This window comes from Canis lupus, chromosome 2 (genome assembly GCF_003254725.2).
Source record: "Canis lupus dingo isolate Sandy chromosome 2, ASM325472v2, whole genome shotgun sequence".
In the NCBI taxonomy this organism is placed as follows: Eukaryota; Metazoa; Chordata; class Mammalia; order Carnivora; family Canidae; genus Canis; species Canis lupus.
Window position 1 is genome coordinate 26,975,319 of NC_064244.1, and position 109,571 is coordinate 27,084,889.

At 45.6% G+C, this 109,571-nt stretch overlaps 1 protein-coding gene and 1 long non-coding RNA gene across 2 annotated transcripts; one reads left to right on the top strand and one right to left on the bottom strand.

The window, feature by feature from the left end:
• Window positions 1-6,991: 6,991 nt before the first annotated feature.
• ITIH5 (inter-alpha-trypsin inhibitor heavy chain 5) lies at window positions 6,992-81,959 on the top strand. Its single transcript, XM_025445099.3, is given in 15 exon segments — window positions 6,992-7,182; window positions 16,147-16,191; window positions 29,425-29,588; window positions 30,512-30,613; window positions 33,684-33,934; window positions 48,821-48,990; window positions 49,675-49,791; window positions 67,702-67,870; window positions 70,931-71,240; window positions 73,590-74,149; window positions 76,161-76,214; window positions 78,271-78,387; window positions 79,565-79,782; window positions 79,784-79,943; window positions 80,916-81,959. Coding segments are annotated over 15 exon segments (2,811 nt in total). The 5' UTR covers window positions 6,992-7,092; the 3' UTR covers window positions 81,200-81,959.
• On the bottom strand, window positions 64,414-66,352 carry LOC118354107 (uncharacterized). The gene is made up of 2 exons (XR_004814077.2): window positions 65,911-66,352; window positions 64,414-64,578 (listed from the first exon to the last, which is right to left on the bottom strand). It is a non-coding gene; the product is annotated as an uncharacterized LOC118354107 (long non-coding RNA).
• Window positions 81,960-109,571: the final 27,612 nt, after the last annotated feature.

Below are 109,571 nucleotides of genomic sequence, written 5' to 3' on the forward strand. Positions count from 1 at the left end.
TCTTCTTAGCTTGTTGATGGTGGTTTTCTCACTGTGTCCTGTCACAGGTCTTCTTACAAGGACATGGATCCCATCATGGGAACCCCACCCTCATGACCTCATCTAATCCTAATTACCTCCTGAAGGCTCCACCTCCAGATACCATCACATTGGGGATTAGGGCTTTAACATATTAATTTGGAGGGGGATACAAACATTCAGTCCATGACACAGGTGGTGACCAAGGACCAGAGGCCGCTCCTTTATGCCTTCCCTCTATTCCATGATGACTTAAAGAAATTTAGAACCAATCCAATGGATAAGCAAGAGGGCAAAGAACCTTAAACTAAGAAAACAAAAATTTAATTAAAAAACCCCATATTAATGGCTTATCATGAATTGGCAAGAGTAATGTTTGTTGTTCTCCATGAGAGAATGGGAACTCAGTATGGGAAAACCTTGAGATATAGGGAAGAAAGGATCACATATTTTTGTTCAGCGAGTCCGCACCTGTGAGATCCAAACCTGCTGCACATGTTACATAGACAAGAGGCTTTCTCGCTTGCCAGCAGGCAACAAGCCCATGAGCAGCACCGAAAGAACCTGATGACAGTTCTGTTGTTAGGTCTGATTCATGGAGTACAACATATCTCTCAGCATCAACCACAAAACCAACACTGTTTTGTTTTAGTCAGAAGCCTTCCAAAGACACACCTGTGGCTTTTAGTGAAAGTTCTCTGGACATCTCCCAACATCTGTCTGGAAAGGATCTGGCAAGTCTTCAAGGAGAAAACACACCCTGTAGATCAACTGCAGGTTTCGCTGGCTTCTCTGTCTTCATGCCTTGGAGTCATAGACAGTAGCAGGGTGGGGTGGTCATGCGGGGTGCAGAGGCAGGTTGAACTGAATGTCCATCTCCATGATAGCATCAGTGGATCCTCTGTGCTATTCCAAGTCTTCTGTGGTCCCAGGTTAAGCCCCAGAAAACTAGGACACCACTTGTTGCTCTAGGCATCCTTCCAAAAGAAAATAAAAGTGATTTTTTTAACCTTGCACTGCGATTGTTCGCTGTTTAATGAGCATTTCTATAGGGACAAAGCCTTGTTTGGCTAACACATATTTCTCCATAACTGTTTCCTGGGGCAGCCCGGGTGGCTCAGCGGTTTAGGGCCGCCTTCAGCCCAGGGCATGATCCTGGAGACCCTGGATCGAGTCCCGCATCGGGCTCCCTGCATGGAGCCTGCTTCTCCCTCTGCCTGTGTCTCTGCCTCTCTCTCTGTCTCTCTCATGAATAAATAAATAAAATATTAAAAAGAACTGTTTCCTGGCTTTGAATTATACGTTAATGCAGATGTAGAAGATAAAGACAGCCATTCACAGCTAATACCAAACAGTGAAGAACTGGCAAAAGGAAATAAGCCAAAGTTAGTGCTAATTGTGCCTTCTGATGACCTCAGGAATATTAAAAATATATTACTACATAAAGACCTTAAAATTTTTCAAGGGAGGGAGGTGCTTCTTATGTGTGTGTTTGAAGACAGATTCTAGCAGTTTCTGAAAGAAGATTTTTTGAGGGGAGATGCTTAAAGGAGCAAGGGTATCTGGAAACTAGAGGTAGGAGTGGGGAACTGTTGGATTAAAACTCATTTCTCTCACCACGGAGAATTCAAGTATATCAGGAATGTAATAGTCTAAGAGAAGATCGAACATCCCAGAGTATTATATCAAAGATCTAAAATTCACTTGTTTTCCCCCAGTTCTTATAATTCTCACAAAGATAGATAATGAAGACAAATAATTGTGGGCTAAAATTTTTTTGAAAATTGAGGGTCCAATATTATGTTTTTCTTTAAATATATTTACTTCAAGAGAGGTCAATACTGTCTAAGGTCTTGCATCCAGTCACTGGCCACACAGACTGGTGTTACAGAAATTCTCAATGAACTGCACACTATGGAAAGCATATGATTCTGAGTCTTCCTTACTTATTCAATAAATATTTCTCAAGCTTAGGTGACTTGCTGGATGCTGACAAAGCATATAAAGATGAATGCAACATGGAGTCTGCCCTTCATTGAGTCTTGGTTTAGTGAGAAATACATGTAAACACAAAGATGAGGGCTCCGTCAGAGGTATAAATACCATTTACCCCTTTGACCAGGACCACGGAGGAAGTGATGTTTGTAGGATTGGGTAGGGAGTCAAGGGGAGGCATTCCAGAAAAGAGAAGAATCCATGAAGAGTGAGGGCCAAGAAAGAACAAGAGGCTGTTTAGGAAACTGTTAAAATAAAATATGATGCATTGCACTTTGCGAATAGTTGATAAATTCAGCAAATCATTATCAGAAGAAATTAGAAGACTGCATTCTCTGTTTCCATTTTCAAAAATCTACTCCCTGGATAAAACTCGGTGGTTGGTAAAAAATAGGTAAAAAGTGGATGTAATTAGACTCCCAAGATATCCTGGGCTCCTGAGAAATATGGAGTCAAAGTTGAAAGGAACCCATTTCCTCCCTAGGCCTTTTGATTAAGAAAAAGGAAAAAAAAAAAAAAAGCCAAGGTTGTAAGAAAATGTAGCAATTATGCAAAGTTGTCAGGAGTCCAAGGGAAACACAAGGCCATATAAGTAAGATAAAAAGGTGAGACCAGGGAGTGAGACATGGCTGGCCCAGATTAGGACAGTGACCTTGTAGACATTCAAAACAGAGCAGGGGGCAAAGGAGGGACCAAAGGAGGAGCCCAGAGGACTTGGGGAGGACTTGACTCTCAGAGCAGCTGGATGGAGGAATAGGGGGCTTCAGGGTACAAATTCAAGGGAGAGGAAAAGAAAATAAATGGACAACAACCCACTGTTTCCTCTTCAGTCTCTGCCTTGGCTGGCCTAGCCAGGCCTTCAGCTGGCATCGGTTGGCAGGCTGCAGCAGGAGAGAGGATGAGGCCCTAACTCTAATGAGTCTGATGCTAAAATTTTGGAACCCTTGGCCCACCCTTTAATTATGCGGGGAGTCATTTCCTAGCAAGAGCTGGCACAGAGGGCCTCTCTGACCCTGGCGGGGCAGCTCTTCATCCTTCTCTCTGAAGCCCTGGATGCTGAACCCCACACTAGATTCTGTCGATGAACAACTGGGGGCCTTGCCAGAGATTTCTCTCTAATGGAGTGAGGTCCTGGGCAAGCCTTGTGAGGTGTCTCGATGGAAAACTCAGGAGTGGGCTAGATGTCCTTTAGGGTCTTTTGAGCTTTGATCTCTGAGGTTCTATGAGTTCAGTAGTCTCAAACTAGAACACCAGCTCCTCTGGAGCAGACTGAGAAACATAAAAAAAAAAAAGAACGAGAAACATGACATCAAAAGACAAATGTGTACGAGGACACCTCAGCCCCCTTTTCAGGGAACAGTTGATTTTTTCATCCTTATTTATAAGGCTGATATAAATCATGGCCTATGCTTGTGAAGAGCTTTGGAAAACTTTTACTGACTCTTATTTTTGTTACACCTACCTATTTTTTTTGTATCACTATTCAGTCCTATAGATGCTTGGAAGTCACAGAGAAATCCAGGCTATTACAGTTTGCAAAATCTGGGAATTTTGAAAACTCTCCCAAGTCATGCAGCTAGATAGGGGCCAGGTTGAGACTACAGCCCAGCCCTCCTCGTAGCCAGCACAGCCAGCTTAGGTTCCCACCCCCAGCTCCCAGCTCCTGATTCCCTTCATCAAATGTTCATTAAGTGCTAACCATATATTTACACAGCGCTAGACCTTGTGGGAGATGCTTTTCCTCAAGGACTTTCTGATCCAATTGGTAAAGCTGTCCTAAAAATGAATATAATAAGCACCAGCCCCAATGGCCTACAGTAGAATAGGAGAGTCCTACAAGATGATGCAAGGAAAACTCATCTTCCTTGACACTGGATCTCTGCAGAAACCAGTGGGGATGGATTTGGGAAAAAGAGCAGCTACAAGGCCCTAAAGAGTGTTGAGATGGGGAGGGGAGTGGTAGGATGCGGGAGACAAAGTTCTGTTGGAGGATGGAAATAATAGTCACTGCTGTCCCATTTCAAAACCTAGCTTTGTTCCAATTTAACTTTTAGTTCTCAAGTAGGTATTTTTCTTTCGGAGGGTGGTGGTGGTGGTGGGGAAATAGGCAAGTTTTGATTCCAGGAGGCTGGGGACTGTCCTCCTTAGTTAACCTAACCAACCTCTTGGTTAGATTATGTCAAGGAACTACAGATAAAAATCCTTTGGCCCGCTTCAGAGTTCTCCTTTACTGGTGGTTTTTGTGGTAAAACCTCGCTGGACCCGCTACTGTTGCTTCTTGTTGGTTTTGTGCATTTCAGCGTGTGAGTGGTTAGGGGCGGAAACGATTAAGTGCTAATGACAACAATTTTCTTCCTTTTATTTTATTATTTTTTTGAGCCTGTGCAGCCTTCTATTTATTTGCTTTTCTCTCTTTGAACTCTCTTTTTTAAAATTAAAAAAATTTTAAATTGGAGTTCAATTTGCCACCATATATCATAACACCCAGTGCTCATCCCACCAAGTGCCCCCCTCAGTGCCCGTCACCCAGTCACCCCAAACCCCGCCCACCTCCCTTTCCACTACCCCTTGTTTGTTTTCCAGAGTTAGGTGTCTCTCATGTTTTGTCACCCTAACTGATATTTTCACTAATTTTCTCTCCTTTCCCTTTATTCCCTTTCACTAATTTGTATATTCCCCAAATGAATGAAACCATAAAATGTTTATCCTTCTTGACTTATTTCACTCAGCATAATACCCTCCAGTTCCATCCACATTGAAGCAAATGGTGGGTATTTGTCGTTTCTAATGGCTGAGGAATATTCTCAATCTCGTCTTCCTTTTATTTTAAATGGCATCATGTTTCCCCCCTTCTCTCAATGTCTTGGTTGAACAAACAGCATGTCCATAAGGGTAAATAAAATATTTTAAGAAGACATATCACCATACACTAACCACCCACTCTCTTCATTTTTTACATTTTTCCTAGTTCTTATGTCCATGTGTATGCATTTTTACCTAGTTACAAGCATACTGTTGATATGGGTGTATAATCTGGTATATTCCTCTCTAGATTACACGATAAACATTTTTCCCGTTTCCACAGACCTCATGATTATTATTTAGTGGCTGCATAATATTCCACAGGACGGATGTTCCATTCTTTGAGCGAGCCATTTCTCTGCCCTTGGCCATCGAGGTTGTGGCCAGTCTCTCCCTATCATTCAGCTCATGGACTTAGATGCAGTTTTTATAGAGACAGAGAAAGTGTCTTTGAAGTGATTGTCTTTTGAAAGTGAAACAAAGGCGCAGCTCTAGCTACATCGTGTGTCTAGCAGATAAAAAGATGGTGCCCAGGGTGTAAGAGCTGGAGGTGTGTGGAAGCTGGAGCTCCCAGGGTGTGGAAGGCTGGAGGATAATAATTCTTCTTACTGCAGAACAGAAGGATCACCACCAATAGTTTGTAACTAACATACGCAGTGATATTCATTTTCATGATTAATAGCCCAAACCTTAGAAATACCACTACACGGTGCCAGGGCTAGCCCCTCGTTTTCTGCCCGAACTGCATAAAAGGGGACACATTGCTAGCACTTTCTGCATTGGACTAGTAATCAGCGTCGCTTAATTTGGCTTCTAAGCATCAATGCAGGATGCCAAGAGGCGTGTGCTGCTCTCTGGGCAGAGGTAAGAAGGTCTCATGTTAGCGTTATGCTAGCAGGTGGGGAGCGGTGGTGGTGGTACAGATTGCAGGTGAGGGATGCGGAGGTAGACACAGCGGGTGGGGTGGGATATACAGGTGAGGGTGGATACAAGGTGAGGGATGCGGAGGTAGACACAGCGGGTGGGGTGGGATATACAGGTGAGGGTGGATACAAGGTGAGGGATGCTGGGGTAGACACAGCGGGCGGGGTGGGATATACAGGTAAGGGTGGGATACAAGGTGAGGGATGCTGCGGTAGACACGGCGGGTGGGGTGGGATATACAGGTGAGGGTGGGATACAAGGTGAGGGATGCTGCGGTAGACACGGCGGGTGGGGTGGGATATACAGGTAAGGGTGGGATACAAGGTGAGGGATGCTGCGGTAGACACGGCGGGTGGGGTGGGATATACAGGTAAGGGTGGGATACAAGGTGAGGGATGCTGCGGTAGACACGGCGGGCGGGGTGGGATATACAGGTAAGGGTGGATACAAGGTGAGGGATGCTGGGGTAGACACGGCGGGTGGGGTGGGATATACAGGTGAGGGTGGATACAAGGTGAGGGATGCTGGGGTAGACACTGCGGGTGGGGTGGGATATACAGGTGAGGGTGGATACAAGGTGAGGGATGCTGCGGTAGACACGGCGGGTGGGGTGGGATATACAGGTGAGGGTGGGATACCAGGTGAGGGATGCGGAGGTAGACACGGCGGGTGGGGTGGGATATACAGGTGAGGGTGGATACAAGGTGAGGGATGCTGCGGTAGACACGGCAGGGGTGGGTATACAGGCGAGGGAGTACAGAGCAGGTGAGGGATGCGGCTGTAGACACCACCGGCGGGGGCCGGGGGTACAGAGCAGGTGACGGAGGGCGAGCAGGGTCCTGGGGGTCAGGATCGCTACTCGCGCATCCTCCTGCCACGGGAATTGGAGCTGCTGGGGGAAGAAGCATTGTACACCTCGCAGGAGAGAGAGATTTGGGGGTCGGGTGGCGGGTGCCCCCAGCCCTGAAGGTGGCAGCAGAAGGCGACGGAGGGGATGGGGTCTGGAGGGCGGAGCTGAAGGGCGGGCCGCCCCCGGGGGCTGTGGGGACCCGACTGGGACCCGGGTCGGCGCGGGGGGCGGGGCCGGGGCTGTAGGGGGCGGGGCCTGCGGGCCCGGGGGCGGGGCCTGCGGGGGCCGGGGGCGGGGCCGGCCGGCAGGGGGCGGGGCCGGGGGCTGGCGGGGCCGGGCCCGGGGGCCAGGGGGCGGGGCCGGCGGGGGCCTGGGGCGGGGCCGGGCCCGGGGGGCGGGGCCGAGCGCGGCCTCGGAGCGCGGAGCCGGGAGCCGGGAGCCGGGAGCTGTCCCCTGCGCGCGTCCCGCCGGGCCCCGGTGCCGCCGCGCGCTCCGGCCCCGCCATGCTCCTGCTGCTGGGGCTGTGCTTGGGGCTGCCGCTGTGCGCGGGGTCAACGCGAGAGGCGCGGCCCCGGGATGACACTTCGGAGCGAGTAAGTAGAGGCGGGAGGACCCCGAGACGGCCCGGGGCGCGGGCTGCCATCCCTCCGGCCGCCTTCCTCGGGCGGGCGCGTGGCTGTAGGACAGACGGCCTTGGAGGGCTCCCGGACGTCAGGAAGGCAGGGATCACCCCCCTCCTGTCGCATCGTCCCCCCTTGTCCTCTCCGTCCCCCCAGCGGCTGCTCACGAGCCTCCCCATCTGTCGGTCCCTCTGGGCGAGAGTCTGGATGTCACTTGCCTGCAGAAATGTGTCTGGGACTGGAAAGCCCTGCAGAACCAAATCCTGGCTCCTGTTGGTGGTGTTCCTTCTTGGGAGAGAGCCCCAAGTTAATGCCAACGTTTCTTCTTTAAGATGCATGTAGGGGGTGGCGTGTTGCGACTTGTGCCCAGGTGATCAGAGGAAAAAGCACGATCTAGAAGTTGCAAATTCTCCTCCACTTTCTCCATCTGAAAGCCAGGGGAACCCGACTTTCCCATCAGGTTCTCATCAGTGGGGCAGCAGCTCGGAGGTGGCCTGATGGCCGGGCTCCACCACCAACCAAGAGCTCACTTACCGTAGTTCATGTTCTGTGCATCTGCTGCAGATTTCGAGTTTTGAAAGGTTTAACCTCTCAGGTAGGATAAACCCTGCAGGTATGAAGTCTCAATGCCAAGTCTGAGGAACGGAAAAGCTTTTTGAAAAACATAAGCCGAACTGATGCAAATATCAAGGTGAAGACCTTATAGGGAGAAATGGCCGTGTCCCAATGAAACTAGGCAGTGCTTATCTGCATCCCCTGGTGCTGCTTACACACGTTATCATTAAAATTATTTTAAAATCGTTTAGCTTAAAGCGTGTTTCCCGTGATGGGAACAAGAGATAAGTAGTCATACTTCTCCTCCCCTTTTCCAGCACCTCGGTTCGAAGAGAAATCTGGAAGATGGTTACTCTCTTGTTGACTCTGCACATGGATGTGTTTTCTGTACCTTGAAAGAAATGGCCATTCTCTTGGAGGGTCGTCAGGAGGACTAAGAGTGCATGTTCCAGGGGCCTGAGAGGCGGGGGTCGGGGGAGGGCAGGCTTTGGATCCAGAAAGAAAGACTTGCCTTGACTTTGCCCTTTGCAGTGGGCGCTCGAGAAACAGTAGACGTGTTAGTAAGTGGTTGAGGGCACGCGCTTGGTGTCAGGCAGCTGGGTCTGTCAATTGCCAGCTCTGTGATACTGGGAAAGTTCTCCAGGGCCTCAATTTCCAATTCTGTAAAGTGGGGGAAATAATAGGGTATTAAGGATTGAGTAGTTAATACGCCTAAAGTGCTCGGTTCAGGGTCAGCACTTCCAGTTACCTCTTGCTGTCCGGCCTGGGCTGCTGTACAGCCAGAGGGAAGGAATTTGGGATAAAGAACTTGAAAGTTTTTTTTTTTTTTTGGGGGGGGGGGAGTGGAGAGAGGAAAGTGTGGGAGGAAATGAAACAAGGATTCTGTTTATGAGCTAGGAGGAGGGATTAAAGCTCCAACATCTGCCAGTGCAAGTAGGCTTAACATTCTAAACTTTTCCTGCATAGAGTAACATAGGTTTGGCCCATTTTAGCAATTTCATGCTGCCTTCAAAACACAGCACTATTTATTCATCTAGAAAGTGACTGAGACAAAAATTTGTAAGACATGAAGTTCTATGAAAATCAGCAAATATTACCTTTTTATCTCTATTAAAAAAAGAAACCTTCAAAACAACCACGTATGTGTGTGTGTGTGTGTGTGTGAGAGAGAGAGAGAGAGAGAGAGAGAGAGACAGAGAGAGAGAGAGAGATGTAGGATTCTCCAGAACCAGACTTCTCTGGTCCATATCCTGGCTCTGCCCTCCCTGGAGAGTTACTTATTGCCTATGAGTCTCTGTTTACTCATCTCTAGAATGGGGATGGTGAAATCACTTAATTAAAAGGATTTTGAAGATGGAAACGTAGAGCAGTACCTGGCTACGTGTAGCACATAGCTGGTGCTTATTCTCTATAATTATGGTCTTCAAAATGATGTGTAAACTCAATTTATAAATGTAAATGAATATGTCAGTTTTATGTAGATTCTAACATACGTGAAACCTGCCTGTTAGCTTGCACTGCAGTTGTTATTTGCTGCCTACCTTCAGTTGGCAATATTCCTAATAACACCTGAAATTCAAATTCCTTTCTCCCCTCTGGTCCTCCGCTCCATTTGTGAACAGTATCGCCCAGAGTGAGGGATTGCTCTCAGCAATGGTCTCCAAACTTCGGTATGAAGAGGACCCTCAGAGGGCTCATTAAATACAGAGCTTCCTGAGCGCCCACTCCCATCAGTTTAGATCTACAAGGATTGGGGTAGGGCCTAGGTGATTCTGATATAGATGATCCACCGACCACATGTAGAATAATATCACTTTAAAAGAATCTTTCAGGAAATTAATATTCCAAAGGAAGACTCGTATAAAAGCAGCCTGTTACAGATTTACCTGTTTCTTAAATTTCAAATTGATATAGTTTTCCTTAAATCAGGATAGGGCTGTATTCCTGTTACCACAAAAGCAGTTTTTTTAATTTACAAAATAACGCTAGCCACTAATTATTATTGAGTGTTCCTAATGTCCCAGAGAATTTGCTAGTGGCTCCATGTAAAAATAAGAAGAAACAATAAAGGAGATGGTGAAGAGCACTCCAACCGGAGCCAGGCTGCCTGGGTTCAGTTGTGCATCCCAGCACCAACCGGCTGTGTGTACTTGACTTAACCTCTCTGGGTCTCTCAGTTTCTCAGTTTCATCATCTGCAAGATAGAATCATTACTCTCATTGGCAGGAGTGGATAAGGGTTTTTAGAGGCAAGTAAAGTTTACATAATTGGTAGAGCCTCTTGAAGGAACAGAGTATCAAATTATGGCCACAAAAATTAGGTGCCGAAGTAAACATTTATTTAGGATGATAAATGAATCACAACAAATGCTGTGGGTTTTCAGGCTGACAACCACCCCAGACATCACCTGTGGTTGAGGGACTGTGCCAGTGAGGGATCTTGAAGCTTATGTGTTATTAGCTTCTAAATAATAATAATAACAATAAAATAATAAACCCACTTCTGCTCTTACAGTGGCTTTGAGGATTCAGTGGGTTAATTCACACAGAGTACATGCATTCAGTGAGCATTAAAGTGGTATTAGTTATTTTTGTTGTTTATGGACAGCCTGGCTAAATCTCTGCCCACCACTATAAGGAAAGCCTCGGTGTGCTGCTCACTTTCCAGGAGAACCACGGAAGTCCACCCAGGGGAAGTGATAGGCCCAAGTGATACATGCGGAGCCTGGATTAGAACCTGAGTCAGGCTTTCAAGGACTCCTCCAGAGACCAAGCCACTTTCCTATTTATAACATGATAGAATTTGTTTCAATGTGATTTTAACTTTTTTTGTTTTTATTTGTGGCTCCTGGCATATGGACAGTGTTCAGGATATGCTTGTGGTACCATGTCGATGGTGGGGAGACATTTCTGATCCCCTGAATTGAGAATTTCTGGAGTTTTAGTTTTTTAAAATCTGTCCCTCAGAACCAAATCCCTGCATTTGGAAACGCAAATCAAGCATCAAGACAGCATTCTTTAGTTTTTGTTCTTAAGTCTTTAAAAAGTGAGGTCAGTAAAAGATTTTGGGAGCTTGGGACCACTCAGTACTGTCTCCTTTATGCACATGCGTGTGATTGTTAAAAAGGAGTCATCGAACTGAAGGGGAAGGAGGATACTGTGGGAGAGAGTCCAGAGATGTACTCACTCCCAAACCAGCCATCTCTTGTTTCATTGAGTGGAAGGGGGAGGGCGGAGAGGGGCGTATTGAGAACCAGGTGCATGAGTTTATGTGACTTAATTTTCCTAACCAGCAGTCTTCCCTAAACCTTGGATGCTGCACTGAAAGCAGCCTTGCCTCCCGTGCTGTTGGGGGTCCCGTCAGAGACCCCGGCTAACTCTCTGTAGCCAAGGAGCAGCTGGCTGGCTCTATTTAGGAAGTTGGGGCCATGGGATGGAGACCTAAGCTTTTTTTCAGCTTGTTTCCAGAATTTAGTGACTTGCCTAAGGCCAGTGTAATTTTTTTTTTTTTTTAAGACCTACCTGGAAATTGTTTGGTAGTGAAGTATCTTCTTCAGGGCTGAGGTTATGGGTGCCCTGAATTACCAATGGTTATTAGCTGAACATCCTGGAGCAACATTACTCCGGAGGAATGAAACTTTTGTGTGAGGCATGTCGAGTTACCGAGGTGACAGATGGCGACTCCACTGCCTTTCCAACTGGTGGCCCTTGGTTATGTGTCAGGTGCTCTAACAGATCTGTGAGGCACTGACTCCTGAGTTCGTGAATCTTGGTTTCAGGATCACAAAACCCTCAGGAGATGGGGATAGGGGCCAACTGGTAGGTAGGTTCTCAGTACAGAGCCCTGCAGGAACTCACCACTTCTGTCCCTTGCTGGGGGTATGGCTGAGGTTAGCCCAAAGGCAGCATCCCCTGGACCTGTTAGGGGACCCAGACATCTCTGTTCAGGCAACCTGGGTCGTCAAAGCATCCATGCCCAGAGAGAGCGTCTGTGTTCTGTGTATTCTGAGCATCTTTCACCCTGGTTAGAATTAGGTCTCACTATTTTCCTCTCTTTCATGCTCTTTCCCATTTATGGACTTTTTTGGAAGGCTCTAAGGGTATTTCTCTTCTCTTCTAGTCGTGATCCAACACTGATAAATCTTGGGGGAAAGTACAGTCTCTATTACTCAAATTATGAATATATAAGCAGTGCCTGCTATCTATGTATAGCTGGACTAACTAATCATGTAGATGGGGGATTCCAGACTCCAAAGCCCTGACAGTGTTATGGCTGCATTCTTTGTGAAAAGGAAATCATCACTCACCCTCTACCTCCTGGTGGTGAGCGCTGCTTGGTTCCTACGCATTGGGGAGGTGGTGGTAGATCTCTGAAACTATTTCTCAGTGTAGTTGCTGTATGGAACCTGATGCTCCATCAGTTTCTCCTGCCCTTTCATTCCACTCCAGAAAATGCCCACACGGCTGGTTGAACCATTCTTCCAAACATAAAACATCTCATGGTCACTCTGGGGCAATACTGAACTCTACTTTTTTCCATTTCCTTTGTAACTTACAAAAACTACCCTATTAAGTTTTCATGTTTCTTTCTTTCGGGTTGTGTCATATGGTCCTTGATGGCAAGGATCATGGCTTAATGTTTCTCATGGCTTGTGTTTCTCAATAAATATTGTAGCCTGGACATCTTTCATTCTGATGCTGGAGAAATAAGCTCAGCTCAGTAGGGGTAAAGAATCTTACTTGAGCCATCTCTTATGTCTATGATTTAAAGCCCCCAAGCTCTTGAGATTACTACTCAACGGCAGTCCTTGACAGTGAGCCGAGGTGGGTTACATATCTGTCCTTAAACCCCGTTCCCATATTCTTATGAGGCATGGGGAAACACTCAAACAATAAAAGGGATCAAGAATTCCTAACTAAAAACAAGGATGACAACCTTGATGTTGTTTCCAGTTCCAGTCTCAGCTGGCACCAGTAGTCTGTCTGTACCGGGAAGCTCTGATTCTAGTTCAGTCTCGTTTGAACTTGGACTGAAACACTGCCATGGCGATCCCCTGAGACATCAGATAGAAATCTCAAAAATGAAAAACCAACTTCTCTTATTCTCCTTAAGGCTTGTTTGTTTTCTTGGAAAACCTATTTTCCAGAGGAGGAAACTTCAAAGAGAATACTTTAGATCAATTACAGATCAGAATACCTGAGAGAGGTTGGGCTTTCCTTCTGACCATCGCTATGCTAAGCAGTCCCCAGCCTATTCCACAATTCGAGGAAGGGAAAGGCCTGACACGAACCTGCAGAACTGGTGAAGACCTTGCCCAGAACGTTTACGATGGCTTTCCTTGGGTAATGCCTCAGACGTAACACCTCATTTTAGAAAGACAAACCAGTATCATCCTACTAATCGTTTGGTCCTCATTTGGACTCAGGGTGGTGAGTGTCAACCTAAATCCTGTACTATTTCTCCTATTCCATGTTCTATAGAATAGGAGGCTCTGTAGCGGCTTATAACGATAATTTACAATAGTATATATATATATATATATTTTTTTTTTCCCCCCCAGGGGGAGATTAAGGGAGGATAGGGATGAAGACAGTTACTGTTATGACTGGAGTTTTCCAAATGGAAACATCTTTATTGTTTTGTTTCTGTTATGGAAGTAAAATGTTAATTTGTGAAAAACTGAGGTAGTACAGGAAAGTTTAAAGAAAAAGAATTCAGTCACCCAAAGGCAGCAGCCGTTAGCACTTCGGTGCCCATTCTACACATACCAACACTCAAACTTACAAAAATTAGATCACGTTAAATATAACGTTTTGTTACCAGATTTAATCACTTAAAATGGGTCATGGATCTATTAATCAGGATGGGCTAGGTTATTCTGTGGTAACAATGTCTTAAAAATCTCAGTGTCTTAAATTCCAAACATTTATTTCTTGCTTGTACAACTTGTCTGTCATGGGTTGGTGGTGGTCACTTGGGAAGTTGAGCTTGATGAGCAGCTACCATTTCAAACATTGCTAATTACTGTACCAGAAAGAAAAAGAGCAGTTCTGGAGGATTGTACATCTGTAACTAAATCACTTGACCTAGAAGTGAAAAGTGCTACTTACATTCCTAACTTGTTGGCTGGAGCTGGTTGCATGTCCCTGCCTTCCCACAATGGGTCCAGAAAATGCAATACTTCTGGCAGACAGCTAGAGAAATATTTGGTGAACAGCACTGAAGTCCAGTAAAATGAATGTTTATTGATGCCAATAAACATTGATGCCAATAAACATAGATACACATCATTCTTTTCTTTTTTTCTTTCCTTTTCCTTTTTAAAAGATTTGTTTATTTGAGAGCAAGCGAGTGCAAGCATAAGCAGGAGGGACAGAAGGAGAGGGAGAGAGAGAGAATCCCAAGCAGACCCTTGGCTGAGTGGGGAGCCTGGTTCAGGGCTCGATCTCACTACCATGAAATCATGACCTGAGCCGAAACCAAGAGTTGGACACTCAACCGCCCAGGCATCCCATACATCATTATTTTCTATAGCTGTGTTCTAATGAATCCCTGCATCATAATATACTGAATGATATACTGAACCACACTTCGTTTTTTTAATAATATACTGAACCACTTTTTTTCCCTTTTTTTAAAGAACCACTTTTTAAAATAATATACTGAACCACACTTCTTTTAATTTTAGGCAATTGCTAATTATTAACAGTTGTTTTAATCGTTGCAAAGAGTTTTCTTATTTTTTCTTTTATGCTAATTTTCTGTAAGTAGAATTTCTTAAATTAAAAGATATGCATACTGATGGGAATGGAAGAATGTTTCAGCCACTTCGGAAGATAGTTTGAGACTTTCTTAAAAAGTCAACCTTAAATTCACCATATGACCCAGGCATTCCACTCCTGGGTAGCTATGTCCAACATAAAGATTGCATGGTAATGTTTATATATGTTTCATGTTATTCAAAATAGCCAAAAACTGGAAACAACCTGGACATCACCTGTGAATGGATAAAAAAATGTCGGAAATCCATACAGTGGAATATTATTTAGACATGAAAATGAGTGAAGTATTGATAAATGCTATAGCAGGGATGACTTCGAAACGATTATGTTAGGGACCATAAGGGAAAGGAAGGAAACTGAGTGGGGAAAAATTAGAGAGGGAGGCAAACCATGAGAGACCCCTAACTCTGGGGGAACACACAAAGGGTCGTGGAAGGGGAGGATGATAGGGTGATGGGGTGACTGGGTGATGGGCTCTGAAGGGGGCACTTGACGGGATGAGCACTGGGGGTTAAACTATATGTTGGCAAATTGAATTTAAATAAAAAATATGTATATATATAAAGAAAAGATTATGTTCAGTGAAAATGGCCAGTCATAAAAGACTATATATTTTATGATTCCATTCCTACACAATGTCCAGAATAGGTAAATCCACAGGGTCAAAGTAGATTAGTGGTTGGGAGGTGACAGGTAAGAGGTGCAGGGTTTCTGATGTAATAAAAATGTTCTAAATTAACAGTGGTGATGGGCGCACAACTCTATGAATATACTAAAAAACACTGAGGTATGCACTTTAAGTGAATCATTTATGTTATTTATAAATTACACATCATAGAGCTGTTAGAAAAAAGAGATGTATAAAGTCCAGGCATATTTTTCAAGTTTTTGATCTACGTGATCACATCACCCTCCAGAAAGGATGACTTATTACTCACAGCAATAGCAGTTTAACACTTTCTTTAAATAATGATTTGCTGTGAATAATGTTCAACCACCAGCTAGGACTTTTAAATTACTCCAGAAGTGGCTGATTCATTAATACAGTTTTTTTTTTTTTAATGAGGATTTTATCACCGTCCCATGCCCCTCCTCCACATGTGGGAGAGTATAGTTAAAACAGCCAGAAAAAACGGAGTGAAAAAATTCACAGTGAGTTCAGTTTTGCTTGCAGAGTTTCCTCAAGTTTTGAGTTGAATAATGAACCCATCAGAGTAGAATTGAATCCATTTACTCCTGGTGATAGACGCAATAGCAAAGAGCTTCTTTTCAAGCTGGAAATAAAATAAAATGGGAGTACAGATATTCTGGTGAATTCTTTGTTCTTGTCATTTCATGGTCCTCTAAGAGACAGAAGAGCATGCAGGTGATGGGGTGGTGCCCTCGGGGTGGGGGGGAAGCAGTCAACCATCCCTGAGAGGGATGGATCCTGGCTCTAGCTTGGCAGCTTCCTAATCAAAGGTCCAATCTCCTTTTCAGTATGGGTTTTTTTCAGGATCAAAATCTGTGACTCTGAATAGATAATTAACACCCCCCCCCCATGAAATTCATTTCAGAATGAGCTCACAATCGTTATTTCATGACTCTCTTCTTCTTACAGGTTGGACTCAGTGTGCCAAGGCAGGTCCGACTGTTGCAAAGGCTGGTATGTATGTCCCTGGTGCCCCTGCAGGGTCTCTTCTGCCCTCAATCTTCCAAGTATTTTGAACCAGGCCCTGGCTGTGCTTGCAGCTCCTCCAAAGCTTGTAAAGTTGCTTGTAGAAGAATGTTGACATTAAACAATGTAGTTTTTATAAGGCTTTCTTGAAGTGGACTTTTCTTTCTGGAAAGAGGCTTGCTTATTTCAGTAGGGCTCTAAGGACAGAGGATGGAGTTTCAAAGCCTTTAAGAAAAAAATTAAAGGGACGCCGGGTGGCTCAGTGGTTGAGCATCTGCCTTTGGCTCAGAGAGTGATCCTGGGGTCCTGGGATCGAGTCCCGCATTGGGCTCCCCGCAGGGAGCCTGCTTCTCCCTCTGCCTGTGTCTCTGCCTCTCTCTCTCTGTGTCTCTCATGAATAAATAGATAAAATCTTTAAAAAAAATTAAAAAAACTCAACTAGACCTCTACTTTCTATGGCATTCTTACACAAGAAACAGAGGCTTTGTAGTGAAGTGAACCACCCCAAATCAAGCAAAGGCTGGACCTTGGTAGATAGAGCTGCAGGTCGTGGAGCTGAGCAAGGCTCTCCTTGCCTCTGGGCAACTAGCAGATTGGAACTTGGGCGCATGTTCTGGAACTTGAAGAGTTTATTCGAACCGACCTCGGTTCTCTGTTACCAGTGTGTAGGCAGGGACATATCAGAATGTGGGGACATGCCTTTGGGCTCCAGGGGTGGGCATCCCTCCAGGGCCTCTCGATTCTAGCCGCAGTCGGGCTGTGACGTCGGATTCTTGTTTTTCTCTGCTTGGCTTCCCCCTCTCCCTTCTTCCTTGACCCTTGTCAATCTCTTCGTCATTCATCACATGTTCACATCGTCATAGACAGACATGCATGAACGTGAGCATGTCAAAAATCGCGAAGATCCTGGATTTCCCCCCACAACCCTGCCAAGAAGTGAGTTCGTTGCCTTTGCGTGGATGCCAGCAGAAAACAGGAGGCTTCCGGGTCAGGGACAGAGGGCGATTATTGCTCCCAGAATGGCAGTGCCTGAGCGTCCGCATTTGCCCGGTTCCTGGGCCCTGATCCGTTCCCATGTGGTCACCCGGAGAGGCCCCGATGACACCGACACCCGAGGGGAGCTCTGCATGTAGGGAACCTGACCCTTTTATGAGCACTAAGCCTGCCTGACCTTTGTCCCTGGAGGGCCACATCCTCTTTACTGTTCTAGATATTAAACCAACTTCCCCTTTGCTCTGGAGGGAGACGCCGCCTCACTTGACCAGAGCCGTTCACTCTCCAAACATCCTTGAAGAGACAGTTCAGAACAAAGGTAGCTGGTGCCTTGGCTCGGAAAACGGGCCGAAACATCAGAGACTCATGGAGAATAGCCTCCCGGCAAGACCGGTGCATGCCCTCATTCGCTCATGCAGGCATTCATGCCAACTGGTATTTTTTTTTGAATGCTCACTCTCTACGCTGCCCCAGTGTAGGCATCGAAATACAGCAATGAACCAGACGGACCGAAGACCCTGTCTTCCCTAGAACTTGAATTTGAAAATGGGGTAGAGAGGGGCTGGGGTCCCACAGCTGGCTTCTGTGTGTGCTCTTAACACACGCCCCGCCTTCTCAAGTACAGGTCTCTTTTTCCATTTCTTACTATTTTTGAGCAACAATATTTCACTTGGCCTAACTGTATCCATTCCTTTAGAAGGTGAAAAATATTCCAGGTCGTTGGGCGTTGGCACACCGTAATGTATTAGGCATTCTGCGGTGGATGAGCTTTCAAGTTGTCTCCAGTTTTATGGCCCCTGTAAAAAATGATGCAAAACTTTTTTTAAAAAAATTTATTTATTCTATTACGTGGGTGTTTTTTATTCTATGGGCTAGCTTTTTCAATAGGAAGATTGCTGGATCAAAGTGCATGGACATTTTACATTTTTGAGAGATGTCATCAGACAGCTTTTGAATACTATTGCTCTTAATACTTACTATCTGTCTTGATTCCATGTCTATCAGCAATGACTAACATGCACATTTCTGCCAGCAAACATATAATTACTCCTTTTGGCTTGTCGGTGTCTTAGATATAAGTGCTGTCTCTGTTGCTTTAGCATTTGCCTGACTACTAATGAATTTATACTTTTTAAAAAATAACATTTATTGGCTGCTTAGAGCGGTTCTTCTGTGAATTGTTTGTGCGTGTGTGTGCGCGTGTGTCCTGTACCCGACTTTCCATTGTGTTTTTTTTTTTTTTTTTTATCCTTCAGTGGCCAGTATGTTAGAGATCTAGAGCTGCTCTGTCTCCTGAGTTGGAAGAACTCCTCCCCAAATGTGTCATTTGTCGACTAACATTGCTTGTGGTAGGTTTTCCATGTAGAGGTTAAGTTACCCAGTAATAAATAAGTTCATCTTTTCTTCATAGCCTTTGAGTTGTCATTTTTGGTTTCAAAGATTTTTTTTGATCCTTAGGCTTAGAATGTTTATTTAATCACTTAGATTTTCTTGGAAATCTCCAAGAACTTTAAAAAGTCTTACTTTTCCATGCATTCTGTCTTTTTAACATGAACTTTATTTATACATCCGACGGGTACTAGAATGATCTTTCCGGCAGTAGACCTGATGCATCATTCTCTTTGGAAAATGTCTTTGGTGAGTCCACGTTACCTATAGAATATACTCCAAGGACATGTAAGGGCCTGTGTGGTCTGACTGCAGCCTGCTTCTGTGGCCTCAGTTTATCCTATGAGTCTTCTATATTATGCTCTAGCTGTCTGCACCAATGTGAAGGTCTCTGAATGTTCTCTGACTAATGAATAGAATGTGAATGGCAACAGCTGTTAGTCTCCTATCACTGCCAGCTCATGAACCATAGGGATTTGCTTGATTTTCTTTTGAATTGATCGGATACCCTTTTTATGATGCTCTTTGGCAACACTCATGCAAAGAAAATTTATATTTTAAAAAGTAAGGGTATCTTTGTATCTGAGTATTCCAGCCCTTAACAGATAGTGGCCTGGTTTTCACTCTCGTCACTTAACCTCTTGGTGGCAAGACCATGTCTTGGCATTTTCTTCATAGCAGGTATTCTAAAACTTGCACTTGGGGTTTGTTTTAAGCAGACATGGTAAGACATGGAGATCTGGAAGTGATCATCATGAAGGAAGACGTTTGTACTCACAGATCCCCTAAAACAGGAGGCACCATGGGGGTCTCTGGTTGTCTAGGATCCAGCCCTGGGGTGACTTGGGGAAAAGGGAATATTGGCTTGGCATGTAAGAGCTCGACAAAGGAGGTGGTTGGGAGTGTGAGCTCTGGACTGGTGGGTTGTGTATCAAAGTTGTGCTCATGCAGGAGTAGTTGGCTGTCTCTGGGAATCAGCTTGCCCTGGGGGGACAGTCTCTCCAAGAGCAAGGTCCCAAATGCCAGAGCCTCAAGAACACAGCAGATATAGTCAACCAGCATGGTGCTGGGCATCGTTACCTCACTGAAGGTTAGTTGCTGTTAGTGTCTGTCTCCTTTGTTCTGCCTCCAGCCATCTGGTTTATCTTTTGTTAGGAGGTGTACAGAGTAAGGTTTTTCCCTCTACGTAAAGATGATACTTACGTTTTATTTTAGCACCACTTTCAGCCCGGGGTGTGATCCTGGAGACCTGGGATCGAGTCCCACATCAGGCTCCTTGTACGGAGCCTGCTTCTCCCTCTGCCTCTCTCTCTCTCTCTCATGAATAAATAAAAATCGTTTTTTTTTTTTTTTTTTTTTTTTAAAGAATGTCATTATCACAAATAGGCAATCCAGAGCTGATGCCACACTCGGTCTACAGAGGAGCAAAATTGTTTCACCAGGTGGGGGTGTCATGTAACAATGACATGGGCTGGGTTGTTTTTTTCTCAAAAGGGAGAGACATGAAGGTGCAGTCGACATCCTTGGACCCAGAGTCCACCAACTGCCAGGTGGCCAGTCTTCTCCTTTATCATGTGAGGCAATGAGGAGTTACATGATATCTAAGGTCCTCTGCCTTCTCCAAAGTTATTTCTTCTAATGGTCACTAGAGAAATGTTAGACCAGAATAAAACGATAAAAGGTTAATCTTCTGGAAGAGACCTGGTTCTGGCCGATGCCGTTGCAAGCATTGCTCAGTTACATTTCCAGATGGCATCTTGGGTAATTCAGGACATCCTCTGGGTGGCTTGGTCTTAAGTGACTCACATGAGTCACACAGAAGGCTTTGGTCCCCTGAGCAGCTAATTAAGACACTCCCTGCCTCAAACTGCTTTTCCATCTGTTTAGCTTTTGTAGGAGAAATAATGAAGCAGCTGTTTTGTCACAGGAAGACTTGATTTTTGCCTCCTATTTTCCAGTTGATATCCTCCCATGAAATAATGAGTTAAATATAAATACGGAGAGCATGTTGGAGTTTTAAGAATGGTGCATTGGGGAAAAAAAAAAAACTGAAGCACCTCTTTTATATCCTCCCTTCTATGACAAATTTTTACAAGCCTCTGCTGCTCCAAGTTCTGTGCTTGGCTTTGGGCATCGGGGTTTCCTGACAGTCTTATGTACCTGTCCGGGATTCTTCTCACACCGTAACCCCCTTTCTAATTAAACTCCTCGATTTTTTGTTCCAGGAATGTGCTAAGGCTCATCTCTGCTTCTGTGCCTTTTGTGTTTTTAGAATGTTCTTTTTGTTCTTCTTCCTTCACCATATACAAATTCCACATCTATTTTTAAAACCTTTTCTTACTGTTACAGACCTCACTGATTTCTCCTTCTTCTGAGCTCTGGAAGGTCTTCTGGGCAATGAGTGAATATGTGTATCCCTATATATCTTCCTATGTTGCTTTATGGGTTTTTTTTTTTTAATGCTTTCTTCCAAATGCGATCATAGGTGCCTTGAGAGAAGGATCCATGTGTAATAGTTCTTCCATGGAATTTAATCTATAGTAGTGGTTAATAAATTTGAGTTAATTACCATTTCTTTTAGTGAAGGGATAGATATTCTTCTTTAATTGTCCAACAATTAAATTGTTCGATAATTCCATTTTATAAATGCTTCTGAGTTTTGCTCTATGTTGACAGCTATGGGTAAAAAAAATGAGATGAATAAGTTCTAGTCCCTGTTCTGCCCATGTGTACAGTCTAGTAGGGTTGGGGGAAGGGATGAGCAGCCAGGGGGTGGGGATAGATGTGCGCATGAGTGGTTTAGTAGGTTGGGGACTAAGGGTGCTGTCCGGCAGGGCAAGGGCCACCAGGCCTAAGTAGCAGTGGGGGCTCCTGTGGGAAATAGTAACTGGGCAGGAGCAATAAAACTAAAATAGTTTCTTGAAACTTTTCTCAATCTGTCTCTTGGGCTCATAAACTATGTGTCCTATTTTTGATGTAATAGTGTGGAAAATTTCTACAATATCCGTAATCTTAATGTGAGGCCAAAAAACCCCCCTCTGAAACCAAAAAATCCCATCATAGTTCAACTTATGGTTTTGTCGGGCGTCTCCTAATTGCACATTTTAAGTTTAATGAAAGGATAACTGACAAGGATCTCATGAAGAAGGACAAATCAGCATGACATCACAAGCAGTCTCAAGTGTACCAAGTGAAGACAATTTCAAATTATTGTCAGAACAGTGATGGGCAAGGATTATCTACGGAAGGAGCTCGATTGCATTGGGAATGGCCTGCAGCTGTCACTTTGTGTCTCTCAGCTAGGAACTTACTAGGTTCTTTTCCAAATTAATATTCTACTTTTGTGTGAAAGAGGCAAGCTGGAGGTTGATAAAAACGTTTTTGAAAAAAAAAATAGAACGTTTGGAAAATGCTGGAACATGAAAGCAGCGTGGAGTGGCTTGGGCTTGATGTCCTGAGTGTCGAATGTTTACGGTGTGATGGTGGAAAGTGAGGCACCCCGGTCACTTGTGAGTCCGCCACAAAGACTGAATGATATTTAGTGTATGTTTGGAGGGCTGTATTTTACTAGCTAGCTGACAGTGATCACATGGAAAAGCCTTGAACTGCCGAGCTGCAGGGCTGCCTCTGAGCTCCTTTCATGAAAGAGGTGGGATTGGAAGTGAGGGCTCCAGGTTCTGGCACTGGAGGGATGGCCTCCTGCCTGTGGGACTCGAGGAAGTAAACCGCTGTGGCCTAGGCTGGGAAAGCAAGGGAGTTAGACTCTTATTCTTTATATTTTATCTTTATGACTTTGTAACTTTGTGACTTCCTCCAGGGAGATTCCTGGGGTATTTCTAATATGTAGAAGTTCACAAAACAAAACAAAATGCATAGAGATGATGTGTTTCAGTTTCTATTGCTCTATAAAAATCTTTCCCCACCCCAGTAGCTTAGAATTTGGTGTTTCTGTTTCTATTGCTCCATAAAATGCATAGAGATGAGGTGTTTCAGTTTCTATTGCTCTGTAAACCCAGTAGCTTAACGAATGCAACTCAGTAGCTTAACGAATGCGACAACCATTTTATTAAAGCACCTGTGGGGCAGGGATTTAGGCAGGGCTCAGCCCAGTGATTCTTCGGGCCACAGGATGTCCGTGTAGTCACTTGATTGGCAGACGAGCTGAGGGTTCACTATAGTTCTCTCGTGTGCTGGGCTCCTTGACAGGCATGGCTGCAGCCAGGCTCAGCTGGTTCTGTCGACTGCAGTCCTACACATGGACAGCACAAGAGGATCAGTCTAATGTGGTGACTCAAGGCCTCCAGGAGAGTGTTGGGAGACACCTGAGCACAAGAGCTGAGGCTTCTTTGTGACCTGGCCTTAGAGTCCCAGATCATCACTTAAAAAAAAAAAAAAAGATTTATTTATTTGAGGGGCTTCTGGGTGGCTCAGTCAATTAAACAGCTGCCTTCAGCTCAGGTCATGATCTCAGGTTCCTGGGATGGAGCCCTACGTTGTGCTCCCTGGTCATCGGGGAGTCTGCTTCTCCCTCTACCCATCCCCACGTGCTCTCTCTCTCTCTCTCTCTCTCTCTCAAATAAATAAGTAAAATCTTAAAAAAAAGATTATTTATTTGAGAGGGGAGGCGGGGTGCTGAGGGAGAGAGAAACTTAAGCAGACTCCATGCTGAGCAGGGAGCCTGACGCAGGGCTCGATCTCATGACCCTGAGATCATGACCTGAGCTGAAACCAAGAGTTGGGCGCTCAACTGACTGGACCACTCAGAATCCCCACTTCCAGTGTGTTCTGTAGATGAAGCAAGTCCCTGTGGCTCAGATTCAAAAATAAATGAATTATACTTCACCTGTCAATGACAAGAAAAGCAAAGAATCTGTGGCCATCAAAAATTTTTTTCACTTTTTTTTTTATCAAAATACACATAACCTAAGAGTTACCTATTATAAACCACTGCAAAGTATACAGTTTGATGGTCTTCAGTACATTCACACTGTCCTACAGACATCACATCTATCTCCAGAGCTCTCTTTATTTGCAAAACTGAAACTCTGTACCCATTAAACACTAACTCCCCATTCTCCCTCCTCCTAGCCCCTGGCGACCACTGTTCCCCTTTCTGTCTCAATGAATTTGATTATTCGAGGTGTTTCATATAAGTGGAACCACACAGTATTTGTCCTATTGTGACTGATTTATTTCACTTAGCATGAAGTCTTCAAAATTCATCCACAATGGAGGCCCTGGGTGGCTCAGCTGGTTAAGCATCTGACTCTCAGTTTCAGCTCAGGTCATGATCTCAGGGTCATGGGATTGAACCCTGAGTTGGTCTCCATGCTCAGCATGGAGTCTGCTTGAGATTCCCTCTCTCTCTGCCCCTCTCCCTCCTTGAGTGCACTCTCTCTTTCTAAAATAAATAAACAAATCTTAAAAAAAAATTCATCCATGCTGTAGTGTACATCAGAGTTTCCTTCCTTTTTTTGAGTCATATTCCATTATAAGTATAAACCACCTTTTGTTTATCCTTCCATCTGTCAACGGACACTTGGGTTGCTTCCACACTTTGGCTACTGTGAATAATGGTGTACTAAGCCTAGGTGTACAGACTTTGGCCATGTAAAATCTGGTAAAACAGAGGACGTCAATGAGTAGAATATAGTTGGAATAAGAAAAATTTTAGTACAAGCACAGTGCAAATGGCTGCTCACTCTCAGTGTCCATGGTAAGCATGGGGAGCTGGGAGTGTAGGATTTGGGTCTGATCTGAAGCAGCAGCACCATTAATGCCAGCAGCTATGGCCACATGGGAATGTGCATGCAGAGTTGCTCCCACTGTCTGTTCCAAGAGAAATGGCATTATGGATGTTTATGTCAACTTTCCGATTTTTAAATGTTGTCAAATGAAAAATTTTAAAAGATTCTGCAAGTCAGATAAAAATTCCCCATGATCTATATAATCTGAGATTTCTTCCTAAAACACACCAATTAGTAAATGTATGTAGACGACCGATCTCAGGGCTTTATTTGCTTAAATAGTACAAACCCCAGGGATCAGCAAACTTTTACTTAAGTGGGTAGATGGCAAATAGTTTAGGCTTTGCGAGGCTGTTGAGTCTGGCATGATTACAAAGCTACTCAGTTGCCCTACGTTGTAGTGTGAAAGTCGCCACAGACAGTATGCAGATGAAAGGATGTAAATGAATTTGTGTTCCAATAAAACTTTATTTACACAGTCTTGTGGCCTATCCCCAACCCCTTGGTGTAGGTGAATCAGAGGGCAGGGGCATCTGAAGGGAGTTTCAGACAATCATGAAAAATAATTCTAAAGGGTTGGTGCACGAGAGGGGACTGGTTAAATAAAATATAGTGTGTCTGTAAAAAGAAAATATGAGTGGCTACTAAAAGAAGGATGAGAGGGATCAATTTGTATGGTGGCGGATAGCATTTTTCAAATATAGTGGCACTTTGATACTCCTCCCGTAAGACAGGATCTGGACCCTCTGCCTTTGGAATTGCATGTCTTTTGGCGATTCTCGTGCCCGGTAGAGTAGGGTGGAGTGATGCTCGGTGACTTCCAAGGTTAGGGCATAAAAACAGGTAGAGCTTCCACCTAGATGTCTCGCGAAGTCTCTGGCTTCCACGTCATCGGTCTGACCAATGTGTGAGGTCCATGCTATGAGTCAGTCTGAATTTGACCTTGTGGAAGGAGCAGATGGAAGGGCCCTGGGGCAACATGAGATAGAGATACTGGCCAGCTCCGGGGCCAGTCACCTCCTGACTGGCTCCCCCTGGCCAAGCCTTTCTAGAATTCCTGCCCACAGAAACCACAAGAGAAAGTGCCATGATTGCTGTTGCTAAACCACGAAGTTTTAGAGTGGTTTGTTACGCAGCAGCATTGGGTACTTGGAATAGGCACAGATACAGAAAGAGGAACACACTGTATCGTTAGGTGAAATTAAAGCAAATCAATACAACATATATTCAGGGAAGGACAGACCAAAAACTGTTCATTTAACTGCTGCCTTTGGGGAACAGAACTGTAGATCCAGGGCAGGAGGGATACCATTGAGTTTCTTTTTATTTTGGGCATAATTTGAAGTTTTTACCATATGAGTATGTTACTTGATACTTTTTAAAACACTGGTTTACATTTTAAATAAAGTGGAGATTGAGAATTAAAATTTTCTGAGTTCAGGGGATCCCTGGGTGGTGCAGCGGTTTGGCGCCTGCCTTTGGCCCAGGGCGCGATCCTGGAGACCCGGGATCGAATCCCATGTCGGGCTCCCGGTGCATGGAGTCTGCTTCTCCCTCTGCCTATGTCTCTGCCTCTGTGTGTGTGTGTGTGTGACTATCATAAATAAATAAAAATTTAAAAAAATAAAATAAAATAAAATTTTCTGAGTTCATAGGATCTTCTTTCCTTTTTTTTTTTTTTTGCAATGATATCTTAGACCCTTCACAAATTCACATATGTAAGAACATGAAGACATTGGAGATAAAGGAATATGTCAAAACATAGATAATTTAGGAAGAAAATCTATTTCCAGGGAAAAGTAAGTGAAAGTAAAACACTGTGTCTCCATTTATGCTTTATTTTAGGGTTCCATTTTGGAAAGATGAGGAGATACAAATTTTAGTTAAAAAAACCCAACGGGTTATTGTATTCTTAAGACCATTATCATTACCACTTTCCCCAGTCTACTCCCATTGTCTTTACTGAAATTTGCTATATGTGTGTGTATGTGTATATAAATATATATATATATATATATATATATATATATATATATTTAAAGATTTATTTATTTTCGAGTGAGAGAGTGTGAGCGCATGTGCAAGTGGGGGGAGGGGCAGAGGGAGAGAGAATGTTAAGCAAGCTCCACACTCAGCAGAGCCTGATGCAGAGCTCAATCCTACAAATTTGAGATTATGACCTGAGCTGAAATCATGACTCAGATGCTTAACCAGCTGAGCCACCCAAGCGCCCTGAAACGTAGTATATATTTTTAACGAGATCATTTAACAGAAGTGTTTGGTTAAACCACATCTAGAATCTCTTTTTAATCCAGGTCACTTCTAGAGAGACGAATATTGTCTGAAGGAGGAAAGATTTTCATGGAGACTATTTACAATCAAGTATTTCTAAATTCCAAAATAGTTTCCTAAAACTCAGTTTTATTCCTTACTTTCAGTTTTGCCTTAGAGTCTTGGGTCTCAGACATGGACATACTTTTTCAAGCCCTCTTAACTTAGAGACGAAGAAATATAAAGAGGACCACCTCCTCGTGTTACTTCAAAACAGTGGTTCTTGGACTTGAGCATCAGGATTTCTGGCCCCATTCCCTGTGTTTCTAATTCTGCAAGTTTGGAATGGATTTTGAAATTCTGCATTTTTAATAAGTTTCCAGGTGATGCTAATGTTGCTAGTCCTGGGCCCTGACTTGAGAACCACTGCTTTGACGTAATTCCTTCTCAGACCAAATCGGAGAACTTCTTTTCCTCTTGCAGGTGAAAAATCTTTCAAATATGTTTGGATTTGTTTTCTTCTTCATCATCACTTCACTGAACCTATATGCTTATCTCCTCCCAACTTTCCAAGAAAGATACACATTCTCTTGACATTTTTCCTGAACCTGTTGCCATTGTTTCTATCCTTTTGAGTCACCAAGACCAGAAGTTCAGCCACAAAGGTGAATGATCCTGGCACTCGCCTCTTCTGGCCTTGCCCATGTGGACTCTGCTCCACGCAGCTCTCCATCTTGCAACTATTTGTGCATGTTCTCAGATGTGCTTTGTGCTGAAGGAGGCTCAGTCCTACCTCTCTAACATATCCTATAAGGTATCTGTCCAGCTTTTGGTGGTTTGCTGTGAAAGAAAAGATTTGACGCAAACATTTAAATATGTCTCAGTAAAACAATGCATTGTGAAACTCTCTTGAAATGGGGTTTAAGGTTCCCTCTGGATGTCAGGAGCAGTATGCCTTGATATCAGCAGTCATCATCTTATATTTATTTTGAAAACCAGCTTAGGGCTGGAAAGAAATCTAGAGAGCAGATGAAGGTCAAAATAAACATGCACCGGGTAGGACAATGCCAGTAGGGGAAAGTCAAATCCAGCAGAGTAACCTGGTTCCATTCAGCATTTATTGAGAGCCTGCTGCATGCTGGAGAGCATGCGGGTTTGAGTACACAGAGAGAGAAAGACATATCCACAGAGGCAGCCTACCATCATGATGGTGAGTGTGGACTCTGGAGCAGGTGGGATTGAATTTAAGTCCCCCTCTCCATTGATGCTGATGGGCCTATATGTAAACTTGCAAGCTTGACTCCTTCTCATGTATGAAATGGAGTAAAAAACACCTACATTGTATGTGTGCCCAAGTCTCTAATGAGATAATGCCTTGTCTTGGTCTCTTTGGGCCACCATAACGAAATACTGTAGACTGGTATTAAACAATAGAAATTAATTTCCTCGTTCTGGTAGCTGGGCTGTACAAGATCAGTATCTGGCAGGATTCATTTTCTGGTGCTGACTTTTGTCTAGCTTTTGGTGGTTTGCTGTAAAAGGCAAGATTTGACTCAAATATTTAAATATGCTTGTGGATGACCACATTCTCATCCACATGGCCTTTCCTCCGTGTACGCATAGAGAGCAAAAGCAAGCTCTCTTGTGTCTCCTCTTATGGGGCACTGACCCCATCACGACGGCCCTTGTACCTCATCTAACCCTACTCACCTCCAAGGGCCCCATGCCCAAGTACCATCACATTGGGGGTTAGGGCTTTACTGCATGAGTTTGTTGCAGGAGGAGGGGGGCACGAACATTCAGTCCCAGCCTGTAAAGTAGTTCAGCCAGTTCTTGGAGTTAAAGAACCACTGTGCTGACTTTCCTTCTTAATGCTTCCTTCCTTCCTTAAGCTTCTGCTGCCAGCTGTCATGGGATAGAGCACTAGAAAGCTAGAAATACATACACTGGAAAGTTTTAACCAGCTTTTAAATCTTTTTTTTTAAGATTTTATTTTATTTTTTTAAAAGATTTTATTTATCGAGAGAGAGAGACAGAGAGAGGCAGAGACAGAGACACAGGCAGAGGGAGAAGCAGGCTCCCTGTGGGGAGTCCGATGCAGGACTTGATCTCAGGACCCTGGGATCATGCTCTGAGCCAAAGGCAGACACTCAACCACTGAGCCACCCAGGTGTTCCCCAGCTTTTAAATCTACTCCATGTAGTGATTGCTCTTATCAGAGGCTTTGGAGATAAATTTAATGAAAATAGACTTTCCTTTTTCTGGGTTCCAATGCCCCACATACTGTCTTGAGCTCAGTATTGATTCCTACTTTACAGTAATGTGACCGTAGTGATGGTGGGAAAACCTCAGAATCCAGTCTCTCTAAGGGGATATTGAATGTAATTTGAAAATATGAGAGTTTCTTTAGGTATGCTCTGATGTTTTCATCAATTCAGGATCCTGTAAATATGATCTAAAAGTTTGTCACAGGAAAGAATTACATACTTCACTTCTAAAATCCCAGTACTTCATTAAACTACTTAAGTGGTATGTGTTATCTGCCAAATGGGAAATCTTCACTGCGTTCATTTGTTAAAGTTAGGTTGAAAAATGTGCTTCTGTCTCACCAACTGGTTGCCCAACCACAGTTGTTTTATGCGTAGAGAAAGTGGTAAGTGGAAAGTCAGGACAAGATGAAGAAAGAAGAAAGGACTCCCATGCTAAGGGCTCCCAAATTGAAGATTATTTCTCTGGGGGAAACAGACTCACACCTACCGCAGAATGGTTGATTCGCATTTGCACAGGTTGCGGAAAGTAGCACGTGTTTTCATTCCAACAGAAAACCAAACCCTTGATGACAGAATTTTCGGTGAAGTCCACCATCATTTCTCGTTACGCCTTCACCACAGTCTCCTGTAGGCTGCTGAATAGAGCTTCTGAGGACCAGGAAATTGAGTTCCAGATGCAGATTCCAGCCGCAGCTTTCATCACCAACTTCACTATGTAAGTGACACTCTGGTCAGAGACCCTGGAATGAAGATGTCTGTGTGGGGTAGCCAGGGCGAGCCTGAGAGGATGTGAGCTCCACAGCCTTCGGGCATGAGGATTTATCTCAGCAGGTGGCATGTGGCTCACAAGGGTGACTCTCTGCCTTCCTCCTTCTCTAACTTCCTTCTTCTCTTTCTCTCTCCCTTCCATTCTTTCTTCCTCCTTCTCTCCTTTCTGTTCCTGTCTTCTTCCCGCCTTCCATTCCCCTTATTGTATTCTTTCTTTCTCTCCTACCAACAAACAAGTGCCCACTCTGGGTCAGGAACTCTTTGAAGCGACCAGGATACTCCTATGAAAAAGACGGTGTTGCTCTGCTGCAGAAATTGCAGTAGGTAAGCAAATCAATAGATGAGATCATTTCAGACCATAGCAAGTGCTTTGCGATGGCAGGTAGGATGGAAAGGGGCTTGTCTAGGCAAGGAGGAATCGGGGAGGTGGCTCAGAAGAGGCAGTGCTTAGGATGAGATCTGAACCATGATAGTGTGATCCCTGTGATATATAAAGTCAACCATATTTCTTCTTTTCTTCTGAATTAGGAGGCAAAGACATAGAAAGTAGGGTGGATTTTTTGGGTTTCATTTTGGGTGTGGGCAAAATTCAAGCTGGTGAATCTTCAAGGAAATTTGTTTGAGCAGATCTTATTTCCTCCTGGAGCAATGAGAGACACCATGGGTCAACCCTGACTATTTGAACCTGTTGAAAATTGCCCTAGAATGAAATGAATGATTCAAGAGTAGTGCCTTGGTCTGGAATGCATTCTTTCTGCATATCCAAGAGTCACATAAAAATATTTTCTAGGGTTGTCATGGTTATGAGATCCATGTCTGAATTTGTCTTGGAACTGCAAGCCAGTAACATGGCTGTCTCTTGTGTTTCAGGCTCCTTGGAGACCAGGTGTTTCAGGGAGAAATTACAGAGAGAGAAAAGAAAAACGGTGATAAGTTAAAAGAGAAAAGAAATAAAACCTCAGAAGATAATGGGTAAGTGCCACCTAATTAAGGAATTAAAAATCCACTTCAACTTGGAAGGCAACCATTTAGAAACATCTAGAACATTTTGACACAGTGATTTTACATGTGTTGAATCCAGTAATGAAAAAAATTGAACTTAAAAAAAATCCATTTCAGCAACATGTCACATATTCTGCTCCTGTGCCCACCCATCTTGCTCTCTTCCCTTCCTTTAAGTATTTATCTGCTTTTTTATTTTTAGCAGGCAGTAAATAATTAAATATATATAGGTAACAATATAGCAGGAAAGGGTTCATAATAAAAAGTAACATCTTACCACTCCCACTACCCAGGTCTCACTTCCTAGAAGCATCCACTTCTGATACTTCTGTAGTTGTGTGTGGGTTTTTTTGTTTTGTTTTGTTTTTGTATGACCTCTCTAACTCTAAAGTTTATGGTAGTCTTGTTTTTTTTTTTAATTTCTTGATAGAAATCAGACATTATCTGTTGATTCTCTGCTGTGAAGGAAAGGGTTTAGCATATATGCAACACTGCCACCCTCCCTCTGAGTTCCACATTTTTCCATTCTTATCTCTTCTTCCATCATTGTAAACCATGTTACACTATCTTAGCCTAGCCCTACTATCTTAAATGATAATCCCCTCTCCTTCATTGACACCCTACCTTTCCTTTCCCATTTCCACTGCTCGTCCGTTTTTACCTGATTATTTACTTCTGCACTGTCAGAGTTGCCAACATTTAAATTTTGATCTGTAATGATATGTTTCTTTATTTTGTCCATAACGTGAATCTAAACATTGAAAACCAATAACTAGTATTTGATTTTTAATGATTACATAAATGGCATTAACTGCAGAGCCACTTGGTATCCTAAGATTCTACTTCCCTCTCTGCCAGCCCACTTGAAGAAAAGTGATGTGTTCCCCTTGAAGAAAAATGATCTTGGTATCCAGATAATGTGGTGTGAACATGGGAACCTGTTTTTGTTCATTAATAAAAGGATGTAGTTTTGAGAAAGCTTGTTCTCTAACATCATAGACGTCAGAAATTTTGCTGTTGGAAATCCTATTAGCGAGAATGGAACATCTTACTCTTGCCTGGAAGATGTGAGTCATGGGTTTACTTTGATACAAAAAGCAACCAAGGTCCACAGCTTCAGATAAGGCATCGTTGGACACAAAAGTCCACATTTATCTTAGCTTTGTAATTCCTAAGGACAGAAAACCTCAAGTTTGCTTCTCAGTCTAGGGTGATACTAACACTTTACACATAGCCCTGCTTTTTCTCGAGCCTCCAAACATTGCTTCATTTAATCTTATCTACACTCCACTTTTCCTCTAATCCTATGATATTACCTTGTGTCTGCCTTTGGTGAAATTCTCCATGATGCGTTTGGTATGTAGTCTCCCTTACTGCAGCAACTTACTAAAACCTAACTTTGTTGGTGGATCTCAAGTGGTCTTTATCAGATGAGTTTTATGAAGAATATCTTTCATCATAGTTCATAAACTGTTCATAATCATGCCACAGTTTAGTTGGATTACAACATAAGCATTTCTGTGCTTCTTGGAGTTTTAAATTGTGTTTCTTTTTTCTTATGACATAAAATTTAATTTTGTCACTATTAACACCATTTTGAAATGGTGTCTAAATGAATAGTTATGACTGAGTTTCTGCAAACAATGACATCCATGTCATTGCCAACAGCAGTTGGAAGGGATCACTGATTGGGAGGCACAGCCTGATTTCAGGGCTGTCAATCACGGAAGAATGGTGTGTCCAGGTCCATGGAATACTGCCATTGCTTTGCAGCCTTGTCAGTAGTGTTTACCCTGGGATTTCTCTTCATTTTCTTCTGGGTTGCTTTTATTACTCCTTGTATTCCGTGTTTTTCACTTTTACTTTGCTGGAAGTAACTTCCCCAAGATGGATGTGTGAGAGGAAAACTTTCGAAGACCTTGAGTAATATTTTGACTGTATATGGAATTTAAGATTGAGAATAATTTGTCATCCCCATTGTAAAGACATTTCCCTCAGTGTCTTATAACATCTGGCATTGCTGATGATGCATCTAATGTGGTCTAATACCACTCCTTTTCTGTGTTTCCTCTGATGTCCTGAGAGTTGATGATAATTTGTTTCGGTGTCAGTCTTTTTTCGGTCATTTTTTCCATTCTCAGTGAAGCTTTTCCATCTTAATACTTGCGGGTTTTTTGTTTTATTTTATTTTATTTTATTTTTTTTAAGCTCTGAGAAAGAGGAGTGTAGGAAGCCTGTCATCTTAGTCACTCATTCATATATGGACTTGGAGCTCTCCTTCCTGTATTTGGTGCCCTTCCCACTCACATCAAATGCTGAGCCAGACCCTGCCATCTCTTTGACGTTCTGTAGATGGTTTGCACCTTGATCCTTTGCTGCAGCCCTTTCCAACATAGTCTGACCTACTGAATTCTGCATCTTCCAGAAATGTCTTTAAGTGCCGTACCCACTGATGCTTGCCCCTACCACTCATCCCTTTGCTTTAATCCTTTACTATTCTTTTTATGGGCAGTCTGCCATCTTGAATCAGAGAACCTTCACTCCAAGCACTGAAAACATTTGGAATGGTTTCTATTTTGATATGCTGTGCAATCCTTTATTCTTTACTTGTACCCCTAACCACATTTGTGAAACTTTACCAAGTGTAAAAACCTAATGGATTAGCTATTTTAAAGTGACAGCAGATGTCAGGCTCCTTTGGTCATTTCCGTAAGGAGAAGAATGCAATTCATCCTTGAGCCCAAAGCTCTCATTTCCAGGAGTTCACCTATTTCAATATGCCCTTTCCCTTTTGCCCCCTCAGGCCTGACTCAGGGAGAGGCAGGGAAGTTCAGCAGCCTTTGGATTTTGTCCTCTTCAGTATTCCTTGAACCTTTATAACAACCTTCTTCTAGTGCATGGCTTTGCTTCTCTTCCCAAGACTAGCCCGTAGTTTTTCTCCTAAGGACCCTCTTGAGAAAGTGGCCAGTGGCTCTGAGGGGATTAAGGAAACCTGGCTTTCTCCGAACTGACCCTGTGCCCCCTTTTCTCGCCCTTACAGGGAGAAGGGGACAGAAATGTTCAGAGCCTCTGTGGTCATTCCCAGCAAGGACAAAGCTGCCTTCTTTCTCAGTTATGAAGAGCTCTTACAGAGGCGGCTGGGGAAGTATGAGCATGTCATCAGCGTGCGGCCCCAGCAGCTGGTGGGGAGGCTGATGGTGGAAGTGAACATTCTGGAGAGATCAGGCCTTGAGTCTCTGGAGGTGCTGCCCTTACAGCACAGCAGGCAGAAGGGCAGCGGGAGAGGGGAAGGTGAGTGCAATTGCTGTATCTTCTCTGCTAACTCAGAGCTGGGTGTTGGCTTTAGGGAGATCTATAAAACAGATGGCACCCCTTCAACAAAGGCTCTGAGAGTTTGTGAGAATCCGAAAAATAGCAACAAAACAAAGGCAGTGCCCTGTATAGTTGCTGTTATTGTTTTTAAAGCTGATCCTATCTGGAGATTCAAAGATATTTAAATCATTTGACACAGTAATGTCACTTCTAGGCATCTAATCCAGGTGCGGCATCTAAAATATCAGGAGTGTTACATGTGCATCCCTGTCTGATAACATTTGAAGTAGCAAAAACATTCTCTCATCCTAAATATTCAGCCATACAAATGTGATTAGTAAAATATGGTTATGAAAACAGTGCAACATGTGATGGGGGAAAGAGACACACTTGTATATGTTCTGCAATGTTAAACATGTTAAGCTTGTTAAATGTGAAGTTGACAAAAGACTAGATGGTTATATAAAATAATCCTTTTATACTAGGGGGTGAGGGACTGCAGCGTTATGTGATGGGGGAAAGAGACACACTTGTATATGTTCTGCAATGTTAAACATGTTAAGCTTGTTAAATGTGAAGTTGACAAAAGACTAGATGGTTATATAAAATAATCCTTTTATACTAGGGGGTGAGGGACTGCAGCGTTTTCTAAAAATCCATTTTTGAAACATTAAACATTTAACACTAACATAAACATTTCAATGATGTGTGAGGCTCTTTCCAAAATTAAATAGTCAAAACTGTGTACCCTACATTTGATTGAGGGCAGGGACATTTTGGTGCATTACCAGGACTGCCGAGTGTAGGTTTCTTTTGTATTAATTTCAGCTGATAGTTTATATTAAATGTTCGCTGGTGTTGGGCCTCACTTTAAGTAGACCAGTCAAACTTCATGTCAAATCAGATAATGAGACAGACGTGTCAGAAAGTTACACCAGGATTGGAATCTCTAGATTTCAATTATCTGTGACATTGAGGTCTGGGAATGGCTGAGCAGTAGGTGAAGATGCAGAATCTGAACTCATTTTTTAAAGATTTTATTTATTTGAGAGAGAGAGTTCATGAAGTGGGAAGAAGGGCAGAGGGAGAAGGAGAAACAGGTTTCCTGCTGAGCAGGGAGCAGGAAGCCCAACTAGGGGCTAGATCCCAGGACTTGGGATCATGACCAGAGCCAAAGGTAGATGCTTAACTGACTGAGCCACTCAGGTGCTTCAGAATTGAACTCAGCCCCTTGGCTACTAGGAGAGTCCATCGAGAGGATCCAAGAAGGCTGCTTGAGTAAGAATATTTAGGAATGAGATTGAGAGGAGCGTAGAGACATGACTTGATGAGGGGAAAAGGAGAATGTTGTTATTTAACATAATGTGAAAATAGTCAAGACCCAGAGCTGGTATGTGGAAATTAAGTTAACTGTGCAGAAGACCAGCTTTCTTCTTATCAGCAGGCAGTTCAGTTCAGGACTCTCCATGTGGCGACTAGTTTCATCTCAGAGACTAGAGTGTGTTCTCTAGTTCTGTGAAGGGGATCCAGGTCTTTTGTTATGTGTTCATTCCCAACCCTGAGTGTGACATCCTCAACCTAGATCACGTTGAAAATTAAAAATATCACTAAGGTGTCTGACTTTCAGAAATGGTATGAGATATAATAACAACACCATTCTCAGGTCCTAGAGGCCAGCCACCTTGTGCGTGGTTAATGGATTTGAGTTTGGCTATTAACTAGAACCCTGGACAAAATTACATAGGCCTTGGAAGACTCAGCTTGCACATCTGTAAAGCATGGGCAGTAACTGTTTCATAGGGTCATTGGAAAGCGTTTGTGTGTGTGAAATGCTTGGCCCAGAGTAAGGGCTTAATAACTAAGTATTATTATTGTTATTATTATTATTATTATTATTACCATTATCACCTCATATTGACTTTTTTTTCTGTGCAAATTGTATCTCCCCTTATAGGTCCTAAGTGACTTGGAAGGCAGTTCTGTGTCCAATGACTTTGTCTCCTTATGATATTTAACACAATGCCTTTTAAACAGTTGCTGGGATCTCAGAGAGGGCAGGGCCGCTGTGGTCCTTGTGTCTAAGATGGGGAGCCTCGGGGCTGAGCCATGTGTGGAGGTGCTCACCTGTGTGGACACTACTCAAGTGGTCCTGCTGCAGTAAGGAAACGTGTGCACTTTGCCTAATTTTCAGAACCACCTCGACTCTTCAGGGATGCTTGTGAGTTGTGGTGTGTGCATGTGTTTGGAGGCCATATGCATTACAAATGTTAGCAGAAAAGTTGCTTACTGTTTATATTCTGGGCCTGTGAGAATCTCGGAGGAATTTTTCCAGACCATTGATCTCTTGGGATCTGTTTATTTTTAAGAAAGTTGTTTTCCTAGCTTTTTGTACCAAAGCGGATATTTTGCCTTCCAAAGCATGGAGATTTCACAAGTATGTACCCAAGCCAGGTGCCGTGGACCTATTCCCTTTTGGCTGCTCATTCCTGTCCTTCAGTGCTCAGCTGTCACCGTCCCTGCAAAGTGGCAGCCCCAGCATCAAGAGGCATAGGATGTTGTGATTTTTGTCTGGACACTATTGCGTGATACCAAAAGAAATCCAGGGTAGAGATCAAACTAGAGCTGGGCTTGCAGCACAAAATGAGCTGTAGTTGTGTGAAGGTGGACCCCTGCCAGGACATTCCTCTCATAGATCTGGCTGCTGCTAAGGGATCGGACGTCTGGAATTTCTCAAAGCAAATCTCTGACCACTGGACCCATTGCATCCTCAGGGATGTGCTTCTGGATTAGAATTACTGTATGCTTGGTACTAGGTTCAGCACTTCCTATATTGTATCTCACGGAGTCTTTATAACGGCCCTCTTGGGTTGTACTTTCTATCCACATTTTATTTGTGAAGAAGCTAAGGTCTACAGAGTTTACTATGAGCAAGGACTCATATTTAATTATTGTGAGAAACACAATCTGGGGACACCTGGGTGGCTCAGTGGTTGAGCATCTGCCTTCAGCTCAGGTCGTGGTCCCGGGGTCCTGGGGTTGAGTCCCACATCACGCTCCTCGCAGGAAGCCTGCTTCTCCCTCTGCCTGTGTCTCTGCCTCTCTCTGTGTCTCTCATGAATAAATAAATAAAATCTTAAAGAACAAACCAGAGTTTGAGCATAGAACTGTCTGACTCCCAACTTTATGCTCGTACCCACTGAACCGAGTACATAGAAGATCATAAAATATTGAGGGTGTGAATTCACATTCCATGTCTCACCCTAGTTGTGTAAGAACGAAAAGAAAGGCTCAAAGCAACAGAACCTGCCTTTGATCAATTTAATTGTTATATCGGGATTGGGCCCAGAGCTATTGCACCATAACTTCATGGGCTCCTTCTCAGTATAAAAGCTACTTCTGTGAGATGTAATTTGGAGGCCAAAGCATTACACTTACTGGATTACTAAAATAGTTAACTCATGTGCATGGCTCAAAATCTAAAAGATTATAAATTGGTTTCCAGTGACACACAAGACTCCCTCTCTCTTATGCCCTCCCACTCCCACTTCCTCCCCATGTCTAAAATATTTTGGTGATTTATGAGCTCACTGGGACAGAGTCTTTGAAACCAGGACTTTCCTGGAACATCATGGGTTGTGTGATCTTCTGAAGGTGTACGCCAAGATAGCTCTTCTGTGTATGTGGTTGGTTCAAGGCTAGTTATTTCACTTTCTGTGTTAAAATCTTGAACTTCCTATTGTCTCAGGGCACCTAAATTGCTGCCATTCCCATAATTCCATATTGTTTTTGGCAGAAAATTTTTATTTATGCTAAGGTCCCAGATAGCTGGGAATAAAATAGAATGAGATAAAGTAAGAAATAAGATGCCTTGCCTGTTTTATTCTCTTTTGTTTTGCTCAAATCAGTGATGCTCAAACCGGGCTATACCCTTTAGTCACCTGGAGAGGTTAAAAAAAAAAAAAAGGATGTAGATGCCTGGGTCCTACCCTCAAACAGCTGAATGATTTCTCAGGGTAAGGCCTAGGTAGCTGTATTTTTGGGTGTTATATCTTATGAACTTATACAAGAAACCAAGCAATGTATTAATGCCTTTGACATATTTATTTAGTTGTAAAGCTGAAGAATAATGCTGCGTATTTTTCTACCACTAAAATATGTATGGCTCTATGGGTTTCGTAGTTTCCCCTTTATATTCTTTACTTTTTAAAAAGCTGGGTTTTTTTGAGGTTTAGTTTACATAGCATAAAATTTGCTTGTTTTAAGTGTATAGTTCATTGATATTTAGTAAATTTGCAGTTGTGCAACCGTCACCACAATCCAGTTTTAGAACATTTCTATCACCCCCAAAAGATCCTTATATCTATTTGCGGTCACTCCCTCTTCCCACCCGAGCCCCAGGCAGCCACTAATCCACTTGCTGTGTCTCTTCAGACAGCTGTATTTTTTAAAGCACGCGAGGTGATTCTGTTGCTCTATAAATGTTGGGGACCCTTACTTTGAACTTACCAGCAGACTTTAGGGACATTAACTATGTCAAGATCTTCACCTACAGAAACACCTTTTAAAATAAGTAAGATTGTTCTTTTACTTTCATGGGACTCTCAGAATACTTTTGATCCTTATCAAGATGTATATCGTTCCTCTTTTCCACCAACATGTTTTCACTATTGGTTACAGGCCAACATAGGATTGCTCACACAGTTGGTGGAAAATAACCTCTTCCCGTGTGCAGCTACTTCTGTTCATCAATATAGATGGGACTTGTAATGGAAAAGTACCAACAGGCCATCCCAGTGGGGTTGGTGCAATCTTTCTAGCATGGTCTTGAGCTTATTAAACTAGGTATCCCGTCTTCTCTTGGAAGAGAGAAATGTGATCATTCAGTGCATTGAAGGGGTCAGAAGAACTTCTCTCCTTTCCTTGATTCCCACCATGGCTTCTTGGACCTCTTTTTTTCTTCCACACTCATCCCCACTGCAGTGAGAGCAGAGACTCCTACATTTTGAAGCCTGTTTTACTGTTTACCTCCACCCTGCCTGTTTCACACAGTTCCTTTGCCTGGCTCAATGGGTCCCAAACACCAGTGCACATTAGGATCAACCGTGGAGCTTTTGGAGATCTTCTGGGGAGCATGGAGATTAGCCATGTGAATTAGAATCACCAGGACTGGAAACCAGAGGATTGCTGTCTTGTTTTCAAGTGTTCTTTGGCTTCATCCCTACTTCTTTGTTCTCTAAAACTCTAGTCCTGGGCTGTTGATTCTGTTTCCAAACCTCCCAGCTAGAGTTCCTGAGTGATCCCAACTCCTAGTCTTTGTCAAAACCAATGGACTCATGTGAAGTCACCCTAATCTGACATTAAAAGGAAATTATAGTTTCAGGAGCTAGGAGACCAGCAATAGCTGTCTTCATTTTCTCCCAGTATCTGGTTCATCTTTGAACAGGCCCCGCATAGAAGAACCCAAAAAAAAGCTAAAGACTATCCATTTGTGCTCTTAAAATACATTCTAAAAAGACAACCTACAGAATGGGGAAAATATTTGCAAATTGTATGTTTAAGAGTCTAGTGTTCAGAATATATAAAAGATTCTTAACAACTCAACCAAAACAAACAAACAAACAAACAAACAATAATCCAATTGAGATATGGGCCAAGGACTTAAGAAAAAAAAAGGATGCAACTAGGTTTTCAACCGTTTCCTGGTTTAAGTTGATTAATTTTGCCAGATCTTGGGTATTGCTCTTATTTTGTTGTGAAGGGAGGATTAGAAGGCAGAATTTAGTTTTTGATGACTGGTTACAAACACATAGATCTCTTTTCCCTGGATCACCAGATAAAATATAGGATGCTCAGTTAGAGTTGAGTTTCAGATAGACGGTTCTATCCTGTGCAATCTCTGGGACAGACTTAAACTAAAAAAATTTTTTTTGTTGTTTATCTGAAATTCAGATTTAACTAGGTATCCTGTGCTTTTATTTGCTAAATCTGGCAGCTCTTGCTCTATTAAAGGACTGCATTGTGACTGATGGCTCACCCCTGGTTCCAGCTCCCTGCTGCTCTGTATCCTTCCCCCAAGTCCAGTCTCCACTCTACAGCTGGAAGGGAATGGCTCTGTTTGGCCTCTGTACATTTGCCAGGAAATAATAATCTGGTTGTTATGTGAGGGTTTCCAACATTGTTCAGTGCAGAAATTACTCAGGTATGAATCATTTGGCTCCGTAGTTGGTTTTGTTTTGTTTTGTTTTTAAGGCTGATATGAGAACTGTGTTATCTTGTTTGTTCTGACATGAGCTGTAGTTCAGTCTGAGCCAGCTGTGAGCAGGATGGCTCAGAGACACCCAGGAGGGTGGCCTTCTCTGTTTAACTTGACATTGGTGAGCAACTGACTCTTCTCAGGGAGACCCCACTCTATCTCTTCCTTTCTCCTGCTGTCTCAGTTTGGTGTACGAGGTGGAATGTTGTCCAGGCCTATGGCACTGTCCACATAGCTGTGGCTGGAGCCAGAGATGTGTCCATGGCACATGATGTAGGTTACTGAGAGTATCTGCCAGTCACCAAACACTCTGAAGATGATCCTCTTGAAGGGTTCACTTCTTGGTCTGTCCAACTATGTGCCAACATGTTGAATCATCTCCATGTTAAATGTTCAACAAGCTTGTCTTGAGCTGTCACCACATTCCTGGCAACTGTGCTAGATGCCTGGAACCCAAAGGTGTCTAAGACATTGTGTCACTGCCCTTGAAGAACTTTTAGTTGGCAGTTTTTAACAATTGAAAAAGTTTTAAATTCTGGCAAAAAGGCATGTAACATTAAGTTAACCATCTTAAGCATTTCTCCGTGTACAATTGAGCAGTGTTGAGTTTACTTACATTATTGCACAACCAATCTCCAGAACATTTTCATTTTCTCAAACTGAAGTTCTATATCTATTCGATGACAGTTCCCTGCTGCCCACCCTCCGCCCCACCCCCAGCCCCTGGCAACTACCACGTTCCATTCTGTCTTTGCGAGTTTGACTATTCTAGTTACGTTGTATAAGTGGAATCACACAGTATTTGTCTTTTTGTGACTGGCTTTTTTTTTTTCACTTAGTGTAATGCCCTCCAAGGTCATCCATATCATGGCATAGGACAGGATCTTCTTCCTTTCCATGGCTAAAAAATACTCTTTTGCATGTATAGACCACGTTTTGTTGGACACTTGGGTTGATTCCAGTCTTTTCTATTGGGAATAGTGTTATTTATATAAACATGGCGTACATGATCTTCGAGATTCTGCTTTCAGTTTGATGGGGTACATACCCCAAAGTGGAATTACTGGATCATATGGTAGTTCTATTTTTAATTTTTGGAGGAACCTCCGCTCTGTCTTCCATAGTGCTATGCCATTTTATAATCCCACTCACAGAACACGAAGTTTCCAGCTTTCCCACATCCTCTCCAGCACTTATTTTCTGTCTTTTGATAGTAGTCACCCTGGAGGGTGTGTAGAGTTGGAAATTTTGGATAATAAAGGAAAACTCTCTGTCAGGTTGAATCTGTGCAATGCCACAAAGGTTTTCCCAGTGATTGGGTCATGTTTCAACTTTGTACTAGAGGGTGATGTAGAGGGATTTAGCAGAAATCTCTCCATTTTAGATTCCTTTGCTGCTCTGGCATCATGTTTGGTAAGCTTCCATTTGGTTCAGTTTCAGATTCTTAAAGCAGCTAGTGTTTAAGGTCTTCCACAGACACAAAATTATATCAGGAAGGATAGAACACATATTTTTAGGGGGTAACTGTGTGTAGAATGTATCAGTGAAACAAGTCAACTCCTGTAACCAAGGAGGTCAATCACAGAGGGGAAACTGAGGCTCAGGAATGTATAATTTTAGGAAGAGAGAGCATTGAGTAACTAGTGAAGAAAGCAAATTTGCTAAGATATTGAGCAAACACCACTCATGAAACTATAAGGTGATAGAGTTGAATTTGAACTTTCAGCTGTCTCCTTGCATTAGTGTGTTACCCCAACTCTTGCCACCACATCTATATGATGCTGTTTGCCAAAAGGATTTAAAATACCTATTACCAGTCTAGGGAACAAAACTCCTCCCCCCCAAAAAACCCAATAATGGGGGCTTATGAAGGTATTTAACCAAATTCCTTCTCATCTTTATTGCTCAACTTTACTGCTTTTCCCCACGAGACCTCAACTATAGATGTTTTTAATTGAAGTGTGATTCACACACAACATTATATTTGTTTCAGGTGTATAGCATGACTTTATATTTGTATATGTTGCAAAATGATCACTACACTAAGTCTGGTTGACATCCATCACCACACGGTTACAGAATTTTTTTTTCTTGTGATGAGAACTTTTAAGCTTTACTCTCATAGCAACAGTCACATGTGCAGTTCGGCATCATTAACTGTAGTCGCCATGCTGTACATTCCTTCCTCATCGCTTTTTCTTCTAACAGTCTGCCAATTTGCTTGAATTTTGTCTGCGTTGCTGCCATCAAAGGGTAGTTGCCCAATTATTCAAAAATACTTTTGACTGCCCTATACTGAAGAAATCTCCCCACTGGGGTTCAGGTGAGTCCGTTACATAAACGAATGTAGATAATTTAGCCCCTTTTCCAAGGGAAATGAACAGGCAATGTTTGTTTGGAAATCTTTTTGTAAAAGCACCAGGTGTTGGCCCAGAGTCCACAGGAAAGAGGCAGGAAACCCCCTGTCAGTTGACCCAAAAGGGCATAGCTTCCAGCTGGTGTCCTTGTCTGTGGTTCTTTGCTCCAAAATCGTTTCACCTTTAGAGACGTTACATAGCAATTGACTTCCTTTTCTCCCCTATGTGGTTGTCTAGGCAGAGGATGTTTATTTGTGAATAACATCCATATGTTCGAGGACAAAACTGAGGGTATACACGTTCTCTAAAATACATGAAATGTTTTGTCATTACAAGATAGAACCAGCAAGAAGACTTTTTAAAAAGATTTTATCTATTTATTCACGAGAGACACACAGAGAGAGGCAGAGACACAGGCAGAGGGAGAAGCAGGCTCCATGCAGGGAGCCGGATGCTGGATTCAATCCCAGGACCCCAGGACCACGACCTGAGCCAAAGGCAGATGCTCAACCACTGAGCCACCCAGGCACCCCCAGCAGGAGGAATATTTAATAGCATTTGTGGGCATGCTTCTCAACCTTTTGTAGACTCTTTAGAGAGTCTAGTAAAGGTTGTGGGCCCTCTGTCCAGAAAAAATACATACGGGATATACTTTTATGCAAAATTCTGATATAATTTCAGGGGCATCTTGGGAAGCTACCACCTCCATTATACTTTATAAAGATTGTTTTCTCTATAAACATCTTGAACTCCCTGTTATGAATGTTTACTATGATCTACCTTTTTTCCTCCAAGTAATGATTATTTTATTTTTACTAAGCTCCTGTTTTTATGGAGAAACCTATTACAGGCAAAAGTTTAAAATGAAAGAGATTTTCTTCCTTCATAACTTGCCTTTCATCCTAGTCAAAGAGTATCAGAAGCTCCTTCAGAAATAGCAGAGGCTGGGGGCTGATATGTACTAAGGGCCTACTGTGTGCAGGCACCTTATATATCATGATTGCACGTAATTCTGACAGTGATTCTATGACTCTAGTCAAGTGCATGTGGGCCTGAGGCTCAGAGATATTAAGTCAGTCATTTTGAGTCTTTCAAACCCTAGAGCTCACTTTCTTGGGTATTATGTGGCTTCTAAAATAACATGTATCTTCTTGTTTGAAAATATGGGGCTCTAGACAGGAAGAGTGCATCCTGGGGATGCTCTAGACAGGAAGAGTGCATCCTGGGGATGCTGGTGACCTGAAGAGAGGTTAGTGAACCTTCCTGGGATGCACTTGAGGCCCTGTGGGCCACAGTCTTGCATGAGAGGACTGATGCTTGCATTGAAATAGACAGATGGCATGAGGAGATGGGGCTTCCTCCAAATCAGAGAAATCACTGCGTACCACACTCCTTTCCCCTAACCAAGAGGGCATAGAGGAGAGAACACCAAGAGAAGGAAATGACATGTGGGTTCTCATTAGAAAAGTAGGTCAGAGTCTCACCCTTTTGGTCTGCTCCCAGCCTCTTCCCTTGTACTCTTCATTGTGTTGAGAACACATGCCGTGACTGTGCAGGGCCTGCTAATCATGCTCATTGTGCTCAGGAGCTGTTTTGTGGCTGTCAGCAGTATGAGCCACAACTCACAGAAGGAGAAGCTAAACAATGTTATTCTGGTTTGGGATGTTGGTCAGTAACTCCAGGGCAGCCTAGATTAGCCTCATTGATGAAAAGGTTTTTTTCCTTTTGTAGTAAAAAAGAGGATTTTTATTTTCTAGAGTTATTGCTCTGGAATTTTTCCCAGCAAACTACTACTACTACTACTACTACTACTACTAGTACTACTACTATTACTACTACTACTACTACTACTACTACTACTACTACTACTACATCCCCTTCTTCATATTCTTCTTCTTCTTTTTTGGCTAGTTTGTGGAAAAGTCACTGGATCACATTGACTGTCTGGTACTTAATGGGTACCAGTCAGCCTCAGGGGTTAGGCGTCTTGGTGTTTAACCAAAGTAGGAATCAACCCACTCTTTGGGCTTAAAAAAGAAGCCCATTTAGAAGAATCTTATGAATTTTCATCATGAACTAGCAAACATCAGAGGTCAATAGGAAACCCAAATAATAATACACTATCTTTCTCAGGGCTTATATCAAAGAGCCTAGTCAAATGAATTATGGAGAGAGAAATTATACTTTTTAATCCTCAGCACTTTCACTCAACCATGAATGGTATTAATTCAGGGGAGTTGTAAAGAGCATTTCAATGAGAGAGATTTGGAACAAGGAAAAGTAGGTACATGCTGATAGTATAAAGAGGGTTGAATCCAACGTAGAATTTTAAAGTTGGGGATAATCTAGTGACACCTAATTACATACACCAAAGGCACGTGACCATTGGTTCCATGCTGGAACCAGAGTCACCTGCAAGGCTTATTAAAATACAGCTTTCTGGGTTCCACCTCCAGAGTTTCTGATTCAGAGTTTCTAGGTGGGCCCAAGAATTGGTGTTTCTAGCAAGTTTGCAGATGCTGCTGCTGCTGGCCCCAGACCACGTCATGACAGGTGCTCTGCACCATCCCCACAGGTGATCAATCCATCCAGAGTTTGCCTGAACACTTCCAGGGAGATGGGTTGTGCTGCTGCCTCTGCCCTCAGGACATCTTTCCTAGAACTTATTGATGCTGCACAAAGAATGCTTCCCAGTAACCCTACCCCAGTCCTAATTCTGCCAGCTGGAATTACTCTGAATACACCTAATCCCCTTATAAATGCCTACACTAACAGACTTATCCTAAGGAAAAGAACGGATAGGCTCTGTTTGGCAAATAATGCTGTTCCATTCCATACTAGGGAATGCCTGTTCATTCTCTTTTGCCATCCAACTCCCAACAAGTTTAGATTAAAAAAATAAAGTTGGGACATGCGTAAAATAAAGTGTGTAAATCTCATGTGTACAGCTTGATGAATTTTCACATGTGTATACACCCAGAAAACTACTTCTGGGCCAAAACACAGTATTTTCACCACCCAAAAGACTCCCGTACTCTTCCCCAGTAGGTACCATTTTTCACCATTCTTCTGAGTCTCGTGGACAGGTTGTGCTTGCTTTGGGGCTTTATGTAAATGGAAGCATGGAGAGTATACTCTTCTATATCTATGTTCCCACTCAAAATGACTGTGAGATGCTGGATAGACAAGAGTAGTTCTTGCTGTGTATAGTATTCAAGTTTGATCTGTTGTATTGTCTTACATTTAATTCCCTGGCCCTTCTTCTGTTTTGTATATTTTTAAGGTTTACAAATAGCATTAGCTGGCACTACTGCATACCATGATTCAGGATAGCCTCAGTCCAGTAGTTCCCCTATATCCATGGTTTCATGTTCCTCAGTCACCATTATCCCCAGTCACCCATGGTCCTGGAAGCAGATGATCCTCCTTCTGACATATGGTTGGAAAGGCAGTAGTGGCCTCATGCTCTTTCACAGGGTCTGCGTCACTCACCTCACCTCATCTCAGCATGTAGGCATTTTATCATCTCACATCATCCAAGAAGGGTGAGGATGGCACAAGGAGATATTGTGAGAGAGAGACCACATTCACTGAATTCTTACTGCGTACATTCTTAGAATTGTATTTTATTATTAACTGTTGTCATAATTCACTTACTATGCCTAATTTATAAATTAAACTTTGTCATATGTATGTATTCAAAAAAAGCACAGTATATCCAGGGATAAGGGTGGGGATAAGGAGGGACTACTGCCCATTGCATCACTTAATCTTTTCAATAGTGTGAGTTTGGTAGACCATAAATCCATTTTGCAGATGAGATAACTGAAGCTTAGTGACTTGCCCAAAGCCTCAAAGATCATGAGAGATGGAGCCAGTATCGAATGCAGGTCCATCTGACTCATTCATGATTCTGGGTTCTCAGGTGTGTTATCATGTCTGTCACTCTTGGTGCTTTGCCAGTAATCACCAATGAGAGAGTGACTCTGAGGAGCATACATTTTCCTTCTCTTTTAAAGGTCTTTTAAAGACCTTTTCATTTTCAACCTTTTCCTCCTTCCTCCTCTTGAGTGGGTCTCAGGCATCACTGACCATGCTGGTGAACTGGAGGCCGACACTTGCCAACGTGCTGTTGAGATTTTCCCAGCTCCTTCAGATGGGCAGATCTTTTGGAAGCATGTTATCTTTCATACAGCTGTCTTCTAGAAGAATGAAATCTCCTCTTTGCTGGCTTTCTGGTCACTTCTGAATCCTCTGCCCTTGGTGGGTGCAAATAATAGAAGAATTAGCTCTGCCCTGTGGTTCCTGTTAAGGTTACACCTAAATTGCCTCTGAAAAATAATTGTCCTGTTGAAGGAAATGTCCAAACTTCCTTTGACTTTAATGTCTAATAAACCATTACAAGAGGAAGTTCGTTCTTGAGTACAAGTTACCATGGGCAAATTATGCCTTGTTTCCTACTTTATTTAGCTAATTAGGGATGGAAGATTGCTGGTCAGCTCACTCTATGTGTGGTGTCAACTTGGATAGATTAAAAAAAAAAGATCAGAAACTTTGCAGCAGTTTTAAGCCTGGCTTTGATTCAGTATCCTGGTAAAGTCTCCACGTATACTAATATTTATGTATCCTCCACTTTATTTTTACATTCCTCTTGTTGCATGCAGAGCTACAAAATTTGAATTTCTGTTATTACATATATAGACATGGTGGAGTTTGGATCTATAAAGGTGGGTAGTTGTGAAATAATTTTCTTTTCTAATAGGAAATAAAGGTCAGGAGTAAAAAAAAAAGGGCTATTTTTGCTTTACTTACTCTGTCATCCCACTAATTTTTCTTAAATCATATAAAATCCATTTATGGATTTATCCTTCTGTAATTCTAACTCATATTCAAAGATTTATGCTGGGGAAACTTTGGGAGAAATTTTTTTTTAAGAGCCATCAACTTTCTGGACAAGCAGTGTGTTAGGCCAACTGGGTGACTGGTGGGGGAAGGTGTTTCTTATGGAAGACTTCAATATGGAAGGAGTGATAGAGTTAGACACCACCCTTTTGCAGTTCTAATGAAATAGTGGAGCCAGACAGACATTGTCAGTGTCTGGTAAACCTATGAAGTAAGAGATTGATGAGGAGCTTTATAATGGGTGATCAGATTGACAATCTGGGAGCTCACCATCTTTCTTATTACAGCTGAAAGCAGACAAGTAGACACTGTGTTTCTGATGTGAAAGAGGATAAGCGGTCAGCATCACCCACGAAGTATTCTTGTTAGTAGTACTGACCTTTGTCTAAGCAAGCCTCTAACTTTCCTCCCAGAACACAGGGAAGTATAGAAGATGGAGCTGTGGTTCTCAACGTTGACTGCACACTAGACCCATATTGGAGATTTTTAGTTCTGATGCCCAGACTATGCCTCAGACCAATTAAATGAGCTCTTGGCCTGGATATTCGTATTTTTTCTAGATCCCCCAGATGTGACAGTGTGAACCAGGGATGGAAACCAGGGAAATTGAGAAGCAAGTTAAAAAATAGGACAAGAAAACAATCACAAAATGCACAATGTAAGAAATTCCATGGGACAAGAAAACCAGAGTTTTATAACACATTTATGTAGCCTTAGAAGAAAGGCAGCGGGAGGGGGCACTTGTAGATTAAAGGAGATTTAAGAAACATAAACCCGATGTGATATGTGGTCTTTTTTTGATCCAGATTCGAACAAATCAGCCATATCAAGACCTGTTCTAAAGAATCAGAAGAATTCCAATACAGATTGAGTATATTCAGGGATAGTATGGCATGGAGCATTGGTTCTATTACTTGTGGTTATGTGGAAAAAAGTTCCTATAGTTAGAGATACATTCCAAAGTATCTACAGATGAAATAAGATGCCTAGGATTTGTTTTAAAACAATAGCAAGAGATGGTGAGGGGATTCAAAGAAACAGAGACAAAAGACTGGTAAGAGGTTGATAATTGTTAAAGTTGGGTGAAAGGATACAGGGGTTCATCTCTATTCTCTCTACTTTTGTGTGTTTAAAAAATTCACGTAAAAGATGAAAAAGAAGACATAAAGGTGAAATCTCTAACATCTCTTGTACTGTGATGTATTATCAGTATGAAGTCTGTGAAGTTCATATGGAATATAAACCTGAAACTGATAAAATTGAGCCCTCTGCACCCATGCAGAACAGCCCTGCTTCTTTTCTGAAAAGTGTTAATGTGTGCCATTGTGAATTATGTTTACATCTTGCTTGCAGATGATTCTGGGCCACCTCCTTCTACTGTTATCAACCAAAACGACACTTTCGCCAAAGTCACCTTCAAGCCCAGTGTGGTACAACAGGCCAAGATTGCCCAGAATGGCATTCTAGGAGATTTCATCATTAGATATGATGTCAACAGGGAACAGAGCATTGGGGACATAGAGGTAATGGGCTCGTGGTTGCCATTTCTTGTTAGTTGCTTGATACTTTTAGTTAGATTCAGAATGAAGGATCCCAGTTCTTACCTAAGGGAGGGAAAACTTTCTGGTTCCTGGAAATTGGTTTGAACCTAAAATATGTCTCCAAGGGGACTAAGGGTGTTCCCTTCCTATTTCCTGCTTCAGTAATCTGGAGAGCAAATGAAATCTGTAATGTAATTTTCCCCTGTGGTGTTTTAGATGAAGTTAGAATTTTAGCTCATCTTCAGTTTTAATTAAGAGAGCCTGGTCCATGGCTCATTTCCCTTTAGGTTTTAATGCTCCAGAGACAGGGTGGGAATATTAAAATGCGTTAGCATGCATCCAGAATGTAGACAACTTTGACATCTCAACTTGCAAAAACCATGTATTGACGGAAGCAGGAATTCCAAGTGGCAAGGGCCATAAAGGGATAATTAAAATTGAGTTAGTCAACATAGTGATTAAGTCACAAAAGGAGGATTTTATCTTTATACAGATTAAACTAGCAGTTAGTTCTCTTGGAGGGATCAGGACAGTAGGTACTTTTGCTCTGAGTGTGGAATCTGCCCAGACTCTGTTTTGTGCTCTGACTTGTGGAAGTTATATAGACTGTCCATTTTAAGTAGTTTACTGGACACTACCATTTTTACTTTCTCTTCTCTCCACCAGGTTCTAAATGGCTATTTTGTGCACTACTTTGCCCCCAGAGACCTACCTCCTTTACCCAAGAACGTGGTATTTGTGCTTGACAGCAGTGCCTCCATGGTAGGAACCAAGCTCCGGCAGGTGAGTGAAGGTCAACTGACAATTTCGTTCTCTCTCGCTTTTGCCTGGAACCATGATGTGCTCTGTGAATAAAATTCAGTTGATGCCAAATGTCCACTTTACCATCCAGCTATTCCTGCCTACAGCAGAACCTTCCTGAACTGATCCAGTTCAGTCACTGACATAAACTGTCATTTTAGGATGGTAGTCTTTTTTTTTTTAAGGATTCTATTTATTCATTCATGAGAGAACACAGAGAGAAGCAGACACAGGCAGAGGAAGAAGCAGGCTCCATGCAGGGAGCCCGATGTGGGACTCGATCCCAAGACCCTGGGATCAGGACCTGAGCTGAAAGCAGATGCTCAACCACTGAGCCACCCAGGTGTCCCCAGGATGGTGGTTTTAAGAGAACAGAGGGACATACTATAGAAACACTTTGAAATAAAGGGGACTGTCAGAGTAGAAAATGTGAGACAGGAATATGCTGATAGGGACACTCGACAGCACTATTGTTGATGGAATAATTCTGTTTGGAAATGACGTCCTTTCAAAGCAATGGAACAGAGCCATTGACAGCCCCATTGGCCTACCCTTAGAACAAAGGAATTCTATCTCAAGAATTCAGGAGTGATATTCTTATGGCATTTAGGATAAATAGTTAAAATTCTAAGGATGGGGGGCATTAAGGGACATGCAGTCTATGCTGAAATATTAAACTATACTGAAAATACAAATATTAAAAATTATTTTAACAAACCACTGGAAAGAACTATTCCTTATCTGGTATCATAAATATCACAAGTGTGTTTTTAAGATTTTATGTATTTATTCATGAGAGATACACAGAAAGAGGCAGAGACACAGGCAGAGAGAGAAACAGACTGCTTGCGGGGAGCCTGATGCAGGACTCAATCCTAGGACCCTGATATCACGACCTGAGCCAAAAGCAGATGCTCAACCACTGAGCCACCCAGGGACCCCATAAATGTGTTTTTATAATATAGTTTCAACTCACATAACAGAAAACAGAAAAAACTACTGGCTGCCAGACCAAATAATAGCTACCTTCTCCAAACAGTTGTCTTAGCTTTTCTGTCTTAATTCATTATCTATTTTTATTAATTAATAATACATATGTGGCTTAATAGTACCTGAAACCTCAAAGGAAACCTCTATGTTATCTCTTTCCACCCCTAGATCCCCTTCAATATGCAGTCGAACCTGATCTTAGCGGATAAACTATTGTAAATATTTTCTCTCAGTTACTACTTTGTAAGTTCTTTCTTTGGCCATTTGAATTTAACAAATCATGTAGAACTTGTTGATTTTTTTCTTCATGGCATCTTATGTTTCTCCACTCCAAAAGAGTAAAAAATATATTCCATGCAAAAATAGGGTTTAACTTTTTTTTTTTCCAGAAGTTTGCTAGATATGATTTCTAACTTGTATAGGGGCAAGATAACTTCTCCCTGCGAGTCAGTTCCATGTAATTCTTTAACACCACATCCTTGCGCAGAATTCAAGCTGCTGCTGACTTCTCCACTTTGCCTGCTTTTCCTTCATTTTGCATCTCTGACTTTCCATCTGGGATTACTTTTCTTTCCCCTAAAGAACACTCATTGGTATCTTCTCAAATGTGGGTCTGCTAGTAAAGAATTCTATTAGTTTTTGCTTGTTTGAAGATGACTTATTTCATTCTCATTCTTGAAGGGTATTTTTACTGGGAATGGAATTCTGCATTGACAATGATTTTTCTTTCCATTGAAGATAGATCCCATTGTCTGCTGGATTCTGTTGTTGCTGTTGATAAGTTGGTAATCATTTTAACTGTTGTTCCTTTAAATGTCATCTTTTATTGTTGACTGCTTTTAAAATATTCCTCTTAATCTTAAGTTTTCTGTAGCTTTAATATGATGATTTCAGATGCAGATTTCTTTCTTTTTTTTTTAAATTTTTGCCTGAGGTTCCTAGGACTTCATGAATTTGTGGATTCATGGGAAAATCCTCAGTCATTATTTCTGACATCACATTGGCTCACTTTTCCTAATCCTAATCCTAAAGGATTCCAGCATTAGAAAATCTCTCCATATCCTGTATCCTGTGCTTTCTTCTATTTATTCCAGCTTTTGCCTTTTCATACGTCCTTCCAAACCTAGGTACAAGCCACAGATTCTCTTTTCAGGTATGTCCAGTGTGGTCTCAGATGCATCCATTGAGTTACTTCAGTTATTGTGTTTTTTAGTTCTAGAATTTCCATTTGGTTCTCTTCAAATCTGCTCTGTCACTTTTTAGAATGTTCAGTTATTTCACAAAGTTTTAAATAACACTTCTTTTTCTCCAGTACCATAGACATAGTTATCTTAAAGCCCATATCTGATCATTCCGAGCTTGAGTCCCTTTATGAGTTGTTTTTATTGTTTTCTTTCTGTCCTTGTGTGACTGGTCATTTTTGATTGTATTATGAACATATTCAAACATTTTTTAAAGATTTATTTATTTATTTATTTATTTATTTATTTATTTATGATAGACAGAGAGAGAGAGAGAGAGAGAGAGAGAGGCAGAGACACAGCAGGAGGGAGAAGCAGGCTGCATGCCGGGAGCCTGACACGGGACTCGATCCTGGGACTCCAGGATCGTGCCCTGGGCCAAAGGCAGGCACCAAACCGCTGAGCCACCCAGGGATCCCCATATTCAAACATTTGTTTGTAGAAATAGTTGAAAGCCTAGGATGATGAACTTTTCTGCTATAGGAAGTTTGGGGTGTTTCTGTCAGGTACATGGGGGATTATAAACTGGATCATTTTTTTTCCCGAAGATTTATTTACTTATATGAAAGAGAGAGAGTGAGCATGCAAATTGTGGGAGAGAGAGAATCCTGAAGCAGACGCCCCACTGAGTGCAGAGCCTGATGCAGGGCTCTGTCCAACGACCCTGCAATTATGAACTGAACTGAAATCAAGAGTCAGCCACTTAACCAACTGAGCCACCCAGGTGCCCCAATCTGGGATCATTTTAGTCCATTTTCAGGGCTTGAGATTTTTCTGGGAAGCTCAGATGGCTCAAAGCTGGATTTCAGTCCTTTAAAGATTGGTTTATTTCTATATAGCACAAAATGTAGAGATTTACCAGAGCACCTATCCCTGGTGGGCTCTAGACTTCAACTTTTGACCCTCTAAGCCACTGAAGTGGTGCTCAGCCTCTCAGATACTTCTCTGTCCTTGACATACATCCTTTAGATAAAAGTGTTGCCAAATGCTGAGGCTGCTGCTTTAAATTTTCATCTTTTCCCAGATATTTTTTCTCACTATTTTGATACTCTCAAGATTTTTTAAAAAATATATTTTGTATATTGCTTTTTTAGTTCACAGTGGGAAGGTTGGGTATGAAATTACCTGCAGGTTTTCTTTATGGGCAATGTTTCCCAAAGTGATTAATCACATGTACATGAAATATTCTTTTATCACATGTACATGAAATATTCTTTTGTAGTGGTTAATTTTCTACTGATGTTTGAGAGGCCTCATAGCCTTTTCATATTTACTGAATATTCTGTAAAGTTCTTTGCTTTTTGCACTCCAAGTTCTTAAGTGCCATTATCGTTTTTGTGACTTTGTTGGGTGGATAACAGATGCTGACAAAAGCAGAGTCGTGGCTTCTTGGAGACCACTGTTGGTCATTGAATGTAGTGTTAATTAGGTCTTGCATATCACTCAGTGTGGTAATTCCCATTTGGATTTTGAATTAATTAGCAGTTACTGAGTAGGTGCCATGTACTAGGTTTCTCTGTGTGTGTCATTAAATTTCTAAGTACCTATACATCTTCATATTTTCTTTCTTTTTTCTTTTTCTTTAAGACAATGACCTTCATGAGACCAGGGTTTGGGTTTCCTCTGGGAAAAAAAAAATCACTTGTTGAAGGTATTGATAATTAAAATTATTGCAGCCACTATGAATTTGTGTTATTACCAAATATCTTGTATTTTTATATTTTTACTTACCCTTGTATTATGAATATATCAGATATTATTAAATATTCTTGTTTTTAAAAAGCTTGTTTTAATGGCCATAAGGCAACACTGTACAGTGGAAACTCCTTTGAGAATGGGAATGTTCTATACCTATAGCATCCAGCGTGGTAGCCACTAGTCACATGTGGCTGTTAGCACTTAAAATGTGACTAATGCAACTGAGGAACTGAAATGTTTTTTTTTTAAATATTTTATTTATTTATTCATGAGAGACAGAGAGAGAGAGAGAGAGAGAGAGGCAGAGACACAGGCGGAGGGAGGGAGAAGCAGGCACCATTCAGGGAGCCTGACGTGGGACTCGATCCCGGGTCTCCAGGATCATGCCCAGGCTGAAGGCGGCGCTAAGCCGCTGAGCCACCAGGGCTGCCCAGAACTGAAATGTTTTAATCTTATTTCATTTTAATGCATTTAAATTTAAGTAGCTACGTGTGACTAGTGGTTCTGTATTGGAGAGTGCTGCTGAAAAACATTGACTCACTCTACCACCCGTGAGAGACTTCAAGCTATTTCCTTCTTTTGCTAATTATAAACAGCATTGGAATGACTGTCTTCATGTAGAAATCTTTGACCACATGTCAATCATTTCTTAAGTTAGATTCTTAGAAGTGGAATTACTGGGGCAAGGAAAACCAACTAATTTGTGGTTTTTACAGATATTAAAACCATGTTTTCTAGAAAAGCCATACCAACTCATTAACATTTAAAACTGTTACCAGAGTAAGAATTCCAAATGGATTAAGCAGCAAAAGGTAATCAATGAACCACACCCAAAAGTAAGTAAGAAAATAGGTATATTTAATTAGTTTTAAAATAGGGAAAGATTTTTAAAACCTAACAGCAATGAAAAGTAATTATAAAGGGAAAAAATCAGTAATGTTAGCTATATAAAAAATGTTTAACTTTTGTTTCAAGCAAAAACAGAATAAAAGTAAACAGAAGGCTGGAAAAGTGTATGCAGCAAAGAGAAACTTATCTTTAGTATATAAAGAGCAATTCCAGGTCAATTAATATTAATCTTATTTAAGAAATGGGCAAAGAAAATGAAACAATTTACAAAAGAGAAATAAAATTCAGTAAGATTATGAAAGAGTCAAATGGACTAATGACTAAAAAATGCAAATTAAAAAATACTATTTTTGTGTTCATATTGTTCAACTTTAAATAATGTAAATTACTTACAATGACATCTTCCATAGTATACATTTGTAGAATCCAACAAAATTATAATATTTAAATTATTTCCCAATAAATATTAAGAAATGCCAAAATTATAAAAATGCACGGTCCATTCTGCATCTTCACACAAAGGTCATGAAACCACCCGAAGGCTATAGCAGCTTGAGTGGCTCACATCTTCAGCTGTCTGAGTCATGTCAGGCTTAAACCTCAAACCCAATTCATTCCAGGCCATAGGGTCTTTCACTTCCGGTGGGAGAACAGTCAAGAATCTTCTTACTAGACCCCCGGAAAGATAAATCCTGCCCCAAATTGTTCAGAGAAAACCGGTGAACTAAATCAGAATCTCCTAGACTCACTGTTAATTGGGCACTTCTTAAAAATACAACATGGAACATTTGCAACATGGGAGGCATCATGCTAAATGTATTATATGAGTTATTGGATAAAAGGATCGTTAATCTTTGTAATAATTTGGCTGTCATCCCCATTGTAATGATGGAGAAACTGAGGCTTTACAGTGGTGAATAACTCAGCTAGTAAATGGCAGGGTCCAGGCTTCAAAGCCAGGTCTGAATGTGAGGCCCATGAATCAGACCATGATGGTGTGACCTCTTGGTGCAAGTTAATGGTGTGATGACACAATGCTCTCATGTACACTAGTAGAGTTGCATGGGGATCCAAAGGGAGTGCAGTTTGACATTTCAAGACCCAGTGAAGAAGGCTGCGTGTCAGGAGGGATTTCCATGCACTGTGCAAGAGCAGTGTAATGATACACGTCATTCCCGTTGTTTTTCTCCCCTCCTCCCTCATTCCTGGATATTAAAATTCCATTATTTGCTGGGCACTGAAGAAAGTCTGGCATGCACTCTGCTGGCTTCTAAGCTACAGCATGGCCTCTTTCCAGGAGAACCACCCTAGACCAGCCAAACACATGTCAGAAGCCTCTAGGCAATTTCTAAAGCCTGTTGCTGCCTTGGAGTGTTTTAAAAACTGCTGATGATTTTAGCAGCTCTCAGCTCCTCGGAGACCACAGCACTCACTGAAAAGCTTAGTGGACTCTAGAGCCTTGTACACAGTATCATGGCCACTGGTGAAGAGGATGATTACCCCAAACACAGCGCTTTCGCGATGTGTCAGCAGGCTTCGGTAACATCAGACATTAGTCATAGGTCCTCTCAGATCCTCTGAAAAATCATTCGCTATAACACCGGGGGTTCTTGGCTCCTCTTGTTGTTGATGGGCTCGAAGTTCTTCACATTGCTCATCACAGTGAAGGGCACACAGTTGGTATTTAATAACTATAATTTCAACAACTGATTTATAAATAAGTATAAGATCCTTTAACCTTAAAATGTACACTCACTAAAGGGTATGCCAGGACCTGGGAACTTTCTGGTTCTGGTCCTGGTCCCAGTGGGAATGGGAGCTGGACTTTGCCGGCCTGGGAACAGCTACAGAGCCTCCTGCAGGTTGTTGGCACCTGACTGGGCTCTGTTTTCTATCCCATCTATGTTTGCTGGAGAATCTGTTGAGAGCGAGGCCAGGTGCTGGGTTGGGCAAGATTTCCGCCTATAAAACCTCTAAGTGGGAGGAAGAGCTGAGAAGAGCCACAGAAAATGTGAGCAACCTAGACCTTTTTTTTTCCTTATTAGTTTCATGCTTTTAAGTGCTCAAACTAGCTAACATCCATGTCCTCGGGAGGATGAAGGAGAATATATGTGAAATACATCTGTCCTTGACCAAGATTTACATGTTCTTCTCTTCCCTTTCCCTAGTCTATGTAACTAGATCTACTTTCACCTTCATATTGAGGAACTTGGCTAAGGGCCTCTCTCTGAGAACCAGGCACTGGCTAGTGTATCATTTACCAGGTGCCTTTCATGCTAGAACTTTCTTTAGACTTGTTCCCATAATCTGGGCTCTTCCGTGCCAATCATAGATTCCCATGTAGCTTTTGGAAGTGTGTCTTCCTTTCTCCATTGAAGTTAGTTGTCAATTTTGGAGGGTAGAGAACAAGCATAATGTTTCTTATCTGTAAATGCCAAATTAAAATGAGGGGAAAGGTGAACGTTGCTTGCACTTCATTCATTGGCTTACTTCCTGCTCCAGGACATCAGTTTTGTCTTCACATCCAAAATTCAGTGTCTAAGAGCCACGTGGGCATTTTATGTGCAGCCCTGTAGGCAAATAGCCTGTCTGTAAGCTCCATGAATTTGGGAAGCATCTTGTTTTTGATCATTAGAGTACATAGTCCCAGCTCTCAGCACTGTCTCTCACACCTAGTAGGTAAATATTTTTGCTGAAATACATACCAACACATAAACATTAAATGTGGTGTGTGCTTTTGAGTGCCATGGAGTGCCTAGTACATACCAAGCACTCGAAGCATTTTATGTACATTTTTTTCATTGAATCTTTGAGCAATCCAGTGAAATGGACATTGTTACCCACTTCTTATAAATGAAAAGGTGAGGGGCAGGGAGGTGACATCACTATGCTAAAATGCAGAACACAGTAAGAAGAAAAGTTCAGCCTCAAGCCCAGTTTCCACTAGCTCTTCCCCATACCATTCTTCACTGTACCATTAGACATAGACCCTAACATTAGACCACCTCTTAAGTTTCCAGACTCTACTTGTCCTCATGCCCCAATGATGTGATGTGAGTGAGTGCACGCGGATGTCAGCTGCCCTAAGGCTGAGAGGCTCCAGCCAGCAGCTGGTGTCATGAAGAACTAATGGAGCTGTTCTGCTCTGATGCATAGAATTAACTATTCATGATTTATTATTTAACTTACGCACACCGTGGGCATGGAGGGGGATGCAGACTTCTTTCCTTTCACGATTTGGTTGGGACAGACCAAGGGCCAGCATGGACACAGTGGTGGTAAGGAGAGCAGGAGAAAGTTGGTGACTGTGAGGTCCAGTGATGTCATGACCTTTATTCCAGCCATGTTCTTCAAGAACATATGGCTCTGCCGCAGTTTGAGAGGGGAGATGCTGTAAAAATATTAGGATGTCGAGAAAGTAGCTTGTATGTGATGGGGGTCAAAGGAAGGGCAGGCTGAAGGTCACTGAGCAGCCAGGAAGAATGCCAGACAAGGCCAGCAGAACCCAGAATGGCGTCAGGGGAGCAGCGAGCTGGTTGGAGGAGAGAGCAAATAAAGGATCTCAGGAAAGGAAGATGTAGGAAGGCCAAATGAGATCACGTCTCGAAAATTTGGAGGGTCTCGCAGATAGGCAATATATGGCTATCAAGCAAATAAGTGTAGATGATGGAAGGCTTCCGTACTCCTGTGTTACCTTTTCAGGCTACAGGCCTTATTGTAAATATCTAAAAGCATAACTCCAGGTAATAATAAAAATGTTTAGCTTCCCCCTTTCTGGTTTTCTAGAACAGGGGTCAATAGACTTTTTCAATGACCACAGATCATACATATCTTAAACATTGCAGGTTAGCTGGTCCCTGTCTCACTGCGTAGCTGTGCTCCTGTAGCACAGAGGCAGCCATAGGCAATCTGCAAAGAAACTGTGTTTGTCAAAAAACAGGCAGAGGTTTGGATTTGGCCCCCAGGCCATAGTTTGCTGACCCCTGGTCCACAGGGATTAATGGCATGGCTAGAGATCATTTAGTTGGTAGTATTTATTCACATCTACTGAGCTGCTCATGTCCAAACATGGCCAGCAGTAGATGCATGTGTCAGAAATGCATTGCAAAACAGAGATCTGGGACTTTGGGCAGGGGACAGAAGGCAGTGGGGAAAACGTGTTTTTGACTCTGATTCAGAATGTGAGGAAATAAATGATGGACAGAGGGCACAGTAGTTCTTGCCTGAGGTGACCACTGAAAACTTGGGTTTTTTTGTTTCAAAAAACTTTGCTCCTCCACAATGATGATGATATATCATTTTAAGTAAGTCAGAAGCATCTGAGTTATTTAGAACACTTTTTTGTTGGGGCAGTTAAAATTTACTCAAATGAGATGATATTTAAAAAGTTTTGAGGCTCTCTGAGTTGAAGGCACCATGTGGCTGTCATACAAAGAGAAAATGAACAATGTAGAGCTCTGAGTTCTCCCGCACAATCCATTCAGGTTGTAGGCTCTTAGTCACCAGCATCCGACTGCATGGTCCTGGTGCGACCAGAAAGCCCAGCTTCTCCTTTCTGGCATCCCAATTTTGTGGTCAAGTCCCTCCAGTCAGATCTGCAGATTTTCTCTGTAAAGGGCCGGGGAGAGCCCCAAAGGAAACTGGCTACAAGTAACAACGAGATAAATTCTGCAAATGCAAGCAAGTGGATTGAAAGAGATAACAAATGTGGAAGTGCTTATCAGGGACTGTCCCCCACCCCCAGCTGGCGGGGGAACCTGCACATGGGTGGAATTCCTCAGTGCTGTCTAAATGTGCAGACTCCCCTTTCCCTCCTTCAGGACACTCGATCCTGCCTTCCGATCCCTCCTTGGCTCTGGCTCCAGACTCCAGATTCTCAAGGAATGAAACAAATATGGATTATATGCTGTGGGAGAGGCACTAGGCATAGGGGATAAAAAAAATAAATGTGACAGAATTTTTCTCTTGAGGGGTTCAGAGAAGAAAAGTCATGTGACTGTTGTATGCAGAGCGCTCCCTGTATGGTCTAGTCATGGCACAGAGCAGGTGCCGATCAGTTCTTTGTAGGAGTGGAGAAGGGGATTATGGATTTATCAGGGCAGGGGTGGTTGAGTCTTAAAGGTCTAACTTTTAGAAGTTAGTCATCTTGTAGGGTGGGAAGGGACAGAGGGGCCAAACAGAGGGAGATAGATAGCTTGTGCAAAGCATGGAAGCAAGAGAAAACACGTGCACACCAGAGAAGTCTATTTAAGTCACCCTAATTAAGGACCTTAGAAAAAATAAGATGAAACCAGAGAGGAGACAAACTATAAGAGACTCTTAATTCTCAGAAACAGACAGTTGTTGGAGGGGTGGAGGTGAGGGGGTAGGGTAACCGGGGGATAGGCATTAAGGAGGGTGTGTGATGTAATGAGCACTGAGTGTTCTATGCAACTGATGAATCACTAAATTCTACCTCTGAAACTAACAGTACACTCTACACTAATTATATTGAATTTACATTAAAATAATTTTTTTAAAAAAAGGACCTTAGAATTTTGCTGGGGAGAAGAAATATGAAACAACCCTATGTTCATCAAACTAACATGTCACGTAGATAGTGGAAAGAATTTTAAGGAAAGGAAAGAGCTTGGGGTAGTCAATGAAAGATTGATGCCAGAGGTGACATAGGAATTAGTCCTTGAAGATGGGACAGTTTTTTTGAAAGGAGGGAGTGAATTCATGATTGAGGAAAAACATGAAGAAAGCCATGAAACAAGAGTGCATATGCCATTGCCAGGAAGTGGGGGATTTGAGCCTGAGACCCTTCAGTAAACCTGGTTCCTTTGAAGGACAGCATAGCCAGTGGAACAGTGGGCAGAGGAAGACTCTTGCCTTCTCTACTCCAGACCCTCAGGCTCTCCGGAATCAGTCCCCTTCTGCAGATAAGGGTCAGTGTTACCAAAAGTCAGAAGAAAAAGTAACCAAGATCCTCCCCAACCCCCAAGAACAAAGTTCATCTGGTTTTAGAATCTCTTCCCTCCTGCAACCAGATTCTCGCTTTCCAGGCTCACAGTGTCTATAAGAGTATGGGAAGATAAAAAATAAAAATAAAAATAAAAAAAAGAGTATGGGAAGATGAAGGACACAGGGATGTCCTCACTGTCCTTGCCTGGTGGGGGATGGTTCCATTTCCTCTAAATATGTTCTTGTGTACACCATCTACATGTGCTGGTATGCTGTGTTTACTCGCTAATTGTTCCACTGTTTCACATTTAGCATGGCTTTTTCTCAGCCTCTCCAATCTTTTTGTTATGGTCTTAATGTATGTCAAGGCCAATCCCTGGAGATTTATAGCAAGTGACACAGGGTGGACCCATGCGAGGGAAAAGGGAATCATGCAAACTCACACGTAGTAGAAAGTTGCATGAGTCAAAGGGCAGTCAAAGAGTCAGTCAGACACCAGAAGAAGTCTGTAGAATGAAACAGGCAGGGCTCCAGAATCCAAACATGCAGTTGGGCAATATAAACTTAGGAATTTAGACCAAGCACGGGGAACTGAGGATTCCATCAAGATGGTCAGGAGGTGTGTCAGAACATGGGTGAAGGACACAGGTTTACAAAGGAGATGTGTAAACGTAGGTGAAAATCTCGTGGTCAGCATGCTCTTATTTACTTCCTGTTAGATTTACATCCTGCAGATGAACACCTGGACCCTACAGGTAGAAGTGGTAAGGTTGCCTCCTTGGCCAGAGTGGGAAGTAGGGGATGGACCATGAGAGCAAACCCTGAGGAGTATCAACCTTCCCTACGAGGAGAAGCGAATTGAGTCTTGAGTTATTTATACACAAAGCCTGAACAATGGATGTGCTTAATCCCTAAAGAATCAAAGAGGTTAGTGTTATTGGCAGAGAGTCTTTTAGAAAAATGTACAATGACATTATTAGGCAAATGTTTCATACATTTGTCAAAAAAAAAAGTCAAAACATTAGGTCATGGATCTTAACGTTAGCCAGAGCGTATTAACATGAGAGATCCTTTGCTTCTCAAGTTAAATCAATGTTACTCCAGCACAAAGACTTATGAAATGTGATTATGTTTATATTGCAAAGGATGTTCTAATATCGAAACCAATTCAGGCTTTTTTTTTTTTTTTTTTTTTTTTTTGGTTTAGCCAGAATATATAACGATCATTTTCTTTTAGATTCAGTCCTGAAGTAATATCTATATTTAGGCTAAAAAGGTGCTTTTCTCTATGAAATAACCACCACTTTATATTTTTACACAGATTGGGTAAACACATAAGTAATTAGGTAATCGGAACAGAGCTGCAACATAGCCTAGCACAGTACTGCCCTGAAAGAGCATTTGAAATTAGAATTTAAACAGTAAAGGAAATTACAGCATAAAATTACACATTTTTAAATACAGGAGTCTTAGGATTTTGCTTAATTTAAATATTCCCTTCATAATAGTGTGAGCATTAAAATGTGGAGACCAAAGAAATAGTGTTTTTTACATTTACTTCTGGGTGAAATTTTAAGTTACTATTTAGCATCTACTAAACTTTGAAAGTATTAGATGTGATGACTTCTATTCCAAATTTTCCATTTATGTAAAGCAAACTTCCTAGTTTTTGCTCTTTCTGTAAAGAACATATTGGCCAATAGAAAAAAAGTTTTAGTTTCTTTCAACAAGATCCCTCAACTCTGACAGAGACACTTTTTTTTTTCTAATGCTTTGTGTCTTATAGTTGAGAATTTTTATTTTTCATGTAAATTATATAAATTTCATGTAAATTATATAAATTTAAATTTTCATGTAAATTATATAATGAGGTTGGTCTTAGGGAGTACTTGTGACAGAGAGGTGAAAAGAGGCATTGTGTGATCACTGGTTTCCTTTGTGAGTTTACAGAACCTCTTGAGTTCTGCAATTAGTGGAGTAACAGTATTTTTTAACATTTTAGTTTCTTCTCTGAAACCAATCTGTGGCTAGTTTTTTTTTTTTTTTTTAAGTGTAAATGATACAGAGATGAATATGTTATGGAGAACCAGTCTTTATCACTCAATTTATTACCTTGCTTCTAAAGTTGGGATTAAAAAAATTGATAATTTGGTGGGTCAATCACAGTAAGATTTCAAAAAACTTTCCTTCGAATCACTGAAAGACTTGTCATGTGTAAATATAAAGTTCTGTTGCTTTTTATGGACTTTTTGTGATCTTGAGATACCATGGTCTTGAAATACTCTCCCTGAAGTATAACTGATACCCGTGGGCTGCAACATCTCCTGGCACATTGTGGTTACTGGGGTCTTGACCATGACCCTGACTCCAGGGAGCGCCATACGTGGAAGCCCGTGGAGTATGCAGGCAGATGCTGGGATGGCTATATATCTGTTCTCCTCCTGAGGGCCTAAATAGGCACTTTAAGGTCGCAGTAAGGATCTGATGTTGCCAGCTTTCATGGAGTAACAGACTTTTATTTATTTATTTATTTTTTTAAGAGAGAGAGAGTGAGAGCAAGCAGGGGGAGGGACAGAGAGAGGAGGAGAGAATCCCATGCAGACTCCCCACCGAACATGGAACCCAGCTCAGGGCTCCATCCCATGCATGACCCTGAGATCATGACCTGGGCTGAAACTAAGAGTTGGGCACTTAACCAGCTGAGCCACCCAGGCACCCCTGAGTCTCAGACTTTTTTTTACTTGTGCCCTGTCGCTTCACATAGAATGACTGCAAGGACATACTGGGTGCCACCCAGGAACAGGACACCCCAGCATTGAGGGCTCCCCGCTGCTGTTGTCAGGAAGGACTGCAGGCTAACAGGAGGACAGTATAAATGAGCTCCTCCCTTCTCCCCATTACCTGTACTCACCTAGGAAAGGGAGAAGGCTGACCCATAGCCAGAGTTTCTAGTGGACCTAGTCCATTTCCCAGGATTCTCTCTCAGAAACTTAGGACTGTTTTCATGGTGTGTATCTGTTGATCACAATTCTCATTTGTGGCCCAACTCAGAGGTGAGAAGGGCTTAAGTTTCCTTGTGAGATTTTTTTAAAGCTGTTTATCATAGGCGATTTTTCTCTTAGGTTCATTCAAAAGGACCACGTGGAAAAATGAAAGGGAAAATATCCACTTCTTGGTAAACATTTTAGAATGAGGCAAGTGATAGCGCGGCTCAGGAGAACAGCACGACCATTCTGCTGGAAACATAGAATGGCTAATATCTGATACCCTTGAACTTGGATTTCATCTATGATGTCATGGCCTCCCCTTGTTTTATGTCCAAGAACCCAGACTTTGTGGGACAAAAGGCCTTCTGTGTCAGAGTTATTTCCTGTCGAGTGTGGTTTGGTGCAGACACAGAAATATTTGAGAAAACCTGCATCCTCGGGAACCCTGATGGACGTGGTACCAAGGGTCGGGCAGGCAGCTGGGTTCGTCATGGGCTCCACTGACATTTCACTCTGAGGGTCTTATTATATAGCACTTCCCTGCTTGTGAGATGTTGCATGGTCATTCACCATGGTAGTTAGCGCAGTGGAATGCTCACCCCATTGAGGGCTGTGCCAAGAGCCCACAGCTGCTAGGGTTCAGTTTTGTAGGGAAGAGGGAGAGGAAGTTCCCATCCCTTGCCCTGGTTTTATACAGGGACCCACAATGCACAGGACAGAGCTGCGTCCTGGACACTCTCTTCCCTGGTCGTAGCCCTCCCGAAGGTCAGCCTACTCGATCTCGAGGGTCCCCGCGCTGCCCTTTGCACGGATGCCATCAGAGGATACCATATAAGTTTCTTTCCTGAAGATCCACTAGAACAGGGGGACCATAGCCAACCATGCTGAATGGATGGAAAATCTGAAACAGAGTTTATTTGTAGTTATTTATATCCATCTTATTCCCGAGGTACTTAAATTTAAGGACAGAGATTAAAAGACTTAAGAATAACCCCAAGGCAGAGCTGGAATGAACTTCTGAGGCCTTGTTTTGAAAGGAAATGCTTCCTCCTGGTAACCTAAGGAAAGCACACAAGAGAAGAGGAATTCACCTCCATAAAATAGTTTCAGGCAGAGCACAGTCCCCATTCTTGGTGGTTCTAGATAGCTAGGACCAAGAGGCGTCTTTAATGACCTTGCAGGCCAATGTACTTACTTCCTCACCACCCGAGTGGTAAGAAATATGTCCTTTTATTTTATTAGTTGTATTTGTGGACCTTTTTCATCTTTCTTCAGTCCAGACACCATCTGGAGTGTTCTGGTCATGTAAGTGGACCGGTGTCTGCAGATTGCCCTCTCTGGTCAGCAGGGATGTATGGGTGCCTGTGTCCATGGACTGATGTCTCCAGAAAGTGACACCTACCCACAGAGGAGACGCGCTGCCTCTGGGGCTGGGCGATCTCTTTAAGGACTCTCTCCTCTTCCTCAGTCGGATCTTCCTTACTCCTTACTTTCCTCTCTCTCTGCACAGGGTCGGGCTTTCCGGCTTCTTCCCACTCACCCTCTCTCCCCAAGACTTACTGATTCCTCCCCAACAGGCTGACCACCTGGTAGTTGGATACAGTGACCTGAACCTCTCTTCCCCAGAAAGCCCTGTCCCCGTCCCTGAGAATAGACATGAACGGTGGGGACACACCAGGAGTCCTCTTATGACCCCGAAGAATAAGAGTAACTTTGCAGTGCCAGGCGCTCAGCCTTCCTCCCTAATCACACCCAGCCAACAGTTGTTTTAATCGCCACCGAATATACAAAGTACGTAATCGTAAATTGTATAGACCTATTTTAAAAGGTCTCCAAGGAACACATTGGCACAGTGTCCTGTGGTCACCTGTTAACAGATTAATTTCCAGGGATCCTCACTTCAGGGGGTGTGTCTTGGAGTTCTGGGTCTCAAGCGGGCAGGTTTCTTTTTAGTGTGCAAGGGCAGTAAGTGGCCCTCTGGGGGCAGGGAAGAAGGCCAAGGAACATGGCTTGGTGGGACATCTGGGGTCTTTCCCTTTAGGTCCCATCCCTGGGGGATGGGTGGTGACCATCCTCATCTTTCTGCCTGTGCCTGAGGTGTCCACAGGTCTCCTTAGGTTGTCATCCTGGCCCTTCAGGGTTTAGACCAAGCCCCGTCCTGTGACACCTCTTTGCCTTCCGGGTAGTTCAGGCCTTCCAACAAGCTTGGGCTGCACATTCTCTGCCTTTCTGGGCTTCCTCTGATCTTTCTGGAATGTGCTTACCCTGTTCTCTGGATGGTAGTCTTGGAAAGTCTGGCAAGGTTTGTGTTAATCTTCAGCATGTAAACACAGCGTGCAGAAATACCAGCTGAAGTCCACCCACCTGCAGTCTTCCGTCTGGACACTCACCTGCTTGCCTTTCAAGCCTTCCAAGAATGCAGAGCTCCCAGGGCTGTCAGCCCATCTAAGGAGAGAGTAAGAACCCACAGAGCGTCCAGGCTTGGTGCTGGCTGCAGGCCGCAGTGGCAGGGTCTACCCAGGCCCCTTGGGATGAGGCGGGGAGGCCATCCAGAAAGTCCCAGTGCAACTGGAAGGGGAGCCATGTGAGCCCGCTGGCCTGCCCGCCCTCGGTGCCCAAGACGGTATGCGAGCTGTGGCCTTACAAGGTCATAAGAAACCCGCGGCTGCGAGTTAGGGGAGGAGGGCGGGGAGGCTGGGACTGCAATCCCCAAGCAGAATATCCATCACAATGGGAGGAAAGCAGGGGCAGAGGAGCCTGGCAGGCCCCTCTGGAGCTCTTCAGCACAGTATTTAAGGATCCCTAAGGAGGCCAGCAGCTACACAGACCCCAGTCTTCGAACGGACTCCCCCCTGCCCAGGCCCCCACCCCGGGGAAGTGCCGAGAACTGGCACTGAGCTCCCACGGGGGTGGGGTGAGGGGGGCTTTTCCAAGTGCCTGCCTTCCAGCTGGGCTCCCAGCGGTGCTGGGTGCTGCAGTCCGGTCCCCTTGCAGCTGTGACCTCCAGGCTGCCCAGAGGCCACACTGCAGGGCTGGGAGCCTGGCCGCGTGGGCTCCGAGTGCAAGGAAGGGTGAGGAGTCTACGCTCTGCCCGCTTCCCGGCTGACACCGAGTCAACTTAGGGCACCCCACCCACATCTGTGTATTGTAATTCTCTGATTTATTTTTACTCGAACACGATCTAGCAGTCGGTCCTGTGTTTCCTACACATCATCCTTCTCCGTATTATCCCTCTGTGGTTCTCTGGGGTGGGGACAGTGGTCGCTCTGACTTCCTTGGTACTTGTGCAGTGTTCTGCATTCCACACACCTCTCTCTCTCCCTCCACCCCTCCTCCCCCCGTCATTTATTCATTGAACTCGCTTGTCTTTACTGCTTTCCAGAATGCCCTTCCAAGGCTTTCAAGTTCTCCGGTTCCATTACCCTCCTATCCCTGCTTCCTTGTGAAGTCTTCTCCTATTGCCGCAGGCCCCCCCTCCAAGTTTTCCTTCTCTCTCAAATCCCTATGGTGTTTATTGTTTATACCTTTAGTCTAACAATTTGTAAACTGTTAATGCATGCATTCATTCACTGAACCCCTGTCTCCGCGCCCCGTGTGTCGGGGACTCCCCTGTGCACAGGGCCATGTGAAGATAAGTGGAAGCTGCCTGCCAAGAGCTTACGGTATAGTAAGGGACAAAGGTAAAAAGCAAATCATCAGGACTGGGGAAGTGTGCACTTCCTGACACACACATTTTGAGGGCAGTGCTAACTAGCCTAAAGGAGAGGGGACAAGCTCTCTCTGGAGGAGGTGGGAAATGTTTCAGGTGGAGGATATAGCTGATAAGCTGGGTTTTGAAGAGTGAGTAGGAGCTCGGCAGGTGACAAATGGGTGTCCAGCAGAGGAAGAGAACCTTCCAGGTCAACAGGATCGCCGCTGTGACCGTAAGGAGGCCTGAGACACCAGGACTTGCAGCTACCTGTGACATTTCATATATTAAACACCTATTCGTGTCTTGTATAATTGTAACAATTTTTTTTCCAGCGAGGTGACAAAGCTCTGCTGACATTTATCCAAGTCCCTTTACGTCTCAGCCCCTTAATTTTAACCCCGGGATTGTTCCCGGTGTACAGTTTCCAAGCCAGGAGACGCGAGGACTAACGGGATCAGCTGTGATTGGTTTTGCTTCTGTGTTGTTTTAGACCAAGGATGCCCTGTTCACGATTCTCCACGACCTGCGACCCCAGGATCACTTCAGTATCATCGGATTTTCCAACCGCATCAAAGTGTGGAAGGACCATTTGGTGTCAGTTACTCCCGACAACGTGAGAGATGGCAAAATCTATATTCACCACATGTCGCCCACTGGAGGTAAACACCAGTCCTTGTTGTCATGTTGCCTTTGAGGCGATCATAAGTGAGTTGCTAATTTTCTGCCAAGAGAAGAGGATTTGAAGCTGAAGCTGATTGCAGGAAAGGAGATAAAGGTGAGTGCTTTCCCAGAAGCTCGTTTCCCTGAGCACCACGTCTGGAACGTCTCATCTTCCAGGCCCAAACTGAGATGGTCAGGTAAGGTAGGGGGGAAATACTTGATAGGTTTTGGAACCTTTCCTGGTTTATCTCACGGATCCGAACAATGGAGCTGTTTTTGTCAGTCGCTCTTGGGTGAGGGATCCAAGCCAATGAGAAGGTTTGGTGTTTTGTGTGCTTGAACGTTAGCATTTTAGGAGGTCGCAGTTGGGACCACAGTGCTGAACCATTCATTGTATTGGCAGAGCCGTGCCAGCGAGCAGAGCATGAATCCTGGGTGCCCTGGGACATGATGTGCACGGAAAGTGTGATGGGCTCTGAGTCTTTGTGCACTTGCCTTGGGTGTGGTGCCCAGGGGAGAGTGTGAAGGATGGAAAGGTCATACGAGGTTCTAGGGAGAGGAGAGAATCGGGACATACGTCACCCAGCTGTGCTAGAGGCAGGCTCCTTCAGCTCAGGACATGTGGGGCTTACTCTCACTGCCATCTCTGTCTCCAGTTCAGTGGACCCATGACAGGTGTTGGAGCATTTATGGAAACTCCTCAAGACTCTCTCTGCCCTTTCTAAAGGGCCTTTACAGGGATGTCATCTCCTGGGTTTAGTGTCTCAGTTGGTTCTCATTTGGTTATTGGGGAACATAGAAAACACCCAGGTCAGTTTTCTTCCGACTTCTCATCTTTCACCTAGGTATTATTTTCTCTCCACGATGAAGCTCTGATCTCTAAGATGAACTTTGTTTAGAACTCAATCTTGTTTGGCTGGAACTCTGACTAGCCGTGGGATTTCCTACCTGTCTGTACAACAGTGTGGTCTAGGGACTGATTTATGGTTGATGAGAGAGAAAAAAGATTGGATTTAATGATTTGGGAGGAAGTCAACAGGACAGTCAAGTCCTGGAGGGAGGAAAGTGTTCTTCATCTTCAAAGGGCCCTGGTTCCCAGCACAGGACCTGATGTGTATAGCTCGTGCTCCATGAGTGTTTGTTAAGTTGAATGCATTTCAGCGGCACTACTCACTCTTAGAATGGTGTGTGTGTGTGTGTGCGTGTGCGTGTGTGTGTGTGTGTGTGTGTTGGCATTGGGTGTAGGGATAGAGCTTTAGGAAACGGCTGGTGTGTATTATGTTCTTTTGGAATCCACACCTTAGAGACCTTATTAGTCTCCTTTATTTTTTTTCTCAGCATTTCATCACCCCAACCTCTACAGGTGAGCAGAAAGTTGGTCTGTTCCTCTCAGAGAAGCGGATGGGCAGGGCTGGGAGCGTAGGTTCCAAAGCCAGACTGTGTCTGAAGCCGGCCCTGTCACCTACGAGCCATTTACTGTGTCTGGACCTGAGTTTACCCATTTCCAATGTGGACAGTAATGGGGTTGTGATGAGGATAAAATCAGTTAAAATATTTGAAGTGCCTAGAACGGTGGCTGGCACATGGGAAGTCCTCTTGCAGTGTCAGATGTGGTCATTTCACCCAAGCAGCCCCTCCCTCTGGTGCTCTTGGGTCCTCTGATGACCTGGGTGGGCTCTCAGTGGGATGGCTGGGTCAGCTCCCTGTGGAGAGCCCCTCCCTATTCTTAAGAGAGCAGGACATTTCTGCCCAGGGTTCACATAGGTTTGATTTAATGCCCTGCTGTGCCTTGGTGCCTGGGACTAGGAAAGCTAAGTCTGTCCCTTTGCTTGGGCTCTCTTTGGCCTTAAAGTAGAATGAAAGATTTGACACCATTGCCAAGTTCTAGATTAAAGGGAGGATAAACACCTGCCTTTTTGTCCAGGCTCATCCATCCAGAGGTTAGGTGAAACGGGCTGGGTGCTCAGAAAGCTAAGATAACAAGCCCAAAGAAATGTTAAGTACTGTTTGAGCTATAACTTTCCCTTATCTTCAGATTCTGTGTGCATCTCAGAATTATTGATATGTTTGCAGACCTAGACATCTTTTTTTTTAGCCAGAAATTCTGGAGAATGTGAAGCAATTGGGAGAAATGATTTGGTTCACTCAAACATGGTGCATTTTGTGGGTGGACAAACCTCACTCAGGACAGGGTGATGGCTTGTGGTGATGGGTCTACAGCTTTATAAACGTACTAAAAGTAATTGTAATTGTGTACGTAAAGTGACACAATTTTATGTAAATTTTGTTTGTAAATTTTATCTCAGTAAAGCCATTAAGGAAAAGAAGAACCCACTGGAGGCAGGGAAAGGAAGCAGGTATTTACTCTCAATTTTACTAGGTGAAAGAACAGCAACAGTGTCCCCAAATGAAATTCTTAGGTAATCTGAAAGCTCATGTTGGCCGGCAGTGTCCACCTCAACCCGCCACCCACCCATCTCTCTGCCTACCAAGCAGATGCCGGTGTAACGATGGCCACAGACACTGTCCAACTTTAGCCAGAGCTGTTGGTGACAAGCCCAACAGCTCTAAGGGAGAAATGAGAGGGCTGACAGGTGTAAAACTCAAAGCCTTTGCTTTGTGGCGGTTCTGACAAGTAGAGAAAACAGAGGCCTTCCAGGGTTGACCCCACCTCCTCATTCAGTGCCCTTTCTTTCCCTCTGGGATTTGCTCTCCCTCCAAATTCCTGGGTCCAACTCCCTCCCGCCCCCGCCCTTTGCAAAGCTAGTCCCCGAAGAGGAGTAGGAACTTTTGACACTAAGGTATTGAAGACTTCTCAGTCAGATACGTTCAGAAGTGGGATATGGCAGGATAATTCAGTGCCATTCCCAGTCATTTAGCAAACGCTTGCCGGGGGTCCAGATAGGCTGGCATCACCCCGTATGTGCAGGTGACTTCTCTCCCCATGCACATCCTCCTGCTACTGCTCTGACGGTTGTGGGTGCACCAGAGCCATGACCATGCACCCCAGTGAGGGAGGCGGCACAGATGCTTGAGTTGGCGTGTTTGGTGTCCCCCAGGCACAGACATCAACGGGGCCCTGCAGAGGGCCATCAAGCTGCTCAATGACTATGTGGCCCACAATGACATCGAAGACCGAAGTGTGTCCCTCATCGTCTTTCTGACCGATGGGAAACCCACCGTCGGGGAGACCCACACCCTCAAGATTCTCAACAACACCAAGGAGGCTGCCCGTGGCCAAGTCTGCATCTTCACCATCGGCATCGGGGATGACGTGGACTTCAAGCTGCTGGAGAAGCTGTCGCTGGAGAACTGCGGTCTCACACGGCGGGTCCTGGAAGAAGAGGATGCAGGTTCACAGCTCATCGGGTCCGTATGTCTGTCTTCTCCAGACAGTGGAACTTGGGCTCTTGGGAGAGGGCAGAGGGTTGTGTGGTCATAAGTCATCACACTGGGAGACGTCCCAAGGAATTTTTAACCCAGGTCAATCCGGATTCAGATTCTAGGCTCTGCTCTGTGACTTGAGGCATGATTGAGACTATGCTTGCTCAGTTTCCTCATCTGTAAAATGAGGATTATGGTTGGTTGACAGAACTGAGTGAGCAAACCAGTGTAAAGTCTCAGCGGGATGGCTAACACACCTACTGTGTGTTAGGTCTTCAGTTAGCTGCTGAGATTTTAATTGTCTTCTTGATACTTCTGGTAAACTTGCTAGTGCACCAGTGCACTGACGCAATGTCTAAGGTGTTTGCCTCAATTCCACCTGAGGCATATGTAGAGGTTAGTGCTGTCTCCTTCCTGTGTACTGGTTGCAACTGGCCACTGATTCTCTTTTCTGAGGTGGGGAAGAAGCTAGATCTTAGCTTTTCTAACTCTGTTTGGAGCCTTCCCACAGCTGTCATGTTGCCAAACATGGGGTGGGCTTTGCTGTTGATTTGAAGAAGTGCTGACACTTAGTGCCGCATTATGTGCTTGGACCTTCTTTACAGTATATATAGTATATACTTAAAAGGAAAAGTGAGGTTTGGGTGGATTCACAGCTGTTTAATAGCCATATTCAAGAGGATATTCATGAATGAAAGATCGAATTGGAGGTCTCTAAGGTGGGCAGTAAAGATGGTCCTTGGGATAAGGCTAGCCACCGTTCTCCTCCTTCCCCCAGTGTTCTGGTCAAAGATTTAAATAAAAAGACAGATTTGCTTCTCACATTTTCAAAATTATTCAAAACTATATTCAAAGAGGGAGAATCTAGTGCATTGTGTAATAAGATTCAATAACGGGCTCAGAAGCAAAAGCAATTACATTGAAACAAACCAACTGCCCTGTTGTATTACCAAAACCATCATCAATTACCCAACATTTATCACAAACTTGCCATGCGCCGGACTTTCCTACATCTCTTGTCTCAGGGGATCCTCACAGAAAGCCTAGAAGCGAGTGTAGTGGGGTCCAAGAGAAGCTTCCATGCAGATGATCCTCTCCTGTAATATCTGGACACACTAGACTCTGTTCCATGAAGTAACTCAGAGATTCCTGTTCCTCTTCTTTGGTTGCTCTACACCCCTCAGGCGTTGTCTTTAACTGCAAGGTTGAAATTAGGTGACTATCACTTCTATAGAATATACTCTAGCCCCAAAGAGGGGGGAAAGAAAAGAAAACCAGAGTAAGAAAGCCATTTTATTTCAAGCAAGCATTGCAGAAGCAGTCTGTATCACTTGTACTCATATTCTGGTGGTGAGACCATGGCCATATTTGGCCAGAGTGGAGGCTAAAAAATGTAGTTGGTAGCTGGCTGGATAGAACTCAGTTAGGAAAGAAAGGAAAGTGGGTTTGAGGGGACCCCTCATAGTCTACCAAAGCAGTTACTCCAGCATTCCAACTTTATAGAAGAAGACACCGAAGTTCAGAGAGGTCATGTCACGTGGCCCAAGACACCCAGCAAGGAAGTGGCTGAGCTGACCTCCACAGCCTGGGCTGTCTAGATCGTTGGAAGGGGGTTTAGATTACCCCCTTATGCAGCAAAAAGCAACATTGTGAGAACCAGGAGAAAAGCCAATGCAAACCAGTGAGGCATTACACACGAGCTTATTGTTAGACCAAGATGAGATTTCTCGAGGATAACGGGCTGCTCAAAGTGTATCTGGAATATGTGATTGGTTCTAAAAATTGTGTTTTAAGAGCCCTTTTGAGAAGCATAGGTGTGCACAAAGGAAAGTTACCAAGAGGCCGCTCAGCTCAGGGTGCCCGAAATCGTATCATATGAAGAATAGTTACGGATTGAGGACAGGAGTGGGGGGATCAACGAGGTGACACAAAGAGGACATTTCAAGGCGCACATGGCAGTGTCTGTCAGACATTTAAATGCCTGTGGTTTTGAAGCATTTGAATGTTGAAGGTGGATTAGACACCTTCGTGGGGTGTTGCTCCAGAAGCAGAGCAGAGATCCGTGGGTGGGAACTGCCCTGTGACCTACCCCAGGGGACGCCTCCTCCCTGTCAGAGCAGTGGAAAGGAGGCGGGAAGCCTGTGGGATGGCGAGTTCTCTGCCACAGGGAGGTGTTCAAGCTACCGCTGCCCGGCCTCCTGGCCCCTGCGCTCCGCTGGGTGGTGTTGGACTTGCGGGCCACTGAGACCCGCGGTCCTCTGGCAGGTGGGGCCTGGGTGGCCTGCAGCCCCAGCTCGCCCTGACTGTCTCCCCGCGTCCCTCCTGACGATGCAGGTTCTACGATGAGATCAGGACCCCTCTCCTCTCGGACATCCGGGTGGATTACCCGCGGGCCGCGGTGGAGCAGACCACCAGGACCCTGTTCCCCAACTATTTCAACGGCTCGGAGATCGTCATCGCGGGGAAGCTGGCGGACAGCAGTGCGGAGCAGCTGCACGTGGAAGTCACGGCTAGCAACAGCAAGAAATTTGTCATCCTCAAGACGGACGTGCCCGTGGGTCCCCGGGAGGTGGGGAATGGCGTGGCAGGAAGCGCCGGGCCCGAGGGCGGTGGCGCGGGGGGCCCCAAGCACGTGGAACGGCTGTGGGGCTACCTGACGGTGCGTGAGCTGCTGAGCTCCTGGCTGCACGGCGGCGACGGGCCGGAGAAGGAGCGCGCGCGGCAGAAGGCGCAGGCCCTGGCCGTGGCCTACCGCTTCCTCACCCCGCTCACGGCCATGCACCTGCAGAGGTCGGCCCTGCGGCTGGACCAGCCCGGGGATGCGCTGGGCACGGCTGCCGCCGCCGGCCCGGAGGCCCTGGTGCAGAGCCTGCGGGGCGCCAGCCCGCAGCCAGGTGAGCAGCCTCCGGGGCGGCAGGTGCACTGCCGGGGCCCCCTGCTGTCCCTCCCCGGCTCAGATCATGCTGTGCCCGGTCTTCAGCGGCCGTCGTACACTCCGGGGTCTGCAAAGAGTGGATCTGTAGAGAAATGAGGCATTAGTCCCGGAAATGCTGTCCCATAAAGTCCATCTGCTGATCAATCAGCAACATTGGGTGCGGCCCACGGACGAGGCCGTATTGGAGGCACCAGGGTTGAACAGAGGGGTGAACACAGATGCGTTCCCAAGTGCCCTCCTCCATCTGTGAGCCTCCAGAGCCGGGCCCGCTTACCCCCGGGCGTGCACGTTCACCAGCCATGGGCACCTGGGGCTCAGCCCTGCGAGTGGAGACACACAGCCCCTGGGGGGTGGGACCCCACTCGCTCCGCGGCACACTCGCTTTGTGGAATGTCAGAACACTTTCCCCTGCGATGCCTTTTTTTTTTTAAAAACATTTTATTTATTTATTCATGAGAGACACACAGAGAGAGGCAGAGAGACACAGGCAGAGAGAGAAGCAGGCTCCATGCAGGGAGCCCGATGTGGGACTCGATCCCGAGGCCCCAGGGTCACGACCTGAGCCGACGGCAAATGCTCAACCCCTGAGCCCCGCAGACGTGCCTAATGCTTGCTTTTTATTGTCTTGAGAACGTATGTGAGGGAGGACGCTCTGGATCCTCGAGAGAATTCATCCTTTGCGTGCTTATCACTCAGAATCTACACAGAAACTGTCGTTACCAGTCTCAGGCCGTCTCGTTGGGGGAAATCAGCAGCGACAGGCACAGGAAAAGGAGAGGGGAAAGTAGTTCTGCCAAAGCACAGCCGTATAATCTCAGTAATAACGGTTTGTGGAAAAGAGGGTGCTTCATATGTGCAACAAGTTTACTGAATTCCGGCCAAGTTCACATCTCCTAAGGGGAGGGAATTGACATGAACCCAGGGCCTGCAAACACTGTCTCATTTATTCCTCAGGTCCTAAACCCTGAGCAGCACCTGGGTGTGGTAGGGAGAGCGGAACGGGAGGACCCAGCCCCCGCTGTTTCTGCGGTGTGGCACGTGGCAGGTGTCTGAACCTCTCTGGGCTTCTGTTCCCTGGTCTATGAAATGTAGATCCTAAGCATCCCCCTGAAGGGCCATTGCAAGGATTAGACGCGTCAAGTCTTCGGTACATAGCAAGCACTCCACAAATACTAGATCCCTCTGCTGCGAGGGATGTAGGAGTAGCCATTTATTGAAGGATTCAGATGATAACTCTATCTGGATTATTACTTTTATTTTTACATTTTTATATTTTTTAAATTGAAAAAAAAAACAACAATGCACAATTCACCATCTTAACCGTTTCGAAGTATACAGTTCAGTAGTGTGACACATATTCACAGGTCTCCAGGACTGTTTTCAACTTGCAAACCTGAGCCTCTGTATCCATTGGACAGCTGTACTCCCAGCCCATAACTATTCGTTAGTAGGATAGAATGTTTTCTATTATTATTATTATTATTATTATTATTATTATTATTATTAGCTTTGCTTTCTCTTATGATGTATGCAGAAATCTTAGGAAGAATATGACCTAATGTATAAAGGAATAAAATAACCCAGTGTTCACGTGGTACGCCTTCACTTGTGTGTTGGGAGGCCCAGCTCCTTGGTTAAAACAGGTGATGTTGGGCAGCCCGGGTGGCTCAGCGGTTTAGCGCCGCCTTTGGCCCAGGGTGTGATCCTGGAGACCCGGGATCGAGTCTCGCGTCGGGCTCCCTGCATGGAGCCTGCTTCTCCCTCTGCCTGTGTCTCTGCCTCTCTCTGTGTGTCTCTCATGAATAAAATAAAATAAAACAAAAAAAAAAATAAAACCAAAGAGGTGATGTTTTTAAATGACCACAGGTGCATTCGAGAGCTGTGTTTCACTCACCCCGGACCTCTTGTCTGTGCCTCTGCCCTCATCCCCCTTAATGAATAATAATGGTGGCTCTCTTCCTTCCTTCTAGGACCTGCTCTCAAGAAACCGTACAGCCCAAGAATTAAGGTCTCCAGAACGTCAGGTAAGGAAAAGCCTGTGGTTGTGTGTCCCTTGAGGGCTGAGATGTTTACCAGGTGGATCACCAGGAGTTCCCCGAAGCCAGTAAAACGCCAGCCCCTAGAGCACGACACGGGACCCACGGTTGTTCAGCAAAAGGCAGCAGCGAGAGGCAGTTCTAAGAACAGGGGGAGGGATCCGTCCTGCAAACACCGAGGCGAGGCTGTGGCCCCAGGGAGCCCGGCAGCCCTGACTGGGGAGGGGGGGGAGGGGGCACATGCAGAGCAGAGGCACCTTTCCATCATTACTGAGCTTAAAAGTCACTTGTTTCAAGAGATGCGAAGGGGACGTGCGTCCCGCTGCCCGTGTTACGGATATCTGTGATGTGCAGAGTCTATTATTATTGTTGTTATTTTAATCTTTGGCTTTAGAAGGGAAAGACCAATAAAAATAGCATAAAATTTCCTTCGGCCAGCTTCCTGGGATTATGAGGAACATCCAGGCAGACTAACAACACAAAGGCAGAGTTTTAGTCCTCAAAGGTCCTGCAAAGAACACACGTCATCTTCTGTGGGTATCACTGCCTTGTTGCTGATATGCTCGACGGGCCAGATCGCAGAGCCAGGAACGTTCTAGAAGTTAGCCATGCGGAGAGGATGCTCACGGTCTCCGATGCGAAGAGGACAACTCTTTTGCGCACGCACATGCTTTGTGGAATGCGAGGAGACTCTCCCCATGGATGCGGCATGGAATAATGACTTTCAGACCCGTCCTCTCCTTTTTGAAACAAGCGGCATCTTTCCGTGTAAAAGGATTTGGAGGATTTGAGTAGAAATGATGTGGTGTGAGCTCAAGAATCTCTCAAAGAACTGTCACATAATTTTTTTTTAAAGATTTTATTTATTTGAGAGAGAGAGAGAGCAAGCGAGCAGGGGGGAAGGGCAAGGGGAAGGAGAGCTGGACTCGGGGCTCCATCCCAGGACCCGGGATCATGACCTGAGGCGAAGGCAGACGCTTAACCCACTGAGCCAACCAGGCTCCCGAATTGTCACATAATGTTCGTACCTGGAGAGTGCCAAAAATACGGACTAGGATTTTACCTCTGATGGGTGTCTTTTTTTTTCTTTCTCATCTACAAAAGACCACCTTGTATTTCTTCGTGTGTCGTAGGGTGCCCGAGGCACTTCACAGTGACTTCAGCCAGATTCTTTCATGGGCCTTTCTGAGTCGTGACTGACGGAGACAGAAAGTTTTTTTGTTTTGTTTTGGTTTTTAGCAGTTACACCGAGGACATTAATTTGCTCGCGACTTGAAAAGACTGACCGTATGCAGACTGCGTGCACGAGCATATGCGCGTGATGCGCAGAGGCATCCAGAAACACGCTGCATTTGGCATAAAAGTTAGAAAGGAACTAACTCTCCAGTGAGGGAAGAGAATTGATGTAGACGGTCGGGAATTATTTTGTCTGCACGGCCGGAGGCAAGGCCCTTCGTGTCTGTTGTCCAGAGGCAAAAATGAGGAGAATGTGCAAGGAACAGAGACTGGCCACACTCTGTGGTCTTATCTGTGGACAAACCCATGAGAGTGTTTAGGTCCACGTGCCCCAGAGGAGGGGTTTGCAGGGTCATCGCTGACCAGTCTTTTCCAGCACCCAGTGACTCTGTGGCCTTCGTGCTCACCCCCCACCCCCATTGGGCTCGGTCACTGTCATGTAGGGACTGTGGAGCCTGGCCACTGTGCATCTAGTGCTGTGGTGCTCCGGTCACTGGAGATGGAGGGTTTGCATCCACAGCTCTTCCCTCGGGGGGTCAAAGGAGAAAGGAAATGATTTTCTTTGACCTGAGTGGGGTGGAAGGAGCATCCTGTTGTATTCAGGGGACCCGAGTTCACACCCCTCACACGCTGACCCTGTACCCCAGGTGTGTCCCTTTGCCCCCCCAGTCCCCTTCCTCGTTTTGACGTCGAGGATCAGTGACAGGCGAGCCAATCATGCGTGAGCAAGTGGGAGGGAGTATTCACACATGGAAGGCGCCCAGTAAATGTCTCTCTTGCTCTCTCCTGGTTTTTCCTGGTCGGGCAGTGGATGGAGATCCCCATTTTGTCGTGGATTTCCCCCTGAGCAAGCTCACCGTCTGCTTCAACATTGATGGGCAGCCGGGCGACATCCTAAGGCTCGTCTCTGACCACGCGGACTCTGGTAAGTTCCACGCTCCCTGCGACCTCTGGGCAAGGGCGAGGTAGGTGTGAGGGCCCCCTCTGTTCTTGGGACGGATGTCCATGTACAGAAGGGGCCACATGACAGACACTCCCCGAGGATCGTGGGGGCTTAATTAAAGGAAGCCGACTGCGTGCGGGGCTAGAGTCAGGAGGACGACGGCTGGAAGCCCTGCTCTGGCTTAACTCATTGAGCCTTGGGCACACGTCTCCCCTGGAACCTGGGGACAGGGGTACTCGCTCTGCCACTCTCACTGGCTGTTGTGAAGACCGGATGAAATAGCGGATGTGAAGTGGTTCTGTGAACGCCCAGGGGCTGCATAGATTCACGATCGATTATTGTCGGCACGTCTTTCCATTCCAAAACTGTGATGGCAGGAAGGCTGGAGCCCTCAAGCCGTCTCTCCCAGCTCCTCCGTGACGTGAGGCTAAGCCTCCAGCTCTGTGTGCATCGAATGCAGAGGTGAAAAGGGCTCCGATCTCCTGCAGGCTGTAGAGGGGCTGGGTATAAGAGGTCTCGAGTCACCCGCAGGGAACAGTGCCTGAGGGATGGCTCTGTGGCGTTTCTGGAAGGCTAGGTGATACCTGTGGTGTAATCACCTAATACGTGATCCCGGGGCTCCTTTCCCACCTTGTTCCCTTGCAAGGCTTCCGAGCCTTCGGGCTAAGTCTCCGCGCATCCTAACTCAGGCTCAGCAGCGAGATGGGGGCCTGACCGTACCCCTCCCTGCAGGTGCCCACCTTCCTAGGGGCCTGTTCCTGGCACTTCTGTGATCAGCATTGGTGTCTGTGAAGAAACGGCCAGAGATGCCTGGAGCCTCCAGGCTGCAGTAGCTGGCCTCTGCTCGTGCTCGGATTTCTCCTTCCCCCTTTCCCCCTGCCCCAGGGAAGGCAAGTCCACATCTTCGTTCCCCTGCTCCAACATAGGGACGATGTCACGCACACCTGCACGCATGCACACAGCCATTCAGTAGGACAGAGGGGCACCTACCTGTGAGTCAGACTTCATGGTGCTGGAGACACAGAAGTAAGGACCAGAGGAGGAAGGAAAATCTATGAGATGCCTTTAGCCTGACGGTGGGATGGTGCGCTAACCACTGCCCTCGTCCCCTTGGTGGGATGGTGCGCTAACCACTGCCCTCGTCCCCTCTGCCTTCCAGGCGTGACCGTGAATGGAGAGCTGATCGGGGCCCCGGCTCCCCCAGGCGGCCACAAGAAGCAGCGCACATACTTCCGCACCATCACCATCCTCGTCAATAAGCCCGAGAGGTCTTACCTGGAGATCACGCCCAACAGAGTCATCTTGGACGGTGGGGACAGGCTGGTCCTCCCCTGCAACCAGAGTGCGGTGGCGGGGAGTCGGGGGCTGGAGGTGTCCTGTGTCCGCCAATGCCAACGTCACCGTTACCATCCAGAACACCATCGCCTTCGTCATCCTCATTCACCTGTACAAAAAGCCAGCCCCCTACCAGCGAAACCACCTGGGCTTCTACATCTCCAACAGCAAAGGCCTCTCTGGCAACTGCCACGGGCTGTTAGGTAGGCAGCTGCTCTCACGCCGGTGCGGGGTGTAGAGCTCCGTTTCCCAAAGCGAGGCTGATACCAGCCCATGTGTTTAGCTTAATTGAGAAATGCGGTGGTGGAGTGACAGGTCTTGCCCCCCAACCCCACGCCCCCTGCCCCAGTGACTTTCTGGAACAGCCATATCAGTGAATTCTCACTGGCCTTCTGGGAAAGTGAGCAAAGACTTTCTGAGTCCTCCTCTCAAGGCCTGGCTCCTGACTCAGTGAGAAGAAGCGAATACAGGGCAGTGCACGGCCCAGCACCAGGCCTGAGTCCCCGCCCGGCTCCGGGCCGCAGGCGGTCCCCTCCTGCGGGCCACGTGTAGGCCCTGTGGGCCCCCTGCCCATGGTGAAGGGTGAGCTGCCGCCAGGGCCCAGTTTAGAAAGCAGGATTTCCTGGCGCTGGAGCTGGCTGTGTTTCTGTCCGGCTTCGCTGCCAAGCATGAGCCGCCTCTCCCACACGCAGGCCGGTCTTGCTGTGGCCTCGGCGGTGCCCTCACTTGACCTGCAGAATTCCGGGGATGCGGATCGGAAACAGGCCAAACCGACTGCCATTCCCACCGAGCGCACCGTCGAGGAGGGGACCGGGAGCCCCGGGGAGGGGAGAGACTCAGCCTTCCTCCCTGAGTGTCCGTCCCGTCCCCGTCTCCCAGTTCCCGAGGACGCCGTGGATAGCTGTCTATCCTCATCGTTAGGCAGCTGTCCAGTGTCCGCAGCTGGACGGCTTCCAGAGAGGAGGCCACCGCGAGCCCAGCCTCGCACTCCCCGAATCTGCGTCCTCCCAATGCGGGTCTGATGCCGGGGAGTCCAGCCCAGGACGGCGGGCGGGGTCGCGGCCCCTGAGGCCCGTGTGCTGGCTGGTCACCCGTGGCCTACACCGAAATCGGCTCTTGCAGCCCAGGGTGCCCTGCCCCCGACTTAGAGCCGGTGCCTTTCTGTGTCCTGCCAGGTCAGTTCCTGAACCAGGAGGCCAGACTCACGGAGGAGCCTGCCGGGCTCGGCAAGGACCCCCAGGCCGGCGAGCAGCCCGAGACTGTCCTGAAGGTGAAAGGACACCGGGTCCCGGTGGTCTGGAAACAACGGAAAATCTACAACGGGGAGGAGCAGGTTGACTGCTGGTTCGCCAGGAACAACGCGGCCGAGCTGATAGACGGGGCGTACAAGGATTACCTGGCAGCCCATCCCTTCGACTCCGAGACTTCGTTTGGCCTGGGACTGTCCAGGGCACTCTGACGCCAACAGCTGTGACTTCAGCGTGCGGACAGGGATGTGGTCTTCGGGGACCCCCCGGTGCGGTTCCTGTCGCTTGCAGGTGCCTGGCATCCCGGCTGTTTGCTGCCACCTGCGACCTACCCCTGGCGGCGGGCAGGCCGGATGTCCACTGGAGCAAAGGGCAGGGTCGGCCCGGGAGGGAGCTTGTTGTTTCCTGCCACTGCCCCATCCTGCCTCCCCCCTCCCTCTGGACCATAAAGCCGGTAGCCCCCAGGGGCAAAAGTCATACTTAAAAGCAAGAGGTCTGCGTCTCTGTCCCCATAGCCTGTCCAAAGGGACGTTGCCACAAAGCTGCTTCTCTCCGTGCAAACGGCCAAGTCTGGGCGCTCTGCTTTGCACCTCACACTGATGCTTAGGACTTCCGTCCTCTCAGAGCCACCGTGTTCTCCAGATGTGTGGTCAGCCTCTGCCTCGGGGGGACCTCTCATGGGGCCTAGGCCATGGGTCAGGCAAATAGCTCGTAGATTTGATCATTGTAAGCAATTAAGTCTTTTCTTAGGAGAGGATTTTATTTTTTTTCTTTTCTTTCTTTCTTTTTTTTTTTTTTTTCCCTGCTGTGGTATCTTGCCCTGGAAAGTGAATTTTCATTAAAAACAAATTGGCTGAAAATAGAAAATCTGCATCCCAGATGCTGACGTCTAGTGGGCTTTGTAAACCACTCAACGGTGCCGATAGGGTGCTCTCCTGTTTATTCCGGTAAGCTAATAAAAGGACTACCCCATGTGGCTGTTTTTTACAGGCCCGTCTTGGTTGGAGCGTTGGCCCACCTTGGACTTGGCGCTCTTCTCCCATTGTCAGAATTCTGGCCTTCTTTGCTCCAGGTCCTGGCTCGCAGGTTCTCGGCAGAAGGCGTGCTTACACAGCTGAGGAGCTTTCCCGTGTCTCAGGCCGAGCCAGGAAATCAGCCCAAGAACGGGTCCCAGAACCTGGTCCCAGAACCTGGACAAGCAATCTGATCCCACGAGGCAAAGGTTAAAATCAGTGGCGGGGGCTTCAGAGTCAGGGAGCACCACCCTTCTCATGGCGGGATTCCCCTCCACCCCACAGCCCATCACGCTATCCCGGGGAAGCGAGGCTGAGGGTGGCATCAGGGGCCCCCCACCCTGCCTCCTCGCCAGTTCTTGCCTTTGCTCTGTTTGGTCTTCTTGGGGCCACCTGGGGTTCAGCAAAGCCTGGTCCTCCCTGGGTGCAGAGCGTGGCCAGGACGCAGGTGGACACAGGTGCCACTCAAGCCACATGGCAGAGAAAAGGAAGATTTGGGTTGGAGAAATGGAATATTTTAACATGAGGCTGAACTAAATAAAAGCTTTTGTGCTGGCTTCACAAGAGGTTTCTCCCAGTCGGGAGTGACTCCAGAGCGAGCTTTCAGGAGACATGGAACCATACTTAGCACTTGGAGGGAAATCAGAGTCAAGAAAATTGTTTATCGTATTTACCCTCCCATGGGGCACATTCGAGCAGCAAAATGACATCCACATGTTCCTGTCGGACCAGGCGGCTTCAGGAGGTTGTTAGTGCAGCGGGGGTGGGGGAAGTGTCGGGTTCTGTCTCGGAGACGCGGTGTCCCTCTGGTGCACCCACCAGGCCCGGCCCCGCCAGCTCTGGGTTTTCTGACTCCCATCTTCCCAGACTCAGCTGCCTGTTTTCAGGCCAGCGGTGTGAAGACACCAGCCCAGACTGCTGACAGAAGCGTCCATAGCTCAGAGCTCAGAGGAAGAGGAGATGTGTGCACCAGGGGTACCGGCTGGGCCACTGTCAGGCTCCCCCAGGTCCTCCCTGTTACGTAACTTCGGCCCCCGCTGGGCAGATGTCCCGCCAACCTAGGGACTCGGCCCACCCTGTCAGTGTTGAGGCAGTGATCGACCGTCCAGGTCCAGGTCTCGGGGCTGCAGGGGGAGTGGCACCCAGCCACAAGCAACACTTGATCTCAGGGTCGTGAGTTCAAGCCCCACATTGGGTGTAGACATTACTCAAAAAAAAAAAAAAAAAAAAAGAAAGAAAGAAAGAAAGAAAGAAAGAAAGAAAGAAAGAAAGAATAAAGAAAGACTGGAGGGAAGGCTGTTATTGCACATTACCAGTTACTGCTGCTTTCTAAGAGCAGAGAAGAATATTCCAGAGAGGTATCCCTCACTTTCTTACACTGAAAAAAAAATGGTTTTTGGGTATCAAGGTTGAGCTTTTCTGTTAATCTTTTTACTTTAGGCAAATCCCACTTTTCTTTTTTCCCCTCTTTATACTGAGTCTTTCTTTCTTTTTTTTTTTTTAAGATTTTATTTATTCATTCATGAGAGACACAGAGAGGCAGAGACACAGGCAGAGGGAGAAGCAGGCTCCATGCAGGGAGCCTGACGTGGGACTCGATCCCGGATCTCCAGGATCACACCCTGGGCCGAAGGTGGCTCTAAACCGCTGAGCCACCCGGGCTGCCCTGTACTGTGTCTTTCTATTGCAAAAGTTATTTACCATTAATTGGTTTATTTTAGCCTGAGACTGTGGTATCTCTAAAAAACTCCACAGCCGTGTTATACTTAGGACTTTGTAATTTAATTGGAAAACATAGTATTTTTGTTGGTGATGTGTGTTGTGGATAGCAAGCCTTATAAAAAGTAAATGTAGGGGCGTCCAGGTGGCCTCTGCATCTGACTCTTGGTTTCGGCCCAGATTGAGATCTTAGGATGGTAGGATGGAGCCCCTTGTCCGGCTCCCTGCTCCACGAAGAGTCTGCTTGACGATTCTCTCCCTCTGCTCCTCCCTCCCCATGCTGTCTCTCTAAAAAAAAAAAACAGTTAAAAAAATAACCACTTAAAAGTAAATGAGGAAAGAAGGAATTGCCTTCTCTGGTGGGGAAACTGAGGCAGAGTACAGTTGAGTGGTTTTTCCCACGTTATGTGAAAGACCTAGAACAAGGCCAGGCTGAACCTCCAGAATTAATTTTGCTGGCTTTGCCTTGGTTTCACCACGTGGGCCCCCACTGTCTCCCTTAAGCACCTATACATGGAGGCGAGGTGCCAAGTGAGCGGTTGAAGGAGATTGACCACCGTGTTGCAGTCAGAGGAGATAACTCTCAGCGTTCTCACCACAGCCAGTGTTGGCACATTCAAAAAGTTGACTGAGTGGGGTCTTAGCAGGTACCCTCCTGGGTCCTTATCCCCTCCCTCATCTGAAAAAAAGAGAAACATCTGCATGCGTGTCCTCTCTAATTTATTTTCCCAAATAAAATGGACAAGATGTTCCTTATCCCCCCATACTTGGTGCTTTATCTTCTCCATTCTGACTTTTCAATGATTTACTACTTCTGACCAGACAGAGTGGGATTGGGGAGCATAAACCGGGGTGACACTGCATCATGGCCTGGGGCTGCAGGGCCCTGGGAGCTGGAAAGGACACCTCCTTGATCCTGCCAGGCCTGACAGTCAGTCTTCGATTGAATCATGTATCCTCCCAGGTGGATGAGGGACAAGATTCTTTTCTTTAAATTTACCTCTTGGCTAAATGGAATGGAATGGAATGAATGTTGGTGTCCTCCCAAAATTTATAGGCTGCAGCCTAAATCCTCAGTGTGATGGTATTAGGAGGTGAGGCCTTTGGATGGTGATGAGGTCATGGGGGGCTGATGGGATTTTGCTCTTATAGGAGGAAGAGGAGGAGGAGGGGTTGAGAGGAGGATGAGCAGTAGGGATGATCTTTCTGCTCTCCGCTGTGCGAGGGCAGCAAGAAATCAGCTGTCTGTGAGCCAGGAAGAGGGCCCTCACCAGGCACCGAATCTGTGGGCACTCCGATCCTCGATGTCTAGCCTCCAGAGTTATGAGAAAGAAACGCTCGTTAAGTCACTTGGTCTATGGCATTCTTGGAATAGCAGCCTGCACTAAGACACTGAATCCAAAGTATGAATGCTAGCTCCTTGGTTAAGCTAATATCCAAAATGTGTCCAGTGCTGTTATTAAATCAGAAGGACTCTTGGAGCCATGAGAAAAGGATCCAGCTAAAATAAACAGCAATTAAAGTAACATCACTAAGAAAAGACTTAGAAATGTAACTTTAAATATTTATTTTAGTCAGTTTAGTAAGTAGGGTATGAGACAGTTCACATTCAAGAGACTTTTTTTTTTTCTTAAACAGGGAGAATGTTGTCCAAAGACAAACAGCATCTAGGGACATTTCTGTGTTGAGGGCAAATGGAGTGAGGGCTGTAGAGAATAAAACTTGGTGATTCTAACTGTACTGCTTGCTTATAGAGATTTCTGATACATTGAAAACCCACGTAAACGGGGTAGCAAGTGACATCGGAAGAAAAATAAAACACAAGCTATTCTACAGAACAGCAGATGCACAGCAGACATTCCTAGACTTGTTTATGTAACTGCCAAACCCATGGAGAAGCACCTTAAAGCCCTCAGTCCCTTAACTTCTGGGACACTGACATCCCAGAGCTTATGCCTCCTCATCGGGTCCCTCATTTGCATACACCAACCACCACTGTCTTGCTGCTGCTTCTTCCACTTGCATGTGGGGCACTTTCCCTCATCAAACAGACTTTCTAGCTCATGGTGTAGCACTGCCCTTCCAGTGCTGAGTGGTTCTGTAGGAGCTTCGAGCTCAACTACATTCCCATTGAGTGATGTTGTTATTTTATTATTATTAATTATTATTATTATTAAAGATTTTATTTATTTATTTGCATGCATGGTTGAGAGCAAGAGAGAAGAGAGTAGGTGAGGAACAGAGAGAGAAGCAGGCTCCCCACTGAGCAGGGAACCCAATGCAGGGCTCCATCTCGGGACCCTGGGATCGTGACCTGAACCAAAGGCAGACGCTCCACTAACTGAGCCACTCAGGCGCCCCAAATTCTGAACAGAGTGATCCTGGGTTAGAACCGGCACAGACACAGAATGTGAGCGATGGCCCTGGAAGGGTGCATGGAAGAGGAAACCAGCAGACGCCCGACAACAAGGGCGTCAAGTTGGCCTCTCTGGGCTCTGGCTCCTCCATCTGTAGCACGAAGGGGCTCTACGAGCCCGGTGTGGTCTTTATCTTCCGCCGGCAGAAGAAGATCCTTCCTGAGCCCCCAAGAAACAATTGCAAAATGATTCATATGATGAGTCCCGTGGGTTTTGAGATCCAGTGATCCAGACCCAGGGATTCAGAGGAAAACAAAACACATGCCTCCTGGCAGGTGACATTTAGAGCTGGAGGTAGAACGGATGCAAAGATGGAAACAGAGCGCCAGAAACACAGCAGGTGAACTTGGCGGTGGGCGGCGCGCTACCCACTTTCCTCCTGATCAGGGGGTGGGTTCGGTCCCCAGCCCCACACTCCTGGCTGCAGAGGACGCCTAGGGAAAGTCACCGCTCCACGGGGTCCATCCCGCCCTCGGGGATCCTGCTGCCGTTGAGCAGACTTAGGTCCCCTCTGTGCCCCCAACACGCCCTGGCCTCAGCAGCGCCTCTGTTCTCTGGCCCTTGGGACCGCCTCACCCCACAGCTTCCCCGCCGTCTGCCTGCTGTTTGGCTGAGAATGCTGCGGAAGGAGCTCCTATCAAAGGGGCTCTGTCCTCTTCACACCCCTTCCTCCTTTCTCACTTCCCCTGGGCAGGTGCTTCAGTGATTTTCTCTCTTCTTTAGAATCTCCAGACTTGTCTCCCACCAGGTTCTGCTGTCTGGATTCCAACGATCACTCTGGAAGTCTTCTCTAGTCTGAAACAGTTGTGCCCACTGGGCTTCCATCTTCTCTCTTTTGTGTCGGTGTCAGACTCCTACAGTGGTTGGTATTCAAAACCGCGTTTATTCTTTTATTTTTATTTTATTTTATTTTTTTACCTCTTAGGAGCTTATCTCATCAGATTCCACTTCTGTCCTCACCTCGTTGGTGGACGTGTATCTCAGGCGTCACAATACCTTTCCTGTCTCCCACTTCCAGGAGGCAGGGTCTTCAACCTCTACTACATATGACCATGTCAGCCTCTTCCTCTCTTTGAAATTCTGGATCACTTCGCTCCCTTTGTGTGATTAAAAATCTTTTTTTTCTTAGTCTCTTCTTGCTGAATTTCTTTCCTCCTACCAACCTGTGGACTTACCCTAGGTTTCCCCTTGGTCCTCTCCATGCACTTCCTTAGGGAACTCACTCACTTCACATTTCAGCATCTGGCTCTGCAGAGCTGACCCCTGAAAATAGATTTATGGGCTTGACTGCCCATCTGGGGATGCTTCCTCTTTGTTATTCTGGCATCAGCTCAGACTCGGGAATAGAAGAAAACCTTCTGTCTTCAAAGTGTCTATGTTTTTATTATAAGTATTTGGAATTTGGGATCTGGGAAGAAACAAATTCTAGCAACAGTCAGAAGTCCTTTTTATTTCGATTGTGGCAAATAAAGGTAGAAGGAGTGTGTGTGTGTGTGTGTGTGTGTGATACATTTCATAGGAGGCCAATTTAAAATTAATTTTTATTGACACGGCATTCTTCCTGAAAACTCTCTGTTAATCATATTATTTTCTCAAAACAACAGCTGTGTTTGTGTAAGACAAGGCCCAAAGTCCTGATTGCTCACTGGGAATTTCTGGTTATATAAGATGAAAATCACACATGCTAAGTTTATTGATATGTCAGTTAAATAACTCCATTGCACTATCGGTACAAAATTCGTTATAAACACATTTTCTTTCTTTTTTTTTTATGAACACATTTTCTTTCTTTTTTTTTATGAACACATTTTCTTTCTTTTTTTTTTTATAAACACATTTTCGTATGCTCTTTAAAAATAAATCTTAATTGAAATGTGTAAGGCCAACGTAGTAAAGACAATAGTCCCAATATTTGGGAATGAAGGTACGTGTGGTATATACACAGCCATTTTATCCTGTTAAATTTCCAACTGGAAGCAGGCCTCACATTGCTAGGATCTCTCAGCTCTATAAATGTCATGGAATGCCGAAAGCCAGCCTCTAGTCGACAAGCTCACATGGATGTTACAGAAAAAAAACCTTCCAGGGAAAGGCAGGAACAGTTCAAAGTCTGAAGGCACAGCCCAAAAGCGAAGTATATTTGCATTGGAAGAAGGCTGGAGCCCAAAAATATTCTAGAAACTGAAAGTTCTCCAATGTAACCTGGAGTCAACGCTTTATTATTATTTTTTTTTTTTGAAACCTCTTCATCTGCCTGCCTGGAGAACTAAAATCAAGCACTCTGAGAACTTGGGATGAAAACATAATGTACAGCTGTGTGTATTGCTGACAGGCCAGGACAGTTTTAATTTTTCATGCAACCTTCCCAGAAGACAAAATGGTTCAAAACTAACAAATTCACCTAAGTCATTCGTTTAACCAGTATTTAGTGAGAACTGACTATGTGGGCAGGATGGAGGGCCCTCCTGATGCGTGTCTGGAGATAACATTTCACAGAATTAGCTGTAAAAGACAGACATCTGGTGCCCACACAAATGCATGCAGGTTTGAAAAGGAAGGGCCTGTTCGCGGCTTTTCAGGGGACGAGGCACTGGCATTGGGTCTAGTCTTACGGAACTAGGGAAGCTTGGTGGGGAAAACTAGGAATATTTTACATAGGAATTAATTAATTAATCAGTTAATTAATTAATTAATTAAATTATAGATTCATCCATCTATTTGTGAGAGAGAGAGAGTGTGAACATGAGTAGGGGGAGGGGCAGAGAGAGAAGCAGGCTCTGTGCTGAGCGGGGATCCTGTCTCAGGGCTTGATCCCACGACCCTGAGATCATGACCTGAGCTGAAACCAAGTATCGATTGCTTAACCCACTGCACCCACCAGACACCCACCAGAACTTATTCATTCTTAATAAAACACTGAAGCAAAGGAAAATAAGTTGTATCAAAAAGAACTAAAATGTCAGGAACGTCGAATGCCTCGCCTCATCACAGAGCTGTTCTTTGGGTGTAGGCCGGTCTGGCCACAGTGCCTTTGCTCATCCGATGACCCTGGGATGCCCCAGACAACCCAAAGGTGGCTTCTGCTTTGACTCCAGTGGATCCCTGGAGCCTGCGTCCATCACCCACCTGCATGGGTCAGCTGCGTGTCACGGGGCAGGGAGAGAAGGCGGGGCGCCCCGAGGCAGTGGGTCCAGCGTCGCCTTTTCCCTCTGGCAGCAGGTGTCCACGGCAGCACATTTGGGCCGCTTTCTGACTCTGGTCCAGGTGCCAGGTGGACAGGGGATGTGCTGGGCCCGAGGCCATAGGATGGCTCCACGTGCATCTTCCTCCCTCTTCCTTAGAAACAACGTGGGAAGCAGCCCTCGGCGGCAAACCACTGTGGACGCATGTCTGGAGAGCTGGGGTGTGGGGAGCGGCTGGGGAAGGGGGTCCCCACCTGCAACCATTACATTTGCAGACACGGAGAGCCACAGAACTCACGTGCACACTTGATGGCTTTTAAATGTCACTCGTCCTCTTCGGAGAGGCCCAGACAATGGCAGCTGTGGACGTGATTAATGAGCTGCGGGTGCACCTGGCAGGGGCTGGAGGGGGCTGGAGGGGGGTGGGCAGGGAGCTCCAGCGACTTCCCTCTCCCACTGTCAGAGCCCCACAGCACCGCGCAGCTGACGTGTCCTAGTTTCTGAGGAGGAGCGGGCGAGCCCAGCAGAGCCCTGTGTGGGCAGGGAGGAGGAAGGAGCCTGCACTGACTCGGCCCTGGGGCCACAAGCAAGGACAACAGGGGTCGGGAAGGTGCTGCAGGAAGGTGCTGCAGGGGGTCCATGGCCCGGAGGTGAAGTGCCTGGAAAAGTCTCCTTCGTCACCCCCCACCCCCGCGTTGGCACACCCTCTGTTGTCCCTGGGGATGAGTGACAACCTGCCCGGCCTCGTAGGACAGACACAAGCCTCGCTTCCTCTGTGTCCCCTGCTCGGGCTTCCTTGCCCTCCTGTCTGGGGCGCCTCACCCCCACCTGAGACCCACGGGCGACTTCAGGCCCCATCCCCATTGTGGGGTCCCCTGGCTCGTGTTCACCTTCTCCCTGACCTCCCTCAGCTGCTTGGAGCAAAAAGGGAGGGACAGGGAGAAGGCCGTGCATCTTCACCATCATCATGGAGCCAAGGGGTCTTGACAGATGACAGCATCTGACCTTTTTCAGTTTTCGTTTTATGGATTTATTTCAGAAGCTCACATGAAGTTGCAAAGCGACGTGCAGGATGCTCCCTGCTGCTTATTAATAGTGTTTAAAACAAACACACACATGGCACGTCTGGGTGGCTCAGTCCGTTGAGCATCTGCTCTCGGCTCAGGTCATGATCTTGGGGTCCTGGGATCAAGCCCTGCATCGGGCTCCCGGCTCATTGGGGCATCTGCTTCTCCCTCTGCCCCTCACCTCACTTGTGCTCTCTCTTTCTCTCTCACTCTCCTAATCAAATAAATAATAAAATAAAACCTTAAACACACTCCACCCCAAGAAATAGCACAAATGGCCGTCAGAAGGCGGGAGCGTGTTCATCGTGGGAACACGAACCCCAGGGCTTGTGGCTGTTGAAACGAGGTGGAGCTGTAGGTGTTACCGCAGAAAGCAAATGCCTGTGAGATTAGGATACAGGTTACGGTATAGGCACATGGAGGCTGATCCTAGCAGATTGTAACGTCTTGCTGCTTAACATCGCGTTAGTCATAGACGCTTGTGAACTCCTGATAAAATGCAAAAGCTAAAATACGAAATCTCTCTCGCTCTCAAAAAAAAAACAACAACAACAACAAAAAAAAACAAAAAACCTAACCCCAGGTGACTCTTGCTAAAAGCTGTCCAATGCAGATCTTTTGCTGCTTCACTCAGGTGGCCGCCAAACTAAAGTCAAAGCTGAACGCCCTGCGCTGTGATGTAAGCCAAATTCACCTGGTACGGGGTCCTTGAATGACCCTCACTCACCTGGGTTACCCGACGGCCCGTCCCTCTTAGGGAGCAGAGCCTAATTCTAGGTACAATACCTGGCCCTGTGTTGGGTTCCTGTCCCTCACTTCAATCCCTGTCCTCCACAGTGAGACGAAAGCAGCCCCCAGACCTCCCTGCAAGGTCAGGGGGAGGCAAGTCTCTCCTTTCGTGCCTCCAGGGTCAGGGTGCAAGCTGAGAGCCAGCGACCCGCCGGTGAGCGCGCCGTCCACCAGGCCAGGCCCCGACTGTCCGCAGCTCAGCCGGGCGCCCCTCCACCAGGGCTGCTAGGGTTACCGCAGAAAGTGCTGGCGGAAAGGGGAGACTATCCGGCAGGCTCAGTGAAGCCGGTGTCCCCACGCGGGAGGTCCCGGGCTGGCCTTGCTGGCGGCTGACGGGGAGAAGAATGGAGCTTATTATGTGGGGCGGGGGGAGGAGGGGGCCGCGAGGTGTTAAGCAGAAAAAATGGTTGAAATTCTAGTCGCAGGGATGCTGGCAGCTCGGCGCCTGCTGTTAGACAGTCAGATGAACTCTGATAAACCCGGAGGCACTTTCCCCACACCCGCCTGGAAACCCTAGCACCCCACGGAGAGTGCAGGGCGGCTGGGAGGGGTGCGGGGGAGAGCGGCTGGGAAGCCCAGAGAGGGGGCTCGCTCTGCGTTTCCAGAGGGCACGCAGGAGGCCCGCTTTGCTCCGGTCAGGCCATTCAACCCCTGGCCTGGTGACATGATGGGTCCGCAGGGGCAGGTGTACAGCCAGGAGGGGCCCTGGCTCGGGACCCGGGCAGGGGTGGGAGGAGGAGGGATGGGGTGGGCAGCAGGAAGGCCCCAGTGCACCAGAACGAGCAGAGGCTGGGGATGGGGGTCCTTCCTGGCAAGAGATCCTTTGTCAAAGCCTCCTCGACGAGCTGGTGTGTAGCTTGCCCCACGTTTCCCTTTCTAGGCCTGGAGATTGGGGTGACCTCCCTTGGGGGTGTCCGAATCTGCATGCTCAGTATCAAAATCCTCAGCATCGCCACACAGCGATGTGAACGCCCTTGATGCCACTGAATTTTGCCTTCAAAAAGCGGTCAAAGATAGATCCAGGGCAGCCCGGGGGGCTCAGCGGACCCAGGATCGGGTCCCGCGTCAGGCACCCTGCATGGAGCCTGCTTCTCCCTCTGCCTGTGTCTCTGCCTCTCTCTCTCTCTCTCTCTCTCTGTCTCTCATGAATAAAAAATAAAAAAAAAAAAAAAGCAAAAAACAAAAACAAAGATAGATCCAGCGTGTGACCCAGCAGTCCCTCTTCTGGGTATCGGTCTGAAGGAAATGAAATTGTTTCAGAGGCATCCGTATCCCCGTGCTCATATTCTTCACCATAGCCAAGATACAGAAGGAAGCTAGGAGTCTTTCGATGGATCAATGGATAAAGAAAATGGAATATCACTCAGCCTTGAAAAACAATTTGCAACCACATGGGTAACTCCGGAGGGCATTCTACTAAGTGAAATAAGCCAGACGGAAAAAGACAAACACTGCGCGGCATCACTTGTATACGGAATCTAAAAAACAAAGACAAAAACAAACAAACAAACAAACAAACAAACAAACCCACCGAACTCATGGAAGCAAAGAGTAGACAAGTGGTTGCCAGGGGCTGGAAGTGGGGGAAACAGGACACAGACTTCCCATTACAAGATGACTAAGATCTGAGGATCTAATGTATATCTAGTGTATCTACAGTCGGTAACACTGTATCATGGAATTGAAATTTGCTAAAAGAGTAAAATTTAAGGATTTTAAAAAATGGCCCAAATGGAATTTTGAAGAGATATTTGCACACTGACGTTGATAGCAGCATTACTCATCAACCCCAAGGGGTGGGAACAACCCAAGTGTTCATCGACGGAGAAATGGGTGAGCAGAATGTGGTCTCTCCAAACCATGGAGTAAAACTCAGCATGAGAAAGGAGGGAAGGGATCCCTGGGTGGCTCAGTGGTTTGGCGCCGCCTTCGGCCCAGGGCCTGATCCTGGAGACCCAAGATCGAGTCCCATGTCGGGCTCCCTGCGTGGAGCCTGCTTCTCCCTCTGCCTGTGTCTCTGTCTCTGTGTCTCTCATGAATAAATAAATAAGATCTTTAAAAAAAGAGAGAGAGAGAGAGAAAGGGAAATCCTGTCACATGTTCCAACATGGATGTACCTTGAGGACGTTGTGCTAAGTGGAATAAACCAGCCACAAAAATACTGTACGATTCCACTTGTATGAGGTATCGGAAATAGGATCATAGAAAGAGAAAGTAGGATGAAGGTTCACAGGGGCTGGGAGAGAGGGGATGAGGGGAGTCGTTTGAGGCGTTCGTTGTTTCAGGTCGGCAAGGTGAAAAAAGGTCAGGAGATCTCATTCACAACTTAACGCCACTGAACTGTGCACTTGAAAGTGGTTACGACGGTACATTTTATTTAAGATTTTTAAAAAATTATTTATTCATTTATGATAGACAGAGAGAGAGAGAGAGAGGCAGAGACACAGGAGGAGGGATAAACAGGCTCCATGCAGGGAGCCCGACGCGGGACTCGATCCGGGGTCTCCAGGATCACGCCCTACGCCCAAGGCAGGCGCTAAACCGCCGAGCCACCCAGAGATCCCCTACATTTTATTTAAAATGTAAAAAGTAAAAAAAAAAAAAAATAAATAAATAAAATGTAAAAAGTTAGATGACTTTAGAGCAATTTTAGGTTCACAGCAAACCTAAGAATTTTAGGTTCTCTCTCTGGAGAGAAAGGCACAGAGAGTTCCCTTCTGCCCCTGCTCCTGCCCAGCCTCCCCGCTGTCAACACCCCCGACACACCATCAGCCAGCGTTAGGTGCTTTTACAAAAGGACGAAGTGGGTGCAACATCGATAGAAAAACCTGGTGGATTGCACAGTGAAAGAAAATGACAAAGCTTATTTATGAACATGGAAGCAAAAAATTAGTGATTAAATATTGGCGAAGAGAATTTGCATGAAAAGAATAACATGCAAAATATGGTTAAATGGTTAAAATTTTATGTCATTTATATATATGCATATTTTACCATGATTTTAAAAAAGTATAAATAATAGTGAAAGGGAATAGAAGGGAGGGAGAAGAAATGGGTAGGAAATATCAGAAAGGGAGACAGAACATAAAGACTCCTAACTCTGGGAAATAAACTAGGCGTGGTGGAAGGGGAGGAGGGCAGGGGGTGGGGGTGACTGGGTGATGGGCACTGAGGGGGGCACTTGGCGGGATGAGCACTGGGTGTTATTCTGTATGTTGGCAAATTAAACACCAATAAAAAGTAAATTTATTATTAAAAAAAAAAACTTTTACTTTCCAACCTAAAGAACAGACCCTCAGGGGCCCCACAGTGAAGAGGGAAGGTGAACCGGGCATCGAGGACCATGCCCATGACCGCAGGGCAGCCCAGGTGGGCGCCAGAGTCCCTGGCACAGCTGCAGGCGGGGGTACCCAGAGGCTCGCAGGCCTCTAGGATGTTTCTGACTCAAGGTTTTGCTTGGAAGATGGGTAGTGAGCATCTGGGACAGAAAGGGGATCCCAGACCCCTCAAAGCAGGGCCTTAAGGAAGAGGTCGTGGAGGGGTACCTGGGCGGCTCCATTGGTAGACTGTGGGACTCTAGATTGCAGTGTCTTGCGTTCAAGACCCCCCACTGGGCCTGGAGCCTACTTGAAAAGGAAAAGAAAATAGTATTAAAAAAAAAAAAAAAAAAAGAGGGCAGCCTGGGTGGCTCAACAGTTTAGCACCTGCCTTCAGCCCAGGGTGTGATCCTGGGGTCCTGGGATCGAGTCCCACGTCGGGCTCCCTGCATGGAGGCTGCTTCTCCCTCTGCCTGTGTCGCTGCCTCTTTCTCTCTGTGTCTCTCATGAATAAATAAATCTTTTAAAAAAAAAAAGAAGAGGTTATGCAAAGACAAGTTTCCCGAGAGGTAGGAAGCTGAGAAAAAAGGACAAGTGGATTACAGATCCAGAAATAGTTTTGAATTCTAAAAGGAAATATCTAGCTTCTCTCTGGGATGAGATGGGGTAACTCCTCTCTCTTTTCTTCCTCCTTCCTCCTGGGGCCCTTTCTCCCTCTCCTCCCTGACTTCTTTCTTCCCTCTTCCTCTTCCTCTTCTTCCTCCCCTTCTGTTCTCCCTATCAGATCCTTACATGGGTTTCTTAATAAGTCACCCTAGTGTTTGCACACAAGCATATAGCAGGTCTTCCCCACTTTTCTGATGTGACCTGGAGGCGTGATGGTACAGGTTCCCACATAGCCACACTCAGCTGAGCCTGTACACCCTTTCCATCCGTAAGCCCAGAACACCGTGACTGGCCCCTCTCATGGCAAGAAGCTAAACATTGAAGAAAAAAAAAAGTCTTAAATGAGTTGTAGTTGTCATAATTCAAAATATCCGAAAGGGACCATCATTCAGACCGTGGTTTCAGCAATTTGACATCATTTCTTACTTTCTTTCTTTTTTTTTTTTTTTTCAAACAAAGAGCCAGGGCCTAGGTTGACGTGGGTCTGTGGGATGAGTGGTAGATGCTCCTACCTCCGAAATCACTTCTAGAATTATTACAAATACCTTCAGCTTTTGAATCTTGTATTTAAGCTATCAACGGTGGAAGAGGACTTTGTTTCACTTCTGAGTCACTGATAAGGGATAACGCATGTGGAAGGGCTTTTTGTTCCCTGGGACGTGGAAAGGACATTCCAGAAAGCAGAGCAAGCACCCCAAGTTGGGGTGGGGGGCGTTGCAAAACGGCACTCTGTGTGCCCACTGACAGCTGGGCTGCTAGCCTCCCGTTTGCAATTATAAACAAAGAGCAATTGTTATCTGGTTGCAAAATAAAGCATATTCACGGCCTAAATAATGAAACCTTGGAGAATACAGGGGATCACAAAGAATCAATTTCTCTTTAATTAGATTTTTGTATCTTCTCTGGTCCTGTGGGGTTGACGGGGGGGAGATTGTTTTCGAGAGAGACCTACTTCCAGGAGATGATCCGTAAGGAATAAAACACCCCTTGGGACAGTTTGAGTAAGCCAAGCCAGGGAACTGCAAGAAATGTGTTCTCAGGAGTGAGATGCTGAATATTTAGCCAACATTGAGAAAAAGATGGGGGCCCAGCAATTTTTTATATGATGAGATTTCTTGTGCCTCGCCAGTGAATGTCTATCTGACCCTGGAGAAAGACCAACGGCCTGTGGAGAAGCGCACCCCGTGATCAGGAAATGGTCCTGGTGTCTCCCCGCTGGGCTGTAAGTGAGCACGTGGTGACCGGACACTTTCCTTGCCTCTGATCCAGAAATCCCGGCGTCGGCCTCCAGTTGTTGAGAGCAATCAGTGAGCTCATGTCCGGAGCCTGGAGCCGGGTCTGGCATATAGTAAGTATTCGAAAAAGGTGGCTTCATAGCCAGTAAATAGCCAAGCAGCTGGGTTTCTCTACGAAGCAACAAGCCCTTGAATCACCACGAATATCCCTTCCTGAGTGAGACAACAGATGTGTGTGTGCATCCAAGGAGTGCTCAGCTTGCTCCTTCTTTTTCTTTTTCTTTCTTTCTTTTTTTTTTTTTTTGGATTTGGCTTCTGATGCTCCAAGCCTGCGAGGCCCTATCAGGTTCTCGGGACTCGGGGGGCGGAGGGGGTGGAGGCAGGCGTCAGTCGTGGGCCGGGAGACGGCCTCCTCGTGTTTCTGTCTTCCTGCTGTGCTGCAAGTGAGAAGTGTGTGATTCCCTGGGCCACAGGCCAGAGAGAGCAAGAGCGAGAGCGAGAGAACGAGAGAGCGAGAGAGAGAGCGCATCTGCACTGGCGGTGATGCTCTACTCCTGCGCTGAGTTCCACGGGAGACACCTTATCCCTGACACTTGTTCCAAAAGCGTGGGCTGCCAGCAGGAGCAAACGGGGTCCAGTGATGGGACTGAGCCGTCCCCTTTGTGTGCTCACTGCGCCCGGTCTGATGCTCGCTTGCTGTGACTGCCGAGAGCCACGTGGCTAGTAGGACAGGAGCCCGGCGTGAGGCCTACCTGACCTCCCCATCTCTGTGGCATAAATGAAGACCCTGAAGGCTGTTTTGTTATTACACATGGAGTTATCACGCCATCGCGAAACCTCTGCTTAGTTCTTGGAAGTTCTTCGTGATTTCATTGTGTGGTGTCTTCATCTGCGAGGCCTGCTGTACCCAAACACCGCAGCCAGAGGGGCTAAACAACCTTCATCTCTCTTGGTTCTGGAAGCTGGAAGACCACAATCCAGATGCTAGTCAATGTGGCTACTGGTGAGAACTTCTGGCTTGCTGCGTCCTCATATGAAGGAGAGAGAGAGAGAGACAGACAGAGACAGAGAGAGAAAGAGAGAATGAAGAGCAGGCTCTATTGTCTCTCCTTACAAGGCCACTAATCCTATTGGATCAGGGCTCTACCCTCATTGCCTCATTTATCCTTCATCCTCTCTTTACTCCAAATATCAGGACATGGGGGGGTGAGGGATTCAATGTATGAGTCCTTGGAGAGCACCATTCGGTCTGCAGTATGTGGTTATAACTCAATCTCTGCATCCCTAAATCCAGGTCATTCATGGAACAGGTGAGATAACAGCATGTGAGGAGCCAACCATGGGAAGAGGGCATTCCTGCAGGAAGGAGGAGGCTCGGACGCCTGTCTTGTCTGCCAGAGCTAGAAAACCTGTAGGCAGGTCCGAGGCACGGGCTCCATGTGGCTCCCTCAACTCTGGGTGGAGACTACCGGTGTGGCAACACATGCTTTAGGAGCCCTACAAGCCGGTTATCACTACCGATATCTGACCCCACTGGTTACGAGAGGAGGAGGGCTCCACGCGTGTCTTGGCCAAGAACAGAGCTTCCTTCTCATGGGGAATGAACGTCGCTGTGACTGGTTTCCCGTGCAGAGCCACGGATGTAGCTCTAGCAGCTGCCCTACTCTCGGAGCCCACTTGGAAGCAGGAAACCTCATTTCAGGGACTTTTGTTTTGTTTTATTTTATTTTATTTTATTTTAGCCTATTGCCAATTGCCTCAATCACCACTTCACTTTTTAGGATTGGACATTGAGGCCCAGAGAAGTAAAGTTGTGCAAGCTTGTCAGGGCAGGACTGGAACTCAGGACTCCCAAACATCATTTGATTTTGGAGAATCTAGTTCTTCTTTTATGAGCCACCATTCTTGCCTCATCATTAGCAAGTCTTCTCCAACTGACTCTGGATTCCACACTGCAGCCCTGCTCTAGCGTCCATGAGATAGAATAATTCCTATGAAACAAGCACCTCATACAATGAGGATGAGAGGGAAGATTGATGCCAACTCTCTAGGGGCAACTTGGCAGCAAGTGCGATCATAAGCACGCACATGCTCCTTGACTCGGTGTCCTGCTTCAAGGGGTGTCATCTATGAACATGATCACGATGTAGCAAGAGATTCCTAGACGATGGATGATGTAGCCCAACTAGAAATGGTTCAGGTGTCTAACAAGCGAGGGTTGGTGACATTGATCACTGTGTACTCCTACGAGGCAGTCTCATCGTGCAAAGCGTGTTTCCTGAGATGGAAAAATGTTCATCTATGCATGGAAAAGAAATCCATATAGGGATCCCTAGCCACTGACGTGGCTCAATGGTTGAGTGCCTGCTTCCACCCAGGGTGTGATCCTGTGATCGAGTCCCACATCGGGCTCCCTGCATGGAGCCTGCTTCTCCCTCTGCCTGTGTCTCTGCCTTTCTCTATGTCTATCATGAATAAATAAATCAAATCTCTTTAAAAAATAAAATAAATAAAAAAATTTAAAAAGCCATATACAAGTCATAGAAAAGAAAACTAGAAGACATGTGCCAAAATAATAATAATGATTATCTTTGGGTGGTAAGGTTATACAAGACTCTTACTTCCTTTTTTTTTTTAAACTAGAGGTATCCAAAGTTTCTACAATAAAATAAGTTTCATGAATGAATTTATTTTTTTAAAAATTTTATTTACTTATTTGAGAGAAGGAGAGAGAGTGGGAGCACAAGTGGGAGGAGGAGGGACAGAGGAAGAAACAGCCTCCCCACTGAGAAGGAAGCCCAACATGGGGCGTGATCCCAACGTCCCAGGATCCCAGGATCATGACCTGAGCCAAAGGCAGACTGAGCCACTCAAGTGTCTCTAACGTTATGAGTGAGTTTCTATGTGCGTGTGTGTCTACATCTTTTGTAACAAACCTTGCAAATATAATTGCACCCTTTCTGCACCCAGATGCCTGACTTAATGCATATTGACTCTGCTGCAGGATCACGTTTAAAGTTGCGTGGACTCATCTGAACCTGACATTCTCCTGCTTTCTGACTGGTAGACAGCCCACTTCCTGCCTACATTAAAGATTATCACTACTAGTTGTCTTTCTTTTGGTGCTTCCTCATGATGGAGTTGTCCACCACCCAGGAAATGTGGCCTCGGAAAGAAAGTAAGATACGTAAATGTTAATTATTATTATTATTGATGGGAAATGATTTTGAATAAAATCCTGATGGTGGATTGTGAAGATGGTAAAGCACGTGTCTATCAGAAGGTCTTAGAAGGAAGGGAGGAAATGAGGACATGGTACATTTACGATTTCTTGTCCATGTGTCTCCAGTTGTCTCTCCGCAGCTCACTTCCAACCGTCCCAACCACGTGTTCGTGGTTATCTGATGCGTCTCTGGTGAAGGAATATTCCAGCAGCTAAGGAAATATAAGAACAGAATGTGGGAACAATCTCTATGATTAAAAGTGCTTGGGGAGAAGGGAGGAGATGCTGTATGTGGTGTAGAACCACAGCGATTTGAATAAACCAAAAATACCTGAATGCACTAAGGAGCTAAGAGGTCATTCTACTTCTCATAACTGATGCACTTGGGGTTGAAATAAAGACAGATTATTTTCCATTTCCTGTCCTTTGACTGAACTGAGGCAATGAGAGCCACTAATCATGTTAGTTTAAACTTGCCATCACACCGCCTTCATTTGGAGGCTGAATGTCAAGGACAGGAAGCATCAGAACAGGATTCAAGTCACCAGTTTCCAGGCTGTTCACAGAAAACCAAGCGAGATCTATGCCCCAAGGAGAATACTTTGAAAATAAACAAAGCAGAACTCCAGTGTGGGACATGTGAGGTGCAAGCCTCACGCGATGCACACTCTGAACACATGTGGTTCTTCCGTCCACTCAAGGGACAGATTACTTTATTGCTTTATGGGTTCCTTGGGGGAAATCTCAAACCTTGAGAGAACTTCCTCTGCCAAGGGTGACACATGGGGGTTCTGTTGGCCTCTGTCCCATCCTGAACAGAGGAGGCTCAGAGACCAGTTTTCTGTACTGACCCACGAGCCTGGCTGTCCTACTCCATTTTGTTCTCAGAATCCTTCTAAGCCCACTTATGGTGACAATGAAAGGCACAATAAGCATCATGAGGACCAGCTCCCATCTGGTCTGGTCTTTCTTGTGCAGAGAAATCTGCTGGAGGTAGAAGGGAGAGTCACGTCACCATACAACAACATAGTAGAGTCCGTCCTGTGGTCTTAGTCATGGACTCCACAGCAACCTCTCACGGGGGAGCTAAAATCCCCTGTGCTTCTCACTATCATCAGGAAAAGTGAAGGAAAATGGATATTCAATATATAGCTCACAATCATACAAAAAAAACGAATCAGTGATGCTTGGAGCCATTGAATTGAAATCAAGTAGAGACAACTCTCCATTATTCGTGGTAACGGAAGTGCAGAGAGAAGACCCGAAATCCATGAAATTTTCCCAGCCTCAAGAGAATTCCACAGGGGTTTCATTTTCATTTTCTGCCCCAATATGTGTTTTAGCAAAAGTGTTTCAAGATGAGGAAAATGGGCTAGTTTATATTCCCTTGGGGATTAGGGAAATGATTCCTTAATGGGCTGCTTGAATCCCTGTAATCAGTGCTCGAGTAGCCAAGAGTTGGCCAGATCCAATCCGCCTTCTGGCTCTAAACCCCACCACTTTGTTGACCACCAACCCACAGAACCACCAGAGATGTCATCCAAATTCTTACTGTGGCCAGCCTAGAATGACCAGATCAAGGCCGGCGGCCACCTTCTCACACACCATGCTCAGCGAGATCAGGAGACACTGCCCAGGCCACTCCTTGGCTTGCAAGCCCAGAACAGGCCCAGTGGGAGCCACTGACTGGGGACGCCCCAGGGAATCACATCAGGCCATTGAGCCAAAAGTTCGGGAGTTGAGAGGACGCGGCTAGTTTCGGGCTTTGGAATTTTAATAACTGGTGCCATCTGGCGTTGAGCACTGGTATTCCCCTTCTAGAGTTGAGTCAACCAAAGGGCGAAGTAGGGAAAACATGCTTGCCCTTGGCCCAAGAAGTCAGGGGGCCGAAGCAGCCGGGGTGGTATGTGCTATTTTCCAAAATACACTGGTTTGATTGGGATTGCCTTCCACCTCCCAGATTAGGATACTCCGTCAGGGTGATACCCCAGTAACCGCGTTCTTCCCTCTGCTGCTGCTTAGCTCCCAGAATCTGAGTCAGGGGACTTCCTAGTAGCCGCACCGCCCCCCCCCCACCCGCCCCCGGCTCTCCACATACCTCTCTGTGTCTATCAAACTAGATGACCCCTGTTCCTTCCACCAAGGAGAAGAGTAGTCCTTTGATCGCGGGGGCCTCTTGGCTCAACTTTCTTCATCTCCTTCCCTCCACCTTCCTCTGACCTCCCTCTGCATGACCTGCCAGCACGGCAACCCTCCACCCCAGCCAGTTATGCCTGGACCTTATCATTTTCCCAAATATAGGGACATGCATTGCCATTCTTTCAGGTTTTATACAGGCATACAACGCAGCCCTGTGAGATCTCAGAGTGAAAAAGTCTCTTCCCATCCTTCTGATGCTGACGAGGAAAAAGCCAAGGGAGACCCGGATGATGTGACTCTGCCTTGAACACCTCTCGAATATCCATTTGAACAAAGGAGTCGCAGGCAAGACCAGCAGCAGGCCACAATATCCATCCGTAACTGAGAAGTGTACTTAGGCCCACCACAAGAAAGAGGTGATAATCATGTGGCTCAATCGAGGAGCTGAAGTGACCTGGGCCATCAGGCTGCAACATATAAATGAATCAAACCCACACGGAGCACATCTCTGGTTTGCACAAGTGGCAGAGAAATCAGTGTAAAGGCAGACCAAGCTTGTGGCAAGAACAACAGGAAGGTGGTTATGATTCACGAAGGAGTTCAAGTGGGGACACACTTGAAAGACCAGTCATCTTTTCCTCCTTCACGCTGCCTTTCTGCGTGGACCCACCTGGCCGGCGTCTCCAGGCCATGCTCGGCCAGTTCGGAAAGGAAACCAGGAGAAGGTGCAGCTGGAGGTGGGCGCTGCTCACACGGATACGTCTCCCACCAGCGCCTGTTTCTGCATCTTGCCCCTGCAGTGCCCAGGCCAGTCCGGGACCCCGGGCAGCAGTGCCACCCTCTAATTCCTCTTCCCTGGGGCTCTCCCACTTTGCAGTGAAGCTCGTGAGGCAGGCTTAGCTTTGTGGAGTCTCATTCATCAGAAATCACTTCAAGGCTAATGAGTTAGGCCTCCGCCTGGGCAGCATGTGGGCAGATCGTATATCTGGTGGCTGCCGATGCGGGACAGCGAGGGCGCAGATACGTGTGGCGACTAAGGTCTCAGGAAGGCACCAGGGTGTCCATTATCCTCGGCTTTCTGGGTAATGCAATCTGAAAATCAATTCTCGTTAAATACACGTGAGACTAATACCTCTGACAGGTTACATCTTAAGTGATAATTAAAAGCATATTTCCTGACGCTTGGCTGCTATGAAATGCATCCCTATTTATGCCACAGAGGGGGTCTCATGCTAAGACCATGGACACTCATTAGCTCCCCCAGGAAACCTCAGAGGTCCTGGAGTGTCATTCATTATTTTAATCTGATTTTCTTTACTCAAGTGAAATAGAACCTGGCATTGGCGTTTCTTGCCCCAGCTCCACCAAGAGTCCTTAACACAATTAACATTGTCATAAGCCAAGGACTGAAAACCTGTTTTGCACGAATGCAGTCTTCAGCGCCATCCGTGGATGGAGTTTATTAATAGTCAGTGGCATCCCGCTAGGTTTCACAGACCTCCCTCGATTAATCAGAGGAGGCAGGGCAGCTGAGATGTTACATTCTTTATTCGCGGGGTCACAGTGGAAAGACTCTGTGTCGGGAGCCCCACGGTGGGCAGAGGGGCTGACAGGAGCTCAGAAACTCAGAATATTAGGAGAGTTCTGACGATGGTCCACCCCGGTGACAGCTTGGGCCCTTTCAGTATCAAGATACCGAATTTTAGCCCAAAAACTATGAATTGCGGTGGGGGGGGGCGGTAAATGGGAATGTTGAATATCTTTTTCTTCTGAACTGGATTTCCAGTCCATGAAAACGTATCACTAACACATAGGGAATAAGCCATGAGTACAAAAGGACAAAAATATGTTGTTTTAGTTCCCTGGGGCTGCCAAAAAGAAGTACTGCAAACTGGGTGGCTTAAAACGATAGAAAACTATGGTCTCCCAGGTTCTGCAGGTGAGAGGTCTGAGCCCAGGGTGCCGGCAGGGCCGTGCTCTTTCGGAAGCCCCCGGGGTGTTCGTGGGCTCGTGGCCACATCACTCCTGCCCCTGCTTCTGCCTCCTGCTGCCCGTCACCTGCGTCTCTGTCGTCTTCATCTTTTTATAAGGACACCAGTCCTATCGGATGAAGCCCCCTACCCCTGCTCCGGCACGACCTCATCTCAACTAGTCACATCTTCAGTGACCCTGTGTCCAAAAGAAGGTCCTATTCGGAGGGACCAGGGGTTAAGGCATCAACATATCTGTTGTGGGGACACAATTCATCCAGAAGACACCTGCAAAGAGAGATTTGTTAATAAATGACATTTGGATAACTAACTAACCATTTGGGAGAAAAGTGAATTCCTCAGTTTCTCGCTCCGTACGCTTGCCACACCGAAGGGATCAATGTTTTATTTTTTTATTTCTTGTTTTGTTTTGTTTTGTTTTGTTTTCAAAGGGACCGAAGTTTTAAATGTGAAATATCTTTAACAGGTTAGAATCGCAACAGGCAGTGCAGGAGCCTCACGCGTGGGCATGGTTGGAAGGGCTTTACACGCCTAATGGTAGCTCTGCCCTTGTCTGCATTTTCAGCTGAGGAAACTGAGGCACAGAAAAGATAGTAATTTGCCCAAGATCGTGGAGCTGGCAAGCTCTAGCTAGAATCTGGTTTTAAGCTCCAGCGGTTTGGTTCCATAGCTTGTGCCCAGGAAGACAATTCTAATGTCCATGTTTACTTTATGCTCTTCTGTAGTGCTTACCTTTTTTTTTTTTTTTTAATGGATATGTGTCACTTTAAAATTCTTGAGAAAATAATGTGACCTCCCTCCTCTTTCTCCTGCCCACCACTCCCTTCCGGCCTCATGAAGCCTCCCCAGACCCTTATATCTGCATGAAATCTGCAGCTAAAGAACCCAGAAGCTCCTGCAAAGCAATGTCTGCTTTAGAACTACACCCCCCTTCCTATAATGTTCTAGAACATTCTGTCTTTCTCTGTGCTGACACCAGATAATTTTCTAACTAGGTCAAGGACACATTCCCTCCCACAGTTCTGAGCACTGCTCCTCAGGTTCTTCTCTAAACCTGTCTTCCCAAGCATGCAAGGACTCATGAATCCCCTGGAGAATTTGCAAAATGCTAGACTCTGAGGTTGGGTGGGAGGAGGTGGACCTGAGATCCTCGTTCCCAACAAGCTCCCGGGGGCATGCCCAGGCCCATGCCCTCGGACCTCACACCCAGTGGTGACTGTGGATGCCTCGACCTCTTCCCTCTCATCGGGCTTCACCTTGTGCTTCTATTTCCCCCTGAGAATCAGGACTGCAGAACTTGGGACTGGTTTTGGATCGAGAAAGAGCAAAGTTGAAAGCCCCTGCTAAGAAAGCCTCTCCCCCAGCAGGCTCCTGGTAGGAGCATGGCCCCCTGGGGAAAAGAGAAAAATGAGGGTGGAGTGCAGAGCTTTCTCGTTCAACTTAAAACTTGGCCCCGCGATACAAAGCCCTCTGAAGGCTTCCATGTGGGAGGCAGGGCTCAAAGCAGAGAAGTTCCCCAAAAGCTGGGCGTGTGCCCAAAGGAGCAGACAGCCAAAACCTGACACATCGCTCTACCAATGTCTAGGCTTTGCTTCGTCATTCACTCAAGCGTTTTACTGGTTATCAGGCCCTCTACCAGACACATGTGAGTCTTGTTGAAAATAGTAGAGCAATGACCTGGGGTCTTGAGCCCTCTTTTCTTCTGAAGTCACCAAGTGCTCTAAACACAGTGTCTCATTCCTGTGCAAAAACAGCCATCGCTCCCTCATAGCAGATGACAGAAGCTAATAGGATTCCCTGTGGGTCACCTAAGCAAGGTGGCACAGTCAGAGCCAGCACACGGCTCCGGGCTCGAGTCTCTGCCCGTGCGAACTGCTAGGTTCTTAGCAGCAGGAAAAGGAAAGGTAGGCCCTGGGGTTTACTGAACTACCATGTGTTGGGCACTTTGTGTCTAGGAGATCTCATCAGAGCAAATAAACAGCCGGAGCCACACAGCTAACCCCACCTACTGACATTAAAAGTGCATCTAGGGGCTTCTGGGGGGTTCAGTGGTTGAGCATCTGCCTTCTACTCAGGGTTATCCAGAGGTTCCAGGATTGAGTCCATCCCCGCAGGGAACCTGCTTCTCCCTCTGCCTGTGTCTCTCTCTGCCTCTCTCTCTGTGTCTTTCATGAATAAATAAAATCTTTAAAAATATATAAAATAAAATAAAAGTGCATCTGATCACTGGTAGTGAGAACACAGGATGGTGCAGGCTCCATGGAAAACAGGCCTGAGGTTCCTCAAAACATTAAAACTAGAACCACCATGTGATCCAGCACCCCCCACTTCTGGGTGTATATATGGCCCAAGGAATTAAATTCAGGATCTCATTGAAAGACCCACACCCCCATGGTCACTGCGGTCGTATTCACAGTAGCCAAGACAGGGAGGCAACCCAGGTGTCCATGGATAAAGAAAACATGGTGTACACACAAAATGGAAAGTTATTCAGCCTTCAAAAGGAAAGGAAAGCCTGTAACAACATGGGTGAAACCTCACACACTATCCTAAAATAAGCCAGTCACAGAAAGACAAACACTGCATGGTTCGTTTTATATGGGGAATCTAAAATAGCCTCAGAGAAGCAGAGGAGAGCAGAATGGTGGTTGTCAGGGCCTGGGAGAAGGGGAGACGGGGAGCTGGTAATCCGTGCGTGTGGAGTTTCAGTTCTGCGAGGTGAATACATTCTGGAGGTCTGCTGTGCAATGTGTGTCTGTAGTTAACAAAACTGTATTGTACATGCAAATCAAAACCACAATGAGATACCACCTCACACCAGTGAGAATGGGGACAATTAACAAAGCAGGAAACCACAAATGCTGGAGAGGATGTGGAGAAAGGGGAACCCTCTTGCACTGTGGGTGGGAATGTGAACTGGTGCAGCCACTCTGGAAAACTGTGTGGAGGTTCCTTAAAGAGTGAAAAATAGACCTGCCCTACGACCCAGCAATTGCACTGCTGGGGATTTACCCCAAAGATACAGATGCAGTGAAATGCCAGGACACCCGCACCCCGATGTTTCTAGCAGCAATGTCCACAACAGCCACACTGTGGAAGGAGCCTCAGTGTCCATCGAAAGATGAATGAATAAAGAAGATGTGGTCCATGTATACAATGGAATATTCCTCAGCCATTAGAAATGACAAATACCCACCATTTGCTTCAACGTGGATGGAACTGGAGGGTATTATGCTGAGTGAAGTAAGTCAGTCGGAGAAGGACAAACATTATATGGTCTCATTCACTTGGGGAATATAAAAAATAGTGACAGGGAATAAAGGGAAAAGGAGAAAAAATGAGTGGGAAATATCAGAAAGGGAGACAGAACATGAGAGACTCCTAACTCTGGGAAACAAACTAGGGGTGGTGGAAGGGGAGGTGGGTGGGGGTGGGGGTGATTGAGCGATGGGCACTGAGGGGGGCACTTGATGGGATGAGCACTGGTGTTATTCTATATGTTGGCAAATTGAACACCAATAAAAAATAAATTTACAAAAAAAAATAAAATAAAAAAATTATTGAGAGTAGATCCCATATTATATGCTCCCCCCCTCCAAAAAAAAAAGTGTTTCTAAAAAAAAAAAAAGATTTTATTTATTTATTCATGAGAGACACAGAGAGAGGCAGAAGGAGAAGCAGGCTCCCTTCAGGGAGCCCGATGCAGGGCTCAATCCCAGGACCTTGGGGTCATGCCCTGAGCTGAAGGCAGATGCTCAACCACTGAGCCACCCAGGCAGCCCAATAAAGGTGTTTCTGAGGATGCTAGCTGTATATGTGAATCAAGACAGTGTTATTTCAGTGAAAAAAAAAATGTGTTTACCACACTGCAGTGCGTGGAGTACCCTATGTTAATACACATGTACAGATGGGTCCAGAACAAAAGAAAAGTGAGTATTGCTTATGGATTTACAAGATCATTGTCTTATCTATCTCATGGGAAGAGTGGGATATTGTGAGGGGAAAGCCATCTGTACGGTCACCAGAAATTTCCTGGTAGATTAAGGAGCTCTGACATTGCACCATCGCCTTGAGTTTGACACCCTTTTTGGTAGATGGCCACTCATGAAAACGTTATGATATTTGACTTGTGCTATTTATTTATTTTTAAAGATTTTGTTTATTTTTTCATAGAGATGCAGAGAGAGAGAGAGAGGCAGAGACACAGGCAGAGAGAGAAGCAGGCTCCATGCAGAGAGCCCGACGCGGGACTCGATCCAGGGTCTCCAGGATCACGCCCTGGGCTGAAGGCGGTGCTAAACCGCTGCACCACCGGGGCTGCCCTGACTTATGCTATTTAAACAGATATTTGCCATGTACTTATTATGTACAGAATGTGTTACTCAGGAGGTACAAACATGGGCAAGAATGATGTCTGTCCTCAATGAATTTGCTGTTTAATAGGAAAGATAAGAAAAGCAAATAAATCATGATTTCATACTTTATCAAATGGAAAAGCTTAGAAAAAATATTCAAATAAACTGTCCACTTTGGTAACTAGGGTGGGAGATGGAGTAAGCGGGAAGAGGGAGCAATTGTGAGATGGGTGGGCTTGGGGACAAGGGAACCTGACACACCCTCTTTTGTAGAAAAGGCTCAAATCTTGAAGCCACAAAAGCCAGCCCCAGCCTGTGCTCTTGTCATTAACTCTCCTCCACCCCTTTGTCCCACTCTGGTTCTTGCCCCTGAAGCTGCCTGTGTCTCATGGACACAGAAGCCCCACTGGGCACACACTCAGTGCACCCTGTGAGCTCACATAACCCTGACAGAAAGGAAAGGAGGTGGAGTGTTTGCAGTACCCCGGGAGCAACTCTGTGTCTTTCTCCAGGACCATCCCCTTCAGGTCCTTGAGCCTAGGCTCGTGTACTTGCCTGATTCCAGCCAGAGTCAAACTTTCACATACAAAAACCAGAATATCAATCCCCAAGGGTCCTTGATCACTTTCCAACCTGGCTAGCATCATGCAGGGCAAACCGTCCAAGTAGGCTTGCCCAGAGTGTGGGACGCCCGTGTTATGGAAATATTGCAGGGCACCATGGCAACAGTGCCGAGGGCCCCCCCCTGCCCCCCCCCCGCCTCCACGGCTGGCAGGATGTGTACCTAGCATAGGACTGCAAAAGACCAGCCACGTTCAGAGTTAACCTTATTTTGTAGAGGAATTATGCCCCCACATCCTTTGGACAACAAAGGATTGCAGATCCCAAGGACCATAGCTATAGATAGAGTCATGGGAAACAAAGAAAAGAGAGAGAGAGAGAGAGAGCTTTGGCTTATTTTGGTTCAGACTTCATCTGAATGTAATATACAGTTTTGTTCTTACATAAGGAGGAGAATTCATGTCATGTTAAATTTTCATCTTGGTCTCTGAACATGATATTTTTGAGTTCTTACCACCAGGCAGCCACACACTTGCTATTCTGCATGATGTCGTATGACATATTCTGGGACTTTCTCCTAAGAAACTGTCTCTGTCCTCAAGGAGTTTGATCTCAAAAGTGCAAAAAATGAAATAAAATAAGGCTTATCCTTGAACTTCAATCTTAGCTTTAAAAGTATGGAAGAATTGGGGGAGCCTGGGTGGCTCAGTAGGTTAAGCGTCTGCCTTCAGCTCAGGTCACGATCTCAGGGTCCTGGGACTGAGCCCCACGTCAGACTCTCTGCTCAGTGGGGAGCCTGCTTCTCCCTTTCCCTCTGCCTCCTACTCTGCCTACTTGCGCACACTCTCTCTGTCAAATAAATAAATAAAATCTTTAAAAAGAATACGAAAGAATTGAAATGGACACCTAA